General features: G+C 44.5%; 1 protein-coding gene across 1 annotated transcript; it reads left to right on the top strand.

Annotated features, from left to right (window-relative positions):
- The first annotated feature begins 39,336 nt into the window (after positions 1 to 39,336).
- Positions 39,337 to 142,623, top strand: LOC123427812 (putative F-box protein At2g16220). Its single transcript, XM_045111942.1, has 3 exons — positions 39,337 to 39,451; positions 139,552 to 140,818; positions 142,276 to 142,623. Exons 1-2 carry the CDS (start codon positions 39,337 to 39,339, stop codon positions 140,766 to 140,768), a joined length of 1,332 nt encoding a protein of 443 aa, XP_044967877.1. The 3' UTR covers positions 140,769 to 140,818; positions 142,276 to 142,623.
- Positions 142,624 to 144,179: the final 1,556 nt, after the last annotated feature.

The raw sequence follows: 144,179 nt of genomic DNA, 5'->3' as shown, positions 1-144,179 counted from the left end.
ATAGACATATGATATTCTTCACTCATCATGTAAGAAAATTCATCACTGTATCGTTTGTCAGTACAGCCAAATATGATATCATCGACATATATTTGACACACAAATAGCTCATTATCATAGGATTTAGTGAAAAGAGTTGGATCGAGTGAACCAGGTTTGAAGCCTTTCTTCATGAGGAATTCCTTCAATGTATCATACCATGCCCGAGGGGCTTGCTTGAGACCATAGAGAGCCTTTTTGAGTCCGAAGACTTTGTCTGGATTATTTGGATCCTCAAAACCTGGGGGCTGAGCAACATATACTTCTTCCTCAAGCTTACCATTGAGGAATGCACTTTTCACATCCATTTGATATAAGATGATGTTATGATGATTAGCATAAGCAAGTAGTATTCGAATAGCTTCAAGTCTAGCAACAGGTGCAAAAGTTTCATCGAAATCTATTCCTTCAACCTGGGTGTAGCCTTGGGCTACAAGTCATGCCTTGTTCCTCACCACTTGACCGTCCTCATCTTGCTTGTTTTGGAAAATCCACTTGGTGCCGATGATGTTGTGCTTGTGAGGATCTGGTCATTTGACGAGCTCCCATACGTCATTCAGCTTGAATTGAAGAAGTTCGTCTTGCATAGCTTGGATCCACTCCGGTTCCAGAAAAGCCTCAACAACTTTTGAGGGTTCTGTGATGGATACAAAGGAAAAATGCCCACAAAAGTTAACTAAGTGTGACGCTTTTGAGCGAGTGAGAGGACCTGGCGCGTTGATGTCGTTGAGGATTTTGTCAAGTTCTACTTCATTTGCAATCCTCGGATGAGCTGGTTGAGGATTTCGTCTGGGCTGAGGAAGTGGTTTTGGTGCAATTTTCTCAGGAGCATCTTCTTTATTTTCATCAGTGATGGGGAACGTTTCTTCACCAATTTTGTTAGTGGGGACAATGTCTTCAGTAGGTTTGAGCTTTATTGCTTCCTCAGGACACAACTTATCTGGATCCGAAGATAATTGCTCTCTTTGCGAGCAATTAGTTTCATCGAACCGCACATCTACAGTCTCAACAACTTTGTTGTGATAGTTGTTGAAGACTCTGTAGGTGTGCGAGTCCTTTCCATAACCGAGCATAAAACCTTCATGTGCCTTAGGTGCAAATTTTGAGCTATGGTGAGGATCTCTAATCCAACATTTTGCACAGAAGACTTTGAAATAACTTACATTGGGTTTCTTATCAGTGAGGAGTTCGTATGAGGTTTTCTTGAGGAATTTGTGAAGATATACCCTATTGATGATATGGCATGTAGTGTTGATTGCTTCAGGCCAAAAGCGACGAGGAGTCTGATATTCGTCAAGCATAATTCTTGCCATCTCAACCAGAGTCCTGTTCTTCCTTTCGATGACACCATTCTGCTGAGGAGTATAAGGAGCAGATAATTCGTGAGTAATACCAAGTTCATCAAGATAATCATCAAGACTAGTGTTTTTGAACTCTGTTCCATTATCACTCCTGATATGTTTGATCTTGATGCCAAAGTTCATCGAGGCCCTTGAAGAAAATCGTTTGAAGATTTCCTGCACTTCAGTTTTATACACTATGATATGCACCCATGTATATCTGGAATAATCATCAACTATGACGAAGCCATATAAAGATGCTGCATTGGTTAGTGTGGCATAGTGAGTAGGTCCAAATAGATCCATATGAAGCAATTCGAATGGACGTGTAGTGGTCATGATAGTCTTCGAGGGATGCTTGGATCTGGTCATTTTCCCAGATTCACATGCACCGCAGAGATGATCTTTGAGGAATTTGACTGATTCGATGCCGATGACATGCTTCTTCTTCGCAAGCGTGTGCAAATTCCTCATGCCTGTGTGATCTAGTCTTCGGTGCCACAGCCATCCTTCTGAGGTTTTTGCTAGTAAGCAAGTGGCTGGTTGAGGACCTGTAGAGAAATCAACAATGTACAAATCCCCCCTTCTTACACCTTCGAAGACTTTGGATCTGTCAGATTCCATGATGACTACACATCTATATCTACCAAAGATAACAATCATATCAAGATCACAAAAGCATCGAGACTGACATGACGTTAAAACCAAGGGATTCAACAAGCATCACTTTGTCCATATGCCTATCCTTGGAAATAGCCACTTTACCAAGTCCCAATACCTTGCTTTTACCTTTGTCAGCATATGTGATTTGCTTCAGAGGTGATGGAGTTAGTGGCATATTTATCAGCAAGCTTTTATCACCAGTCATTTGATGTGTGCAGCCACTATCAAGAACCCACTCAGTATTCTTGGGATTATCATCCTGCAGATGAATTAGTACAACTTACCATCTCATATGCTTCAAGTTTGAAGAATATGATATCAATTTCATCAGATAAGAATTTCATCACAACAAAATTATAAGGACGTGTGAAATATTTCTATTTCATCAATATTAGATTGCGTCCTATCAAGCATTTCCTCAGGTCTCCAGCAAATTCTTTAGATGATGATTTTCATCTGGAGACCTGTCCTGCAGAAGTGATTAGTTCGATTTCTTCACCACCCACATCTGAAGGGGTGGTAAAGCATTCATCATCCCGCGAGCACCATACAAGAAATGTGGCATTGAAGCTAATGCACTTCTCTTAACAGTAGGGGGGTTAATGTACTCATATGAATATGCAGAGAACTGGTTTGAGGATTTATGAACATAATGATTTGAAGAGTAACACTCATATTCATATTCCTTGTAGTTTCCCTGCATGTTAGACGCATTAGCACGGGTACGAGCATAATTTTGACGAGTTGAGGATTTTGATCCTCTTGAAGACTTTGGTCCTCCTGAGGATTTTGATCTGGGGTTCAGATTCTTCATTGGTGGTGTCATGAGGACATTCACCTGAAGATTTTCAAGACAACTTTTGGGAACCCAGATTTTTCTCAAGGGAGGGCCATTCCTGCAGTTAGTTCCAACATATCGAGCAAATACTTCACCAGATTGATTTTTGAACAGTTTGTAGTTGGGGTCAAATGACTCATCCGAGGAATAGGATAATTCACATGAAAAGCCACTTAGATTAGATGGATCAAAAGGAGGCCCAGTAGCAGCAACCCATGAGGTTTTGGGATACTGCTCAGGTTTCCAATAAGATCCATCAACATTTAATTTCCTCTCAAAGGCAATTCCTTCTTTCCTCGGGTTCCTGTTCAAGATCTGCTTTTTGAGCACATCACAAAGGGTTTGATGTCCTTTGAGGCTTTTGTATATGCCCGTCACATACAATTCCTTCAACCCTGCATTTTCATCAGTAACATTTGTGTTTTCCTCAAGTGAGGAAATAGGCACTACAGGTGCAGTTGAAGAATTTGCAGCAATAGAAGCATTTGATGATTCTGGTGAAGAATTAGCAGTTTCGCGTTCAATGCATTTAAGACATGGAGGAATGAATTCAGCTTGAGCAACACTGATATGTTGAGCTAGTAATGAATCATTTTCCATACGAAGATCATCATGAGAAATCCTCAGCTTCTCTAGATCAAGCTTCCTTTGAAGAAATTCATAGGAAAGTTTCTCATGATCAGCGAGGAGTGTATCATAACGATCTTGAAGATTATAAAATCTAGAATGAAGACTTTTCACATCTTCAGTGAGGATTTGGGTAAGATTCATTTCATCATTCAACAGATCATCACTTCTATCTAGCAGTTTCTGAAGCTTTTCCAGGGCAGTTTGTTGTTTAGTGGCAATGATAGCAAGTTTACTGTAACTGGTTTTTTTTATAATCATTAGGTTCACAGTCACTTGAATCAGAGGAGGAAGCATCATTCGGTACCTTTGAACCTTTTGCCATGAAGCAATACGTTGGAGCGAAGTCATCAGCATAGTCATCAGTGTGGATGGTGTTGTCATCTTCTTCAAGGTTGAAGATTGACTTGCTGACGAAGGTGGTTGCCAGTGCGAGACTAGCCTGTCCGGATTCTGAGTCTTCATTAGAACCCTCTTCTTCATCACATTCCTCTGATTCTGCCTCGAAATCCATTTCCTTGCCAATAAGTGCCCGAGCCTTTCTGAAACTAGTCTTCTTGTGCGATGAGGGCTTTGAAGATGAGGATTTTGAAGATTTCTTCTTCTTCTTCGAGTCATCAGAACTGTCATCCTTGTATTTCTTCTTCTTTGATTCCTTTCCCCAATGAGGATAGTCAGCAATGTAATGACCTGATTTCTTGCACTTGTGGCAGGTTCTTTTCTTGTAGTCCTCAGATGAAGATTCTGATTTCCTCATGTCTCTTCTTGAAGATTTACCAAACTGGCCACGTCGTGTAAATCTCTGGAATTTCCTCACGAGCATTGCAAGCTCCTCTCCAAATTCTTTAGGGTCACCAATGCTGTCATCCGAATCTTCTTCTTCAGATGAGGAAATTGCTCTAGCCTTCAGTGCATGTGGTCTAGAATAGCTTGGTCCATATAGATCTTTCTTTTCTTCTAGCTGGAATTCATGAGTATTTAGCCTTTCGAGTATATCAGCTGGATCAAGCATCTTGTAGTCTGGTCTTTCTTGAATCATCAGAACTAAAGTATCAAATGAAGAATCCAAAGATCTGAGCAGTTTCTTCACAACTTCGTGATCAGTAATGTCTCTAGCTCCCAGTGCTTGCAGTTCATTTGATATGTCAGTGAGGCGATCAAAGGTGTCTTGGCAGCTTTCATTGTCATGCCTCTTGAAGCGATTGAAGAGATTGCGAAGAATATCAACACGAGAGTCACGCTGAGTTGATACTCCTTTATTTACTTTGCACAGTCTCTCACAGATCAGTGTTGCAGAGCCCAAAGCACTCACTCTTCCAAACTGGCCTAGGCTCAGATGGCCACAGATGATATTCTTCGCTTGAGAATCGAGTTGCTTGAATTTCTTCACATCAGCAGCAGAGACACTAGCAGAGACGATGGGGATGCCATGTTCCACAATATACCAGAGATCATTATCAATAGCTTGTAGATGCATTTGCATCTTGTTCTTCCAGAAGGGAAAGTTCTTTCCTTCAAAGGTAGGACATGCTGCAGTCACCTTAAACATGCCTCCAGTCGACATAACTCAAACTCCAAGTGGTTATACCAAAATCACACAAAACAAGGGAGTACCTTGCTCTGATACCAATTGAAAGTGCGTTATATCGACTAGAGGGGGGAGAGTGAATAGGATACTTTTAGAATTTCATCACTGAGTAAATTCCTTTTGAGGAAATTCCTCACTGATGACTAACTTACAGTGGAAACAGTAAAGGATCAGAAGTGCAAAGTTTCACAACAACAGTTTTTCAGAGTGAGGAATGTGAAAACAGATTGCACAGTGAGCAGGCACACAGAAAACAGATGAGGATTAACTAGCGTGAAGAATTTGGGGTTGAGGAATTTCAGAGAAAGTCTTCAGAAAATTCTTCAAACAGTAGCAGTGAAAGTCATCAACACATAATCTAAGGAAAGTAAGGAGTTGAGGAATTAGTACCCGTTTCACAGCGAAGACAGTAGTTGATGACCCAGTTCCAACTGCTGTGACAGTCGTACATCTGGTTTGGAGCGGCTTGGTATTGAAACCAAAGGACACACAGTCCCGGGACACACAGTGCCTACCGTGTTCTCCTTGGGCTAAGAACACACAGTCCTCGCCCAACACTCGTGGTAAGTCTTCAGGGCAGACTTCCAAACCCTCACAAACTTGGTCACCCGGCGATCCACAATTGACTGCTAGAAATCTCTAGACCATGACGCCTAACCGTCTGGAGGATGCACAGTCCTCAAAGGTAAAAGGCTTCAGTCCCACACAGGAACAACTTCTTCAGTGATGCTCAATCACTAGGTTTGGTTTGTGGTTTCGGTGTATGGGGTATTTCCTCACTGATGAATTACTCTCGAAGACTTTGAGGAATTGGGTTGATCTTATGACAAGTGTCAGTTTCTAACGGAGCAGCCAACCAGGTAATGGTTGTGGGGGGCGGCTATTTATAGCCTGGGAGGATCCCGACATGATTTGACACTAATGCCCTTAAATAATATGAACGTTGGTGTGGATAAGACCAATGACTTGGTGTGGCTATCGAAACGGTCGGAACCCTCAACTGTGAGAGTCCTCATGTCACTTGTATTCCTCACTTGAGGCTTTTGGTAGGATTAGGCTTGGGTTGAGCATCATGAGGAAATTCATTCCAAAGTGTAACTTCGACCCCCTTTAACAGTACGGTGTTCCTACTACTCAAGTGTGAAGAAAATAAAACAGAAAGAGTAAATCTTCATGCTTCAAAGTCTTCAAAATGATTTTCTTCAGAACACACCGAATTCCTCAATTTCAGTATCTTCATGAGGAATATCAATTTCATCGCAGATTCTTCGGGATTCAATTCTTCAGCTTCAGACCAATTTCTTCAACCGAAGATATACATTTTTAGGGGTCGATATTCATCAAATATCTCAAACTCCTCAGTGACTTATAGATCCTGTGTACACTCATAAACACATTAGATACTTAACCTATAAGTCTTCAAACAACCAAAATCACTAAGGGGCACTAGATGCACTTACAACTACGGACCCGTAGGTCTGAAGTGAGCTACTCACGAGTCATTGGAGAGGTGATGATGATGATGAAGAAGCCCTCCAACTCCAAAGTCCCCTCCGGCAAGGTGCCGGGAAGGGTCTCCAAACGAGATCTCGCGGAAACGGAAGCTTGCGGCGGCGGAAAAGTATTTTCGAGGCTCCCCTGATTTTTTGCGGAATATTTGGGAATTTATAGGTCAAAGACCTAGGTCAGGGGGGCGGCCAGGGAGGCCACAAGCCTACCCACCGCCGCCTCCCCCTGGTGGCGGAGTGGGGGCTTGTGGGCTCCCTGGAGCCCAGCTGGCTTGGCCCAAAAGCCCCCTAGTCTTCTTCCGTTCGGGAAAAAATCATTTCGGGGTTTTTCTGCCGTTTGGACTCCGTTCCAAAATCAGATCTGAAAAGAGTCAAAAACACGGAAAAAATAGGAACTGGCACTTGGCACTGAATTAATAAGTTAGTCCCAAAAAAGATATAAAAGGTACATAAAACAACCAAAGAAGACAAGATAACAGCGTGAAACCATCAAAAATTATAGATACGTTTGAGACGTATCACGCATCTATTACGTCTCCAATGTATCTATAATTTTTGATGGTTTCATGCTATTATCTTGTCAAACTTTGGATGTTTTGCATGCCTTTTATATATTTTTTGGGACTAACTTATTAACTCGGTGCCAAGTGCCAGTTCCTGTTTTTTCCATGTTTTTGACCCCTTCCAGAGGAGATTTTGAAACTGAGTCCAAACGGAAGAAAATCCCCGAAAAGTTTTTTTTCCGGAACGGAAGAAGATCGGGAAGCTTGAGAGCCAAGGAAGAGGAGCCTCAGGGGCCCCACAAGCCCCCACCCCGCGGCCAGGGGGGTAGGCCGCGGCCCATAGGCTTGTGGGCCCCCTGAGCGCCCCCTGACCTAGGGGTTGCGCCTATAAATTCCCTAAAAATCCCAAAAAAACCAGGAGATCATCGAAATTACTTTTCCGCCACCGCAAGCTTCTGTCTCCGCAAGATCCCATCTGGGGCATGTTCTGGTGCCCTGCCGGAGGGGGGATTCGGACACGGAAGGCTTCTTCATCAACACCATGACCTCTCCGATGATGCGTGAGTAGTTCACCATAGACTTACGCGTCCATAGCTAGTAGCTAGATGGCTTCTTCTCTCTCTTGGATCTTCAATACAAAGTTCTCCATGAACTTCATGGAGATCTATCCGATGTAATCTTCTTTTGCGGTGTGTTTGTCGAGATCCGATTAATTTTGGATTTATGATCGGATTATCTATGAATCTTATTCGAGTTTCTTCTGATCTCTCTTATGCATGATTTCATATCCTTGTAATTCTCTTCGAGTTGTGGGTTTTGTCTAGCCAACTAGATCTATGATTCTTGCAATGGGAGAAGTGCTTGGTTTTGGGTTCATACCGTGCGGTGACCTCACCCACTGACAGAAGGGGTAGCGAGGCACGCATCATGTTGTTGCCATCAAGGGTAAAAAGATGGGGTTTTCTTCATTGGTTTGAGATTATCCCTCTACATCATGTCATCTTGCTTATGGCATTACTCTGTTCGTCATGAACTCAATACACTAGATGCATGCTGGATAGCGGTCGATGTGTGGAGCAATAGTAGTAGATGCAGAAAGTATCGGTGTACTTGTCTCGGACGTGATGCCTATATGTATGATCATTGCCTTAGATGTCGTCATGACTTTGCGCTGTTCTGTCAATTGCTCGACAGTAATTTGTTCACCCACCGTGATATTTGCTATTATGAGAGAAGCCTCTAGTGAACACTATGTCCCCCAGGGTCTACTCCACACCATATTTTCAGCCTTACACTTTTTACTTCGTTGCACTTTCCGCCTTCAGATCTCACTTTGCAAACAATCTTGAAGGGATTGACAACCCCTTTGAAGCGTTGGGTGCAAGCTTGTTTGTGTTTGCGCAGGTACTCTGGACTTGACGAGGCCCTCCTTCTGGATCGATACCTTGGTTCTCAAACTGAGGGAAATACTTACTGCTCCTGTGCTGCATCACCCTTTCCTCTTCAAGGGAAAAACCGAGCAAATCAGAGAAGTAACAAGAAGAATTCCTAGCGCCAAGGAAGGACTTTTGTTGCCGCAGCAGCATCAAGGACATATGCCTTCTTGGATGCAATGAGGATGAGCTTTAAGTTATGGACCCAGTCCGCATAGTTGCTTCCATCATCTTCCAGCTTAGTTTTCTCTAGGAACGTGTTGTAATTGAGGTTGACATTTGAGTTGGCCATGGGATCTACAATATTTGTAAAGACAATTTTAGACTAAGTTCATGATAATTAAGTTCATCTAATCAAATTATTTAATGAACTCCCACTTAGACCGACATCCCTCCAGTCATCCAAGTGAAACATGATCCACGTCGACTAGCCCGTGTCCGATCATCACGTGAGAGGGACTAGTCATCGATGGTGAGCATCTCCATGCTGATCGTATCATCCATAGGACTCATGTTCGACCTTTCGGTCTCCCGTATTCCGATGCCATGTCTATACATGCTAGGCTCATCGAGTCAACCTAAGTGTTTTGTGTTTGTAAATCTGGCTTACACCCGTTGTATGCGAACGTTAGAACCTATCACACCCGATCATCATGTGGTGCTTCGAGACAACGATCCTTCGCAACGGTGCACACTTAGGGGAATGATTATCTCAAAATTTTATGAGGGATCATCTTATCTTTTCTACCGTCGTTCTACGCAATAAGATGAAAAACATGATAAACATGACATGCAATCATATAGTGACATGATATGTCCATTGTCATTTTGCTCCTTTGATCTCCATCTTCGGGGCATCGCATGATCATCATTGTCACCGGCATGACACCATGATCTGCATCATCATGATTTCCATCATTGTGTCTCTGTGAAGTCGTCTGGCCAACTATTACTTCTACTACTATAGCTAACCGTTAGCAATAAAGTAAGGTAACCACATGGCGTTGCATCTCATATAATAAATTAAGACAACTACTATGGCTCCTGCCGGTTGTCATACTCAGCGACATGCAAGTCGTGAATCCTATTACAAGAACATGATCAATCTCATACATCACCTATGTAACATCACATCCTTTTGGCCATATCACATCACATAGCATACCATGCAAAAACAAGGTAGACGTCCTCTAATTGTTGTTACAAGTTTAACGTGGCTGATTTGGGTTTCTAGCAAGAACGCTTCTTACCTACGTGACAACCACAACATTGATATGCCAATCCTATTTACCCTTCTTAAGGACCCTTTTCATCGAATCCAATTCGACTAAAGTGGGAGAGACAGATACCCGCTAGCCACCTTATGCACCAAGTGCATGTCAGGCGGTGGAACCAATTTCACGTAAGCGTACGTGTAAAGTCGGCCCAGGGCGCTTCATCCCACAATACCACTGAAAAAATATAAGACTAGTAACCACAAGCAATTGAAAAAATCATTGCGCACAACTTTTGTGTTCTACTCGTCCATAGAATCTATGCATAGAACTGGCTCGGATACCACTGTTGGGGAACATACTAATTTCAAAAAAATCCTACGTCACACAAGGATCTATCTAGGAGAAACCAGCAACGAGCAAAGGAGTAGAGCATATTCGTACCTTTGAAGATCCCTAAGCGGAAGCGTTGCTAGAACGCGGTTGATGGAGTCGTACTCGTAGCGATTCAGATCGCGGTGGATTCTGATCTAAGCGTCGAACAACGGCGCCTCCGCGTTCAACACACACGCAGCATGGTGACGTATCCAATGCCTTGATCCATCTAGGAGGGAGGATAGGTTGAGAAAGAGCTCCAGTAGCCCGACGGTGTGCTAACAGTGGAGCTGCATGGTAGTCCGGCACGGCTTCGTCAAGCTCTACGGAGGACGAGGAGGAGGAGGAGTAGGGCTGCGCCGTGGAGAGGTGTAATTGTGTTGTTTGCAACCCCAAAACCCTCCACTATATATAGGAGGAGAGGGAGGAGGGTGCCCACCCCTATGGTTTCCTCCCTAGGGGGTGCGGCAACCCAAGATGGGCAAGGGGGCGGCGGCCAAGGGTGGAGGAGGTGGTGCCCTAGGGTGGCTTGCCACCCAAGGCAAGCCCACCACGCCTAGGGTTAGCCCACCCTCCCTCTCTTGCGCCTTGGGCTGATGGTAGCGGCTCACCAACCCACTTTGGGGTTGGTTCCCATCCACTGGCCCACATACCCCTTCGGGGTTGGTGGCCCTTCAAGGTGGACCCCCGGAACCCTTCTGGTGGTCCCGATACATTACCAGCAATCTCCGAAACTCTTTCGGTGATCAAAACTCCACTTCCTATATATGAATATTTACCTTCGGACTATTCCAGAGCTCCTCGTGACGTCCGGACTCCGAACAACCTTCGGTAACCATGTATACTATTCTCATAACAACCCTAGCGTCATCGAACCTTAAGTGTGTAGACCCTACGGGTTCGGGAACCATATAGACATGACCGAGAAACATCTCCGGTCAATAACCAACAGTGGGGTTTGGATATCCTTGTTGGTTCCCACATGTTCCACTATGATCTCATCGGATGAACCACGATGTTAGGGATTCAATCAATCCCATATGCAATTCCCTTTGTCTACCGGTATGATATTTGCCCGAGGTTCGATCGTTGGTATCCCTATACCTTGTTCAATCTCGTTATCGGCAAGTCTCTTTACTCGTTCCATAACACATCATCCCGTGGCTAAATCCTTAGTCACATTGAGCTCAGTATGATGATGCATTACCGAGTGGGCCAGAGATACCTCTCCGTCACACGGAGTGACAAATCCCAGTCTCGATTCGTACCAACCCAACAAACACTTTCAGAGATAACTTAAGTGCACCTTTGTAATTACCCAGTTACGTTGTGACGTTTGATACACCCAAAGCACTCCTACGGTATCTGGGAGTTGCACAATCTCATGGTCTAAGGAAATGATACTTGGCATTAGAAAAGCTTTAGCAGACGAACAATATGATCTAGTGCTATGCTTAGGATTGGGTCTTCTCCATCACATCATTCTCCTAATGATGTGATCTCGTTATCAATGACATCCAATGTCGATGATCAGGAAACCATGATCATCTATTGATCTATGAGCTAGCCAACTAGAGGCTCACTAGGGACACATTTTGATCTTTATATTCACGCATGTATTACTGCTTATGGTTAATATAATTATAGCATGAATAATAGACAATTATCATGAACAAGGAAATATAATAATAACCACTTTATTATTGCCTCTAGGGCATATTTCCAACAGTCCCGATCAGCATCAAGCAATGGAATAAGCCTAAGGGCGACGACGTTCGTGAAGGTGATTATGTCACCGATAGACAGAACGATGATCTTTGGATCGTGATGAAGGCAAATTTCACCCTACCGCTAGAGGGGTGTCCGAATAAGCCAGTTATAGAGCCACTAGTCAAGGCATGTGCTCTTAAGAAGATGGCAGATCTATTCAGGAGGTGGAAGAATGAGTTGAAATCAATGTTTGTCGACAAAGCGAAGACTCCATAATTCATTGGCTGATTTGAGAAGATAAGAGATCACTGGCCCGCATATGTGTCCTACAAGACATTGGTCAAGAGTAAGAAAATGTCAGAGACAAACAAGAACAATGCCGCAAAGAAGCAGTATCACCATCACGCGGGGTCAGGTGGCTACCTCAAAGCCCAGCCGTTGTGGGACAAAGCTGAGAATGATCTGATTGCTAAAGGGGTCGAACCACAGACATTGAACTGGCCACACCGTTCAAGGACTTGGTTCTTTGGGGTTGGGAGAACTTTGGACCCTGAAACAGGGAGGTGCCGTTGGACGGACGAGCAACTTGCATTACCCATCAACAAGCTTCAGAAGTATATCACCGCAACACGGGAAGGGACGTTCATTCCCGACAGAGAGAAGGACGAGATGACTGAGGCCCTAGGGAATGCTGAGCACCCTGGACGAACACGAGGCACACCAGGCTCCATTCCATGGAAGGTTGGATTTCCCAATGCAAACGGTTAAAGAAACCGGGAGAGAAAGAGGAAAGCGGAGCTGAGCGATATGCAGAAGATCAATGCAAGACTACAAAAGCTTGAGAAACTTGAGAGCCAGCGAGCTGCCGGCCAACCATCTAAACGGCACGAAGCTACCCTAGAAGGTACCCCGCAATCTAAGCGGAGAAGCAGCATGGCTTCCACGGAGCCCATTCAGCCTGACTTCACGGCTCCTAGCTACCCTGTGGATACTATCACGGAGGCTCAACATTGCGAGCTTATGATGAAATGCCGGAACCTCACTTTCAAGGCGGCTGTCGGCTCTGTTGCACCTCCTCAACCCAACAAAACTTTTCACCGCCTTCCGATTCCACATGGCTATGCTATTGTTATGGTGGATGAAGTAATGGAGGGATTTGAGGAGGTCGAGCTTGACCACCCTACATGTGAAGGGGAGAATCAACTGGTTCGTGCTATGAGGAGTACATGTATATGGCAGAAGGAGTTCATCAAGCTTCCAAACTGGATGCCTCCACCTCCTCCACTGACTCCGGTGAGTCAGGGCACTCTGCCTCCCCCCTCCTCGCGTCAGAGCAGTCCGCCTCCTTCTCCGCCTCGTCAGCAATGACGGAATAGAGACGCCGCCTCTCTGGCGGCTAGCGGTACAAGCAGATGCGGGAGGCAATTCAGATACGGTCCATCTCTCAAGCCTCTGGAAAAGTTACCATATGAGAGGACCAAGGAGGAAAACAAGGAAATATGTCATGCCCAATTGATGGACCATTTTGCAAAGAAAAATCCACGTCCGAAGGAGAAGCTAGATCCAGTGAAAGTGGAGCGCACTATCAATCAACTGAAGCGACCACCATCGGCTCCGCTGGATTCCAAATATGGTCGCATTCTTCAAAAGACGCATGCAACAGCGTGGCGATCGAGAACTATGTCCAGTGATGCAAGGTTAGCACAACGAAGAAGTGGGAAAAAAATTCCCCAGCTCGGCAAACAGGAGAAGCAATCGTGCCCCCCCCGCTCAAGATGTCTAGCGATATCGTTTCTAATCCTTTGGGGATGGTGCCCGGTACCAATCCTGGTGATTACTTAGGGGATGATGTAATTTTTCAAATGTCCGAGGTAACAAAAGAACAATATAAATACATGCACAGGAAGCCTCTTGCCCCCTGATCGTCCTCCTCTAACAACGATGATGCACATATTGCATGAGTGGCACAAGAAAACCTGCAGGGAGTCTGGGAAAGAAAATCTGTATGTGACAGTGAAACCAGAGCACAAATTCATTGGAGCTCAAGTGATGCCTATTGAATCCGTGGATTTATTTCAGTTATACAATCAACTGGCCCTTGACAAAAACCTCTTGACTTTCTACTATCTGTAATTATTACTTCTATAGTTAAGTCTTTAACTTAGCTCGTTCATTGCATGTATATATAATTATCCTCACTATATTATGCAGATTGAAGATCGTCGAATGCAAAAAACGCATGAATCTTCGACGTTGGGATCATTAGACCACATGCCGTAAATGAATGGTCGGTACGAAACACAATCAAAGAGACCGAGAAGAACTTGCTAAAGTCGTTACTTATACATCAAAACAAAAAGGAAACACTCTTTCCTTACAACTTCAATTGAGTGTTGCTGTCTTCTCTGTATACTCGGTTTCGCTTACTCGAGATTAAGTAATGTAATTGGTGAGTTATATATGTGTGCACAGTTTCCACTTTGTTCTGTTATCCATTAAGATTAACGAGGCATTATTAACTGTCCTAGACTCGAGACGTAAAAATCCCGAGGATTATGCAAACATTACTGCAATGCTCGAGAAGTAAGTTCAGTAAATACTGGGACCATATCGGCATGCAACTTTCATTAATTTCCTGATATCAAGTAATCATTTTCTTTGCCTAGCAGGGTTTGGAAGAACTTCACCAAGAAGGCTCCCGGTCTAAACAAAGAGTTGCAATTTATACACCCAGAGTAAGTAGTACTAGCTAGTTCCGCACGTCTCTAATTGATTCAAATTTTCATCAATATATCATTACCATGCTTGCTTATCAGTTTGATTGAACTCTATTCTCGTAAAGTGCATGTACCAGGAAGGTGAGACTGTTTTATGTGCATACTACATATGCGAGTTCATTCGTCGCTCGACCTCTAAGCGGGGCTTATCTGAGAAACAATATCAAGTACGTAAATAATATTCACAATTTTATTTTATATATTACCATCAATTGTGTTGAGTTTTATTCATATATATGCATGTATTGACCCCCCTTCTTTAAATTAGATCTGGCATATGCGGGATGATCTCCTACCACATAATCGCATACGAGCAATTCAAGAGTAATTGCCAGGATTCTTTCTTGACCACATACCTAAACACGAAGAATACCATGTGGATTTGTGATTGGATCTTAGGTAGATGATGTTAGGCATTGTAAAAGATGTTATATTATATATATGTAGTAGCGTCGGATAGATATACGAAAACCTTTTGTTCGACCAAGCACGGAGAAAGAGAGGACACTTCTCTCTATTAACTAGCTAGCACAATATGAAACCCCTAAATTAACCCTCCAAAACCCTCCAACCCCATTATTAAAAACAAAACAAAAATCCCAGCTCCTGCCAGATGCTAACGCGTGGATGCCCTTTGGTCCCGGTACTAAAGCTGGACCGGTCAATGAGCAGCAACTGTTGTGCAGTGCGTCGTTGGATCTAGACGAGCGACTGAGATTAACCAAGGAGGTGGGCAGATCCGTGGGAAATTGGCATGGGCCAATAAGGTTCAAGGATCTTTGTCATGGCCGGACTCACTCGCCCACGATTGATTGTTTTAGTTGATGAAACCAACGAAAAAACAAAAACATAAGGACCCACACTAGACAGCCTGTCGTCACCGATCAGTGATTAGTATACTTTGAACTATGTGTGTCGTTAGATCTGGATGAAGGGCTGAGATGGAGCAGCGTGGGGGGATGGATCCGTGGGACGTTGGCATGGACCAATCAGGGTCTAGATATTGAAACCAACCAACAAAAAACAAACTCTTTCCTCTCCCGACTCACATCACGTCACATCAGATCCCATCCCATTCCCTCAGCCGCCGCCCACTCACCCTCATCATCAACGACCCCCACCGCCGCAGCCGCCGCACACCACCGTCGTCCTCCACTCCCCTCAACCTACGCCCAGATTGAGCAGGAGTCCCAAACTCGCGGACGACAGCGGCCGCAGCCATGGCCATGCCCTCCTCCCTCGATCTGAAACCGGGATTTGGAGGCGAGGTGAGTCAGGGCCCAGATTGGATCGCCTCCCAAGGGAAGGAAGGGGCTCGAGCGATGAGGTGAGGCAGCGCCCAGATTGGATCCACGGTCCATGAATTTCTCCTCTTCTCTGCTCTGCTTTCTTTCTCTCTCTCTCTCTCTCTCTCTCTCTCACCATGGTCTCATCTTTGTAGGAAGGAGATGCCAGCGACCAGGACGAGGAAGCTGCTCCTGCTCTGCTCCTTCCCTACCAGGACCACGCCATGGAAGGTGATTTCATCCCCCCTCATCTCTCTCTTTCTCTCTCTCATGGAAGGTTTCAGTTTGATCTAAAAAACCAATTCTTTATTTTCTTATGCGTGCAGCAGCAGCAAAAAGAGGACACTAGGGTTGCATCTTCAAGGCTAGCAGGAGCACCACCAGAAGCGGCTCCAAGGATGGTCTCCCTTCTCCTCTCGTTTCTTTCTATTTTGGTAGCCCCCCTTATGCTTATGAATAAGTGGTAGGTCTTGTTTCTAGAACCAGAGCCTACTAGTCTAGTATACGACGATACTTGTGTCTCATTCAGATTCGTCTCCACGTATTCCATAGCTTATTAGTGATGACAGGTGTTGATTGCATGTTGGATTCGCATGCAGCAAGGACAAGGGATTTTTCTTCTTCTTCAGATAACTATGGCTTGAGTTGATCATGCTTAATTACTTGGACTGCTTCATTTCTTTTTTATCTTCATCTTGATCTTGATGGAAAAACATCACATGTTTCTTTTCCAAGACACAAACATGTCTTTTTCATTGTTGAGCTTCTAGGCTCCCGTGCCGCATCAACCATTGATTTCGGCGGCGATCCTCACCAACCGTTTCTCCTTGTTGTGCAGCACAAGGGTTGCATGGGTGCAACAGCAGCAGAAAGAATACCATGATTCAATCGAGTTCAAGCTCCGTCAACACAAGGTACCATATTCCCACCCAGCTCGTTCTCTCTTGTATTGTAGGTTGTAGCACATCCATCACCAGTTCACATTTGTTTCTAGTTTACTGTCCCCCCCGATAACTATTGCGTGAGTTGAACATGTTTACTTGGGCTGCTTAATTTTATTTATCTTGATGGATTAAGCACCACATGTTTCTTTTCTGAGACTTGAACATGTCTCATTGTTGAGCTTGTACGTACAACATCACCAATTATTGCTAGTTAACAAGTATAGTTGACCAGGCTAGATATGACTCAGATTTGTGCTCCAGGTTTAATCCTAAGTACAAATGAAATGCTCGTACTTGTTGGTTAATAAAGTAGTGCAATCCATTCAGAGATGGGAAGCCTACAAGTCTCTCATTATTTAACTATATGCGAGAGATGCATGCTAGGGGCATCTACGATTCCTAAAACTTTTTGGTCCCTTACTAGCCATAACATGCTCACTACTACTAGTATACATACTTTTCGCTGGCTCTCCTTGCACTACAAGCAATTCTATAATACAGAGGAAGATCTATTGTTTCTAGTTTAGTGAAAAGCGTTGCATGCATATTGGATTTACATGCAGCAAGGACAAGCGATTTTTTCCAGAAAACTATTGCTTGAGTTGAGCATGTTTACTTGGACCGCTTAATTTTACTTATCTTGACGATAAAGACATCACGTGTTTCTTTTCATTGTCGAGCTTCTAGCTAGGTTCCTGTGCAGCAGCAACCATTGATTTCGATTTTAGCTCATCAACCATTTGTCCTTCTTGTGCAGCAGAAGTATTCCATGGGTACAGAGCAGCGGAAAGAGGTCCATGATTCCGTCTAGTGCAAGCTCCGGCAACACCAGGTACTAATCCCACCCAACTTTTTGTATAACATACATCACCAGTCCATTGCTTATACCTAGAGAGGCTCGATAACCGTCCTGGAGAGTGGGACTTTTTGTTTCCTAGCTTAGCACCTGAGTCAAAGTGACGAAGCACCGTTTTGTTCAATTTTGTAGCTCTGATTCCCTGATTTCTAGTGTTTATGATGGATGGATGGTCTATGCTGCCATACTTGAAGTTGAGATCATTCATATAGGATCACAGCCTACTGCTCCTACTTCTCTCAGTCACATTTGTTTTTTGTATAGTGAGGCTAAGTGCATCAGGGTCACGTCATTTTTTCAGATAATTATTGCTTCGGCATATTAACTTGGACCGCTTAATATTATCTTCTTGGAAAAAAACATCACACACATGTTTCTTTTGAAAGACGCAAACATGTCTTGATTGTTGACCTTCTAAATAGCACACCACCAATTTCTAGTTGTTGATTTGGCTAGCCGTGAGTGAGATTTATCATATATATGCTCTAGGTTCAGTTTTGGGTACAAATTAAATGCTCGTGCTTCTTAGTACAACAGTGCAAGTCTGATTAATTAACTATTTGAGAGATCCATACTAGGGGCGTATAAGATTCTAGACTCCTAAAACTTTTTAGTCGCTTACATACTTTTGGCTAGCTCTTGTCACACTGCAAGAAATTTAATAATGTGAGATCTGAGATCTGAAACTACTTTACCATCTCTTACACGCAAGGTGCACGGAGGTAGGCTCAGCCTCGGTGTCTTCCATTGGACGGCCCCGCTACTGCCGGCGGCGCTGTTTGGCATCAGCACGGTGAGCTCCTCTCCCTCCTCTGCTCCCTGCCTCCTGCCTCTGGTTGCTCTGATGATGCCCGTGGCCTTCGAGCTGCGACCCTGGTGGCTCTATGGCTGTCTGGTTAGGCTTCTAGAGTCCTTTCATAATCATCATGCCATTGTTTGTTTTTAAATTTTCTCGTTTTTCTGCTAACCATGCTAGCTAACAGTAGCCTACCTGATGCAAACTTGCTGAATATATGTATTTGTAGTTCCTCGTGGTCACTTATTACCCAAGGGGCTAGTTTTGGTACTTAACAAATGGTGTTTCAGCCAGCTTGTACCTCATCTAGCTGTTCACTTTTATTGTTACCTAAAATAAAATTGCTTGGTGTTGGATAGACATTGTTTTGCATGACGAAATCCTTTAGTTCGCGTATGATGGCAGGGTGGTTCCTGCATGTGGAGGTCCTGTATGAGCCTAGTTTTTTTGGGAACAAAGTGAGCCTAGTTATTTTGTTGTACTATATATGGTTCCAATTCATATCATATTTGGTCCTTGTGAAGGCTAAGGTTGTTTTTCTTGTTATCGTTGTTGTTTTCGTTTGTTCAATCAATCAGGAGCAGCAGGCTCCATCCCTGGACGGGTATGACGACCGAAACCAAACCTCACCCCTCCTGATACAACGCACTTGATGGATGACACTCGGAAGTGGTCAAGTACCAAGTCAACGACACAGCCATCGTCATCGCCGGCTGGACTAGGTACGTGCTCTCCTTCCATTTTCACTCCCCCAGTATATACATTGTTTGTTGTTGGCTTGATTTGAAGCATGATTTTCTTGTGGAGAAGTTCTCTGGGCGTGCTCCTTTTTATTTGACAGGCTCTGTAAGAGTTCCTGACTTAAGTGATCTGGGTGGTCATATTGCAGTCCAATATACCATTGTAAGAGGCTGTGTAAAAGGTCTTGATAGACTAGGTGGATATTTTCTTTCTGATGATGAGAATAAGTACAAGTAGTAAGTTGCGTTGGATGGTGTCCGCTGCGATAAAGAAAAGATTACTAGACACACGCAGTTCTGTTTGGCTCTTGAACCACTCAGAATAAACCCTTGCGGGCGGCGGCAGCGTGTCACTGTTGATGAAGATTTGTAGTATGACTCGTGTCTTTGATTTGAACCGAACCGCTTGCTGCACATACACCATGTCTGCTTGCTGTGCACACACCATTCTAACGATTTTTTTAAAGATTTTGCACCAGCATTCAATAGCTACAGTACTTGGGTTTAGTTCTTATATGAACATGAGCTCATTTACTTGTATGAATTCTTCTTATATTAATATTTTATCCTGCTGCGTAATGCGTGTGTGTTTCCTGATGGTCACTTGTTATGTAAGGAGGTTGTTTTGCAGCCCAACGAATGCTATTTCAGCCAGCTTGAACCACATTTAGTTGCTCGTTGTTATTGTTACATAAAATAAAATTGGTTGTTGTTTGATAGACATTGTTTTGCATGACGGAATGTATATTTGGTCCTTGTGTAGGCTACGGATATTTCCCTTGCCGTCCTCATTATTTTTGTTTGTTCCATCAATCAGGAGCAGAAGGCGCCATCCATGCATGAGGATGACAACAAGATGGATGTGCCCATGCGTTTTAGCCAAACGACTGATGACCCACAAGTATAGGGGATCTATCGTAGTCCTTTTGATAAGTAAGAGTGTCGAACCCAACGAGGAGCAGAAGGATCTGACAAGTGGTTTTCAGTAAGGTAATCTCTGCAAGCACAGAAATTATCGGTAACAAGTAGTTGTGTGACAAGATGATTCGCAGCAAGTAGCAAGTAACAAAAGTAACAACCATGCAGCAAAGTGGCCCAATCCCTTTTGTAGCAAGGGACAAGCCTGGACAAAGTCTTATAGGAGGTAAAGCGCTCCCGAGGACACATGGGAATTTCTGTCAAGCTAGTTTTCATCATGTTCATATGATTCTTGTTCGCTACTTTGATAGTTTGATATGTGGGTGGACCGGCGCTTGGGTACTGCCCTTACTTCGACAAGCATCCCACTTATGATTAACCCCTCTCTCAAGCATCCACAACTAGGAAAGAAGAATTAAGACAAAGTCTAACCATATCATTAAACTAGTGGATCCAAATCAGCCCCTTACGAAGCAACGCATAAACTAGGGTTTAAGCTTCTGTCACTCTAGCAACCCATCATCTACTTACTACTTCCCAATGCCTTCCTCTAGGCCCAAATAATGGTGAAGTGTTATGTAGTCGACGTTCACATCACACCACTAGAGGAGAAACAACATACAACACATCAAAATATCGAACGAATACCAAATTCACATGACTACTTATAGCAAACTTATGCCATGTTCTCAGGAAAAAAGTGACTACTCACAAAACATAATCATATTCATGACCAGAGAGGTATTGAATACCATCAAGGATCTGAACATATAATCTTCCACCGAGTAATCCTAGCATCAACTACAAAGAGTAATTAACACTATTAGCAACCTTACAAGTACCAATCGGAGTCGCGAGAAGGAGATTGGTTACAAGAGATGAACTAGGGTTTGAAGATGAGATGGTGCTGATGAAGATGTTGATGGTGAAGAGTCCCCTACGATGAGAGGAGTGTTGGTGATGATGATGGCGACGATTTCCCCCTCCGGGAGGGAAGTTTCCCCGGCAGGACGACCCTGTCGGAGCTCTAGATTGGTTCTGCTCAAGCTCCACCTCGTGGCAGCGGCGAATCCTCCCGAAAGCCTCCTCCTGATTTTTTCTAGAATGAAACCCTTCTTGTAGCAAAAGAGGGGGGCCAGAGGGCCACCAGGGTGCCCACAAGCCCCCTAGGCGCGGCAAGGGGGGAGGCCGCGCCTAGCAGGCTTGTGGCCTCCTGCTGGCTCCCCTTTGGTACTTTTTCGGCCCAGTATATTTTATAAATTCCAAAATAAATCCTCGTTGATTTTCACGGCTTTTGGAGTTGCGCAGAATAGGTATCTCAAACTTGCTCCTTTTTCACGTTAGAATTCCAGCTGCCGGCATTCTCCCTCTTCATGTAAACCTTGCAAAACAAGAGAGAGAAGGCATAAATATTGTACCGTGAAGTGTAATAACATCCCATAAAGCGATAAATATCAACATGAAAGCATGATGCAAAATGGACGTATCAACTCCCCTAAGCTTAGACCTCGCTTGTCCTCAAGCGAAAGCCGAGATCATAAAATATGCCCACATGTTTAGAGAGAGAGGTGTCGACAAAACAAGATTCGGACATGCAGGCATCATGATCATATTCAGAACACAAATATCATCATATAATTTCTCATGCCTTTAGTCATTGAAGCAATTGCAATTTATGATAACATTAGAAAGAGTCAAGTATTCATGATCATATTCAAAGTAAAGTAAGGATCAAGAACCTTACTGAGAATTAACAACCAATAGCCTTTAGTCATTGAAGCAATTGCAATTTATGATAACATTAGAAAGAGTCAAGTAAGAGCTTGTAAAACGAATCCACATACTCAATCATCCTTTTGCCTTCTACAATTGCTACAACTTACGTGGTACTCATGAGATCAAAGTTACAGTCGGACACAGAGAAAGATAGGGGCTTATAGTTTCATCTCCCAACCATTTACCTCAAGGGTAATGTCAACAACAATAATTCATGAATACTTACCTCCAAGGTGACATATGAATATAGATCTTTCCCTAGCTTATGATGTTAGCCAAGAAAAAGGTGAAATAAGGAATTGGTGTAGATCACCATGACTCTTTCAAGTACAAAAAGTAAAGGTACAAGATAGGCCCTTCGCAGAGGGAGGCAGAGGTTGTCATGCGTTTTTGAGGTTTGGATGTGCGACCTCTTAGTGTGAAGGAACTTCACTTTATAGTGCCTCCTGTGATAAAGAACTTTATTATGCAGTCTGTCGCTTTTATGTCTTCCTCATAACAGGTTCATACAAAGCTTATTTTCCGCACACTAATAGATTATACATACTGAAGGAGAAATTTTTATTGATTGCGCCGATGACAACTTACTTGAGGGATCTTCTTCAATCCATAGGTAGGTATGGTGGACTCTCATGGAAAAACTGGCTTGAAGGTTTATGGATGCACAAGTAGTGTCTCTACTTAGTGCAGAAGTTTTGGCTAATAAGAGGTGGAAGCAAGCGTCACATGCCAAGGGATGTCTAATCTTATAACATTGTTCGGAACTAAGCAAACATAATTCATTATGTTGTCTTCCTTGTCCAACATCTACTTCTAAGCATGTAATAGTTTAGTGAGTGTTCACAATCATATATGGTGTCAAAGATGATATATTTATATGTGAACCTCTCCTTCTTTATCACTTCCTATTAATTGCAACAATGACCAAGGTCTATGTTTGTCCACCCTCAACAAGTTTCAATCATCATTCTTTCTATATGTGAAGCCATCACTTCCCATAAGATCCTTACATGTTTCTTTCATGCTTTTGTTCTTTTATCATTCTTTTGATCATGGCATGAAGCAAGGCCCTTAACTAAGACACTCTTTATTATATGGCTCACGAGCTCGAATACATCGGGGGTGACACAAAGCAAAACTCAAGCCTAAAACACTAAGAAATTTATTCTACTAGCGAAAGATAAAACCAAAAAGGATCGAACTAAGAAAAGGTAAAGGCAAAAGATGTGATGGTGATACGATACCGGGGCAACTCCCCCAAGCTTGGCACAAGCCAAGGGGATTGCCCATACCCGTGCTTAGTTGTCTTCCTTCGATGGTGATGGTGGTGGAGTTGTTTTGTCTTTTGATTCCAAGAGGGCCATCAATCTTTGATTTATACCTTGGAGCTCTTTGATATGTTTCTCCAGCAAAACAACTTCACGAGTGAGATAAGTATTACGAACACGAGTTGTTTCACATAACCTCAAGAGCTCGATCAAGGATGGAGGTATGGTTGAAGAAAATCCTCTTCCTCAGCTTCTTCCTTGTTGAGCATAGATTGCCCTTCGTCCAACGCCGGATTCTTCTCCTTACTTTTGCCCTTAGTTTCTTTAGGTAGCCTTTCCTTGGCCTCAATGACCTCCATTCTTTTTAGATCATCACTTACTTCTTCATAGACTTGAGGGAGATCGTTCTCCCCTACAGATTCCTGAGACGACATCTTGCTCTAAATCTGCGGCAGAAACACGCTTGAAACGAAAATAGAGGAAATTTGCGTGATACGAGGGTTAAACCTTTCGGGAGATTATATAATGATTTTTTTCCGACTAGAAGGAGTACTCCGCAAGAAAATGGAGTCCGGGAGGCACACGAGGTGGTCACAAGCCCCCCAGGCACGGGCAGACGGTGGCCCGCGCCTGGCAGGCTTGTCGCCTCCTCGTGCGCTTTCCGAACTGCTTTAAATCTTTCTATTTTTTCAAAAAATCCCAAAACAGAGAAAAATTCCTACTGGAAAAGTTTTGGAGTCGGTTTACTTACCGAATCACATTAGAGAATATTTTGAAAGGAAGCAATTTCCTTATTAGTATGCTTGAAGTATTATTGTAGGGATAACTTTCTAAGACCATGCTATTTTGAAAGGAAGCAATTTCCTTATTAGTATGCTTGAAGTATTTTTTTTTGTGTCAATGTTAGACTTTTGTTTTGAATCTTATGGATCTGAATATTCATGCCACATTAGAGAATATTACATGGATAAATATGTTAGGTAGCATTCCACATCAAAAATTCTGGTTTTATCATTTACCTACTCGAGGACGAGCAGGAATTAAGCTTGGGGATGCTTGATACGTCTCCTACGTATCTATAATTGTTTCTTGTTCCATGCTATTCTATTATATGTTTTGGATGTATTATATGCATTAATATGTTGTTTTATATTATTTCTGGGACTAACCTATTAATCTAGAGCCTAGTGCGAGTTTCTGTTTTTCCACGTTTTTGAATATTGCAGATAAGGAATATTAAAAGGAGTCCAAATGGAACAAAATCTCCGGAAAGATTTTTCTTGGACCAGAAGACACCCATGAGACTTGGAGTAGGGGGCATGGCATCTGTCGGGAGGCCACAAGCCTGTAGGGCGCGCCCTGGGGGCGTGGCCGCACCCCCTGGCCTGTGGGCCCCCTACAGGTCTCCTAATCCTATTTCTTAGCCTATAAATTCCCAAATATTTCCGTATCGCCAGAAAGAGCCACGAAAATACTTCTACGCTGCTGGGAGCCTCTGTTCCCGAGAGATCCATCCTCGGAGCCTTTTCCGGTAATTTGTCAGAGAGCGCATCTACATCAACTCCATTGCCCCTCCGATGATGTGTGAGTAGTTCACCACAGACCTACGGGTCCATAGCTATTAGCTAGATGTCTTCTTCACTCTATTTGATCTTCAATACCATGTTCTTCATGATCTTCATTGAGATCTATCCGATGTAATACTATTTTGTGGTCTGTTTGTCGAGATTAGATGGATTGCGAGTTTATGTTCAGATTATCTATGAATATTATTTGAGTCTCTGATGACGAGGTGATGTATATACTTCACGCCCCTCGTTGGATACCCCAAGTGGAAGGTGGATATGTAATCAGCAGCAAAATTTCCCTTACACGGAAACTATAAGGTTTATTGAACCAGGAGCACTCCTAGGCTCAACAAGTACGTGTATTCCACCCTGGCGCTAGCAGAATACGTGGACATGCACACACAACAAATAACTTTGCTCCCAACTAGTACAAAGAGGTTGACAATCTCTCCGGCCTTGTAGTTTGCAAAGGATCAAAACACAAGCGGGAAGGTAATAGTGATTGCAACGGAAAAGTAAAGAAAGTGGTAAATGATGGAGGTGTAAACAATGATGTTGATATGGACCGGAGTCACATGACGTTCACTAGTGATGTCTCTCTCCCAAAAGACGATAAACAACTATGCTATGGTAAGCAAATCACAATTGGGAAATTGACAGAATTATGATCGCACCGTAATGCTAATTATGCTCCTTGATAGTTAGAGGTTCAATAGTAATGGGCAGTACGCCAAGAGAAGTAGACCGTTTATTCATCAGCATCTACTTACTAATCATCCACCTTGAGATATCTATCCACAACATCTCTCCGATATTAAGTTGCGAGCCCCACCCAAAGTGTAAACTCAAAGCATTAGACAACTGCATTAACGAACTATGCGTAAGGTAAACAATCCTTGCAACTGTTGTCACAAGCATCGTCGTTTTCTCCCTGGTGGCAACAAGCACATCCCCTAGTCTCATGTTTCTATCACTCAAGCTAAACATCGAGGGGGCCCGAACCCACAATCATGCATAACGCTCCCTCTTCGGGTTACGATCTACTACTTGGCCAAAGCAATAAAAAGCAACGAAGAGCGTGCATGAACCACTAACGAACATAATATAAAAGTATAATCAAATATATAACTCATAACAATATGAGAATAATCTCATAATCCATTAGATCCCAACAAACCGAGCATAGCAATAGCAAGAGAATTACATAGATTCCTTGATCATCTAGGGCAGCTCACAAGGACTAACCATTGAAGCACAAGATTGGAGAGAAGACATCACATAGCGACTTGTCATGGACTCGTGGTCCAAGGCAAACTAACCACGGCACATCCGGGAGGCGTCCATGGTGGTGGAGAAGCTCCCGCGGGTCAATCCTCCCTCCGGAAGGGTGCCGGGAAGAGGTCTCCTAACGCTCCCGATATTGGAAGCATTGCGGCGGCGGAACGATGGAGAAATTCGCGATTCGAGATAGTCTGTGAGGGTTTCCTCTCAGGACTCTAAATATATGCCAAAGGAGGGCACCGGAGGAGGTGGGACCCACCCAGGCGACCTCCTGGCGCCGCCTAGGGCCTAGTCGCGCCAGGAGGCCCTTTGGGAGGCCCCTGGCCCCCTTCCGTGATCCGGAAGCTTCAATTTCGCTGATTTTTTAATATATTTTTTCTGGATTTTTTCGGGCTATGGAAAATTGGATAAAAGCCCCTACAAAATAGACACCGGCACACAAAAACTGGCATTGGGTGCACTAAGTTAGTAGGTTAGTCCAAATATGTGTAAAATGATATAAAAGTGTAGCAAAACATATAATAATGTCACCCAAAAGATCATGGAACAAGCAGAAATTATAGATACATTTGGGACATATCAACATCCCAAGCTTAATTTCTGCTCGTCCTCGAGTAGATAAATGATAACACAATAATTTCTGTGGTGACATGCTAACACACATATAAGAACTTTATAGTAAAGCAAGTGAGATATGCAATTCAAGTCAAGACAATAACAAGCAGAAGCCTATATCTAGTATTGAATTTAGCAAAGTAAGAACATAAAGGTGCAAGAGCTCTCGCTGTCCGTGACTCGAATGTCTCCAAATGGTGTTTGCGTGCAAGAAGTGGGAGATGGGATGAGATCATAAAATATATTTTTTAACTAAGAACTCAATCTACTAAACCACACACTTAGTCTCCTTTGGAATCTTATTTTGACTCATCCCCATACCACTTCTCAAGCACAAGTCAAAATGATCCTCTCCTTTTCGACTTTGAGCACTCATGCAATGGGCGAGCGTAAGAAAGATATGTTGGCACTTAGTATGGCAAATAGAATAATGATGGGAAGGAAGACAAAAAAAGGTGTGAAAGGCTCACATCAATGGGGACAACCATAGGCGAGAGAGAGCCAAATGATAGATATGATGTGAGGAGTAGGGATTGCCATGTAATGGATGCACATATGAGCTAAGGTAAGCTCTCCAATGGAACTAGTGGGGGTGCATCCAACTTGTTTGCTCATGAAGATCTAGAGCTCATTTGAGGAGGCTCATCATGGGAATATGCAAATCAAGTTCTATAGTGTAAGGATCCCCACATAGTTATGCATGAATGATAATCTCTATGTAGTACCAATATAGTAATGGAGTACGAGTGTGGATCTTTCAAAAGGAATAGTAGTGTTGACCCCTTCTCTCTTTTTTTTCTTTTTTTTGTGGCCTCTTTGGATCTTTCTTTTTATCTCTCATTTGTCCTCTTTGGGATCTTTTGTTTGTCCTCTTTGGGATCTTTTCCTCTCTTAAGGGCAACACTTTATGTTTTACATGAATAAAAAGAAAAATCATAACACTTTATAGGAAGTACTCAACATAAAGACAAGTGAAAACTATCATGATGTATGCAAATGTATGCCTCTACCAGTGTAGCAGGATATGCAATGATACTAGCATGTCATGTAACAATAATAAGGGCAAGGCCCAACTAGCATGCGGCTCCTCAATCAAGCAAAAGCAGGTATGACATGAAGATCAAGTCATGAGATGGTGGATGTTGCATGGCAATGTATCTCAGAAAGTCTATGGAAATGCCCTAATAGGTAGGTATGGTGGTTGTTTTGAGGAAGGATATAATGAGGCTTATGATGATAGAGCGTATCATGCCAAGGGTTTGGATGCACCGGCGGAGTTTGCACCAACTCTCAATGTGAGAAAGGGCAATGCACGGTACCGAAGAGGCTAGGAAAATATGGATGGTGGAAGTGCCAACAATCGAATACTCACATTAGTCTGAAGAACTCATACACTTATTATCGGCAACTCTCTATCTAGTTAGGAAATTCACAAAGAGCCAAGTACCCCGAGGAGGAATGTTTGGGGGTTTGGTTATCCTTGCACATCCTCGACTCATGGTAACGTGAGGGTACTCTATATATTCCAACCCCTCCAGAGGTTAGCGATCAATTTAGTAGCTAGAGTTCTCAACTAATTTTAGTTTTTGAAAACACACAGATTTCCCAAAATACGACACCTATCACTAAAAGGCTCAAGCTCTTGGCACCAATAGTCCAAACATTACTCAAATCAATACCTCAAAACTATTGCAAGTTACTACTATACTTAAATAGCAACCTCAGTTACCTACTCATGCAAGACACACAACTCACTGCAACAAGCCAACTCTCTAAACACTAGTAGAAAATGGCCCATTTGTCCCGGTTCCAGAGGCCCATTAGCCCCGGTTCATGAACCGGGAATAAATGGTCGGGACTAAAGCCCCAAAACCTTTAGTCCCGGTTCGCTTACGAACCGGGACCGAATGGTCTCATGTGGCCGCTGTGGGGAGCCCGGGAAGGAGGGCCTTTAGTCCCGGTTGGTCACACCAACCGGGACAACATGGCATCCACGCGTCAGCATCTAGCCGGAGCTGGGTTTTTTGTTTTTGTTTTTGAATGCGTGGTGTGGGGTGTTTGGAGGGTTAATTTAGTTGTTTCATATTGTGTTAGCTTGCTAATAGAGAGAAGTTTCCTCTCTTTCTCCGTGCTTGGTCGACGCTAGCTACTATACATATAGAGAGAACATGACGCTAGCTAATAAGAAAATGAAGGAAACCATTTACAATACTTAACATCTTTTACAATACAACATCTTTTACAATGCCTAACATCATCTACCTAAGATCCAATCACAAATAGCTCACATGGTATTCTCCGTCTTTAGGTATGACGTGGTCAAGAAAGAATCCCGCCCATTCCTCTTGAATTGCTCGTATGCCAACATCTGATAGGGGTTCATCCCGCTGTTGGAAATATGCCCTAGAGGCAATAATAAATTAGTTATTATTATATTTCCTTGTTCATAATAATCATTTATTATCCATGCTATAATTGTATTCATTGGAAACTCAAATACATGTGTGGATACATAGATAATACACTATCCCTAGTGAGCCTCTAGTTGACTAGTTCGTTGATCAAAGATGGTCAAGGTTTCCTGGCCATAGGAAGTGTTGTCACTTGATAACGGGATCACATCATTAGGAGAATCATGTGATGGACAACACCCAAACTATGAACGTAGCATATTGTTCGTGTCGTTTTATTGCAATCGTTTTCTACATGTCAAGTATTTGTTCCTATGACCATGAGATCATATAACTCACTCGCACCGAAGGAATACCTTGTGTGCATCAAACGTCGCAACGTAACTGGGTGACTATAAAGGTGCTCTACAGGTATCTCCGAAGGTGTCCGTTGAGTTAGTATGGATCAAGACTGGGATTTTTCACTCCGTGTGACGGAGAGGTATCTCGGGGCCCACTCGGTAATACAACATCACACACAAGCCTTGCAAGCAATGTGACTAAGTGTAAGTCACGGGATCTTGTATTACGGAACGAGTAAAGAGACTTGCCGATAACGATATTGAAATAGGTATGCGGATACCGACGATCAAATCTCGGGCAAGTAACATACCGAAGGACAAAGGGAATGACATACCGGATTATATGAATCCTTGACACTGAGGTTCAAGCGATAAGATCTTCGGAGAATATGTAGGATCCAATATGGGCATCCAGGTCTGGCTATTGGATATTGACCGAGGAGTGTCTCGGGTCATTTCTACATAGTTCTCGAACCTGCGGGGTCTACACACTTAAGGTTCGGTGACGTTTTGGTATAGTTGAGTTATAGGTGTTGGTAACCGAAAGTTGTTCGGAGTCCCAGATGAGATCTAGGACGTCACGAGGAGCTCCGGAATGCTCCGGAGGTAAAGATTGATATATAGGAAGTCCTGTTTTGGTCACCGGAAAAGTTTCGGGCTCATCGGTACTGTACCGGGAGTGCCGGGAGGGGTGTCGGGGACCATCGGGAGGGGTGTCACGCCCCAAGGGGTCTCATGGGCTATGGGAAGAGATAAACCAGCCCCTAGTGGGTTGGAATAAGTTCCCACTAAGGCCCATAAGGTTTGAGAAGGAAAAAACACAAGGTGGAAAGAGTTTCCAAGTGGGAAGGTGGAATCCTACTCCAAGTAGGATTGGAGTAGGACTCCTCCACCTCCAATTTCGTCCAAACCTTGAGGGTTTGAGGCTGCCTCCTCCCCTCCATCCCTCTTATATATACTAGAGGTATTGAGGGTTTTTAAGACACAACTTTGCCATGGCGGCCCGACCACATACCTCCATGGTTTTTCCTCTAGATCGTATTTCTCCGGAGCTCGGGCGGAGCCCTGCTGAGATAGATCATCACCAACCTCCGGAGTGCCGTCACGCTGCCGGAGAACTCATCTACCTCTCCGTCTCTCTTGCTGGATCAAGAAGGCCGATATCATCGTCGAGTTGTACGTGTGCTGAACGTGGAGGTGCCGTTCGTTCAGCACTCGATCGGAGCGGATCGTGGGACGGATCGCGGGACGGTTCGTGGGCGGTTCGCAGGGCGGATTGAGGGACATGAGGACGTTCCACTATATCAACCGCGTTTCTTAACGCTCCTGCTGTGCGATCTACAAGGGTATGTAGATCTGAATCACCTCTCGTAGATGAACATCACCATGATAGGTCTTCGTGCGCGTAGGAAATTTTTTGTTTCCCATGCGACGTTCCCCAACAGTGGTATCAGAGCTAGGTTCATGCATAGATGTTATCTCAAGTAGAACACAAAAGTTTTTGTGGGCGGTGATGTGCGATTTGCTGCCCTCCTTAGTCTTTTCTTGATTCCGTGGTATTGTTGTATCGAAGCGGCTCGGACCGACTTTACTTGTACGCTTACAAGAGACTGGTTTCATCGCTACGAGTAACCCTGTTGCTCAAAGGTGACTGGCGAGTGTCGGTTTCTCCAACTTTAGTTGAATCGGATTTGACCGAGGAGGTCCTTGGAGAGAGGTTAAATAGCAATTCATAAATCTCCGTTGTGGTGTTTGCGTAAGTAAGATGCGATCCTACTAGATACCCATGGCAACCACGTAAAACATGCAACAACAATTAGAGGACGTCTAACTTGTTTTTGCAGGGTATGCTTGTGATGTGATATGGCCAACGATGTGATGTGATATATTGGATGTATGAGATGATCATGTTGTAATAGTTAATATCGACTTGCACGTCGATGGTACGGCAACCGGCATGAGCCATTGGGTTGTCCTTAAACTAACGTTTGTGCTTGCAGATGCGTTTACTATATTGCTAGGACGTAGCTTTAGTAGTAATAGCATGAGTAGCACGACAACCCCGATGGCAACACGTTGATGGAGATCATGATGATAGAGATCATGGTGTGACGCCGGTGACAAGAAGATCGTGCCGGTGCTTCGGTGATGGAGATCAAGAAGCACATGATGATGGCCATATCATGTCACTTATGAATTGCATGTGATGTTAATACTTTATGCACCTTATCTTGCTTAGAACGACGGTAGCATTATGAGGTGATCTCTCACTAAAATTTCAAAACGAAATTGTGTTCTCCCTGATTGTGCACCGTTGCGACAGTTCGTCGTTTCGAGACACCACATGATGATCGGGTGTGATAGACTCAACGTTCACACACAACGGGTGCAAAACAGTTGCACACGCGGAACACTCGGGTTAAACTTGACGAGCCTAGCATGTGCAGACATGGCCTCGGAACACAAGAGACTGAAAGGTCGAGCATGAATCGTATAGTTGATATGATTAGCATAGAGATGCTTACCACTGAAACTATTCTCGACTCACGTGATGATCGGACTTCAGATAGTGGATTTGGATCATGTACCACTCAAATGACTAGAGAGATGCACTTTTTGAGTGGGAGTTCTTAAGTAATATGATTAATTGAACTAATTGTCATGAACATAGTCTAATGGTCTTTGCGAATTACGATGTGGCTTGCGCTATAGCTCTACTATTTTTTTATATGTTCCTAGAGAAAATTTAGTTGAAAGTTGAAAGTAGCAATCTTTGCGGACTAAGTCTGTAAAATTGAGGATTGTCCTCGTTGCTACGCAGAAGGCTTAAGTCCTTAATGCACCACTCGGTGTGCTGCACCTCGAGCATCGTCTGTGGATGTTGTGAACATCCGGCATACACGTTTCTGATGACTACGCGATAGTTTAGTGCAAAATACTTAATGGCTTAGAAGAAAGGCGCCGTAGACGTTTTCAAACGTCACGGAACATAAGAGATGTTCTAAAGAGATGAAATTGTGATTTCATGCTTGTGCCCTTGTTAAGAGGTATGAGACCTCCGACAAGATTCTTTGTCCACAAAGTAAAGGAGAAAAGCTCAATCGTTGAGCGTGTGCTCAGATTGTCTGAATACGACAATCGCTTGAATCAAGTGGGAGTTAATCTTCCAGATAAGATAGTGATGGTTCTCCAAAGTCACTGCCACCAAGCTGTGAGAGCTTCGTGATGAACTATAACATATCAGGGATAGATACAATGATCCTTGAGCGATCCGCGATGTTTGACACCGAAAGTAGAAATCTAGAAGGAGCATCAATAGTTGATGATTAGTAAAACCACTAAGTTTCAAGAAAGGCAAGGGCTAGAAGGGATACTTCGTGAAACGGCAAAACAGTTGCTGCACTAATGAAGAGACCCAAGATTAAACCCAAACCCGAGACTATGTGCTTCTGTTATGAGGGGAACGGTCACTGAGGCGGAGCTACCCTAGATGCTTGGTAGATAAGAAGGCTGGCAAAGTCGAAAGAAGTATATTTGATATACATGATATTGATGTGTACTTTACTAGTACTCCTAGTAGCACGGGGGTATTGGATACTGGTTCGGTTGCTAAGTGATTAGTAACTCGAAATGAAAGCTACGGAATAAATGGAGACTAGCTAAAGGAGAGGTGACAATACATGTCGGAAGTGTTTCCAAGGTTGATATGATCAATCATCGCACGCTACCTCTATCATCGGGATTGGTGGTAAAACCTAAATAATAATTATTTGGTGTTTGCGTTGAGCATGAACATGATTGGATCGGGTTTATTGCAATATGATTATTCATTTAAATAGAATTATAGTTATTCTATTTGCTCGAATAATTACCCTCGATGGTTTATTGAATCTCGATCATAGTGTTACACATGTTCATAATATTAGTGCCAAAAGATACAAAGTAATAATGATAGTACCACTTAGTTGTGGCACTGCCGCTTGAGTCGTGTTGGTATAAATTGCATGAAGAGGCTCTATACTGATGGATCTTTATACTTACTTGATTTTGAATCACTTGTGACATGCAAATCATACCACATGAGCAAGGCCTTGTTTTCATTGAGATGAAACAAGATAGTAACTTGTTGGAAGTAATACATTTTGATGTATGCAGTCCAATGGGTGCTGAGGCACGCAGTGGATATCATTATGTTCTTACTTCAATGACGATTTGAGTAGATACAGGAGTATTTACTTAATGAATCACAAGTCTAAAATATTGAAAAACTTCAATTCTGTTTCACAGTGAAGTTCGTCGTAACAAGAGGATAAACTGTCTACAGTATGATCATAGAGATGAATATCTGAGTTGCGAGTTTTGGTACATAGTTAAGACAATGTGGAAGTTGTTTCGCAATTCATGCCACCAAGAACACCATGGAGTGATGGTGTCATAGCCGCGACCTATTTGATATGGTGCATACTATGATGTCTCTTATCGAATTACCACTATCATTTATGGGTTATGCATTAGAGACAACGTCATTCACTTTAAATAGGGCACCGTGTAATTCCGTTGAGATGACACAATATAGACTGAGGTTTAGAGAAATCTAAGTTGTCGTTTCTTGAAAGTTTGGGGCTGCGACACTCATGTGAAAAAGTTTCAGTCTGATAAGCTCGAACCCAAAGCGGATAAATGCATCTTCATAGGATATCCAAAACAGTTGGGTACATCTCCTATATTAGATCCGGAAGCAAAGTGTTTGTTTCTAGAAACGGGTCCTTTCTCGAGGGAAGGTTTCTCTCGAAAGAATTGAGTAGGAGGGTGATAGAACTTGATGAGGTTATTGAACCATCACTTCAACTAGTGTGTAGCAGGGCGCAGGAAGTTGTTCTTGTGGCACGTACACCAATTGAAGTGAAAGCTGATGATAGTGATCATTGAGCATCAGATCAAGTTACTACAGAACTCGTAGGTCAACAAGGTCGCGTACTACTACAGAGTGGTACGGTAACCCTGTCTTGGAGGTCATGTTGTTGAACAACAATGGACCTACGAGTTATGGAGAAGCAATGGTGGGACCGGATTCCGACAAATGGCTGGAGGCCATGAAATTCGAGAGAGAATCCATGTATAAAACAAAGTGTAGACTTTGGAAGAACTACTTGATAGTAGTAAGACTATTAGGTAAAGATGGATCTTTAAAAGGAAGTCAGACGATGATGGTGATAAGTCACTATTAAGAAAAGTTCGACTTGTCGTAAAGATGTTTTCGACAAGATCAAAGAGTTGACTATGATGTGACTTTCTCACTCGTAGAGATGCTAAAAGTCTATTGGAATTATGTTAGTAGTTGATGCATTATTTGTGAAATATTGCACATAGGAAGTCAAAACATTGTTTCCTCGACGGTTTCCTTGAGGAAAGATTGTACGTGATACAATCAGAATGTTTTGTCGACCCTAAGGATACTAACAAGTATGCAAGTTCCAGCAATCCTTCAATGGACTGGTGCAAGCATCTCGGAATTGGAATATACACTTTGATGAGATGATCGAAGATTTTGGGTTTGTACAAGGTTTATGAGAAACTTGTATTTCCAAAGAAGTGAATGGGAGCACTATATAATTTCGGATAAGTATGTGTGGTTGACATATTGTTGATCAGAAGTAACGTAGAATTTCTGTGAAGCATAAAAGGTTGTTTGAAAGGAGGTTTTCAAAGGAATACCTGGGTTGAGCTACTTGAACGTCGAGCATCAAGATCTATGGAGATAGATCGAAACACTTAATAGAAATTTCAACAAGATGCATGCCTTGACAAATTTTTGAAGGAGTTCAAAATAGATCAGCAAATAAAGAGTTCTTGGCTGTGTTGTCAGGTGTGAATTTGAGGAAGACTCAGAAGCCCGACCACGGCAGAAGATAGAGAAAGGACGAAGGTCATCCCCTATGCCTTAGCCATAGACTCTACAGTATGCCATGCTGTGTACCGCACCTGATGTGTGCCTTGCTACAAGTCTGTTAACAGGTACAGAGAGTGATCCAAGATTGAATCACTGAACAGCGGTCAAATTTATCCTTAGTAACCAATGGAATAAGGAATTTTTCTCGATTATGGAGGTTAAAGAGTTCGTCGTAAAGGGTTACGTTGATGCAAGCTTTGACACTAATCCGAATAACTATGAGTAGTGAAACGGATTCGTATAGTAGAGTAGATATTTGGAGTATTTCCGAATAGCACGTAGTAGCAGCATCTATAAAGATGACATAAAGATTTGTAAAGCACGCACGGATCTGAAAGATTCATAACCGTTGACTAAAACCTCTCTCACGAGCAAGACGTGATCAGACCCCAGAACTATATGGGTGTTGGATTCGTTAAAAACACATGGTGATGTGAACTAGAATATTGACTCTAGTGCAAGTGGGAGACTATTAGAAATATTCCCTAGAGGCAATAATAAATTAGTTATTATTATATTTCCTTGTTCATAATAATCGTTTATTATCCTTGCTATAATTGTATTGATTGGAAACTCAAATACATGTGTGGATACATAGATAATACACTGTCCCTAGTGAGCCTCTAGTTGACTAGTTCGTTGATCAAAGATGGTCAAGGTTTCCTGGCCATAGTCAAGTGTTGTCACTTGATAATAGGATCACAACATTAGGAGAATCATTTGATGGACAAGACCCAAACTATGAACGTAGCATATTGATCGTGTCGTTTTATTGTTATTGTTTTCTGCGTGTCAAGTATTTGTTCCTATGACCATGAGATCATATAACTCACTGGCACCGGAGGAATACCTTGTGTGCATCAAACGTCGCAACATAACTGGGTGACTATAAAGGTGCTCTACAGGTATCTCCGAAGGTGTCCGTTGAGTTAGTATGGATCAAGACTGGGATTTGTCACTCCGTGTGACGGAGAGGTATCTCGGGGCCCACTCGGTAATACAACATCACACACAAGCCTTGCAAGCAATGTGACTAAGTGTAAGTCACGGGATCTTGTATTACAGAACGAGTAAAGAGACTTGCCGGTAACGAGATTGAAATAGGTATGCGAATACCGACGATCAAATCTCGGGCAAGCAACATATCGAAGGACAAAGGGAATGACATACGGGATTATATGAATCCTTGACACTAAGGTTCAACCGATAAGATCTTCGGAGAATATGTAGGATCCAATGTGGGCATCCATGTCCCGCTATTGGATATTGACCGAGGAGTGTCTCGGCTCATGTCTACATAGTTCTCGAACCCGCAGGGTCTGCACACTTAAGGTTCGGTGACGTTTCGGTATAGTTGAGTTATAGGTGTTGGTAACCGAAAGTGGTTCGGAGTCCCAAATGAGATCCAGGATGTCACGAGGTGCTCCAAAATGCTCCGGAGGTAAAGATTGATATATAGGAAGTCCTGTTTTGGTCACCGGAAAAGTTTCGGGCTCATCGGTAGTGTACCGGGAGTGCCGGGAGGGGTGCCGGGGACCATCGGGAGGGGTGTCACGCCCCAAGGGGTCTCATGGGCTATGGGAAGAGATAAACCAGCCCCTAGTGGGCTTGAATAAGTTCCCACTAAGGCCCATAAGGTTTGAGAAGGAAAAAAACACAAGGTGGAAAGAGTTTCCAAGTGGGAAGGTGGAATCCTACTCCAAGTAGGATTGGAGTAGGACTCCTCCTCCTCCAATTTCGGCCAAACCTTGAGGGTTTGAGGTTGCCTCCTCCCCTCCCTCCCTCCTATATATACTAGAGGTATTGAGGGTTTTTGAGAAACAACTTTGTCACGGCGGCCCGACCACATACCTCATGGTTTTTCCTCTAGATCGTATTTCTGCGTAGCTCGGGCGGAGCCCTGCTGAGATAGATCATCACCAACCTCCGGAGAGCCGTCACGCTGTCGGAGAACTCATCTACCTCTCTGTCTCTCTTGCTGGATCAAGAAGGCCGAGATCATCATCGAGCTGTACGTGTGCTGAACACGGAGGTGTCGTCCGTTTGGCACTAGATCGGAGCGGATCGTGGGACGGATCGCGGGACGGTTCGAGGGATGGTTCGCGGGGCGGATCGAGGTACATGAGGACGTTCCACTACATCAACCGCGTTTCTTAACGCTTCTGCTGTGCGATCTACAAGGGTATGTAGATCTGAATCTCCTCTCGTAGATGAACATCACCATGATAGGTCTTCGTGCGCGTAGGAATTTTTTTGTTTCCCATGCGATGTTCCCCAACACCCGCTTCTTCCAGATCTAATTTAAAGAAGGGGGTCAATACATGCATATATATATATGAATAAAACTCAACACAATTGATGGTAATATATAAAATAAAATTTTGAATATTATTTACGTACTTCAAATTGTTCGTCAGAGATGCCCCGCCCAGAGGTCGATAGGCGAATGAACTCGCATACGTAGTATGCACATTTTTCAGTCTCAACTACCTGGTACAAGCACTTTACGAGAATATATAGAGTTCAATCAAACTGATAAGGAAGCATTGTAATGATATAATCATGAAAAATTGAATCAATTAGAGATGAGAGGAACTAGCTAGTACTACTTACTCGGGGTGCATAAATTGCAACTCATTGGGTATACCATGAACCTTATTCGTTAACTTCTTCCAAACCCTGCGAGGGAAAGAAAATGATTACTTGATATCAGGAAATTAACGAAAGTTGAATGCTGGTATGGTCCCGGTATTGAGTTAACTTCCTTCTTGCGCATTGCAGTCATGTCCGCATAATCCTCGGGATCATTACATCTCGAGTCTAAGACAGTTACTTTTGCCACGTCAAGCTTAATGGATAGCAGAATAAAGTGGTAACTGCGCACGCATATATAACTCATCAATTGCATTTACTTAACCTCGAGTAAGCAAAACCGAGTATACAGAGAAGACAACAACACTCACTTGAAGTTGTAAGGAAAGAGTATTTCCCTTTTGTTTTGATTTGCAAGCAACGACTTTAGAACCTTAACCTCGGTCTCTTTGGTTTCATTTCGTACCGACAATACATTTACTGATTCTGGGCTAATGAACCTAACGTCGAATATTCCTGCTTTTTTTAATTCGACGATCTTCAATATGCATAATATATATAGTGAGGATAATTATAGATACATGGAATGAACGAGTTGAGCTAGAGACTTAACTATAGAAGTAATACTTACAAATAGTAGGAAGTCAGGAGTTGTTTTTCTAGGGATAGTTCATTATATAACTGAAATAACTCATCAAATTCAACAAGCAGCATTGTAGCTCCAATGAAATCGTGATCTTTTTTCACTCATATACACAGACTCTTTCCTAGTCTCCCTAAAGATGTCCATGTACCACTCATGCAATTCATGCATCCTCGGTGTCAGAGGAGGATGACCAGGATTGACGAGAGGCTTCCCGAGCACGTATTCATATGTTTCTTAATTTGTTACCTCGGCTATCTAAAAAATTACTGAATCGTTCATGTAATCACCAGGATTGGTACCGGGCAGCAACCCCGAATCATTAGCGATGACGATATCACTAGACACCTTGAGCGGGGGGCACGATTTCTTCTTCTGTTGGCCGAGCTGGGAATTGTTTTCCCACTTCTTCGTTTTGCTAACATTGCATCACTGCTAGCCGCTAGAGCGGCGATGGAGTTTGTCTTTTGCTTGAGAGAAGGAGGAGGAGGCGGCATCTTTCTTACTTGTGTAATTTTCCATGGAGCGGCGACGACGTCTGTCTTCCGCCGTTGTAGAGGAGGCGTACTGCTCCGACGCGCCTGAGGAGGAGCCGAAGGAGGAGGACTGCTCCGACGCGCCTGAGGAGGAGCCATAGGAGGAGGACTGCTATGACGCACCTGAGGAGGAGCCGAAGGAGGAGGACTACTCCTACACGCTGGAGGAGGAGCCGAAGAAGGAGGCGGAGTGCCCCGACATGCCGGAGGAGGAGCCGAATAAGGAGGCGGACTACTCCGACGCGCTGGAGGAGGAGTCGAAGAAGGAGGCGGACTGCTCCGACACGCCAGAGGAGGAGTTGAAGAAGGAGGCGGGCTGCTCCAACGCGCCGGAGGAGGAGCCGAAGAAGGAGGCGGACTGCTCTGACGCGCCGGAGAGGGAGTCGAAGAAGGAGGCGGATTGCCCTCACGCACCGGAGGAGGAGCCGAAGAAGAAGGCGGAGTGCCCTCACGCGTCGGAGGAGCCGAAGTGCCTTGATCATTCGCCGTAGGAGGATAAGGAGTGCCCTGATCAGTCATCGGAGGAGGATGAGGAGTGTCGTGATCACTCGCCGGAGGAGGAGGAGGAGGCGTCCAGTTTGGAAGTTGGATGTACTCCTTCGGCCACAAACATGTACTCCTCAAAGCATGAACCAGCTTATTCTCATCTTCACGTGTAGGGTGGTCAAGCTCGAGTTGCTCAAAATCCTCCTTTACTTCATCCACCATCACAACAGCATAGCCATGTGGAATCGGACGGCAGTGAAAAGTTTCGTTGGATTGAGGAGGTGCAACAACTCCGATAGCGGCCTTGAAAGTGAGGTTCCGGCATTTCGTCAAAAGCTCGCAAGGTTGAGACTCCGTGATAGTATCCACGTGGTAGCTAGGAGCCGTGAAGTCAGGCTGAACGAGCTCCGTGGAAGCCATGCTACTTCTCCACTGAGATGGCGGGGTAAATTCTGGGGTAGTTTCGTGTCGCTGAGATGGTTGATCGGCACCTAGCTGGCTCTCAAGTTCCTCTAGAAATTGTAGTATTGCATTGATCTTCTGCATGTTGCTCAGCTCCGCTTTCCTCTTTCTCACTCGGCTTCTGTAACCGGCTGCGTCGGGAAACCTAACCTTCCGCAGATCGGAGCCTGGTGTGCCTCGTATTCGTCCAGGGTGCTCAGCATTCCCTAGTACCTCAGTCATCTCGTCCTTCTCTCTTTAGGGAAAGAATGCCCCTTCCTGCACTACAGTGATACACTGCTGAAGCTTGTTGATGGGAGTGGAAAGTTGCTCGTCTGTCCAACGACACTCCCCTGTTTCAGGGTCAAAAGTGCCCCCAAACCCGAAGAACCAATTCCTTGAATGGTTGGGCCAGTTCCATGTCTGTGGTTGGACCAATTTAGCAATTAGGTCATTCTCAGCTTTGTCCCACAACGGACGGCCTTTGAGGCAGCCACCTAACCCCGTGTGATGGTGATACTGCTTCTTTGCAGCATTGTTCTTGTTTCTCTCTGACATTTCCTTACTCTTCTCCGATGACTTGAAGGCCACAAATGAGGGCCACTGATCTCTCATCTTCTGAAATCGGCCGACGAATTCTCAAGTCTTCCCTTTGTCGCATATGATGACCCACAAGTGTAGGGGGTCTATCGTAGACCTTTCTATAAGTAAGAGTGTCAAACCCAATGAGGAGCAGAAGGATCTGACAAGTGGTTTTCAGCAAGGTAATCTCTGCAAGCACTGAAATTGTCGGTAACAGATAGTTGTGTGATAAGATGATTCATAGCAAGTAGCAAGTAAAAATAGTAACAACGGTGCAGCAAAGTGGCCCAATCCCTTTTGTAGCAAGGGACAAGCCTGGAAAAACTCTTATAGGAGGTAAAGTGCTCCCGAGGACACATGGGAATTTCTGTCAAGCTAGTTTTCATCATGTTCATATGATTCGTGTTCACTTCTTTGATAGTTTGATATGTGGGTGGACCGGTGCTTGGGTGCTGCCCTTACTTGGACAAACATCCCAGTTATGATTAACCCCTCTCGCAAGCATCCGCAACTACGAAAGAAGAATTAAGACAAAGTCTAACCATAGCATTAAACTAGTGGATCCAAATCAGCCCCTTATGAAGCAACGCATAAACTAGGGTTTAAGCTTCTGTCACTCTAGCAACCCATCATCTACTTACTACTTCCCAATGCCTTCCTCTAGGCCCAACTAATGGTGAAGTGTTATGTAGTCGACGTTCACATAACACCACTAGAGGAAAAACAACATACAATGCATCAAAATATCGAACGAATACCAAATTCACATGACTACTTATAGCATGACTTATTCCATGTCCTCAGGAACAAAAGTGACTACTCACAAAGCATAATAATATTCATGACCAGAGAGGTTTTGAATAGCATCAAGGATCTGAACATATAATCTTCCACCGAGTAATCCAACTAGCATCAACTACAAAGAGTACTTAACACTACTAGCAACCTTACAAGTACCAATCGGAGTCGCGAGACGGAGATTGGTTACAAGAGATGAACTAGGGTTTGGAGATGAGATGGTGATGATGAAGATGTTGATGGTGACAAGTCCCCTCCGACGAGAGGAGTGTTGGTGATGACGATGGCGACGATTTCCCCCTTCGGGAGGGAAGTTTCCCCGGCAGGACGACCCTACCGGAGCTCTAGATTGGTTCTGCTCAAGTTCCGCCTCGTGGTGGCAGCGATTCCTCCCGAAAGCCTCCTCCTTTTTTTATGGAACGAAACCCTCCTTATAGAAAAAGAGGGGGGGCCAGAGGGCCAACAGGGGCCGACTAGCCCCCTAGGCGCGGCCAGGGGGGTAGGCCGCGCCTAGCAGGCTTGTAGCCTCCTGCTGGTTCCCCTCTGGTACTTCTTCGGCCCAGTATTTTTTATAAATTCCAAAATAATTCCTCGTTGATTTTCCCAGCTTTTGAAGTTGCGCAGAATAGTTATCTCCAACTTGCTCCTTTTTCAGGCCAGAATCCAGCTGCCGGCATTCTCCCTCTTCATGTAAACCTTGCAAAATAAGAGAGAAAAAACATAAGTATTGTACCGTTAAGTGTAATAACAGCCCATAAAGCGATAAATATCAACATGAAAGCATGATGCAAAATGGACGTATTAACTCCCCCAAGCTTAGACCTCGCTTGTCCTCAAGCGAAAGCCGAGATCAATAAATATGCCCACATGTTTAGAGAGAGAGTTGTCAACAAAACAAGATATGGACATGCACGCATCATGATCATAGTCAGAACAGCACTATCATCATATAATCTCTTATGCTAAAGTGATAATTCCTTCACAAAGTAAAGTATGGATCAAGAACCTTATTGAGAATTAACAACCAATATCCTATAGTCATTGAAGTAATTGCAATTTATCATAACACCAGAAAGAGTCATATAAGAGCTTGTAAAGCAAATCCACATACTCAATCGTCCTTTTGTCTTCTACAATTGCTACAACTCACGTGGTACTCATGAGGTCAAAGTTTCAGTCGGAGACAGTGAAAGATAGGGGCTTATAGTTTCGCCTCAAAACCATTTACCTCAAGGGTAATGTCAACAATAATAATTCATGAATACTTACCTCCAAGTTGACATATGAATATAGATCTTTCCCTAGCATATGACGTTAGCCAAGATAAAGGCGAAATAAGGAATTGGTGTAGATCACCATGACTCTTCCAAGGGCAAAAAGTAAAGGTACAAGATAGGCCCTTCGCAGAGGGAAGTAGAGGTTGTCATGCACTTTTGAGGTTTGGATGTGTGTCCTCTTAGTGTGAAGGAACGTCACTTTATATTGCCTCCTGTGATAAAGAACTTTATTATGCAGTCTGTCGCTTTTATGTCTTCCTCATCACAGGTTCGTACAAAGCTTATTTTCCACACACTGATAGATCATACATATTTAGGGAGCAATTTTTATTGCTTGCACCGATGAAAACTTACTTGAGGGATCTTATTCAATCCATAGGTAGGTATGGTGGACTCTCATGGCAAAATTGGGTTGAAGGTTTATGGATGCACAAGTAGTATCTCTACTTAGTGCGGAAGTTTTGGCTGAGAAGAGGTGGAAGCAATCGTCACATGCTAAGGGATCTCTAGTCATATAATCATTGTTCGGAACCAAGCAAATATAATTCATTATGTTGTCTTCCTTGTCCAACATCTACTTCTAAGCATGCAATAGTTTAGTAAGTGTTCACAATCATAGATGGTGCCCAAGATGATATATTTATATGTGAACATCTCCTTCTTTATTACTTCCTATTAATTGCAGCAATGACCAAGGTCTACGTTTGTCCACCCACAACAAGTTTCAATCAACATTCTTTTTATATGTGAAGTCATCACTTCCCATAAGATCATTACATGATCTTTCATGATTTTGTTCTTTTATAATTCTTTCTTTAGATCATGTCATGAGGCAGGGCCCTTAACTAAAACACTCTTTATTATAAGACTCACGAACTCAGATACATCGGGGGTGACACAAAGCAAAACTCAGGCCTAAAACAATAAGAACTTTATTCTACTAGAGAAAGATAAAACCAAAAAGGATAGAACTAAGAAAACGTAAAGACAAAAGATGTGATAGTGATACGATACCGGGGCAACTCCCCCAAGCTTGGCACAAGCCAAGGGGATTGCCCATACTCGTGCTTAGTTGTTTTCCTTCGGAGGTGATGGTGGTGGAGTTGTTTTGTCTTTTGATTCCAAGAGGGCCATCAATCTTTGATTTATACCTTCGAGCTCTCTCATATGTTTCTCCAGCAAAACAACTTCACGAGTGAGATAAGTATTACAAACACGAGTTATTTCACATAAGCTCAAGAGCTCGATCAAGGATGGATGTAAAAGGTGGAAGTAGGGTTGAAGAAAATCCTCTTCCTCGGCTTCTTCCTTGTTGAGCACAGATTGCCCTTCGTCCAACAAAGGATTCTTCTCCTTACTTTTGCCCTTAGTTTCTTTAGGTAGCCTTTACTTTGCCTCCATGACCTCCATTCTTTTCAGATCAACATTTACTTCTTCATTGACTTGAGAGAGATCGTTCTCCCCTACAGATTCCTGAGACGACATCTTGCTCTAAATCTGCGGCAGAACAGGCTCGAAACGAAAACACAGGAAATTTGCGTGATACGAGGGTTAGACCTTTCGGGAGAATATATAATGATTTTTTCCCGACCAGAAGGAGTACTCCACAAGAAAACGGAGTCCGGGAGGCACACGAGGTGGTCACAAGCCCCCCAGGCGCGGCCAGGGGGGTGAATCGCGCCTGGCAGGCTTGTTGCCTCCTCGTGCGCTTTCCGGACTACTTTAAATTTTTCTAATTTCCTAAAAATTCCAAAACGGAGAAAAATTCCTACTGGAAAAGCTTTGGAGTCGGTTTACTTACCGGATCACATACCTCCTCATTTTGGAGTCTAAAACAGGCTGATAAATATCCCTTATGTACTCCTCCGGAGTTATGGTATTGATAATATTGCTTTCAACATTTATGGGAGTACCTGAGATATAATGCTTGATTCTTTGCCCATTTACCACTCTCGGAAAATTACCTTCCGTGTTGTTGATCTTGATGGCACCGGAACGATATACTTCCTCAAGAATGTAAGGACCTTCCCATTTAGAGAGAAGCTTGCCCGCAAAAAATCTTAAACGAGAATTATATAGCAAGACATAATCACCTACATTGAACTCACATTTTTGTATCCTTTTATCATGCCACCTCTTAACCTTTTCTTTGAACAACTTGGCATTTTCATATGCCTGGGATCTCCATTCATCAAGCAAGCTAATATCAAATAACCTCTTCTCACCAGCAAGTTTGAAATCAAAGTTGAGCTCTTTATTGCCCAACAAGCCTTATGCTCTAGCTCAAGAGGTAAATGACATGTTTTACCGTAAACCATTTTGTATGGAGACATGCCCATGGGATTCTTATAAGCAGTTCTATAAGCCCATAGTGCATCATCGAGCTTCTTAGACCAATTCTTTCTAGACCTATTGACAGTCTTTTGCAGAATTAGTTTAATCTCTCTATTACTTAGCTCTACTTGACCGATGTACTGAGGATGATAGGGAGATGCAATTCTATGGTTGACATCATACTTAGCAAGCGTTTTACGGGAAGCACAATGAAAGAAATGTGAACCACCATCAGTCATTAGATATCTAGGGACTCCAAATCTAGGGAAAATAACTTCTTTGAGCATCCTGATAGAGGTGTTGTGATCAGCACTACTAGTTGGGATAGCTTCTACCCACTTAGTGACGTAAACAACAGCAACTAGGATATGAGTATACCCGTTGGATTTAGGAAAATGTCCCATATAATCAAAGCCACAAATATCAAATGGTTCAATGACAAGTGAATAATTCATAGGCATTTCCTGACGTTTACCGATATTACCTATTCTTTGATATTCGTCACAAGACAAGACAAACTTACGGGCATCCTTGAAGAGAGTGGGCCAATAGAAACCTGATTGCAATACCTTGTGTGCAGTTCTATCTCCCGCATGGTGTCCTCTGTAACCCTCGGAGTGACACTTATGTAGGATCTGTCCCTGTTCATGTTCAGGTACACAACGTCTAATAACACCATCTACTCCTTCCTTATAAAGGTGAGGATCATCCCAAAAGTAATGTCTCAAATCAAAGAAGAATTTCTTCTTTTGCTGGTATGTGAAACTAGGTGGTATATATTTGGCAAAGATATAATTTGCATAATCAGCATATGTCGGGACCCCGATCCTAAGCCATAGGAATCCAGCCTGTAACACATCGCATCCCTTTGTGGTCTCACGCACGGTTAACTCCACGGCTGCAGCCTTACCTTAGCCGGGACCGTTTGCGTCTTTTGACTCACGTATGTGATAGTGTCGCTAGCAATCCAATGTCAAAGAACCCGGATCGACATGTCTAGTCATAAACCAGAGTGGCATTACCGCACAAGGACAGACATACATGACCCAACAAAGCAGGTGTCGGTCATCAGCGAACGTAGACGAGTCGTAGCAAGCTACAAGGACTCCATTACGTCGCGTGACATTTCCCCCAAAGAGGACAGACACAGCAGCTAAGAAGGACACATGCCGGTCAACCAATGTGTCCGGAGCAGTAGCGAACTACCAAGGCTCATTGGATCACAAAGGGGCATTTCCTTGTAAGGAGTGCTACCAAAGTTCACGACTAGGTAATCGAACCCCATACATATCAAGTACGACACACGTACGCATGGCATACCGATATGTATAGATACATCGATGGCATCACAACATAACTATAAACATACAACCTTTATTTAAGAGGCTCGGAAGAGCCACACACATAATATTACACATTAAGGGTCTCACGACCCATAATAGCAGTCATACAAATACAAGCCAGCGGAAGAGTTATAAACTGTCTGGGTACAGACAGTGCAACTAGAAGGCACATGGCCTGACTATACTACAGAGCCGACGTAGGGCCAGATCGTAGCTGGGACACCAGCTACTCGTCGTCGTCGATGTCTACGAAGAACCCTCCATTAGGGTCATTAGCAACCTCTGCAACATTTATTAAGAAAACATGAGTACGAAGGTACTCAGCAAGACTTTAGGAGAACTAACTACTCATGCAAGGTATCAAAAGGTATTGTGGGGTTTCATGCGGAAAGCCAGCATATGACTCGTGGCTAGACACTTACATTTTAAAATAATTTTGACAACTTGATTTCTCGCACGCGAGTCCACTAACACCACAACAATACACTATCGTGGAATCATTCCGTCGCCGTACGGAAATGCCTTCCACGACACTCACGCTTATCTTGGCAATTTTATGAGTAGCCATTGAAGTTATCTATGAACAACATATGTCTCCAAGTAGTCCATATCCACAGACGCGGCTATTCGAATAGATCATAACCCTGCAGGGGTGTACTTCGTCACACACGCTCTCGCCACTTATCGCCATGTGCACGTCATGCACCTCGGCAACCTTCAAGCGGAAGCCCAGCGAGGGAGTCGGCCACTACCGTTAACCACACTAGTACCTAGTCCAGGTTTATCGCCTATCTGAGAGTAACCCGTACGGAAGTCCGGCCGAGGTTTCCGCCACGGCCTCAAACGATGTGCACAGGGTTCCCAAGCCCACCATCCGGGTGCCACTTGGTACACCGTGCCACTGCCTACCGCATCAAGGCCCACCTCTCAGGTCAGCACCATGCACGGCCTCCAGCATTACTATAAACACCAGAAACTACTTGCAACTCCTGGACCGAGTACTACGCGATTAATAGGCCGAGCGGGGTCATATTTCAGGGCCCAGCATGTGGTAGTATCTAGTCTTGGATTACATACACGGAACTCAGTTCCTATGGACGGTTCCAATGAAACAACCCGCCATGTACTCCTACACAGCCTTTCACCGGTACCTTTACCAAATCAAGTTCAACACACAACCTTTGCTCACCGAACACATTCCACATTTCTGTTCATCTCCCAGATGACAGACCATACACAACTCTAAGCATAGCATGCATAGCATGCATAGCAGGATAAGGCACATCATAGCTCAAGCAACTATCAGGTATGCTAGGTTGCAAGGTTTGGCTATTTACTGTGACAAGGTTAAGTCATGCAAAGGAAGTGGGTTCAACTATCGTGGCAAAAGCAGTTGAAGCATTTGATCTTAAATGCAATAAATAGGTGCAGGAGAAAGAACATGGGATTTATCGGGATGATCAAAAGGGTTGCTTGCCTTGTTGCTCAGAGGAGGAACGATATCCGTCAGACGGATATTCGGTGGAATCCGGGGGTGCGGAGCCTACCGAAATGAATGGCAACATTCAATAACAATCATATGCAATCAAAATGATGCATGAGCATGGCATGAGAATGAAAAGCGATAAGTTATTATTTTCAACATGTATTAGGTTTAAAGTTGGTTTGAATCATATTCGAATAGCAATTCAAAACGGGGTATTCGGTTACCGTTTTAATTGATTCGACCTGATGCTCAGATCAACTTGATGTTAACATGCATGAAATGTCATGTTATGGTACTGAATTGTAGCTAGGATAGTGTGTGAGCATTTCAATCATAATGAAATTTGAATAATTTTGCAAATTCCATTTAAAAAGTGATTATAGGAATTGAATTATTCCTTATTCCACAATTTAGGGTTCTGTAACTTTTTCAAACATAGTTGAAAATAGCATATTCGGAATCCTTGAATTTTTCTGATACTTTTTCATATATAAATTATTTTCATTGGAGTTACAGATTAATTTCTATGAATTTTACAAGTTTTAGCAATTTCCTGGAATTATTTCTATACTGGAAATACTTTTATTGCATCAGCATGACATCAGCAGGTCCATCTGGCTGTTGAAAGTCAAACCTGGCCAGTGGGACCCACTGGTCAGTCTCTCTGGTCAATTTTAGCTTAAGATTAAACTTAATTAACTGATTAACCTTGCTGGACCCACATGTCAATGACTGATTAGCTTATTTGATTTATTTTTATTAGTTTTAAACTTGCGAGAGGCTGGCCCCACCAGTCAGTGGCTCAGGCCAGCCGAGATCCACCGGCGGCGTGGTCGTCCTCGCCGGCGGGGAGCCTCCGGCGACCACCAGCACGGCGGAGGGGCTCGGAAACGGCGCACAGGGGGCCAAATGCTGCGCGGAGAGCACCAGAGGAACGACACATCTCCCGCAGCTCCATTTCTGCACTTGGCCGGGGCTGATCTGGCCGGAGATGACGCCGGCGACGAGCTTGGCGGCGGCCAAGGCTCGGGCGTCATCGGGGTCTTTGATCCAGAGGAAACTACGCTCGGTTCTTAGCTGCTACAGCATCTACGCGCCGACCTGAAGCTGCTGGTGCCCTCGGAAGGACGAGCTGATCATCGGAGGGCTACCGGCGACGAGCGGCAGCGGCGGTCCTCGTCGGGCTCCGGTGAAACTAGAGCTAGAGGAGGGGATCAACGGGAAAAACTTAGGGGAAATGACCGCATGCTCACGGGGAGTGCAGAGCAGGGCTTAGACGGCTCAGGGAAGGCCTGGGGGCGACGAATCGACGGGAGAGGTCCGGCGGCCGGAGGTGGAAGACGATGGCGCCGCGGGCGTTGCAGAGCTTGGGGAAGCTTCGACTTCTGCACAGATGACCAGGGCGACGAGGCGGAGCTACCAGACTACTCAGAGGCGGGTTCCCATGGCTAGAGGTGCTGCGGCTCGAGCTCGAGCTCGGCTCCAATGGCGGCAGCAAGGAGGAGGAGGAGATCCGGGAGGAGGGAGAGAGCCGATGCAGGGAATGGATAGGGGGGCCTCAGGGGGCTTATCCCCGGCCTTGCCAGCGCGAGGCGGCGGCCAGGCAGGCGCACAGGTGCGTGGCCGCGCCGGAGGAGGCGGCGGCCACCTCCTGCTGCCTACTGGCGCGAGGGAGGGGACGAGCGAGGAAGATGGGCCGGGCCAGGCTAGGCGACAGGTAAGGGTTTTCCCATTTTTTTCTGTTTTTGTTTTCCTGTTTTGCTAACTATTGTTTTGCTAATTATTTCAGCTCCAAAACAAAAAGTAAAAACTATTTTAGACCTCCTGAAATACTGTTATAATATTCCCAACCATTTCCAAAGTTTTCAACATTTTTGAAAATTTATAGTTTCTGATTTCAAATTTAAAACTTGAAACAAGTAGCCTTTTGCATTTATTTAAAATGCTTAAAGTGTCAAGAATATAGTTTTCTCCAATGCTCATTTACTTTCATGATTTATCAGAAAGTTTGAACATTTCTTGAGGCCATTTTGGATTCATTGATTTTGACTACTTTGAGATTTTCTTTAATTGAAATAGTGGCTAGGGTTTTGGGTTTTTCCTTTGCCACTTTGTTATTTTTGTTGAAACTTCTTAGATGCAAATGCAAAGAAGACATGAGCACAAGACTAACTTGCTTAAGGGTTAGGGATGTGACAGCATACCACGGTTTACTGCATGAAGCATTTATGACATTCAATTGCTCATCAGGAAAGCTATCACAAATAGGTTGTGGGTCATCAAGCACATTCTCCAACCTAGACAAGTTATCTGCTACGGGGTTCTCAGCACCCTTCCTATCGACAACATGCAAATCAAATTCTTGTAGCAAGAGAACCCATCTGATAAGTCTAGGTTTAGCATCTTTATTTTCCATGAGGTACTTAATAGCAACATGATTAGTGTGAATAGTAACCTTGGAATATACAATGTAAGATCTGAACTTTTCACATGCAAACACGACTGCTAAAAATTCCTTTTCAGTAGTAGCATAGTTTCTTTGGGCATTGTCTAGAGTTTTACAAGCATAGTGAATAACATTCAACTTCTTATCAACTCTTTGTCCTAGAACAGCACCAACAGCATAATCACGAGCATCACACATGATTTCAAAAGGTAAGTTCCAATCAGGTGGTTGAACAATAGGCGCAGTTATCAAAGCCTTCTTAAGTATTTCAAAGGCTTCCTCACAATCATCGTCAAAAACAAAAGGAATATCCTTTTGCAAGAGATTGGTAAGAGGCCTAGAAATCTTAGAGAAGTCTTTAATGAACCTTCTATAGAAACCAGCATGACCAAGGAAACTTCTTATACCTTTGATATTTGTGGGGCATGGCATTTTCTCGATCGCATCATCCTTAGCCTTATCGACTTCAATACCTCTTTCAGAAATTTTATGTCCTAAGACGATGCCTTCATTAACCATAAAGTGGCACTTCTCCCAATTCAAGACAAGGTTGGTATCTTTACATCTCTGCAAGACTCGATCAAGGTTGCTGAGGCAATCATCAAAAGAAGACCCATAAACGGAGAAGTCATCCATGAAAACCTCAACAATGTTTTCACAGAAGTCAGAGAATATAGCCATCATACATCTTTGAAAGGTGGCAGGTGCATTACATAAGCCAAAAGGCATACGTTTGTAAGCAAAGGTACCGAAAGGGCAGGTGAAAGTGGTTTTCTCCTTATCAGATTGTGCAACAGGTATTTGGGAGAAACCAGAATAACCATCTAGAAAGCACAAGTGTGTGTGTTTAGACAGTCTTTCTAGCATTTGGTCGATCAAAGGCAAAGGGTAATGATCTTTCCTAGTGGCTTTATTCAATTTCCTAAAATCGATCACCATCCTATAGCCAGTAATAATCCTCTGTGGGATCAATTCATCCTTATCATTAGGGACAATGGTAATACCTCCCTTCTTAGGGATGCAATGCACCGGACTCACCCAATCACTATGAGCAACAGGATAGATAATACCTGCTTCGAGGAGCTTTAGTATTTCTTTTCTTACTACCTCTTTCATCTTAGGATTTAATCTCCATTGATGATCGGCAACTGGTTTGGAATCAGGGTCGGTTTTAATCTTGTGCTAGCATAGAGTGGGACTAATGCCCTTAAGATCATCAAGAGTATATCCAATAGCAACACGGTGCTTCCTCAGAGTTTTTAGTAACTTCTTTTCTTCATGCTCTGAGAGGCTAGCACTAATAATAAGAGGATATATCTCTTTTTCATCGAGATAAGCATACTTAAGAGTATCAGGCAATTGTTTGAGCTCGAACACAGGATCACCCTTTGGTGGGGGTGGATCTCCAAGAAGTTCAACAGGCAAGTTATTCTTAAGGATAGGATATTGTTCAAAGATAACTCTATCTATCTCATCCCTTTCATCCATATGCATATCATTTTCATGCTCAAGCAAGTATTGCTCTAAAGGATCAGTAGGAGGCACAACAATAGAAACTAGGGCAATAGTTTCATCCTTACTAGGCAACTCTTTTTCATGAGGTTGTCTACCAAACTTGGAGAAACTGAACTCATGTGACACACCTTCAAAGCCAACAGTGACAGTTTCCTTCTCACATTCAATATGAGCATTGACAGTATTGAGGAAAGGTCTGCCAAATATGATGGGACGAAAGCTATCTTGTGTGGTAGAAATAACAAGAAAATCAGCAGGATACTTCGTTTTACCACACAAGACTTCAACATCTCTAACAATTCCCAAAGGGCAGATAGTATCTCTATCGGCAAGCTGAATAGTGACATCAATAGGTTCCATCTCAACAAGTGCAATCTCGTCTTTAATTTCATCATATAAGGATTGAGGTATTGCACTAACACTAGCACCCACGTCACATAAACCATGATAACAATGATCTCCTATCTTAACAGAAACAACAGGCGTGCCAACAACAGGCCTATGTTTGTCTCTAGCATGTGGTTTAGCAATTCTAGAGCATCTTCACATAAGTGAATATCATGGACATCAACATTATCGGACAGGAGATCTTTGATAATAGCAATGCTAGGTTCAACTCTAATTTGATTAGGGGGTGTAGGTGTTCTAATGTAGCCCCTACATATCATAGTTGAAACTTTAGAATTATCCTTTATCCTAACAGGGAAAGGTGGTTTCTCAATGTAAGCACTCGGAACAATAGGATAATTATAGGCAATGACTTTCTCTTCAACTGGATTGGGTTTAACTACATTGAATTCTAAGGGAGGATGATATCTAAACCACTTCTCTTTAGGGAGATCTATATGAGAACCAAATTATTCACACAATGAAGCTATTATCTCAGAGTCAAGTCCATATTTAGCGCTAAAATCACAAAAAGTATTTGTTTCGACAAAGGATTTAACGCAATCAAACTTGAAATTCATACCTGACTCCTTACCTTCATCAAACTCCCAATCTTCAGAGTTGCATTTAATTCTTTCCAATAAATTCCATTTGAAGTCAATATCTCTCTTCATAAAAGAACTGATACAAGAAGTGTCAAGCATGGTGCGATTATCATGAGAAAACCGAGCATAGAAGTTCTGAATAATGATTTCTCTCGAGAGCTCATGGTTGGGACATGAATATAACATTGATTTAAGCCTCCCCCAAGCTTGAGAGATGCTTTCTCTATCACGAGGCCAAAAATTATAAATGTAATTCCGATCACGATGTACTAGATGCATAGGATAAAACTTTTGATGAAATTCCAATTTCAATCGGTTGTAGCTCCATGATCCAGTATCATCACATAGCCTATACCATGTAAATGCTTTATCCCTCAAAGATAAGGGAAGACCTTCTTCTTGACCTCATCCTCGGGCAAACCTGCAAGCTTAAATAAACCACAAACTTCATCTACATAGATTAGATGCAAGTCGGGATGTGATGTTCCATCTCCTGTAAAAGGATTAGCCAGCAGTTTTTCAAGCATACCCGAAGGAAATTCATAGCAAATATTTTCAGTAGGTGCAGCAGGTTGAGGAGAAACTCCTTGTGCTTCCATTCGAGGTGAAGATACCCCGAACAAGCTCCTAAAAGGATTGGTTTCCATAGTGACAAGTGACAATAAATTTCAGCACACTATATAAATGTTTCCTTACCAAGTTCCACTTACCAAAGGCGCTTCACTCCCCGGCAACGACGCCAGAAAAGAGTCTTGATGACCCACAAGAATAGGGTATCTATCGTAGTCCTTTCGATAAGTAAGAGTGTCGAACCCAACGAGGAGCAGAAGGATCTGACAAGTGGTTTTTAGCAAGGTAATATATGCAGGCACTGAAATTATCGGTAACAAATAGTTGTGTGATAAGATGATTCGTAGCAAGTAGCAAGTAACAATAGTAACAACGGTGCAGAAAAGTGGCCCAATCCCTTTTGTAGCCAGGGACAAGCCTGGACAAACTCTTATAGGAGGTAAAGCGCTCCCGAGGACACATGGAAATTTCTGTCAAGCTAGTTTTCATCATGTTCATATGATTCGCGTTCGCTACTTTGATAGTTTGATATGTGGGTGGACCGGTGCTTGGGTGCTGCCCTTACTTGGACAAACATCCCACTTATGATTAACCCCTCTCGCAAGCATCCGCAACTACGAAAGAAGAATTAAGACAAAGTCTAACCATAGCAGTAAACAAGTGGATCCAAATCATCCCCTTACGAAGCAACGCATAAACTAGGGTTTAAGCATCTGTCACTCTAGCAACCCATCATCTACTTACTACTTCCCAATGCCTTCCTCTAGGCCCAAATAATGGTGAAGTGTTATGTAGTCGACGTTCACATAACACCACTAGAGGAAAACGAACATACAACGCATCAAAATATCGAACGAATACCAAATTCACATGACTACTTATAGCATGACTTATCCCATGTCCTCAGGAACAAAGTGACTACTCACAAAGCATAATAATATTCATGACGAGAGAGGTTTTGAATAGCATCAAGGATCTGAACATATAATCTTCCACCAAGTAATCCAACTAGCATCAACTACAAAGAGTAATTAACACTACTAGCAACCTTACATGTACCAATTGGAGTCGCGAGACGGAGATTGGTTACAAGAGATGAACTAGGGTTTGGAGATGAGATCGTGTTGATGAAGATGGTGATGGTGACGAGTCCCCTCCAATGAGAGGAGTGTTGGTGATGACGATGGCGATGATTTCCCCTTCCGGGAGGGAACTTTCCCCGGCAGGACGACCCTACCGGAGCTCTAGATTGGTTCTGCTCAAGTTCCGCCTCGTGGCGGCGGCGATTCCTCCCGAAAGCCTCCTCCTTTTTTATGGAACGAAACCCTCCTTATAGCAAAAGAGGCGGCCAGAGGGCCAACAGGGAGCCCACAAGCCCCCTAGGTGGGTTCAGGGGGGTAGGCCGCGCCTAGCAGGCTTGTGGCCTCCTGCTGGCTCCCCTGTGGTACTTCTTCGGCCCAGTATTTTTTATAAATTCCAAAATAATTCCACGTTGATTTTCACGGCTTTTGGAGTTGCGCAGAATAGGTATCTCCAACTTGCTCCTTTTTCAGGCCAGAATCCAGTTGCCAGCATTCTCCCTCTTCATGTAAACCTTGCAAAATAAGAGAGAAAAGGCATAAGTATGGTACCATGAAGTGTAATAACAGCCCATAAAGCAATAAATATCAAGATGAAAGCATGATGCAAAATGGACGTATCAACATATTTTGATTTCAACTCTGTCTCCCACCTCCTGAATAGTCCTGCAATCTTCTTAAGAGCACACGCCTTGACCAGTGGCTCTATAACTGGCTTATTCAGATACTCCTGTGGCGGTATGGTGAAATTTTCCTTCAACGCGGTCCAAAGATCATCTTTCAGCCTATCGGTGACATAATTACCTTACAGGACGTTGTCGCCCTTAGGCTTATTCCATTGCTTGATGCTGATCGGGATGTTGTCCCTGACAATAGCTCCGCGCTGAGCAGAAAATGCGTCCCTGGTCCGCTTGGGTTCAATCGGTAGGCCAGCCTTCGACAGTTTTGTGATCGTGAACTATTGATCCTTCCCCAACCTTCTCGTCGGTCCTCGTCTCGTTACCGAATTTTGGCTCAATCCGGACTTTTCAATAGCTCCCTCCTCCGTTCGGTCACCGGAGTCGTCATCATGTCTCCTTCCTCCAGGATTCGGTAGTCACCGAACCCATCATGATAATGTCCTTCCTCCTCCATTGTTCGATCACCGAAGCCATCATTATAATGTACTTCCTCTGGGATTCGGTAGTCACCGATGCTGTTGAGAAAAAATCAACATTACTACCGTCGACGTGGATTATATCCCCCAAAATTTGTTCTTTTCCTATGTCTCTTGGAATATCCATTGTTTCTGCAAATATTACAAAGTGGGGGAAGCCCTTTATACATAATCCCAAATATTAACATAAAAACTTAATTTGTAACTTAATCTAATCCAAATATTTTTATAATTTTTATAACTTTATTTGCTATTGTAACTGAATCTAATCTAAATATTTTTATAATTTTTATAACTTGTGTCACATTGGGTAATTCATAAATGTACCCAACATATTCTAATACGACTGAAATACACACACATGGATTCGCAATTAGACTACGTCTTCTCACACACATGGATTCGCAAATAGGGAGATGGAGATCGATGGACGTGCTACCGGTGCGTCGACGGGCGACAACGGTAGGCTTCGGAACGACGACGGGCGACGGGTGATACGTCTCAAACGTATCTATAATTTTTGATGGTTTCACGCCGTTATCTTGTCTTCTTTGTATGTTTTATTATGTACCTTTTTTATATCTTTTTGGGGACTAACTTATTGATTCAGTGCCAAGTGCCAGTTCCTGTTTTTCCGTGTTTTTGACTCTTTTCAGATCTGATTTTGGAACGGAGTCCAAACAGAATAAAATCCCCGAAATGATTTTTTCCCGAACGAAAGAAGAACAGGGAACCTTTGGGCCAGGCCAGGTGACCCCAGGGAGCCCACAAGGGCCCACTCCGCCACCAGGGGGAGGCGGAGGTGGGCAAGCTTGTGGCTTCCCTGGCTGCCTCCTAACCTAGGTTTTGCGCCTATATATTCCCAAATATTCCGCAAAAAATCAGGGGAGCCTCAAAAATACTTTTCCGTTGCCGCAAGCTTCCGTTTCCGCGATATCTCATCTGGAGACCCTTCCCGGCGCCCTGCCGGAGGGGACTTTGGAGGTGGAGGTCTTCTTCATCATCATCATCGCCCCTCCAATGACTCGTGAGTAGTTCACTTCAGACCTACGGGTTTTGTTTGGCCAACTAAATCTATGATTCTTTGCTGATTTCTTATATGCATGATTTGATATCCTTGTAAGTCTCTCCGAGTCTTGGGTTTTGTTTGGCCAACTAAATCTATGATTCTTGCAATGGGAGAAGTGCTTGGTTTTGGGTTCTGCCATGTGGTGACCTTTCCCAGTGACAGTAGGGGCAGCAAGGCATACATCAAGTAGTTGCCATCAAGGGTAAAAAGATGGGGTTTTTATCATTGGTTTGAGATTATCCCTCTACATCATGTCATCTTGCTTAAGGCGTTACTCTGTTCTTATGGACTTAATACACTAGATGCATGCTGGATAGCGGTCGACGTGTGGAGTACTAGTAGTAGATGCAGAAAGTATCGGTCTACTTGTTTCGGACGTGATGCCTATAGAAATAATAATTGCATAGATATCGTCACGACTCTGCACAGTTCTATCAGTTGCTCGGCAGTAATTTGTTCACCCACCATCTACTTGCTTTCATGAGAGAAGCCACTAGTAAACACTACGGCCCCCGGGTCTATTCACATCCATCGTTTACAACTCCGCTTTTACTTTGCTTTGTTACTTTGTTACTTTCAGTTCTCATTTGGCAAACAATCTATAAGGGCGTGTTTGGTAGCCTGCATGGAGAGTGTATGAGCCCAAAAGTTCCCTCCCCGACCCACTTTTCGCTGTTTGGTAGGGTGTATGGGCTGAGGAGAGCATGCATCAACTGATGCAAAAAAGGGCCTCAGCATAGCTGAGCCCAGCACCCCCGCAGAGGCGAGCTGAGGCGAGCTATGCTGAGCCCATGCACCCCGTCGCCCCGTCGCTCACCCCATGCGCCTCGCCCCGTCGCCCCGTCGCTCCCCCTTGTCCCTCGCCCCGTCGCCCCGAGCTCCGGCGGCCCCCCTCCCCCCCTGCGCTGAGCCCGAGCTCCGGCGGCCCCCCTCCCCCACTGCGCCGAGCCCGAGCTCCAGCGGCCCCCTCCCCCCCTGCGTCGAGCCCGAGCTCCGGCGGCCCCCCTCCCCCACTGCGCCGAGCCCGAGCTCCGGCGGCCCCCCTCCCCCCTGCGCCGAGCCCGAGCTCCGGCGGCCCCCTCCCCCCCTGCGCCGAGCCCGAGCTCCGGTGGCCCCCCTCCCCCACTGCGCCGAGCCTGAGCTTCGGCGGCCCCCTCCCCCCCTGCGCCGAGCCCGAGCTCCGGCGGCCCCCCTCCCCCCTGCGCCGAGCCCGAGTGCACCTCCCTCCTCTTCCTCCCTCGTAGTGCACCTCTTCCTCCTCCCTCTTCCTACCAAACACAGTCTCATCCAAACATGTCACAACACATGCATGACCACCAAACAACTGAAGAGGAATGTATTCATCATGTCTATACTTAGCATGCATCAATAGGGAACAACTATGCTAGGGTGAGAACAGCTGCCAAACACACCCTAAGGGATTGACAACCCCTTCATAGCGTTGGGTGCAAGCTTTTGTGTTTGTGCAGGTTAGTGAGATACTCTTCCGCCGGATTGGTACCTTGGTTCGCAAACTGAGGGAAATACTTACCGTCGCTGTGCTACATCACCCTTTCCGCTTCGAGGGAATACCAACGTGCCGTAGTAGGAGTATTTCTGGCACAATTGCCAGGGGTGCACAGGAAACATCAACGGGCAACGACGACGACAACGATTGGCTCGGGGGCTATGCCAACGACGGCGATGACGGACGACGATGGGCGACGACGATGGCGGCGATGGGCTCGGGGGCGACGTCGACAGCGCAACGGCGACGACGATGGTCTTGGGGATGACGGCGGCGATGACGATGGTCTCGGGGACGACGGCGGCGACGATGGGCTCAGGGACGATGATGGGCTTGGGGACGGCGGCGACGATGACGGGATCGGGGACGACGGCGACGATGATGGGCTTGGGGGCGAGGGCGACGGCGACGGCAACGACGACGGGCTCAGGAGCGACAGCGACGGCGATGGGCTCGGGGCGACGATGGGCTCGTACGCGACGGCGACGGCGAGGACGGGCTCGTGGAGGAGGCGCGGGCCGGCGGCGATGGGCTCGGGTGCGACAGCGACGAAGAGAGAACGGGGCGGAATGGAAGTTGGTGGAAATTTCGACAACTCCCGCAATATACGAACACCTTTCTTCCGGTTAGCGGCTCAAACCGGAACCAAAGCATACCTTTAGTCCCGGGTTGTTACACCAACCGGGACTAAAGGTCAATTTCGTCAACTCCCGCACTATATGCAAAACCTTAGGTTTCGGTTGGTGGCACCAACCGGGACCAAAGCCACACTTCCGCTAGCCCAAAAGGGCGGGAATAAGAGTACTTTCGTAACGGTTGGTGGCTAGAATAGGGAAAAAAGGTATGTCGGCCCATTTGATATTTTTCATACATTTACTGATTTTTTTTGAGCTAAATGACCCTTAAATTGAAAACCACTACAAATGAACTCTGAAAATGTTGAAAGTTGGCATGGTATAATCATTTCACGCACATAGCATGTGCTAAAAAGTTGAGAGGGTTGCGGCAAAAATTGGGTGCACATCGTGTACAAAACAGACAATCTCTTTCGAAGTATTAGGGTTTCATACGAAAACTCATCTGTTACAAAGGGATTTCATTTTTTTCAACTTATTTGAACTCCAGACTTTTTATGTGTTCAAAATGCACCATTCAAAGACATATCATCAATTTTCAACTATTTCTCACTTCATTTGGTATTTTTCATGCATTTACTCATTTTTTGAGCTAAATGACCCTTAAATTGAAAAGCACTACAAATGAACTCTAAAAATGTTGAAAGTTGGCATGGTATCATCAGTTCACCCACATAGCATGTGCTAAACAGTTGAGAGGGTTATGTCAAAAACTGGATGCACTTCGTGTACAAAACGGACAATCTCTTTCGAAGTGTCACGGTTTCATACGAAAACTCATCTATTAAAAAGAGATTTCATTTCTTGAACTTATTTGAACTCCAGGATTTTTGTGTGTTCAAAATGCACCATTCAAAGACACATCATCAATTTTCAACTATTTCTCACTTCATTTGGTATTTTTCATGCATTTCTGATTTTTGAGCTAAATGACCCTTAAATTGAAAAGCACTACAAATGAACTCTGAAAATGTTGAAAGTTGGCATGGTATCATCATTTCACCCACATAGCATGTGCTAAAAAGTTGAGAGGGTTGCGGCAAAAACTGGATGCACTTCATGTACAAAACGGACAATCTCTTTCGAAGTATCACAGTTTCATACAAAAACTCGTCTGTTACAAAGGGATTTCATTCCTTTGAACTTATTTGAACTCTAGACTTTTTGTCTTTTCAAAATGCACCATTCAAAGACACATCATCAATTTTTAACTATTTCTGACTTCATTTGGTATTTTTCATGCATTTACTGATTTGTTTTGAGCTAAATGACCCTTAAATTGAAAAGCACTACAAATGAACACGGAAAAGGTTGAAAGTTGGCATGGTATTATCATTTCACCCACATAGCATGTGCTAAAAATTTGAGAGGGTAGCGGTAAGAACTGGATGCACTCCGTGTACAAAACGGACAATCTCTTTCGAAGTATGAGGGTTTCATACGAAAACTCGTCTATTACAAAGGGACTTCATTTTTTTGAACTTATTTGAACTCCAGACTTTTTGTGTGTTCAAAATGCACCATTCAAAGTGACATCATCAATGTTCAACTATTCAATTGCACCATTCAAAGCCACATTGCGGATGAAAAGCACTATGAAAACTCATCTGTTACAAAGGGTTTCTTCACTTTTTCTTCGCTTGTGTTCCTTGCTTATTGTACCGTAACCTTGGATAATCTTCATCGTTTAACAGGGTGCTTGGGTCAGCCTTGACTTTGAAGGGAGAAATTTCATTAAACTTTCATAATCTTCAGACATGTCTGTCTTGCCCTCCAATCCCACGATGTCTCTTTTTCCTGAAAGAACTATGTGGCACTTTGGCTCATCGTATGATGTATTCGCTTCCTTATATCTTATTTTTCTCGGTTTGGTAGACATTTTCTTCATATAGAAAACATGTGCCACATCATTGGCTAGGGCGAATGGTTCCTCTGCGTGTGCAAGATTGTTCAGATCCACTATTGTCATTCCGTACTGTGGGTCTATCTGTACCCTGCCTCTTGACAGATTGACCAATTTGCAATGAAACAAAGGGACCTTCAAATCATGTCCGTAGTCAAGTTCTCATATGTCCACTATGTAACCATAATATGTGTCCTTTCCCCTCATGGTTGCTGCATCAAAGCGGACACCGTTGTTTTGGTTGGTGCTCTTTTGATCTTGGGTGATCGTGTAAAATGTATTCCCATTTATCTCGTAACCTTGGTAAGTTAATACAGTCGAAGATGGTCCCCTGGAAAACGAGTACAACTCATCAGAATATGTGTTGTCACACAAGAGACATTTTTGCAACCAACTGTCGAAAGTCCTGATGTGTTCAAATGTAATCCAGTTGTCACACTGCTCCGGGTGTTTGGAGCGCAGAATATTCTTGTGTTCATCAACATACGGGGTCACCAAGGTAGAATTCTATATAACTACGTAGTGTGCTTGAGACCAAGAATGTCCGTCCGTACATATTATTGAGCCCGCTCCTAGTGTGTCTTTTCTAGTCAGTCTCCCCTCATACCGGGATTGAGGGAGACCAATCTTCTTAAGGTCAGGAATGAAGTCAACACAAAACCCAATGACATCCTCTATTTGATGGCCCCTGGAGATGCTTCCTTCTGGCTTAGCGCGGTTACGAACATATTTCTTTAAGACACCCATGAACCTCTCGAAGGGGAACATATTGTGTAGAAATACAAGGCCCAGAACGACAATCTCGTCGACTAGATGAACTAGGACGTGCGTCATGATATTGAAGAAGGATGGTGGGAACACCAGCACGAAACTAACAAGACATTGCACCAAATCACTCCTTAACCTTGGAAGGATTACTGGATCGATCACCTTCTGAGAGATTGCATTGAGGAATGGACATAGCTTCACAATGGCTAATCGAACATTTTTCGGTAGAAGCCCCCTCAATGCATATGGAAGCAGTTGTGTCATAATCACGTGGCAGTCATGAGACTTTAGGTTCTGGAACTTTTTCTCTGCCATATTTATTATTCCCTTTATATTCGATGAGAAGCCAAACGGGACCTTCACACTGAGAAGGCATTCAAAGAAGATTTCCTTCTCTTCATTGGTAAGAGTGTAGCTGGTAGGACCTTCATACTGCTGTGGATGCATGCCGTCTTTTTCATGCACATGTTGATGTTCCTCCCGTGCCTCTGGTGTATCTTTTGTCTTCCCATACACTCCCAAGAAGCCTAGCAGGTTCACGCAAAGATTCTTTGTCACGTGCATTTCTACGGCAACAAAAGTCCTTCCCCGGCAACGCCAGGAATTCTTCTTGCTACTTCTCTTGCTTGCGTTGGTTTTTCCCTTGAAGAGGAAAGGGTGATGCAGCACAGGAGCAGGAAGTAGTTCCCTCAGTTTGAGAACCAAGGTATCAATCCAGTAGGAGAATCTCGTCCAGTCCAGAGTACCTACGCAAACACAAAAGAGCTTGCATCCAACGCTATAAAGGGGTTGTCAATCCCTTCAAGATTGATTGCAAAGTGAGATCCGAAGGCGGAAAGTGCAACGAAGAAAAAGTGTAAGGCTGAAAATATGGTGTGGAGTAGACCCGGGGGCTATAGTGTTCACTAGAGGCTTCTCTCAAAATAGCAAATATTATGGTAGGTGAAAAAATTACTGTCGAGCAATTGATAGAACCGCGCAAAGTCATGACGATATCTAAGGCAATAATCATACATATAGGCATCACGTCCGAGACAAATAGACCGATACTTTCTGCATCTACTACTATTACTCTACACATCGACCGCTATCCAGGATGCATCTAGTGTATTGAGTTCATGACGAACAGAGTAACGCCTTAAGCAATATGACATGATGTAGAGGGATAATCTCAAACCAATGATGAAAACCCCATCTTTTTACCCTTGATGGCAACAACACGATGCGTGCCTCGCTACCCCTTCTGTCACTGGGTGAGGTCACCGCACTATATGAACCCAAAAACAAGCACTTCTACCATTGCAAGAATCATAGATCTAGTTGGCCAAACAAAACCCACAACTCGAATAGAATTACAAGGATATGAAATCATGCATAAAAGAGATCAGAAGAAACTCAAATAAGATTCATAGATAATCTGATCATAAATCCACAATTCATCGGATCTCGACAAACACACCGCAAAAGAAGATTACATCGGATAGATCTGCATGAAGATCATGGACAACTTTGTATTGAAGATCCAAGAGAGAGAAGAAGCCATCTAGTTACTAGCTATGGACCCGTAGGTCTATGGTGAACTACTCACGCATCATCGAAGAGGTCATGGTGTTGATGAAGAAGCCCTCCGTATGCAAATCCCCCCTCCGGCAGGGCACCAGAACGTGCCCCAGATGGTATCTTGCGGAGACAGAAGCTTGCGGCAGCGGAAAAGTACTTTCGATGATCTCCTGATTTTTTATGGGATTTTAGGGAATATATAGGCGCAAAACCTAGGGCAGAGGCGGCCCAGGGAGCCCACAAGCCAGGGAGGCGTGGGCCCCCTGGCCACGCCATGAGGGCTTGTGGGGTCCCTGCAGGCCCCCTGCCCTGATTCTCCGGCTTCCCGATCTTTTTCTGTTTCGGAAAAAATCTTTTTGGTAGTTTCATTCCGTTTGGACTCCGTTCAAAATCCTCCTCTGAAAGGGGTCAAAAACATGGAAAAAACAGGAACTGTCACTTGGCACTGAGTTAATAAGTTAGTCCCAAAAAAATATATAAAAGGCATGTAAAACATCCAAAGTTTGACAAGATAATAGCATAAAACCATCAAAAATTATAGATACGTTGGAGACGTATCATGCATCATGTTGATTGCAGAGCGGACCTCTAGGTCTTTCCAATAGGGTAGGTCCCAAAATATAGATTTCTTCTTCCACGTGGGTGTTTGTCCTGCATCGTCATTCGTAATAGATAGTCCGCCAGGACCCTTTCCAAAGATTACATGTAAATTATTGACCATATCAAGTATGTGATCACCAGTATGGAGGGCGGGCTTCTTCCGGTGATCTGCCTCACCTTTCAAATGCTTTCCTTTCTTTCGACATTGATGGTTGGTCAGAAGAAATTGATGATGCCCCATGTACACATTCTTCCTGCATTTGTCCAAATATATACTATCGGTGTCATCTAAATAGTGTGTGCATGCATTGTATCCCTTGTTTGTCTGTCCTGAAAGGTTACTGAGAGCAGGCCAATCGTTGATGGTTACAAACAGCAACGCATGTAGGTCAAATTCCTCCCGTTCGTTCTCATCCCACACACGTACACCATTTCCATTCCATAGCTGTAAAAGTTCATCAACTAATGGCCTTAGGTACACATCAATGTCATTGATGGGTTGCCTAGGGCCTTGGATGAGCACTGGCATCATACGGAACTTTCGCTTCATGCACAACCAAGGAGGAAGGTTATACATACATAGAGTCACAGGCCATGTGCTATGCTTGCTGCTCTGCTCCCCAAAAGGATTAACGCCATCTGCACTTAAACCAAACCATACATTCCTTGGGTCACGTGTAAAGTCGCTCCACTTTCTCTCGATCTTTCTCCACTGCGACCCATCAGCGGGTGCTCTCAACTTCCCGTCTTTCTTATGGTCTTTTATGTGCAATTGCATCAACTCGGCATGCTTTTTGTTTCTGAACAGACGTTTCAACCGTGGTATTATAGGAGCATACCACATCACCTTGGCAGGAACCATCTTCCCTGTGCGCTCGCCCTCAACATCACCAGGGTCATCTCTTCTAATCTTATACCGCAATGCGCCGCATACCGGGCATGCGTTCAAATCCTCGTACGCACCGCGGTAGAGGAGGCAGTCATTAGGGCATGCATGTATCTTCTGCACCTCCAATCCTAGAGGGCATAGAACCTTCTTCGCTTCGTACGTACTGTCGGGCAATTCGTTATCCTTTGGAAGCTTCTTCTTCATTAATTTGAGTAGCGAACTAAATGCCTTGTCAGATACACCATTGTCTGCCTTCCATTGCAGCAATTCCAGTGTGGTACCGAGCTTTGTGTTGTCATCTTCGCAATTTGGGTACAACCATTTTTTGTGATCCTCTAACATGCGATCAAACTTCAACTTCTCCCTTTCACTTTCGCATTCTCTATGTGCATCAACAATGACCCGACGAAGATCATCATTGGGCACATCATTTGGTTCCTCTTGATCTTCAGCTTCCCCCATTGCAGCATCACCCTAGTCACGGGGCGGGTAGTTGTCATCATCCTCTTCTTCTACTTTGTCTTCCATCGTAACCCCTCTTTCTCCGTGCTTGGTCCGAACATTATAGTGTGGCATAAAACCCTTCTGAAGCAGGTGGGAGTGAAGGGTTTTATAGTCGGAGAATTCCTTTGTATTCCTACAGACAGTACATGGACAATGCATAAAACCATTCTTCTTGTTTGCCTTTAGCCGCTTCGACAAAATTATGCAGGCCATTAATATACTCGGAGGTGCGTCAGTCACCGTACATCCATTGACGGTTCATCTGCGTGCATTATATAATAAAGTGTATTAAAAACTACACAAATCTTGATGAAAATGGAGCTTGTACAAGGAGCTTCTAAAGGAGAAAGCTTAAGTGTGGCTCGGGCGTTTCATCGAACACCTCATGTGCATAGGAGGTCATCTAGAGCACCACAAATCTCTCCCACGGCCGGCCGAAAAAACAGAGCAGTGCACTGCTCTTCTCGCGGGGGTATATGTAGGCCAACCGTTGGTCCCGGTTTGTGGCTGGAACCGAGACCAAAGGACAACCTGAGGTCCCGGTTCCAGCCACAAACCGGGACTACTGGTTGTGGGCCTGGAGCGAGGCACATTTGTCCCAGTTCATGTCTCGAACCGGGACCGAAGGTGACAAACGAACCGGGACAAATGGCCCACGAGGCCCGGTCGGCGCCCTGGCCTCACGAACTGGGACCTATGCCCACATGGGTCCCGATTCGTGAGTGAACCGAGACTAATGGGATTTCATCAAGTGGACCAAAGCCCTCTTTTCTACTAGTGAAACAAGATAAGCATGATAACTCAAGATAGTTCCAAAATCAACCTAAATAAAATCTCTTAAAAAGATAAGCATGAAAGCTAAGAGCTAAGCATGCCAGTAGCTACGATAAGATGAAGAACACACAAAACCTATGTTGTGTTCTATAGTGGAATGGAGCGTGTCTATCTCCCAAACAAGGTAGGCTAGGTTCCTACCTGTTATGAACAGCAAGCAAAACTAAAACAAACTAAAAAGCAAATAGCGGGACGCTCCAAGCATAGCACATATCATATGAAGTGATAAAAATATAGCATTGAGATGGACGACGTGATGATTGTTGATAGAGAAGGGGATGCACAGGGGCATCCCCAAGCTTAGACGCTTGAGTCTCCTTGAATATTTCTTGGGATGCATGGTGGAATCCCCAAGCTTGAGCGCTTGACACTCCTTTATCTTCTTTCATCATCTCTCCCATCGCAATACTTGAAAACTCCCTTCATATGAAACTCATCATAAGCTGATTAGAGTGGTTAGTACCCTTAATAAAATAATTCAATACCTACTGGAAATAAATATTTTCATGAAAATTACTTCTTATCATGAATGCCAGAAGATTTTTTCAAATAAAAGCAAGCTTAGGATTCACAAAACAATGGAAACACAAAACATGGCAGAATCTGTGAAAAACAGAACAGCAGGTAGTAAATAATTTATTCGGGGCACTTGGACAACTCAAATAAAAAAACTCAGGACAGATGCCAGAAAGGAAATTTTATAGATCATGCTGTCAAAAAAAATTCAGATCAAAAAAATGATCTGGTGATTTTTGGCGAAGTTTTCCGCCAAGCAGACAGAATATGTTTTTGGACAGCATGTCTAAATTTTTGACTTTCTTGCAATCGGAGGCTATAACTTGGCACAAAGCTTAAAAATAAAGATACAATGATGTTGCTACAATAGTAACACACATCAAGACCACTAAAACTTAAAGTAAAAAACATATTGGGTTGCCTACCAACAAGCATTTTCTTTTATGCCTTTGAGCTAGGCATAATGCAATAAGATCAAGTGTTATCAACTGCAAAAGAATAGCTTGCCCGTGTAATGGACTCATAAGGTAAGTTAATCTTATTTATAGGGAAGTGTTCCATTCCCTTTTTAAGAGTAAATTGGAATTTAATAATTCCCTCTTTCATGTCAATGATAGCACCAACGGTGCGGAGAAAAGGACGTCCCAAAATAATTGGACATGAAGGATCACATTCAATGTCCATAATAAGAAAATCAACGGGCACATAATTATCATTGACAATAATAAGAACATCATAAATTCTCCCTAAAGGTTTCTTTATGGAAGAATCAACAAGACGGACACCAAAAGAACATTGATCATAAGGTTTCCAATCAAGCATATCATACATTCTTTTGGGCATAACGGAGGCACTAGCTCCAACATCACACAATGCAAAGCAAGAGATATTATTCAATTTAATTTAGACCATGGGATACCAACCATCTTATAGATTCCTAGGAATAGAAGTCTCTATCTTGAGCTTCTCCTCCCTAGCTTTGATAAGAGCATTGGTAATATGCTCGGTGAAGGCAATATTGAGTGTACTAGTGTGGGGATCTTTAGCCATTCTTTGCAAAAAGGTGATGACTTCGGAGAGACTACAATTGTAAAAATCAAGGTTACTACCATTAATTAAAGTGGTAGTAATGTCATCTAAGCTCATTATTTTTGTAGTTGATACGTCTCCGTCGTATCTACTTTTCTGAACTCTTTTTCCCTTGTTTTGGACTCTAATTTGCATGATTTGAATGGAACTAACCCGGACTGACGTTGTTTTCAGCAGAATTTCCATGGTGTTGTTTTTGTGCAGAAATAAAAGTTCTCGGAATGTCGTGAAAATTTACGGAGATTTTTTCTGGAATAAAATAAAAATACATGCGCAAAGATCCACCGGAGGGGCTATGCTAGTGGGCCACAAGCCCACAGGCCGCGGCCACCCCCCTAGGCCGCGCCGTGAGGGCTTGTGGAGCCCACGTGGCACCACCGCCCCCAAACTCAGCACTATATCTTCCGTCTCACCCGGAAAAAAATTAGAGAGAAGGTTTCATCGCGTTTTACGATACGGAGGTTGTCGTGGTTTTGTCACGGCAGATGTCCTCGTGAAAGGACTTAGTACTGGAGCCATCGCACCTTGGTGGCGACTCAAAGGGGTTGAACAGGAGAGACACGGCGATTTACCCAGGTTCGGCCCCTCGTGAGGAGGTAAAAGCCTACGTCCTGCTTTGAGTTGTATTGATGTAGCTTCGATTACAAGGAGGGCGTAACTCGCCGAACCTAGCAGTCGATGATTTCTAACCTGCCCTCTGCTTCCCTGGGACTCGCCTTTATATACAGTCGAATCCCTAGGGTTTACAAGGGTACTTTCCTTCCTACAAATCATGACCTCTACGATCTCCAAGTCGCCATCTTCCAACGCTTGGAGACCTTCCGGAAATTGTAAACCGCCACACAACCCTCGGCCTCGCCAGGCCAAGGCCCGAACCACGCTCAGATGAATCGCCTGATTCGGTGACTCGGCCCAACTAGGGCGGGTTATTAACAGATAATATCCCCAACATTAGGCCCCAGATTGACTTTAATTCTCTTCACGCCAACATTCTTGCTTAATTAAAGGCGATTCATCCTTTATCCTTCTTTATACATCAGAAACTTTAACCCGCCATCTGTCGTGGAAGATCTTTAAATCGCCAAACCATTTCTCTTTGGCATCTTCTTGTCCCTCGAATTCCGGGAAGACTGACGTAATCCTAACGGATCCTTTGGTATTGTTATCCCAAAATTTTCGGAGCGCCATTATAGCGAATCTTTTTATCCTTCCGCGGTTCCCGCTCACGGCGCCTCGATTCCAGCGCCCGCCCTGTTAAATAGGTGGGGGGGACAGGACTGGCGCATTCCACCTACCAGTCTCATCAATCTCCTCCCCATTATCGCAGTGAGGAACCCTTATCGCCTTCCGAGAGCTCTGCCGCCGACCGCAGGTCCTGTCGTCGCCCGAAAGTTTTGGCGCCGCACACAGATCTTGTCTCCGTCAAGCACCTTACCGCTGTCGAGCTGCTCGTCGCCATCGACCATCTCATCACCGTCGACCACCTCGCCATTGCCAGGCACTTCATCGCCGCCGGAGATCTCCGCGCCTGACCGAGACTTTCGTGCTCCTCCAAAAGCCTTCGTCGTCGTCGACCACTTCCGGCCAAACCCATCAGGTTAGGTCACCGCTTAAGAGCAGATCCCCATCCCTTTTCGAAGTTTCATCATTGCCATGTTCTTGATGCCTTCACGAGTATCTGTTACCTATCCTTGGTTGATTAGTATTGATGACGACGAGATAGCTAATGTCTCTAAATACCTTCACTTATCTACCCTTGATTTGCGTGTTTAGAGCAATATTTCGTCAAACGAACAAAATCATCTTATCCTGGTAGTAAGTTGCCGTATCCAGTCATTTTCCTCATGTTTTTTTGGCTATCCAGTAGATCCATAGTTTACCGCTCATTGTGTAAAAGCTATTTGTAGTCTTCCCACTTCACCATTTTGAACAAATGTCTCTGATGCTTTAAGACACAACTCTCGTGAGTAGCCAAACTTCGTAAGTCGCCATAGCAACCCGACCCGGATCTTTATATGGCGGGTCAAGATTTTTCCTCAGTCCGTGAACAAATTACTTGGCGAGTCAAATGAACTTATTTCACCCCTTACGGTAGATGTTCAAGCGTGTAAATTCACCCGTACTTTACTCCTTTGTAGCATGGGCACCGTCTTCAAAAGTGACTGGCTCCCTACCAAAGTCAACGATACCATACTAGCAGATTATGTGAAAACGGGCAATTTGGACCCTCAGGATGTTATCGGTTGGCGTACCGGGTTCGGAGAGGATCTCCCCAACCCCAAAGAAGGGGAGATAGTCGTTTTCGTCGAACACCTTGAGCGAGATTTTAAGCCGCCCGGATCAAAGTTCCTTAGAGACGCCATGGCTTTCATGAACGTCCGCCTCCAGGATCTGGGACCTAATTCGATAAGTAACCTATGCAAGTTCCAAGTGTTCTGTGAGGCTTACCTGCGGATGGAACCCTCAGTTCCCTTATTCTTGTACTTTTTCCACTTAAATCGCCAAACGGAATTTCACAATGGCCCCAGCCTGGAACTTGGCGGTGTAAATGTTCAGCGCCGCAGGGATAGCCCGTTTCCCTCACTCGCCATGCCAAGCCATCCCAAAGGCTGGGGCGAGTCTTGGTTCTATTGTCAAGAGACCTCGCCTGCAGGCGAAAACAAGCTTCTAGGCTATAGGGAAGATCGCCTTCCAACGAATTTCAAGCTTCCGGACAAGCTCACCGAAGAGGAGGAATCAGATTTTATCCATTGTCCGAGTTAAGATCTTTGACAAACAACGGCCTTACTGGGGTCGACTTGATCCGCTGCTGGGTCGAATGGCGCATCCTCCCTTTGAGTCGCCGGGACGGGTTAATGTGCGAATTTGATGGCACCTTAGATCATCCTCAATGTTATTTCCACACGGCTTTAATGGAAAAGGATATTGTCACCATCATCAAGAAACTGACCGGTGAGCCTGCGGGAAAATGCGGCCAAATCGGCATCAAACCCTTGTGCAAAATTAATCCGGCGCCCAAGGTAAGCAATTTTAACCCGCCTTTTGCCTTCACTTCTTATGTTTCATTCGAATTGTGGCCTTTTCTAACATATGCCATTCCAGAAAGGTGATAAACTTTGGTCCAAGAAACCCAAAAGGCCAGCCATGAAGCAAGCTAAGCCGCCCCCAAAGAAAACCAAGGGCAAGGGCAAAGCTGTTGTGGCCGAACCATCCGAAGCCGATGAATCTCAAGTCGGCAGCGCACCTTCAGAGGTAAAAACCTATCCTATTTTCACTTGCCATCCGCTACTGTTAACTTGTATTTATGTCTCTGCCTCTCTTGAATAGAATGAAGACAACGAAAGCCAGGAGGATTCTATAGAGGTAATTTCTGTTTCCTCCGATTCATCTCCTTCTCCACCTAAGCCGGCCAGGGGAATTTGTGGGAAAGTTCCCTTCTCACATCCAAATGCTTGTTTGGACCCAAATTTTCTTCTGAAGAAAGCACAACATATTTCAAATCGGAAGACCCGAAGTCATTCCGGAGATCTGGTGTCCGGCTTACCAGCAAAGAACAAGAGGAAACCAAATGAGGTACCCATGAATAACACTTCTTCATGTTTCTTTGGATCGCATCTGTAACTCGCCTATATCTTTGACGTATAATTCTTGCAGAATTCTCCTCCTACATATGGCGACTCAGTAATGTCAACACTTCCGCCAATGATTCGTGTCCCTGGGTAAGTCCTTTGATAATTTTACTTTGAATCTGAGGGTGATAAATTTTCAGTCCTTTAACGCGCCTCTCCCCTCTTTTAGGGCACAGGCGAAGAAGAGGAAAACCAGCGGGTCAACTCCTATCATAACCTCAGTGCCCATCAAAGAGTCAGCGACGATCCAAGATAACCCGGATCAAGACGAGCCTGAGGATCAAATGGATCTTCCTAGCTCGCCCAAGGAAACAATGGATGCCCCCAAACCGCCAAGTCCATTGACAACAGCAGAAGACCCGGACGCTGTAATTATCACTGGTATCGGCTTCTCTAAACCGGCCACAGCGGTTTTGTCAAAGCATGTGCCATCATCCTCTCATACCATTCCTGAGTCTGGACCCTCCAAGGCTAAGCTTTCTGAATATGAACATCTGGAATTCAAAGAACTTTGCTCTGGTTTTGCAAGTCGCCTGGAGGCGAGTTATGAGATGGAGAAAAGCCTGCTTCGGATGCTAAAAAATAAACATGAGGTAAGCTTTGCTATATATTATATTATTCCCATTAACCCCCAAGGGCCGGGTCATCAGTAAAAAGATGAGCCGGGTCTTGATAACTTAGAAAAACTTTCGACCAGTAACCCCCAAGGGCCGGGTCATCAGTAAAAAGATGAGCAGGGTCTTGATAACTTAGAAAAACTTTCGACCAGTAACCCCCAAGGGCCGGGTCATCAGTAAAAAGATGAGTCGGGTCTTGATAACTTAGAAGAACTTTCGACCAGTAACCCCCAAGGGCCGGGTCATCAGTAAAAAGATGAGACGGGTCTTGATGTTGTATAATTTTGTCTGAAAAATTTTATACATTAGCCCCCAAGTGTCAGGGATATTGCTTGCAATAGTTCTGAGACTTGCCCTTTATCATGTATTTCAACAGGAAACTCTTATTCAGACTGAATCAGCACTTGGCGACTTGAAGAAAAACTTATCTGATCAGCAAGATGCCCGAACCAAGTCGGAGGAGAAGTATCAACTGGTCTTAGCTGAGATGGAAAAACTAAAAGCCGAGTTAAAAAGGGCTCAAGCTGATCAAGATGCTGCAACAAAAAGAGCAGAGAAAGCTGAAGCCAAGCTGGCTATTGTGCAACAAGAGCTATTTGGCTTGAAATGTCATATCTCAAACATGGCGCAAGCCGTCTTTGATAAAATACCCAAAATTTTGATCTTTGTTAAACCAATAACTCTTATCCTGAGTCGCTGATTATCATTACCCCTTGCACAGGTCCGAGATCCGCCAACCTTCAAGATGATTGCGTGCTGATGCTGAAGGCGATTTACACGCTGACAGAACAGTTGTATACCGGCAGTGTACTAACTGTAAAAGCAGTGATGGGCGCCAAGGAGCCCATAACCTCCATAAAGAAGATGCTTGGCTGCCTATCCACGCTTCCTCCCCAGATTGGCGAGTTGACTCGGTCAGCCGCCCGGAAGGGAGTGCTGACAACATTAAGTCACTGCTTAGCGTATGCTCCAGAGCTCAACCTGGAAGAAGTAGCGGCGGGCTTTCCTCAACTCAAGGATGACGGGTCAGAATTCGTCGAAGAGGACTATCAGCGTGTCGTCAAGGACTCCCGGCTGGCGGCGACTCAACTTGCTGCAAGTCTGGACTTATCAAAGTATCAGGCTACTCATGATAGCAAGAACAAGAAGGTCAACCCGCCAACTTTTGTGACGACCAGCTTAACTCCGCGTCGACCCAAGAACCCTTTTGACTTGGACGCAGATCTTTCATCAATCCTGACCGATGAAGATGACTTCGCGGCTCTGGCCAAGTGTAACTGGGTACTGGGTGACTTGCAAATTGAGGTCGTCCAAAGCTTGCAGCAAAACGATCCAAGGGCGCCAGTAGAATAAACTTCATTGATTTGGCCCTAAGAGCCATGTAATAGGTCTCCTTTAGGAATCGGTACTGCTTTTGTGATACTTTTGAAAAGAATCCTTATGTCGCCCTTAAGGCGATTTGAAATACTGGATCCGCCGTTTGAAAATTCTTTATAATGCTTAATCCGCCATGGATGAAGTGATTTTGACCATCAACCTGTTTTAAGCTTGAAAAACATATGTGAAATCAAATAATAAATGATAACAAATATTTTCAAGATAAATCAGAAAAAAAAAGGTTTGGAAAACCTTGTGGCAGTGCTAGGGAGGAAAATAAAAAATAGTAATTTCGTCGGCTCATAAGGTCGCGACAGGATGGGGCGAGTCAGAAAACTCAAGCGCCACCCTAGATGATGGTTTCGTCGGCTCATAAGGTAGCGACAGGATGGGGCGAGTCAGAAAGCTCAAGCGCGCACCCTAAATGATGGTTTCGTCGGCTCATAAGGTCGCGACAAGATGGGGCGAGTCAGAAAGCTCAAGCGCGCACCCTAAATGATGGTTTCGTCGGCTCATAAGGTCGCGACAGGATGGGGCAAGTCAGAAAGCTCAAGCGCGCACCCTAAATGATGGTTTCGTCGGCTCATAAGGTCGCGACAGGATGGGGCGAGTCAGAAAGCTCAAGCGCGCACCCTAAATGATGGTTTCGTCGGCTCATAAGGTCGCGACAGGATGGGGCGAGTCAGAAAGCTCAAGCGCCCACCCTAAATGATTCCGTCGGCTCATAAGGTCGCGACAGGATGGGGCGAGTCAGAAAGCTCAAGCGCCCACCCTAAATGATTCCGTCGGCTCATAAGGTCGCGACAGGATGGGGCGAGTCAGAAAGCTCAAGCGCACACCCTAAATGATGTTTTCATCGGCTCATAAGGTCGCGATAGGATGGAGCGACTCAGAAAGCTCAAGCGCACACCCTAAATGATGGTTTCGTCGACTCATAAGGTCGCGACAAGATGGAGCGAGTCAGAAAGCTCAAGCGCCACCCTAAAATAATAATTCTGTCGGCTCATAAGGTCACAACAGGATGACAAAATTGATCTCAATGAGGAAGCCCCCAAGTCGGGAAGCATTTTAATTTTATTACTTCATAATGAAACTGAAAAACTTACAAAATGGAGAGCTTAAGAGCTCAAGTGTAATAAGGCCGCAAGTGGGCAATATTCCAGGGGCGAGTTGACTCAGCCTCCGTGGTTGGCTGGTTAGGCTGGAGATCCACCAGATAATAAGAGTCGTTGCAAAGATTCTTGCTGACGACGAACGGTCCTTCCCATGGTGGTGACAACTTATGCATGCCAGCACGATCTTGTATCAACCGAAGAACTAAGTTGCCTTCCTGAAAGGTCCGGCTCTTAACCCGGCGGTTGTGATAACGCCGTAGATCCTGCTGATAGATGGCCGAACGGGCCGCAACCAAGTCACGTGCCTCCTCTAAGGCGTCCAAGGAGTCTTGACGCGCCAGCTCATTGTCTTGCTCCACATATGCGGCGACTCTAGGTGAGTCATGCCTTATGTCAGTAGGAAGAACGGCTTATGCTTCGTAGACCAAAAAGAAAGGGGTAAAACCCATGGACCGGTTCAGGGTGGTCCGGATACTCCACAATACTGAAGGCAATTCTTCGACCCAACATCCTGGGGTTTTCTCCAGGGGAACCATGAGTCGGGGCTTAATTCCTCGTAAAACCTCCTGATTCGCCCGTTCCGCCTGCCCATTAGATTGTGGGTGAGCGACCGCAGAAACATCAAGCTGGATATGTTCTCGACGGCAAAACTCCTGCATCGCCCCTTGGGACAGGTTAGTACCATTATCAGTAATGATACTGTGTGGATATCCAAACCGGAAGATCAACTTCTTCAAGAACTTGACCGTTGTCTCCGCATCGCAAGTTCCAATAGGTTATGCCTCAACCCACTTGGTGAACTTATCAACCGCCACCAGCAAATGGGTTTTCTTGTTGGATGACATTTTAAAGGGGCCGACCATGTCTAATCCCCAGACCGCAAAGGGCCAAGTGATGGGAATCATTCTTAGTTCTTGAGCCGGCACATGAGCCTGTCGTCCATAACGTTGGCATCCCTCGCACCGACGAACTATATCTTCTGCATCTGCATGAGCCATCAACCAAAGAAACCATGACGGAATGCTTTTGACACCAAGGAGCGTGACCCGACATGATGCCCACAGTCTCCGGAATGAATGTCATTTAAAATTATGCATCCTTCTTCGGAGGAAAATCATCGTTGAAAAACTCCAGAGGCGCTCCGCTTATATAACTCGCCATTGATGATCACCATGGATTTGCTACGCCAAACGATTTGACGAGTCGAAACTTCGTCTGTTGGTAACTTGCCTCGGGCGAGATAAGCCAGATAGGGAAGAACCCAATCCGGCGTGACGTGGAGAGCCGCCACAAGCTGAGACTCAGGATCTGGTGTTGCCAACTCCTCCTCCGATGGTAAACTCACGGACGGTTTATGCAAAATATCCAGAAAAACATTGGGAGGAACTGGCTTTCGCTGGGAACCAAGACATGAAAGGGCGTCAGCCGCCTCGTTGAGGCGCCGATCAATGTGGTCAACCTGATAACCATGAAAATGACCCGCCACGTCAGACACAGCTCTTCTGTAAGCCGCCATCATGGGGTCCCGAGAATCCCAGGTACCTGAAACTTGCTACGCCACCAAATCAGAGTCGCCAAAACATCTGACTCGTGTTAGATTCATCTCCTTGGCGAGTAGCAAGCCGTGAAGCAAAGCTTCGTATTCCGCAGCATTGTTAGTGCACGGAAACATGAGTCGGAGGACATAACAGAATTTATCTCCTTGAGGGGATACCAATACCACACCAGCCCCCGAGCCTTCCAGCTGTCTAGATCCATCAAAATAAACAGTCCAGTATGTAAAATCATGCCTATCCTCCGGAGCCTGCAACTCCGTCCAGTCATTGATGAAATCAACTAAGCCCTGAGACTTGATGGTTGTGCGGGGGGTGTACCGCACGTGATGCGGCCCAAGTTCAATCGCCCACTTGGCAATCCGCCCTGTTGCCTCCCGATTCTGGATGATGTCCCCAAGGGGGGTAGAGCTAACCACTGTGATAGGGTGTTCTTGGAAATAATGCTTAAGTTTCCGACTCGCCATAAACACCCCATACACTAACTTCTGCCAATGTGGGTACCGTTGCTTGGAAAGGGTTAGCACTTCGCTGATAAAATACACCGGGCGTTGCACTGGGTACTCCTTCCCTTCCTCCTTTCTTTCAACGACCACTACCACACTTACTGCTTTGGAATTTGCCGCAACATACAGAAGCATGGGCTCTTTTTCAGTCGGGGCGGCCAGGACCGGCGGGTTAACCAGTTGACGTTTCAAGGCTTCGAGCGCTTCGTCCGCCTCATTTGTCCAAACAAACTGGTCAAATTTCTTTAGTAACTGATAAAGAGGAATCGCCTTTTCACCCAGGCGACTTACGAAGCGACTTAGAGCCGCAATGCGACCCGCCAGTCGTTGAACTTGATTAACGTTTGCCGGCTTTCCAAGGGATGTAACTGCTTCGATTTTGTCCGGGTTAGCTTCAATGCCACGCTCAGACACCAGGAAGCCCAACAATTTCCCTACAGGAATACCAAAAACACACTTGGTGGGATTCAGCTTCATCTAATATACCCGCAGATTATCGAAAGTTTCCTTGAGATCCTCCAATAGCGTCTCCCCCTGGCAGGTTTTGATCACAATATCGTCGACATAGGCGTGGACGTTGCGACTGATTTGGCTGTGAAGGCAATTCTGGATGCAGCGCTGATAAGTCGCCCCCGCACTCTTGAGTCCAAAAGGCATGGACACATAGAAAAAAACCCAAAGGGGGTTATAAAAGCTGTTTTCTCTTGATCCTCCACGGCCATCTTGATCTGGTGATATCCTGAGTAGGCGTCCAAAAAGCACAATCGTTCGCATCCCGCCACCGAGTCAATGATCTGGTCGATGCGGGGAAGAGCGAAAGGATCTTTCGGACAAGCTCCGTTGAGGTCCGTGTAATCAATGCACATACGGAAGGTACCGTTCTTCTTGAGTACCAAAACCGGGTTAGCCAGCCATTTGGGGTGGAAAACTTCCACGATGAATCCGGCGGCTAAGAGACGGGCGACCTCTTCCCCGATCGCCTTGCGTCGCTCCTCGTTAAACCTGCGAAGATACTGCTGGATTGGTTTTGCCTTTGGGTCAACATTAAGATGGTGCTCAGCGAATTCTCTCGGCACACCAGGCATGTCAGAAGGTTTCCATGCGAAGATGTCCCGATTCTCACGGATGAATTCGATGAGCGCGCTTTCCTATTTGGGATCCAGACCCGTCCCGATGGTGAACTGCTTGGATGAATCACCGGGAACGAAATCGATTGTTTTAGTGTCATCCATTGGTTTGAACTTGAGGGGCGACTCAGCATCTGTCGTTGGCTTCTTTAGGGGTGACATGTCCACCGGGTCAACATTGGCCTGATGGTGTTTGAGCTTCTCTACAGCGCAGGCGACTTCCGAATAAGCCGCGTCCCCTTCTTCACATTCCTTTGCAATCCTTATATCCCCATCAACCGTGATGGGTCCCTTGGGACCGGGCATCTTGAGCTTAAGGTAAACATAGCATGGGCGAGCCATGAAACGGGCATAAGTCGGCCGCCCAAATAACGCATGGTAGGGGCTTTTCAATTTGACCACCTCGAATATCAGTGACTCGGACCTGTAATTCTGCGTTGTTCCAAACGCCACTGTGAGTCTGACTCGGCCTATGGGGTACGCCGACTTACCCCGGACGATTCCATGGAAAACCGTGGTTGAGGGCATCAGGTCCTTTTCCAATAGGTTCATCCTTTGGAAAGTGTCAAAATACAAGATATTAATGCTGCTGCCACCATCCATTAGCACTTTGGACAAGGTGTAGCCCCCAACTTGGGGAGCCACGACCAACGCTAAATCACCAGGATTGTCAACTCTTGGCGGGTGATCCTCCCTACTCCACGATATGGTCTGTTCAGACCAGTGCAGGTACCTGGGAAGCGCCGGCTCAGACACACTGTACGCCCGGTGACTCACCTTCTTATCACGTCTGCAAGCATTGGTGGTGAAAACGTGATACTGCCCATTGCTTAACTGTTTGGGATTGTTGCGGAAACCTCCGTCATCCTGACCCTCCGGAGCCCCCTGTGGGGGCGGCTGCTGAAAGGCTCCTGGCAGGTTATACCGCCGCTGGTGGTGCACCGGATACTGGCCGCTGCTTGGCTGTGGGCCTCCCTGAGCCCCCTGTTCGGGAAAACCGCCAAAGGGGTTCTGTCGTTGGTTGGGTGCAGCAAACTGCTCCTGCTGTTGGTCCGGGTCATCGTTTTGGCTTTTCTTGATCGCCTCCGCACGAAACTCCCGCATTACGAAACAGTTCTCCCAGGAGTGAGTCGCCGGACCGTCTGCCGTGGCATGGTGCGGGCAAGGGCCCTTGAGTAGCTCTTCATAGTTACGCGGCCTCTTCCCACTAAATCCCATGTTTTTCTTCTGGCATTGGTTGCCACTGTTGGCGTTGGTTGCCACTGTTGGCGTTGGTATTGGCGACTAAATCCGAGGGTTCCTCTTGCGGCCTTCGCTTGCCATTGGCTCCTTGATTGTGGCGGTTACGTCCCTGGAACCGGGTATGATTTTTGGATGACTCGCCCTTCTTGGGTGAATTAGCTTTACCGTCCTCAACGGGATCTTTGGTGTCATCCGCTTCAGCGTACCTAGTGAGGGTGTCCATCAGCTCTCCCATGTCTTGGACCTTTCGCTTGAGTCGCCCCAATTTTTGCACCAAGGGTTCGTAATGGCAATTCTGCTCGAGGATCAACACAGCCTGAGCCGCCATAATACCATCTGACGAATGGATAATTTCCGTAACCCGCCGTGACCAATGGTGGGCCGACTCATCAGGGCGCTGAACGCAGTGCTGCAGATCGACGATCGTCATCGGACGTTTGCAGGTTCCTCGGAAGTTTTTGATGAATCGCTCTTTCAACTCGGCCCAGGTCTGGATGGAGTTGGGAGGTAAGTTTTTCAACCAAGCATGTGCTGACCCCTCGAGCATCATCGTGAAGTATCTGGCGCAAACTGCCTCGTTTATGTCGAGCATGTCCATGGCGATTTCATAACTCTTGACCCACGATGCTGGCTCAAGGTTCGGGGTGTAGTTAGGCACCTTTCTTGGTCCCTTAAAATCTTTGGGCATCCTTTCGGTACGAAGGGCGGGGGCCAAGCATGGCACCCCCACTCACCCACCGCTCCCGACGAGAGGGGCCGGGGCGACTTGGATGTTCGGGAGATCCCGGCCCGGCGGGTTCTGATGATCAGGCAGGTTATCCTGAGGGACGGGTCGCGGCCCGCTGTTCACAGCGGGCTGGTCCTCTGGCCGACTCCTGGTGTAGCTCGCCTGGGGAGTGGAATGCAGCCTATCTAGGCTATGTGAGAACTGGGCGTTTTGAACCACCGCCGTCTTCAACATCTCAATGGCATTCCTTGCTCTATCTCGGCAGGAGTGTTGCCGTGAATCGGCAGAGATTCCAGATGGCGAGTTGCAGCAAGGACGTTGTCCACCGGGTTGGAAAAGTGGCCTTGAGGCGTCCGGAATCGGGGAATGCGATCCTCAATTGTCTGAACCGGCGGGTTAGGCGGTTGACCCAGTCCTCCCCCCGGGGTGGCTCCCGCACCAGGGGTTCGCGGAGTGTCAAACAGGCAGGTCGGGTTGAGATCATGGGGCACGCAACCTTGGTGTCTCCATTGATGGACGGTGTCGGATGCGCGCTGGTGTGTTTCGAGCCGCCAGTTGTCAGTATTTAAGCGAATCCTTTCGGCCGCAATTTGAGCTTGCCGAGTCTCGATCCTGGCGGACTCCACCTCGGCATCCCGATGAGCTTTTGCCACTGCCTCTCTGAGTTTTGCCAGCTCCGCGTTTACCTCCTCCTGGTTTTTTGGTGTGAGGGGAGTCGCCATCAGCCTTGTGATTTCCGCCGCTAATTCCACCAGGGCAGCGGCCGGGCTTCTAGACGTCTCGCCGGTTCCATCGCCTCATGTAGGGTTTTGCGAGGGTTGAGTCGCCCCCGCCATATAAATGGCGATCTGGCGGTGGGTTCGGTCAAGGACTTCGGGGTCCATGGCCAACGACAAGCCCCCAAGACAATCTCCATGTAGAGACCGGATTGAATCTGAATCGCCCATGGATGATTCGTCATCGGTGTTGACTGGTGTAGTCTCCTGGGATGCCGAGTGTTCTGGCTCCTCCGATCCCTGCGTGAACCCCACAAAGACCGGGCGAGTCAGATTTGGCGTCACTACTGGGCGGACATACCTGGCCGGCTCGACGGTGTCGGTGGAGATGTCCGGCTCAGGCACGGATGACCCGATCATGCCGATGAAGATGTTGATCTTGCCGAAGGGGACCCTGTAACCAGATTCGATCGAATCCGCCTCGGGCCCCCATTGCCGGTTGTCGATGTAGGTCTTCCCGCGGCGGCTTCGGGTCATGAGCCCCGTCGCGTAACTCCCAAAACCTGGTAGGGCTCCCTTTGAGAACTCAACTCCACCGTGCGTAGGCCCCACGGTGGGCGCCAACTGTCGTGGTTTTGTCACGGCAGATGTCCTCGTGAAAGGACTTAGTACTGGATCCATCGCACCTTGGTGGCGACTCAAAGGGGTTGAACAGGAGAGACACGGCGATTTACCCAGGTTCGGCCCCTCGTGAGGAGGTAAAAGCCTACGTCCTGCTTTGAGTTGTATTGATGTAATTTCGATTACAAGGAGGGCGTAACTCGCCGAACCTAGCAGTCGATGATTTCTAACCTGCCCTCTGCTTCCCTGGGACTCGCCTTTATATACAGGTCGAATCCCTAGGGTTTACAAGGGTACTTTCCTTCCTACAAATCGTGACCTCTACGATCTCCAAGTCGCCATCTTCCAACGCTTGGAGACCTTCCGGAAATTGTAAACCGCCACACAACCCTCGGCCTCGCCAGGCCAAGGCCCGAACCACGCTCAGATGAATCGCCTGATTCGGTGACCCGGCCCAACTAGGGCGGGTTATTAACAGATAATATCCCCAACAGAGGTGCCGCCACCTCCTGTTCTTCATCTCGAGGGCAGATTTGGAGTCCGTTCGGGGCTCTGGAGAGGGGAAATCGTCGCCATTGTCATCATCAACCTTCCTCCATCGACAATTCCATGATGCTCTTCATCGTTCGAGAGTAATCTCATCGTAGGCTTGCTGGACGATGATGAGTTGGATGAGATCTATCATGTAATCGAGTTAGTTTTTGACGGGGATTGCTCCCTAGTATCCACTATGTTCTAGATTGATGTTGCTACTACTTGGCTATGCTTAATGCTTGTCACTAGGGCCCGAGTGCAATGATTTCAGATCTGAACCTATTATGTTGTCGCCAATATATGTGTGTTTTAGATCCTATCTTGCAAGTTGTAGTCACCTACTATGTGTTATGACCCAGCAACCCCGGAGTGACAATAGCTGGAACCACTCCCGGAGATGACCATAGTATGAGGAGTTCATGTATTCACCGTGTGTTAATGCGTTGGTCCGGTTCTTTATTAAAAGGAGAACCTTAATATCCCGTAGTTTCCATTAGGACCTCGCTGCCACGGGAGGGATGGACAATAGATGTCATGCAAGTTCTTTTCCCTAAGCACGTATGACTACATACGGAATACATGCCTACATTAGATTGACGAACGGGAGCTAGTTACTTATCTCTCCATGTTATAGCTGTTACATGATGAATCACATCCGGTATACTCATCCATCACCGATCCACAGCCTACGAGTCTTTTACTACTGGTCCTTGCTACGTTACTTTGTCTAGGCTTGTCCCTTGCTACAAAAGGGATTGGGCCACTTTGCTGCTACTATTGCTACTACTGTTACTTTGTTGCTGTTGCTACTGCTGTTCCTTGCTACTTCGCTGTTACTTGTTGCAAGATCCTTTTCCGACACTATTGTCGGGGAAGAATAGTTACCCGCTCACGTGCAACCTACTGGTGCCATTGATACAACACTTAGGAATAGTCTGCCGTCAACAGATCTGTTTCTGGCACCGTTGCTATCATACTACTTTTCTACTGATACTTTGCTTGCAGACACTAATCTTTCAGGTGTGGTTGAATCTGACAAACTCAGCTGCTAATACTTGAGAATATTCTTTCGCTTCCCCTTTGGCGAACCAACAAATTTCGGTTGAATACTCTACCCTCGAAAACTGTTGCGATCCCCTATACTTGTGGGTTATCAAGACCTTTTTCTGGTGCCATTGCCGGGGAAGCACGGCTATATTCTCTGAGTCACTTGGGATTGACGTCTTCTAGTCACTATGAGGAATTTGAAAGATCCAAGAACTAAAATCTTGCCTTCCACTACGAGGAGAGGTAAAGAACTGCCATCTAGCTCTGCACTTGATTCACCTTCATTTTTGAGTAAGTTTGCAACTTCGCCTTCTACTAGAAATCTTGATATGTCGCGTGTGCATGATGGTGATATGCTTGATACTATGCCTGATGATGCTATGCTTGATACTATGCCTGATGATGCTATCCTTGATACTATGCCTGATGATGCTATGCATGATACTTCTTTGCCACTTGGTGCCCTTGATGCACAAACTGCTAGAGTTGGTGCTAGACGTGATGATACTTCTGAAACTCCTGATACTATTGAAGTAGAACCTGCTGCTATGCCTAAATTGCCTGTTATGCCTGATACGCGCTATGTTATGGAGGGAGAGATAGCTGAGGATTTTCTTGCGTGTAAGGATTGCTATGATGTTGAGAAACTACTACACAAGTGGAAGGTAAAATCTCTGAACGCTAGGAAGAAATACGACCCGAAGTTTTCCACTTCGCCTATCTTTGTGACCGATAAGGATTATGAATTCTCTGTCGACCCTGAGTTAATCACTCTGGTCGAATCTGATCCTTTTCACGGTTATGAGTCTGAAACGGTTGTAGCCCATCTTACCAAACTGCACGATATAGCCACCGTATTCACTAGTGAGGAAAAGATCTGCCACTACTACATGCTCAAGCTGTTTCCTTTCTCGCTAAAGGATGATGCTAAGACTTGGTTCACTTCTCTTGCTCCTAGTTGTGTGCGTAGCCCCCAGGATATGGTCTACTACTTCTCTGAAAAATATTTCCCTGCCCATAAGAAGCAAGCTGACTTGCAGGAAATATACAACTTTGCTCAACCTGAGGAAGAGAGTCTCCCACAAGCTTGGGGAGGCTCATCCAGCTAGTGAATGCTGTGCCTGATCACCCTCTTGAGAAGAATGAAATACTTGATATCTTCTATAATGGACTTACCGATGCTTCCAAGGACCACCTAGATAGTTGTGCTAGTAGTGTTTTTAGGGAACGAACCATAGAACAAGCTGAGATTCTACTGAATAACATCTTGTGCAATGATAATGCTTGGACTATTCCCGAATCACCTCCTAAGACAACTCCGAAGAAAAGAGGTATTCTATTCCTCAGTCCTGAAGATATGCAAGAAGCCAAGAAATCTATGCGAGAGAAAGGCATTAAATCTGAAGATGTCAAAAATCTACCACCTATCGAAGAGATCCATGGTCTCGATAACCCGATACAGGTAGTAGAAGTAAATTCTCTGTGTAGGTTTGATGAGATCGATATTCCTTTTGATAAACCTGCTAGCTTATGCATGGATGAATTTCATAACTTCGTTGCCAAACAATAGAGTTTCAATGATTATGTTAGCAGACAATTGGAACAGAATGCTCGTATGCTTAGTCATTTAAGTGCTTGTGTGGACAGAAATGTCAATGATCTTAAGCTTCTCAGTAAACATGCATCTATGGTTACTACTCAAGTAGAACAAGTACTTAAAGCTCAGAATGACTTGCTCAATGAGTTGAATGACAATTCTGTCAGAGTCGTTACTAGAGGCGGTAGAATGACCCAGGAACCTTTGTATCCTGAGGGTCATCCAAAGAGAATTGAACAAGATTCTTAAGGAGTTAGCACTGATGCACCTAGTCATCCTAGAAAGAAGAAGAAAGATGATAGGAACCTGCATGCTAGCAACCCTGTTGCTGCTACACCTGAGAGTCCAAACGATGCCTCTGTCTCTGATGCTAAAACACAATCTGGTGATGAACATGAGCCTAATGATAATATCAATAGTGATGTTCATGAAGATGCTCAACCTAGCAATGATAAGGATGTGGAGATTGAACCTGATCTTGATAACCCACAACCCAAGGCTAGGAGATACGATAAGAATGACTTCGCTGCTAGGAAGCACGGTAAAGAAAGGGAACCATGGGTTCAGAAACCTATGCCCTTTCCTCCCAAACCGTTCAAGAAAAAGGATGATCAGGATTTTGAGCGATTCGTTGAAATGATCATACCTGTCTTTCTGCAAATGCGTTTGATGGATATGCTCAAGATGTCTCTGTATGCTAAGTACATGAAAGATATTGTGACTAATAAGAGGAGGATACCTGATCTTGAGATCTCCGCCATGCTTGCCAATTACACTTTCAAGGGTGGAACTCCTAAGAAACTAGGTGATCCCGGTGTGCCCACTATACCTTGCTCCATTAAAGGCAACTACGTTAGAACTGCGTTATGCGACCTTGGACCCGGTGTTAGTGTTATGACTCTTTCTCTTTATCATAGACTTGAACTGGATAAGTTGACACCGACTAAAATCTCTGTGCAAATGGCCGACAAATCAAATGCTTTCCCTATCGGCATTTGCGAGGATGTGCCTGTTGTGGTTGCTAACACCACTATCTTAACAAACTTTGTTATCTTGGATATTCCCGAGGACGGTGCCATGGTTGTCATCCACGGAAGACCCTTTTTAAACACTGCAGGGGCTGTTATAGATTGCAACAAAGGCAATGTCACTTTCCATGTCAACGGTAATGGGCATACGGTGCACTTTCCGAAGAAACAATATCGAGTACATTGCATCAATGCTATCGAAAAAACTTCATTGATTCTTATTGGGAGCTTTGAATGCCCTATTCCTCGTGTCAAGATGAAGTAAGATTTCCTTGTTGGGGAGATACACATCCCCATTGAGGTGACCTAGTGACTATTCGAAAATTCTTCGTTCTCTTTCGTGATTCGAAAAAGTTTTGTCGAGGGGATTTGATCATCCCCATTGACGGATTTCTTTCAATGACCATGAGATGGATGAACCGAGCAGTCACAAACCTCTGTTCCAAGCTTTCACCTTAGGTTGCTTAGACGAAAAATGATAGGTTTAGTTTAGTTTTCCCTGTTTTCTGTCTTAGCGTCCCGTGGAAAAGTACCCCGAAAATAAAAGTTCTCCGAATACCGTGAAAATCAAGTATGATTTTTTCTGGCATTTTTGAAAAATTCTGAGACAAAGAGCTTGTCTGGGGGCCACACCAGTGGGACACGAGCCCTAGGGGCGTGGGCACCCCCCTTGCCGTGCCACCCAGGCTTGTGGGGCCCACAGGCACCCCCTCCACTCATTCTTGCTCTCATCTGGTTCTCCTACCTCCAGAAAAAATCGTTTCGCAGCTCAAACCCGTGTTCTTGCTCCTCTTGCTGGGATTTTCGATCTCTTTGCTCAAATCACCGCTCTCCAAGCTGTTTTGAGGAAATTACTCCTTGGTAAGTGACTCCTCCATTGGTCCAATTAGTTTTTGCTCTAGTGCCTTATACTCCTCGTATTTTTGCTGCCTTGGTGACCATGTTCTTGAGCTTTGCATGCTGATTTTAGTTGGTCCCAAGTAGTTTTGATGTGTAATATGGCCTCTAGGCACTTGTGGGAGTAGTTGCTACAAGTTTAGTTGAACCTTGTTCACCTTTCCTTTGGGTCACTAAAAATTTCAGAAAAGGAAGATGTTCAGGAGAAACTTTCATGGTGGTTCCTCAAGCAAGAGAGGTCCCCGTCTTGCGATTCGGGAGCCTGATCCTTACCAACCTAGGGACGCGCAGGTACAACCATGTGAATGGCCTTCTGATGAATTTATGATTGAGGCAGGTTTCAAAGATGAGTTTGATGCACTTGTTCACAACGTCGGACTCAAAGAATTCATCTCCGATAAATGTGAAAAGTATGTTGCTCTCACTGCCTCTTTTGTTCGTAGATTCAAATTTTCAGCTGGCCGTGAGACATCGGTACTGTTTGATCTCTATGATAAATCATATACCACGGATTTAGAGGATTTCAATAGAATTTGCAAAATACCTATTTGGGGTAGCCTCAATGATCCTCCTAAATCTTTGGTTAGAGATTTTTGCTCTCGTAATACTGTTGGAGAAACTAGAGATATTACGCAAGCTACCATGGCGAGTATTCATTTTCCTACCCTGCATTACTTTGCCCTCTTCATAGGCAGATGCATTAATGGCAAGATTGATCATTGTCACCTCTGCGCACCCGACCTTAGTATCCTTAAGAGCGCAGTGACGGGTGACAAAAGCTTCAAGATGGGAGCTATAATAGCAAGGAGGCTGAATAAGAATGCTAATGAAGGGGATTTCTTGGGTGGGATCTATGCCACTCGCATAGCAAATTTTCTTGGAGTACCCATCCGCGAAGGAGATCCCCCGCTCCGTACAGCTTTCCTTGACCACGTTGCTTTGACACGCTACCAGTTCCTTGAGAGGGATGATGAATCCCTCCTATATCGTTTAATATTTAACCGGCAGCGTGTTTTCCATATTACCCTTCATGCTCCTACTCTCTTTGACTTTCAGGTAAAACGGAGATATTACATAATCAGAGGAGAGGCAGAGGAGTATGAGAGGGAGGCAAAGGTTACTTGTCTCCGTGAGGCAGCTATTCAGGCAGTGGCTGCAGCGCTCCCGTATAACCCCCATTATGATTTTGGGTTTCGCCAGGACCATCCTTGGGAGTAGACCAAGTTAGGCCAAAAGCCTAAGCTTGGGGGAGTACGTGTTCTCACCGACTTTACATTCTTGCTTATGCTTTCACTTTGTTAGCCGGTGTTCACACTTTGCCACTGTATCATCCATGCTAGTTTACTTCTTTTTCTCGTTTTCTTTTCGTGTGTCTGTCTAGTTTGAGAAAAAACCAAAAAGACTTTCTTTTCTTCTTTTGCTTGTTGGGAGCTTTCCCGTGTAAATAGTTTTCTTTTTCTTTGGGTCAAGGTAGAAGATCATGGTTACAATATTTAGTGGCTCTTGCATGCATACCTGTTTAGCTTTCAAAGAGCCATATTACTTTGTCTTCTTCTTTGTGTTTGCCTACAGATTCCAGCTTTAGTTCAATGCACGAGCACTCTTATTATTGTTCACATCGTTCGGTCGTGCAAGTGAAAGGCAATAATGACGATATATGATGAAGTGACTGAGCCTGGAAAAGCTGGTATGAACTCGATATATTTTGTTTTTGTAAATATGACTAGCCCATCATGCCTGATTCAGCTTTGTTGTGAGAGAAACATGTTTGCAATGACAACTTAGAGATCATAGTTTCTTATGACATGCTTACTTAGCTAGGAGCTTATAATGGTTTGTCTTGAATGCCCACATGAATGTTGAGATGACTGTGTTGTAGTATGATAGGATGGCATCCTCGTTTGAATGATTCAAGTGGCTTGACTTGGCACATGTTCACGCATGTAGTTGAAAAAGAAAATCAACATAGCCTCTATGACGTTCATGGTCATGGTGATTTATGTCCTACTCATGCTTGCACTCAATGTTAGTTAGTCTCAATGCATTTTGATGACTGTTGTCGCTCTCTAGTTGGTCGCTTCCCAGTATTTTGCTAGCCTTCACTTGTACTAAGTGGGAATACTGCTTGTGCATCCACTTCCATAAACCCAAAGTTGTGCCATATGAGTCCACCATACCTACCTATGTGCGGTATCTGCCTACCGTTCCAAGTAAATTGGCATGTGCCACTCTCTAAACCTTCAAGAAACAATCTATTTTGCATGCCCGAACCGCTCATGTGGTAACAGGGGGCTATTGGTATCTTCCATGCTAGGCGTGTTATCCTCGACATGTGTTTATTCACTATCATTCACGAGAAAGGGGCCAGTAATTGGAATTCCCAGTTCCATGCTCAAATCGAAAAGCTAATTGCAAACAAAACTCCCCCAGGATTGATGTTGGTATGGACGGTACCCGAGGATTCGGCTAGCCGTGGAGTGTGATTGATTGGTGGTGGGGGAGTCAAAACTTTACTCCCTATAGCATGTGTAGCGTGGAAGATGTTGAGAACTCTTAGTCATTGCGTTGACAATGAAAGAATGCAACCCAAAATTATTATCTCTGTTTTCAAAGCTTGAGCTCTGGCACCTCTGCAAATCAATGCTTCCCTTTGCGAAGGGCCTGTCTATTTATGTTCCTGTTGAGTTATCCTCCTCTTACAAAGGCACCAATTAGAGAGCACCTCTGTCATTTTTATGCTTTGCTTTTAACTGTGTTGAGTATGACTGTGAATGGATCTTCTTTGCCATGAATTACAATGTTTAGTCAGCCCTTGGTCTTTGAAGGTGCTCTGCATTTATGTTTTGCGGTCTCAGAAAGAGCTAGCGAGATACCATCTATTCGTACTACTTCATGATGTTTTGATTGAGGTGTTGACGTTTGAGACTTATTATTATTTGCTCGCTAGTTGATTATGCCATTGATATGAGTTTACCGTGAGACCTAGATGTCATTTGCTTATGTGGCTTGCTTGTGATCTTGCTGAAACTCTCGATATGAGTTAGATATAGTTGCAACAACAAGATCAAACAGAGTTCGTCAAAGTTTTTCTTTTGTCTCTTTCAGTTTGTCAACTGAATTTCTTGAGGACAAGCAAGGCTTTAGGCTTGGGGGAGTGGATACGTCTCCGTCGTATCTACTTTTCTGAACTCTTTTGCCCTTGTTTTGGACTCTAATTTGCATGATTTGAATGGAACTAACCCGGACTGACGCTGTTTTCAGCAGAATTACCATGGTGTTGTTTTTGTGCAGAAATAAAAGTTATCAGAATGTCCTGAAAATTTACGGAGTTTTTTTGTAGAATAAAAGAAAAATACCTGCGCAAAGATCCAGCGGAGGGGCATGCCAGTGGGCCACAAGCCCACAGGTTGTGGCCACCCCCCTAGGCCGCACCGTGAGGGCTTGTGGGGCCCAAGTGGCACCATCGCTCACAAACTCAACTCTATATCTTCCGTCTCGCCCGGAAAAAAAAATCAAAGAGAAGGTTTCATCGCGTTTTACGATACGGAGGCGCCGCCACCTCCTGTTCTTCATCTGGAGGGCAGATCTAGAATCCGCTCGGGGCTCCGGAGAGGGGAAATCATCGCCATCGTCATCGTCAACCTTCCTCCATCGACAATTCCATGATGCTCTTCATCGTTCGTGAGTAATCTCATCGTAGGCTTGCTGGACGGTGATGAGTTGGATGAGATCTATCATGTAATCGAGTTAGTTTTTGACGGGGATTGACCCCTAGTATCCACTATGTTCTAGATTGATGTTGGTACTACTTGTCTATGCTTAATGCTTGTGTGGGGACCCCGACTTACTAGTCGAGAATCGTCGTGCTTAGTGATCACACAGATCAATGCTCACCGCACACAGATACTGAATAAAGAGTCTTACATCCAAGTACTGATTATTAAAACGCGTGACCGAAGGGTCAAGTTCACAAGACAGGGCCTAAGGACAAATCACACAAATACACTAATAGCGGAAACACAGGGCTAAGCGGGTGCCCATGCCATCAAGCCTACACCGACAGGCATTCTGACTCGGAAGTGTCCTAGTTCGCACGGGTGTCGCCAAAGACATACTCATCTCCATACTCCGGTCCTTCCATGTATGGTCAAATAACATAACCAGTGGCAAGCCAATGAGTACTTTGAATGTACTCGCAAATAGCCCATGATATGAACAATGAAAGTGAAGGATAACAATATCATGCATCTTTAGTGTAACTCATCTGGGTGGAATGATCATGAATATGCATCAAGTTAAAGAATTACTCTTGAAGAATAGGTTACAGATATCAATATATCTGTTGAGGGCTGAACCATCCGGGTTCACCCTATATGCCAAGTCAACAAACTTGGTCATATTATTATTACTTCCATAACAACACCTTTTTCCAACACCACACACACACTCACTCACGCACACTTGGTTTATGCGGAAATATCAGGACGTAGTTTAAGCAAGATTACCCAACTGTCCTTGACCGTGGACACGGCTATTCGAATAGTTTACACTCTGTAGAGGTGGTACGCTGGACCCACGAGATCCAGGAAACTTCCGTGTCATCCACGACTCGCGGTATATCACATACCCGAGGTAAGTACCCGATCAATGCCTTTCCCCTGACGATACTAGACAAAGAGATCCACTCGATTGGTACCCACCCACATGTCGTATGTCATACGAGCACCAACTCTGGACCGTACCGACCATGCGGGGACCAATGGTGTGACTGGAACTCATAAAAATGGCATAGTCGTCCTACCCGACACGACCCCATAAGGAGAGTGACTACAATCACTCCCGCCACTAGTAATGTGGCTCTTTTCTAGCACCGACCAGAGTAATTAACATAGCCCCGTCCCATAAGGGGTAACATGGTCGTACTATTAAGGTTGGGATGGTCGACACATGATAAATCTAATCCCATTTCCGAAACCTTACTCACACAAAACACTGGGTGCATCACTTCACCAATAGTGACCACCAACTCATCATCACCCTCGGGCATTAGTGGCACCCGAGGGGTTTTTTATAAATTCTTTTTTATGACATCATCATGCTCATGATGATACTACTACTATCTTTACTTGTCAACATGGTATTAGCATGACCCTAAGGGGTACAGTCAAGCTCAATGCATGTGCTCCGGGGGAGCCTTCGGTAAAATCATATCAGATGATTACCGACACTTATGATCATATGCAACGGAAATAACTTGCTATCGTAACATGCAAAGTAACATATGCTCAGTCATGGTCAAAGGGTTGCTTGCCTTGGTCAGCTAAGTATCCGGGGTCTTCGAGGTCTTCCGCTCCGATTCCCTCATCACATGGGTTTTCTATCATCGATAAAACCACAAATAAGAAATAGCTCACACAGAAATAGTCCACAAAGTCATTTTAAAGATGTTCCCTATTTCTGATAAATCTAAGATATCATTTTAAAAAAATTTGCTAAATTTTCCTTGAAGGAAGATTTTTGAAAACAACCAAGCAGAAGCAAAACTATTCCATTTTAGTCCTTTTTAATATTGCAAAATAGATTAGTTGCTGGAAAACATTCATCTAAGAATATCATTAAATACTACACATTTTTAGAAAAATAACAGTGGAGGAATTATATTTTTACACTAGTTAATTGTTTTTATAAAAATCTTAGAAATCCAGTTTTAAAAACAAAAGAAAAACAGGCCAGCTCCTAGCCTGGCTCGGCCTACAGCTGGGCTGGCCCATGGCCAGCCGACGGCCTGCCCAGGCGCGCGCGCCGTCAGGTTTGAACCTGACGCGCGGGGCCCTCCGGTCAGCGACCGAGGCCAGCGCGGGGGAGGAGGCTGGGCCACCGACAGGTGGGGCACACCTGTCGGGGTCGTCTCCTACCTCCAGCCAGAGAGGAGGAGGAGGACGCCGACGAGGCTGTCGACGTGCTCACGCCCTAAGGGACACGGGAATGGGTTCGCCTGACCGTCGCCTACCTGCTGGTGGTCGAAACAACGACGGGGAGGCAGGGGTTCGCCGACGACGAGGAGGCCGTGGCGGAGGGGTTTTGGGAAGTGGTCGAGGAGGTTGCTAGAGACACGGGAAAGCTCGGGCGAGTTGGGGGAAAGCTTCCTGGTGTCAAGGGGGTCAGGTTGGTGGGTCGAGGGGCACAGGAGCCGTCGTGTAGCCGAAGATCGACCGGAGCTCCGAGGCGGAGGGGCCTCAGTCGATCTCGAGCACCGAGGCTCTGCTGGATTGCTGGGGTGGCTAGGAAGGTGCTAGTGGATGCGGCGAAGCTATCTGAGGGGTGCTGGAGCGAGGAGGAGGGCTATTTATAGGCCCGCGACGGTGAGCAGACTCGGTTATGTCGGTGACTCACCGTGGCATGCATGGGGGTGCAGAGAGACGTTGGGGTTGAAACCACGGTCTCAGGACGTGGTATTGGACTGCCCGAACCGTCTGCTACAAAGAGAGAGAGAGGAGAGCTGCATTCGTGGCCGCACGAGCTTGGTCGAATCTGGAGCGCGCGGGCACGCGTCGTGCGAGCTCTTGCGCGAGAGAGGAGGGGCCCTGAGGCTGGCCCGACGCAGAGGGGCTGTCGGGGAGGAGGTTGGACATCTCGAGGGAGGTCGGAACTAGCCGAGGGCGTCGCCCCACCTCGGAGACTCCTTGTAGCGCGCCCAGAGTGCAGTTTTGGCATGCCACGGCATGCTGGTGCGCTCTGGGGCACTTTGGACCTGTCTAGCATGTCCTGGCACTTGCTGGGGGTGTGGCTAGCCGTTTGGTTTTAGTGGGAGCTTCGGCTGCTCAAAGGAGGCATGAAATACTGGTGCTGTCAATCATGAACTGATGCCTAAATTGGGGTTTTTGGCCTTTCCACTTTGAACCAGTGGGCGCTAGTTGACTAGGGTTAGCTACTCGTGCTGGCTACTTAATCTAAGAGTTTGAAGCAAAGGAGTTTGGTTTAGCTGTGGCTAAGGTGGCTTTTTCCTCTCTGCGAGAAGGTGTTCGACAGTGGTCACAGGGAGTTGCACCCCACCACTGGTGCTGAGACTAAACAGGTTTGGTTTTAGGGATAAACCATGGAGTTCCACCAAATTTGAGCTCCAATGGATAAGTTTAGCTTTGTAAACTTGAAATCACTCCAATATGACTAGATCTGTTCCTTCCAAAGGGAGTGTGGGCAAACTAAGTCCAACAAATCCCATTTTTGGTGTAGAAGCCTCATTTGAGGTATTAGGCACTCATGCAAAGTTTTAGCCCCATTGGACAAACTTTGCTATGTAGAATTGCTCTAACTTGATTCTGGACAAACAGGGTTTTTGGGTTATTTGGGGTCCTTATCCACCTTTGATCAAGGTGAAACTTTATGTGGACATCAAACAAAGCTTAGGGACACTACTGGAATTTTCTAGGAATTTATTGAGAATATTTCCTTTGGAAATATTTCAAAATGCCAAAACAGACAGAAATAGCTTTTGCAGTTTTAATCCATAAATATAATAAGAAATGGGGTTTAAAATCCTATGTATGGAAAATATATGTCCTTCTGATCATCTCCAAATTTAATCAGATTTTTCCAAAGTAGAAAAGTATTTTCCATGTTGGAATTCCAATTCTGACCTTAGTAATGGACAGGTTATTTAATTGGGAAAATACTCACAAAAATAATTATTCTTGTGGTTTTGAAATATAAAGATAGGTAAAAATCAGATTACCAAATATGAGTGGAAGCACTGCTTGCTATCAAGGACATGTAGTGCAACTCAAGGTGGTTTTACTTTGGTTATCAAAGGTTTTTGAAAATCAGAAGAAAAAAATACCAAAATAATTTTAGGGTTTTAAACCTCACATGATCAAACATACAAGCATACAATGTCAATCATGGCACTCACAACATTAGTTTTGAAAAGTTTTAACAAGCTCAGAATTTTACAACTCAAACAGGTAATAGCAAAAAGAGGGTGTGACAGACCTATCCCCATTACAAGAATCTCGTCCCCGAGATTCCTAAGCTAGGTGCTAAAAAGGTCTGGAAACTCAGATCGGAGATAGTCTTCACGCTCCCATGTAGCTTCGGCTTCGGTGTGGTTGCTCCATTGAACCTTGAAATACTTGATGGTGCGGCTTCTAGTACATCGCTCTGCTTCATCCAGAATGCGGATTGGCCTCTCGCGATAGGTGAGATCAGACTGAAGGTTAATGGTCTGGTGATCAATGTCCTTATAAGGATCGGAACGACTTGGCGTCTGGAGACACTTCTGAAGTTATGACACGTGGAAAACGTTGTGCACACCCGAAAGCTCCGGAGGTAACTCCAACTAATAAGCGACCTCGCCACGCCTTGCCGTGATCTTGAATGGCCCAATGAACCTTGGAGCAAGTTTCCCCTTAACGTGGAAACGCTTGGTTCCCTTAAGAGGTGTGACTTGGAGGTACACTAGATCTCCGGGAATGAAATCCACATTCCTGCGGCGAGAGTCGGCATAACTCTTTTGTCGCGACTTGGCTGCCTTCAGATTTTCTTGGACTAGTTGCACCTTCTCTTCTGCCCCGTGCAAAACTTCTGGTCCGAAAATCAGCCCATCTCCGGTTTCTGACCAGTTGAGCGGGGTGCGACATTTCTGTCCGTACAGCACTTCGAACGGGGCCATCTGGAGACTAGACTGGTAGCTATTGTTGTATGAAAACTCAGCGAACGGCAGACAGTCTTCCCATTTGGCTCCGTGCGCTAGGATGCATGCGCGAAGCATATCTTCGAGTATCTGATTCACGCTTTCCGTCTGTCCTCCCATCTGCGGGTGGAAGGCGGTGCTGAAAGAGAGCTTGGTACTGAGGGCTTCCTGAAGTTTCCTCCAAAACCTTGAGGTGAACTGCGTGCCTCGATGAGATACAATCTCCTTGGGAACTCCGTGAAGGCTTACTATGGGCTCGATATAGAGACTGGCCAACTTGTTCCCGTCATAAGAGGTGCTGACGGGGATGAAATGGGCCACCTTGGTCAAATGGTCGACAATAACCCATATCGAGTTAGGTCCTTTTCTATACCTTGGTAGACCGGTAATGAAATCCATCCCTACCTTGTCCCACTTCCACTCCGGCACCTCGAGAGGTTGTAGTAGTCCTGCGGGTCGCTGATGCTCAGCCTTAACTTGCTGACACACATGACACCTGGCCACATACGATGCGATTTCCCTCCTCATGTCGTGCCACCAGAATCTTTCTCGGAGATCTTGGTACATCTTGGTACCACCGGAGTGAATGGAGTACGGTGCATCGTGAGCTTCCCGTAGGATGAGTTCCTTGAGCTCGGCCTTGTTGGGTACGCATAAACGTTTCCCAAACCACACCACTCCTTGATCATCCTCCAAGAATCCTAGGGCCTTGCCTTCTGGAATCTTCTTCTTGATACCTTCGATACTCTTATGACCCTTCTGGGCCTCCTTGATGTCGTCTCCAGTGTTGGTTTGACTTCGAGATTATCCAGGAATCCTGGTTCCACCAGTTCTAGTCTGAAGTTCTCCAATTCTTCGTACAGGGCAGACTGCCTTTCCTTAAGCATGACGTTTAAGGTGCTAGTCTTCCGACTCAAGGCATCAGCCACTACATTTGCCTTACCGGGGTGATATTGAATGCTGAGGTTGTTGTCTTTGATTAACTCCAACCATCTCCGTTGCCTCATGTTCAATTCCATTTGGGTGAAAATATACTTCAGACTCTTGTGGTCGGTGTATATTTCACATTGCTTCCCCAGAAGGTAATGTCGCCATGTCTTCAGGGCATGCACTACTGCTGCCAACTCTAGATCATGGGTGGCATAATTCTCCTCATGCGGGCATAGTTGCCGCGACAAGTATGCCACGACCCTGCCCTCCTGCATTAGAACCCCACCTAGCCCGGTCCCGGAGGCATCACAATATATCACGAACTCCATGCTGATATCTGGAGTGGCCAATGCCGGGGCGGTGGTTAGCCTCTTCTTCAAATCTTGGAAGCTTGCCTCACACTCTGGCGTCCATTCGAACTTCTTGCCTTTCTTCAAGAGTTGAGTCATAGGTCGCGCGATGCGGGAGAATCCTTCTATGAACTTGCGGTAATACCCTGCGAGTCCAAGAAAACTCCTGACTTCTTTCACGTCGATTGGTGATTCCCAGTTGGTTACCGTGGTAATCTTAGAGGGATCAACTGCCAATCCACTTGCCATCATGGTATGACCTAGGAATCCAACTTCGTTCAGCCAAAACTGGCACTTGCTGAACTTGGCATAGAGTTGGTGCTCTCGAAGCTTTTCCAATACTAACCTAAAGTGTTGCTCATGTTCTTCTTCAGACTTGGAAAAGATTAATATGTCGTCAATGAATACGATGACAAACTTGTCCAAATATTCCATGAAGACCTTATTCATGAGGTACGTGAAGTAAGCTGGGGCATTCGTCAATCCAAAGGACATGACAGTGCATTCGTACAGACCGTATCGGGTCACAAATGCCGTCTTCGGAATGTCTTCGGGTCGAATCTTTAGTTGGTAATATCCAGATAGGAGGTCGATCTTGGAGAATACCTTTGCTCCATTAAGCTGGTCGAACAAGTCTTCAATCTTGGGGAGTGGACACTTGTTCTTGATCGTGACCTCATTGAGTGAACGGTAATCAACACAAAGTCGGATTGTCCCATCCTTCTTGGACACGAAGAGAACAGGCGATCCCCAAGGTGACGCACTTGGACGAATGAATCCTTTCCTCAGTTGCTCATCCAGTTGCTTCTTCAACTCCGCTAGCTCTTCGGATCCCATCATGTAAGGCTTCTTATAGATAGGCCTTGATCCGGGCATGAGTTCGATGATGAACTCGATGTCTCGGTCAGGAGGCATCCCTGGTAGCTCATCAGGAAAGACATTCGGGTATTCACAGACTATCGGCACTCGGTCGAGTCCTTCCGTTGATAGGCTGTTAACTCGCGGTGCTCGAGTGGGTACTGGCTCAGAGACATACTTGACTTTGACCCCTTGGTCACTTGTCATGGTAATGGCCCTGTTAGCACAGTCCAAGATACTCTTATGCTTGGCCAACCAGTCCATACCGAGGATTACTTCTAGGCCTTGCGACTTAAGCACAATGAGGTCCGCTGAGAAGCTCGTCCATTTGATAACTATCCCAACCTTTCTACACCCTAGGTTGGTTCTCAAAACTACTCCCGGGGTCTGAATTGCCATATACCCACGAAGCAAGGTAGGTTCTAGTCCACATTTTTCCGCAAAGTTTTGTGTAACAAAGGAATGTGAAGAACCACAATCAAACGATACTGTTGATGGGGTAGAGTTGACGAGGAACGTACCCAGAATGCAGTCCGGGTCTTCCTGTGCCTCTTCCGCGAAAATATGATTAATCCGCCCCTTGCTGTGGTATTGCTGATTGCGGGGAGCCTGGTTCCTGCCTGGTGCTCCTTGGCCTGGATTTGGCGCATTGGGGCACGGAACATCGGGTTTCTTATTGCGGCACTGCCGGGAATAGTGCTCCGGTTGTCCACACCCGAAACAGGTAACTTGCGCTGGAAGATTGGTCTTGCTTCCACCGTTTTTGGCGGTGTGCTTGCTGGCTTGATGCTGACTTGCTGAGGTTGGTAATTCTGGCGAAATGTTGGGTGCTTGTACTGCTGCTGCTAATAGTTGGGTCTTGCTGGGGCTGACTGCCATGGTCGTGGTTTTGAGTTGATCGGTCCTCCACTACCCATTAGCTTGCGCTTACGGGTGTCGTGCAGTGCACGACGCTTGTCTTCCAACATAAGGGCCTTATTAACCAGGTCACTGAAGGTCTGACATTCACATACAACCAGTTGATACTCGAGCAACTGATGCAGTCCTTCCATAAAGCGCTCCACTTTGGCAGCCTCAGTGCTGACATCTTCAGGTGCATACCTTGATAAGAGGTTGAACTTGTGCAAATATTCCTTGACTGATCGACTGCCTTGCCTTAAGGCTCAGAATTCCCGCTTCTTAATGGTCATCATTCTCGGAGGAATGTGAGCGGCGCGGAATCCATCCTCGAACATGGCCCAAGTGATGACTTGCCCGGATCACATGATTTGAAATCCATCCCACCAAGCTCTGGCTGTGCCTCCGAGATAGTGGGTTGCATAGAGAACTTTCTCGTTGTCGTCAGTGCACTTGACCAACGCGAGAAGGTATTCAATAGTGCGGATCCAGTCATCGGCATCCAAGGGTTCAGTCGTCTCCGTGAATATGGGTGGTGTAGTCCTCATAAACTCAGAGAGAGTTGAGCGACCGTTGCCATTCCCGTTCTGCGGCGGGTGGTTCACCAAGGTTTGAGCCAGCTGCTGGATAGAGGCATTGTTGGCTTGGCACTCCTCCCGAAGAGCTTGAAGGAACTGAGCCATGGTCAAGCTTTCAGGGGGAGGCGGTGGCAGAGGAACATCGTCTTGCAGCACATGGTGATCTCCAGCTTGAGCTTCCCCTCCGGTTCCCTGCTGCTGTCCTGAAGAGGCAGAGCCGGGGTTGCCGAAAGTGTTGTTGCGAGTTGCATTCACCATCCTGTCAGGGGAGTAGACAGGTCAAAATCTGCTAAACCGGTTGCACTCGAAAGGGATGACGTTCTAATAAGGAGGGGGTGTGGTGTGCTAGTGTGCAAAGTTTTATGACAAGGTTTTTGAAAAGAACTACTGCATTAATTTAAAAGCAAGTGATGCAGTCGCTCACACGCTGCTCAAGGTAGAATGTGACTTGCATCCAATAGGTTCACACGGCATCCGAGTCATAAAATCCTAATACAAGAATTTCTATGCTCGGTACATCCTATGCTACTACGCGATCGACTATGCGGTCTCATAAGCCGGCTCTGTGGGATATTCGTCTTCATCTTCATCTTTGTCTTCATCTTCATTAGTGCTTCCTTTCCTCAAAGGGGTAGGGGAAGGGAGTAAACCATCTCGACGTCTCTTGGTTGGTGAGGTAGCGAAAAGCTCGATGTACTCTTCTGCGGTTAAGCGTCGACTCTGAAGAGGAACTGCCTGAAGCGGGGGTATTCCTCCTCGGAAAGCAAAACCAGGTGATATCACAGGTGCTCCTTCTTTCTTCACCTTGTTGTTCTTCATCTTCTCCATAAGATATAGGTCCTTAACTTGGTGCAGATCTTGGAGAATCCTAGTTGACTCCTTGATCAAGAGATGGGTCAAGGTGTCTGAGGAGAGGCTGAAGTAGGTCTGAAACCTTAATGGCATCCCGTCCTCAAATGAGGGGTTGAGTGTCCAGCTTCCGTCTATCTTATCCTTAACAAAAGGTAAGTGACAAGTAGCGGGTTCGTTTGCCATCTCTGGAAGGATGTCGCGGAGTCGCACGAGCGCCTCTTGTGTTGCAGTCTCCACGGCCAACATCAGATCCTCCATTTGCGACCCTTCAAAGAACAACTAGTCGCAGAGTCATTAGCCTTCACTATCACGTCCACGTGATACTCCTTAGTGTCAGTGTTGACCCAGTGTTCGTCGTAGAGAAAGACGGGCCTGCGACGCACTTGACACTTCTCGAGGCCATCACTCAAAAGCAAAGGAAAGCCCGTTTCCAGAAGCGTCTTAGGTACGGCGGCCATCTACAAGGTGTAGAGGAGAGAGTTAGAAATATATAGTGGGTGTGGTTCTCGGGTCACACTAGGTGCACTAATTGTTCGGCTATCGTCCATGCTACCTAAGGCTTCCTATAGTCACGATGGCTCTGATACCAGCTCTGTGGGGACCCCGACTTCCTAGTCGAGAATCGTCGTGCTCAGTGATCCCATAGATCAATGCTCACCGAACACAGATACTGAATAAAGAGTCTTACATCCAAGTACTGATTATTACAACGCATGACCGAAGGGTCAAGTTCACAAGACAGGGCCTAAGGCCAAATCACACGAATACACTAATAGTGGAAACGCAGGGCTAAGCGGGTGCTCATGCCATCAAGCCTACACCGACAGGCATTCTGACTCGGAAGTGTCCTAGTTCGCACTGGTGTTGCCGAAGACATACTCATCTCCATACTCCGGTCCTTCCATGTCTAGTCAAATAACATAACCAGTGGCAAGCCAATGAATACTTTGAATGTACTCGCAAACAGCCCATGATATGAACAATGAAAGTGAAGGATAACAATATCATGCATCTTTAGTGTAACTCATTTGGGTGGAATGATCATGAATATGCATCAAGTTAAAGAATTACTCTTGAAGAACAGGTTACAGATATCAATATATCTGTTGAGGGCTGAACCATCCGGGTTCACCCTATATGCCAAGTCACCAAACATGGTCATATTATTATTACTTCCATAACAACACCTTTTTCCAACACCACACACACACTCACTCATGCACACTTGGTTTATACGGAAATCTCAGGACGTAGTTTAAGCAGGATTACCCAACTGTCCTTGACCGTGGACACGGCTATTCGGATAGTTTACACTCTGCAGAGGTAGTACGCTGGACCCACGAGATCCGGAAAACTTCCGTGTCATCCACGACTCGCGGTATATCACATACCCGAGGTAAGTACCCGATCAATGCCTTTCCCCTAACGATACTAGACAAAGAGATCCACTGATTGGTACCCAGCCCACATGTCGTACGTCTTACAAGCACCAACTCTGGACCGTACCGACCATGTGTGGACCAACGGTGTGACTGGAACTCATAAAAATGGCATAGTCGTCCTACCCGGCACGACCCCATCACGAGAGTGACTACAATCACTCCCGCCACTAGTAATGTGGCTCTTTGCTAGCACCGACCAGAGTAATTAACATAGCCCCGTCCCATAAGGGGTAACGTGGTCGTACTGGTAAGGTTGGGACGGTTGACGCATCATAAATCTAATCGCATTTCCGAAACCTTACTCACACAAAACAACAGGTGCATCACTTCACCAAAAGTGACCACCAACTCATCATCACCCTCGGGCATTAGTGGCACCCGAGGGGGTTTTCATAAATTCTTTTTTATGACATCATCATGCTCATGATGATACTACTACTATCTTTACTTGTCAACATGGTATTAGCATGACCCTAAGGGGTAGAGTCAAGCTCAATGCATGTACTCTGGGGGAGCCTTCGGTAAATTCATATCAGATGATTACCGACACTTATGATCATATGCAACGGAAATAACTTGCTATCGTAACATGCAAAGTAACATATGCTCAGTCATGGTCAAAGGGTTGCTTGCCTTGGTTAGCTAAGTATTCGGGGTCTTCGAGGTCTTCCGCTCCGATTCCCTCGTCACACAGGTTTTCTATCGTCGATAAAACCACAAATAAGAAATAGCTCACACAAAAATAGTCCACAAAGTCATTTTAAAAATGTTCCCTATTTCTGATAAATCTAAGATATCATTTTAAAAATACTTGCCTAAATTTTCCTTGAAGGAGGATTTTTGAAAACAACCAAGCAGAAGCAAAACTATTCCATTTTAGTCCTTTTTAATATTGCAAAATAGATTAGTTGCTGGAAAAATTCATCCAAGCATATCATTAAATACTACACATCTTTAGAAAAATAACAGTGGAAGAATTATATTTTTACACTGGTTAAATGTTTTTATTAAAATCTTAGAAATCCAGTTTTAAAAACAAAAGAAACTCCCTATAGCGCGCACATAGCGCAGTTTTGGCATGCCACGGCATGTTGGTGCGCTCTAGGGCACTTTGGACATGTCTAGCATGTCTTGGCACTTGATGGGCGTGTGGCTAGCCGTTTGGTTTTAGTGGGAGCTTCGACTGCTCAAAGGAGGCATGAAATACTGGTGCTGTCAATCATGAACTGATGCCTAAATTGGGGTTTTTGGCCTTTCCACTTTGAACCAATGGGGGGCCAGTTGACTGGGGTTAGCTACTAGTGCTGGCTACTTAATCTAAGAGTTTGAAGCAAAGGAGTTTGGTTTAGCTGTGGCTAAGGTGGCTTTTTCCTCTCTGCCAGAAGGTGTTCGATAGTGGTCACACGGAGTTGCACCCTACCACTAGTGCTAAGACTTAACAGGTTTGGTTTTAGGGATAAACCATGGAGTTCCACCAAATTTGAGCTCCAATGGATAAGTTTAGCTTTGTAAACTTGAAATCACTCCAATATGACCAGATCTGTTCCTTCCAAAGGGAGTGTGGGCAAACTAAGTCCCACAAATCCCATTTTTGGTGTAGCACCCTCATTTGAGGTATTAGGCACTCCTGCAAAGTTTTAGCCCCATTGGACAAACTTTGCTATGTAGAGTTGCTCTAACTTGACTATGGACAGACAGGGTTTTTGGGTTATTTGGGGTCCTTATCCAAATTTGATCAAGGTGAAACTTTATGTGGACATCAAACAAAGCTTAGGGACACTACTGGAATTTTCTAGGAATTTATTGAGAATATTTCCTTTGGAAATATTTCAAAATGCCAAAACAGACAGAAGTAGCTTTTGCACTTTCAATCCATAAATATAATAAAAAATGGGGTTTAAAATCCTATGTATGGAAAATATATGTCCTTCTGATCATCTCCAAATTTAGTCATATTTTTCCAAAGCAGAAAAGTATTTTTCCATATTGGAATACCAATTCTGACCTTAGAAATGGACAGGTTATTTAATTGGCAAAATACTCACAAAAATAATTATTCTTGTGGTTTTGAAATATAAAGATAGGTAAAAATCAGATTACCAAATATGATTGGAAGCACTGCTTGCTATCAAGGACATGTAGTGCAACTCAAGGTGGTTTTACTTTGGTTATCAAAGGTTTTTGAAAATCGGAAAAAAAAATACCAAAAGAATTTTAGGGTTTTCAACCTCACATGATCAAACATACAAGCATACAATGTCAATCATGGCACTCACAACATTAGTTTTGAAAAGTTTTAACAAGCTCAGAATTTTACAACTCATACAGGTGATAGCAAAAACAGGGTGTGACAGCTTGTCACTAGGGCCCGAGTGCCATGATTTCAGATCTGAACCTATTATGTTGTCGCCAATATATGTGTGTTTTAGATCCTATCTTGCAAGTTGTAGTCACCTACTATGTGTTATGACCCGGCAACCCCGGAGTGACAATAGCCGGAACCACTCCCGGAGATGACCATAGTATGAGGAGTTCATGTATTCACCGCGTGTTAATGCGTTGATCCGGTTCTTTATTAAAAGGAGAACCTTAATATCCCGTAGTTTCCATTAGGACCCCACTGCCACGGGAGGGATGGACAATAGATGTCATGCAAGTTCTTTTCCCTAAGCACGTATGACTACATACGGAATACATGCCTACATTAGATTGACGAACGGGAGCTAGTTACTTATCTCTCCGTGTTATAGCTGTTACATGATGAATCACATCCGGTATACTCATCCATCGTCGATCCACTGCCTACGAGTCTTTTACTACCGGTCCTTGCTATGGTACTTTGTCTAGGCTTGTCCCTTACTACAAAAGGGATTGGGCCACTTTGCTGCTCTTGTTGCTACTACTGTTACTTTGCTGCTGCTGCTACTGCTGTTCCTTGCTACTTCGCTGTTACTTGTTGCAAGATCCTTTTCCGACACTATTGTCGGGGAAGAATAGTTACCCGCTCACGTGCAACCTACTGGCACCATTGATACAACAGTTGGGAATAGTCTACCGTCAACAGGTCTGTTTCTGGTACCGTTGCTATCATACTACTTTGCTACTGATACTTTGCTTGTAGACACTAATCTTTCAGGTGTGGTTGAATCTGACAAACTCAGCTGCTAATACTTGAGAATATTCTTTCGCTTCCCCTTTGGCGAACCAACAAATTTGGGTTGAATACTCTACCCTCGAAAACGGTTGCGATCCCCTATACTTGTGGGTTATCAATAGTCTCTAAATTCATAGGACCTTCTTGTCCTATATTTTAGGTATTAGCATCACCATTAATGGGTCCATTGGGACTAGGAGTGCGATGGGTGCTAAATTTTTTTAGGTCCTCAACAACTTGTATAGTAGCAATGGTAGTGTGTGTAGGAAGGCTCTTAATTATCTCTTCCTCTTCCATTTCTATAGCCCATGTCTCTTTAAGTTTGGCTAGCATTCTTATGTTCTCATTAATTTGGACTTGGATAGCATTCATGGGTGTGGTGTTCCTTTCCTCAAGTGGGGAAGTTCTAATTTTAAGCATCTCTACATCATGAGCTATGTTGTCCACCTTCAAAGAGAGACTATCTAATTTTTCTAGTTTCTCTTCTACACTCTTGTTGAAGGCTTTTTCAGAAGTGATAAAATCTTTAAGCATGCTCTCTAATTCAAAAGTGGAGTTTTTGGTGCTAGGATAATTGTTGTTGTTCCATAGTTGTTGGATGGGAACGGTCTACGATTGCTACCAAAATTACTCCTATAGGCATTGTTATTGAAGTTGTTCCTAGAAATAAAATTAACATCCACTTGCTCTCTGTCTTGAGCAACCAAAGAATTTAAAGGAACAGCATGAGGATCAATAGGAGCTTTCTTAGTAAGTAGAGTCATGATCATGTCAACCTTATCATTAAGGGAGGAAATCTCCTCAACAGAGTTTACCCCTTCTCTCTTTTTTTCTTTTTTTGTGGCCTCTTTGGATATTTCTTTTTATCTCTCATTTGTCCTCTTTGGGATCTTTTGTTTGTCCTCTTTGGGATATTTTCCTCTCTTAAGGGCAACACTCTATGTTTTACATGAATAAAAAGAAAAATCATCACACTTTATAGGAATTACTCAACATAAAGACAAGTGAAAACTATCATGATGTACGCAAATGTATGCCTCTGCCAGTGTAGCAGGATATGCAATGATACTAGCGCGTCATGTAACAATAATAAGGGCAAGGCCCAACTAGCTGCGGCTCCTCGATCAAGCAAAAGCATGTATGACATGAAGATCAAGTCATGAGATGGTGGATGTTGCATGGAAATTATCTCGTAAAGGCTATGGAAATGCCTTAATAGGTAGGTATGATGGCTGTTTTGAGGAAGGATATAATGAGTCTTATGATGAGAGAGCATATCATGCCAAGGGTTTGGATGCACCAGCGGTGTTTGCACCAACTCTTAATGTGAGAAAGGGCAATGCACGATACCGAAGAGGCTAGCAAAATATGGATGGTGGAAGTGCCAACAATCGAATACTCACATTAGTCCGAAGAACTCATACACTTATTATCGGTAACTCTCTATCTAGTTAGGAAATTCACAAAGAGACAAGTACCCCGAGGAGGAATGTTTGGGGGTTTGGTTATCCTTGCGCATCCTCGACTCATGGTAACGTGAGGGTACTCTATATATTCCAACCCCTCCAGGGGTTAGCAATCAATTTAGTCGCTAGAGTTCTTAACTAATTTTAGTTTTTGAAAAACACACTGATTTCTAAAAATATGACACCTATCACTAATAGGCTCAAGCTCTTGGCACCAATAGTCCAAACATTACTCAAATCAATACCTCAAAACTATTGCAAGTTACTACTATACTTAAAAAAGCAACCTTAGTTACCTACTCATGCAAGACACACAACTCAGTGCAACAAGCCAACTCTCTAAACACTAGTAGAAAATGGCCCATTTGTCCCGGTTCCAGAGGCCCATTAGCCCCGGTTCTTGAACCGGGACTAAATGGTCGGGACTAAAGCCCAAAACCTTTAGTCCTGGTTCGCTTACGAACTGGGACTGAATGGTCTCCACGTGGCCGCTGCGGGGAGCCCGGGCAGGAGGGCCTTTAGTCCCGGTTGGTCACACCAACCGGGACAACCTCGCATCCACGCGTCAGCATCTGGCCGGAGCTGGGGTTTTTGTTTTTGTTTTTGAACGCGGGGGGGGGGTGTTTGGAGGGTTAATTTAGTGGTTTCATATTGTGTTAGCTAGCTAATAGAGAGAAGTGTCCTCTCTTTCTCCGTGCTTGGTCGACGCTAGCTACTATACATATAGAGAGAACATGACGCTAGCTAATAAGAAAATGAAGGAAACCATTTACAATACTTAACATCTTTTACAATACAACATCTTTTACAATGCCTAACATCATCTACATAAGATCCAATCACAAATATCTCACATGGTATTCTCCGTCTTTAGGTATGACGTGGTCACGAAAGAATCCTGCCCATTCCTCTTGAATTGCTCGTATGCCATCATCTGATAGGGGTTCGTCCCGCTTCTTCCAGATCTAACTTAAAGAAGGGGGTCAATACATGCATATATATATGAATAAAACTCAACAGAATTGATGGTAATATATAAAATAAAATTGTGAATATTATTTACGTACTTCAAATTGTTCGTCAGAGATGCCCCGCCCAGAGGTCGATAGGCGAATGAACTCGCATACGTAGTATGCACATTTTTCAGCCCCAACTACCCGGTACAAGCACTTCACGAGAATATATAGATTTCAATCAAACTGATAAGAAAGCATGGTAATGATATAATGATGAAAATTTGAATCAATTAGAGATGAGCGGAACTAGCTAGTACTACTTACTAGGGGTGCGTAAATTGCAACTCTTTGAGTATACATCGAACCTTATTCGTGAACTTCTTCCAAACCCTGTTAGGCAAAGAAAATGATTACTTGATATCAGGAAATTAACGAAAGTTGCATGCTGGTATGGTCCCGGTATTGAGTGAACTTACTTCTTGAGCATTATAGTCATGTCCTCATAATCCTCGGGATCATTACGTCTCGAGTCTAAGACAGTTACTTTTGCCACGTCAAGCTTAATGGATAGCAGAATAAAGTGGTAAATGCGCACTCATATATAACTCATCAATTACATTTACTTAACCTCGAGTAAGCGAAACCGAGTATACAGAAAAGACAGCAACACTCACTTGAAGTTGTAAGGAAAGAGTATTTCCCTTTTGTTTTGATTTGCAAGCAACGACTTTAGAACCTTAACCTCGGTCTCTTTGGTTTCATTTCATACCGACAATACATTTAATAATTCTGGGCTAATGAACCAAACGTCGAAGATTTCTCCTTTTTTTAATTCGACGATCTTCAATCTACATAATATATATAGTGAGGATAATTATAGATACATGCAATGAACGAGCTGAGCTGGAGACTTAACCATAGAAGTAATACTTACAAATAGTAGGAAGTCAGGAGTTGTTTGTCGAGGGCTAGTTCATTGTATAACTGAAATAACTCCTGAAATTCAACAAGCAGCACTGTAGCTCCAATGAAATCGTGATCTTTTTTCACTCTCATATACACAGACTCTTTCCTAGTCTCCCTGAAGATGTTCATGTACCACTCATGCAATTCATGCATCCTTGGTCTTAGAGGAGGATGACCAGGTTTTGATGAGAGGCTTCCCGAGCACGTATTCATATGTTTCTTCATTTGTTACCTCAGCTATCTCAAAAATTACTGAATCGTTAACGTAATCACCAAGATTGGTACCGGGCAGCAACCCCGAATCATTAGCGACGATGATATCACTAGACACCTTGAGCGGGGGGCACGATTGCTTCTTCTGTTGGCCGAGCTGGGGAATTGTTTTTCCACTTCTTCGTTTTGCTAACATTGCATCACTGTTAGCCGCCAGAGCAGCGACGGAGTTTGTCTTCCGCTTGAGAGAAGGAGGAGGAGGCGGCATCCTTCTTACTTGTGGAATTTTCGGCGGAGCGGCGACGACGTTTGTCTTCCGCCGTTGCAGAGGAGGCGTACTGCTCCGACGCGCCTGAGGAGGAGCCGAAGGAGGAGGACTGCTCTGACGTGCGTGAGGAGGATCTGAAGGAGGAGGACTGCTATGACGCGCCTGAGGAGGAGCCGAAGGAGGAGGACTGCTCTGACGCGCTAGAGGAGGAGCCGAAGAAGGAGATTGAGTGCTCCGACGCACCGGAGGAGGAGCCAAATAAGGAGGCGGACTGCTCCGACGCACCGAAGGAGGAATCGAAGAAGTAGGCGGACTACTCTGGCACGCCGGAGGAGTAGTTGGGGAAGGAGGCAGACTGCTCCGACGCGCCGGAGGAGGAGCCGAAGAAGGAGGCGTACTGCTCCGACGCGCCGGAGAAGGAGTCAAAGAAGGAGGCGGATTGCCCTCACGCGCTTGAGGAGGAGCCAAAGAGGAAGGCGGAGTGCCCTCACGCGTCAGAGGAGTTGGAGTGCCCTGATCATTCGTCGTAGGAGGATGAGGAGTGCCCTGATCAGTCGAAGGAGGAGGATGAGGAGTGCCCTGATCACTCATCGAAGGAGGAGGAGGAGGTGTCCAGTTTGGAAGCTTGATGTACTCCTTCGACCATAGACATGTACTCCTCAAAGCATGAACCAGCTTATTCTCATCTTCACGTGTAGGGTGGTCAAGCTCGAGCTGCTCAAAATCCTCCTTCACTTCATCCACCATCACAACAGCATAGCCATGTGGAATCGGACGGCAGTGAAAAGTTCCGTTGGATTGAGGAGGTGCAACAACGTTGATAGCAGCCTTGAAAGTGAGGTTCCGGCATTTCATCAAAAGCTCGCAAGGTTGAGACTCCGTGATAGTATCCACGGGGTAGCTAGGAGCCATGAAGTCAGGCTGAACGAGCTCTGTGGAAGCCATGTTGCTTCTCCACTGAGATGGTTGGTCGGCACCTCGCTGGCTCTCAAGTTCCTCTAGAAATTGTAGTCTTGCATTGATCTTCAGCATGTCGCTCAGCTCCGCTTTCCTATTTCTCGCTCGGCTTCTATAATTGGTTGCGTCGGGAAACCTAACCTTCCACGGAACGGAGCCTGGTGTGCCTCGTGTTCGTCCACGGTGCTCAGCATTCCCTAGTGCCTCAGTCAGCCCGTCCTTCTGTCTTTCGAGAAAGAACGCCCCTTCCTACGCTGCGGTGATACACTGCTGAAGCTTGTTGATGGGAGTTGCAAGTTGCTCGTCCGTCCAACGACACTCCCCTGTTTCAGGGTCAAAAGTTCCTCCAACCCCGAAGAACCAATTCCTTGAACGGTCAGGCCAGTTCCATGTCTGTGGTTGGACCAATTTAGCAATCAGGTCATTCTCAGCTTTGTCCCACAACGGACGGTCTTTGAGGAAGCCACCTGACCCCGTGTGATGGTGATACTGCTTCTTTGCAGCATTGTTCTTGTTTCTCTCTCACATTTCCTTACTCTTGTCCGATGACTTGTAGGCCACAAATGCGGGCTAGTGATCTCTCATCTTCTGAAATCGGCCGACAAATTCTGGAGTCTTCCCTTTATCGACATACTTTGATTTCAACTCTTTCTTCCACCTCCTGAATAGTTCTGCCATCTTCTTAAAAGCACACGCCTTGACCATTGGCTCTATAACTGGCTTATTCGGATCCTCCTCTGGCGGTAGGGTGAAATTTTCCTTCAACACGGTCCAAAGATCATCTTTCAGCCTATCGATGACATAATTACCTTCAAGGATGTTGACGCCCTTAGGCTTATTCCATTGCTTGATGCTGATCGGGATGTTGTCCCTGACAATAGCTCCGCGCTGAGCAGAAAATGTGTCCTTGGTCCGCTTGGGTTCAATCGGTAGGCCAGCTTTCGACAGTTCTGTGATCGTGAACTTTTGATCCTTCCCCAACCTTCTCGTCGGGCCTCGTGTCGTTACCGAATTTTGGCTCGATCCGGACTTTTCAATAGCTCCCTCCTCCGTTCGGTCACCGGAGTCGTCATCATGGTCTCCTTCCTCTGGGATTCGGTAGTCACCGAAGCCATCATGATAATTTCCTTCCTCCTCCATTGTTCGATCACCGAAGCCATCATGATAATGTCCTTCCTCTGGGATTCGGTAGTCACCGATGTCCCTGAGAAAAAATTCGACATTACTACCGTCGATGTGGATTATATCCCCCAAAATTTGTTCTTTTCCCATGTCTCTTGGAATATCCATTGTTTCTGCAAATATTACAAAGTGGGGGAAGCCCTTTATACATAATCCCAAATATTAACATAAAAAACTTAATTTGTAACTTAATCTAATCTAAATATTTTTATAATTTTTATAACTTTATTTGCTATTGTAACTGAATCTAATCTAAATATTTTTATAATTTTTATAACTTGTGTCACATTGGGAGTTCACAAATGTACCCAACATATTCTAATACAACTAAAATACACACACATGGATTCGCAATTAGACTATGTCTTCTCACACACATGGATTCACAAATAGGGAGATGGAGATCGATGGACGTGCTACCGGTGCGTCGACGGGCGATGGGCGACGACGACGACGGCAATGGGCTCGGGGGCTACGACAACGACGACGACGACAACGACGGACGGCGACGGGCGACGACAACGGCGGCGATGGGCTCGGGAGCGACGTCGACGGTGCGATGACGACGACGATGGGCTCGGGGACGACGGCGACGATGATGGGCTCGGGGACAACGGCGATGACGATGGGCTCGGGGGCGATGGCGATGGCGACGGCGACAACGACGGGCTCGGGAACGACGGCGACGACGATGGGCTCAGGGCGACGACGGGCTCGTGCGCGACAGTGACGACGGTCTCGTGGAGGAGGCATGGGCCGGTGATACGTCCATTTTGCATCATGTTTTCATGTTGATATTTATCGCTTCTTTGGTTGTTATTTCACTTCACGGTATAATTCTTATGCCTTTTCATTCTTATTTTGCAAGGTTTACATGAAGAGGGAGAATGCCGACAGCTGGAATTCTGGCCTGAAAGTGGAGGAAAGTTGAGATACCTATTGTGCGCAACTCCAAACGCCATAAAAATCAACGAGGAATTTTTATCCCGATTTATCAAAAATACTGGGGCGAAGAAGTGCCAGAGGGGCACCAGGGGGTTCCCACAAGCCTGCACGGCGCGGCCACCCCCCAGGCCGCGCCATGAGGGCTTGTGGGCAGCCGGTTAAGTACACATCAATAACATGTATATCAAATATGCCTGATTTTTCTTTGACCGCCTTCTTATCTGCCAGATACTTGGGGCAATTGCGCTTCCAGTGACCCATACCCTTGCAATAGAAACACTCCGTTTCAGGCTTAGGTCCAGCTTTGGGTTTCTTTGGCGGATTGGCAACAGGCTTGCCGCTCTTCTTTGAATTGCCCTTCTTGCCTTTGCCGTTTCTCTTGAAACTAGTGGTCTTATTTACCATCAACACTTGATGCTCTTTACGGAGTTCAGACTCTGCGACCTTCAACATCGCAAACAACTCGCCGGGAGACTTGTTCATCCCTTGCATGTTGTAGTTCAACACAAAGCCTTTGTAGCTTGGCGGCAGTGATTGAAGGATTCTGTCAGTGATAGCTTCTTGCGGGAGTTCAATCCCCAGTTCAGCTAGACGGTTTGAGTACCCAGACATTTTGAGCACATGTTCACTGACAGACGAGTTTTCCTCCATCTTGCAAGCATAGAATTTATCGGAGGTCTCATACCTCTCGATCCGGGCGTTCTTCTGAAAGATAAACTCCAACTCCTGGAACATCTCAAATGCTCCATGATGCTCAAAGCGACGTTGAAGTCCCGGTTCTAAGCCATACAAGACTGCACATTGAATTATTGAGTAGTCCTCCTTACGTGCTAACCAAGCGTTCTTAACATCCTGATCAGCCGTAGCGGGTGGTTCATCTCCTAGCGCAGCATTAAGGACATAATCCTTCTTCCCAGCTTGTAAGATTAGCTTAAGATTACGAGCCCAGTCTACAAAGTTGCTTCCATCATCTTTCAACTTAGCTTTCTCTAGGAACGTATTAAAATTCAGGATGACTGTCGCGTGAGCCATGATCTACAACACAAATATATTCAAAGTGGACTTAGACTATGTTCAAGATAATTAGATTTCAACTTAATCAAATTATTTGCTAAACTCCCACTCAAAAAGTACATCTCTCTGGTCATTTGAGTGGTTCATGATCCACTTACACTATCCCAAGTCCGATCATCACGTGAGTTGAGTATAGTTTCAGTGGTAAGCATCCCTATGCTAATCATATCAACTATATGATTCATGATCGACCTTTCGGTCTCATGTGTTCCGAGGCCATGTCTGCACATGCTAGGCTCGTCAAGCTTAACCCGAGTGTTCCGCGTGCGCAACTGTTTTGCACCCGTTGTATGTGAACGTTGAGTCTATCACACCCGATCATCACGTGGTGTCTCGAAACGACGAACTGTAGCAACGGTGCACAGTCGGGGAGAACACAATTTCGTCTTGAAATTTTAGTGAGAGATCACCTCATAATGCTACCGTCGTTCTAAGCAAAATAAGGTGCATAAAAGGATTAACATCACATGCAATTCATAAGTGACATGATATGGCCATCATCACGTGCTTCTTGATCTCCATCACCAAAGCACCGGCACGATCTTCTTGTCACCGGCGCTACACCATGATCATCCATCAACGTGTTGCCATCGGGGTGGTCGTGCTACTTATGCTATTACTACTAAAGCTACATCCTAGCAAAATAGTAAACGCATCTGCAAGCACAAACGATAGTATAAAGACAACCCTATGGCTCCTGCCGGTTGTCGTACCATCGACGTGCAAGTCGATATTTCTATTACAACATGATCATCTCATACATCCAATATATCACATCACATCGTTGGCCATATCACATCACAATCATACCCTGCAAAAACAAGTTAGACGTCCTCTAATTTTGTTGTTGCATGTTTTACGTGGTGACCAAGGGTATCTAGTAGGATCGCATCTTACTTACGCAAACACCACAACGGAGATATATGAGTTGCTATTTAACCTCATCCAAGGACCTCCTCGGTCAAATCCGATTCAACTAAAGTTGGAGAAACCGACACTTGCCAGTCATCTTTGAGCAAAGGGGGTTACTCGTAACGATGAAACCAGTCTCTCGTAAGCGTACGAGTAATGTCGGTCCAAGCCGCTTCAATCCAACAATACCGTGGAATCAAGAAAAGACTAAGGAGGGCAGCAAAACGCACATCACCGCCCACAAAAACTTTTGTGTTCTACTCGAGAAGACATGTACGCATGAACCTAGCTCTGATGCCACTGTTGGGGAACCTCGCATGGGAAACAAAATTTTCCTACGCGCACGAAGACCTATCATGGTGATGTCCATCTACGAGAGGGGATGAGTGATCTACGTACCCTTGTAGACCGTACAGCAGAAGCGTTAGAGAACGCGGTTGATGTAGTGGAACGTCCTCACGTCCCTCGATCCGCCCCGCGAACAATCCCGCGATCAGTCCCACGATCTAGTACCAAACGGACGGCACCTCCGCGTTCAGCACACGTACAGCTCGACGATGATCTCGGCCTTCTTGATCCAGCAAGAGAGACGAAGAGGTAGAAGAGTTCTCCGGCAGCGTGACGGCGCTCCGGAGGTTGGTGATGACCTTGTCTTAGCAGGGCTCCGCCCGAGCTCCGCAGAAACGCGATCTAGAGGAAAAACCGTGGAGGTATGTGGTCGGGCCGCCGTGGAAAAGTCGTCTCAAATCAGCCCTAAAACCTCCGTATATATAGGTGGGAGGGAGGGGGCCTTGCCTTGGGGCTCAAGGAGCCCCAAGGGGGTCGGCCGAGTCCAAGGGGGAGGACTCTCCCCCCCCCAAACCGAGTTGGACTAGGTTTGGTGGGAGGGAGTCCCCTTTCCTTCCCACCTCCTCCTTTTTTTTCTTTCTCTCTTGATTTTCTTCTCCTTGGCGCATAGGGCACTTGTGGGCTGTCCCACCAGCCCACTAAGGGCTGGTGTGTCTCCCCCAAGGCCTATGGGCTTCCCCGGGGTGGGTTGCCCCCCCCCCCCGGTGAACTCCCGGAACCCATTCGTCATTCCCGGTACATTCCCGGTAACTCCGAAAACCTTCCGGTAATCAAATGAGGTCATCCTATATATCAATCTTCGTTTGCGGACCATTCTGGAAACCCTCGTGACGTCCGTGATCTCATCCGGGACTCCGAACAACATCCGGTAACCAACCATATAACTCAAATACGCATAAAACAACGTCGAACCTTAAGTGTGCAAACCCTGCGGGTTCGAGAACTATGTAGACATGACCCGAGAGACTCGTCGGTCAATATACAATAGCGGGACCTGGATGCCCATATTGGATCCTACATATTCTACGAAGATCTTATCGTTTTAACCTTAGTGCCAAGGATTCGTATAATCCCGTATGTCATTCCCTTTGTCCTTCGGTATGTTACTTGCCCGAGATTCGATCGTCAGTATCCGCATACCTATTTCAATCTCGATTACTGGCAAGTCTCTTTACTCGTTCCGTAATACAAGATCCCGCAAGTTACACTAAGTTACATTGCCTGCAAGGCTTGTGTATGATGTTGTATTACCGAGTGGGCCCCGAGATACCTCTCCGTCACACGGAGTGACAAATCCCAGTCTTGATCCATACTAACTCAACTAACACCTTCAGAGATACCTGTAGAGCATCTTTATAGTCACCCAGTTACGTTGCGACGTTTGATACACACAAAGCATTCCTCCGGTGTCAGTGAGTTATATGATCTCATGGTCATAGGAATAAATACTTGACACGCAGAAAACAGTAGCAACAAAATAACACGATCAACATGCTACGTCTATTAGTTTGGGTCTAGTCCATCACGTGATTCTCCCAATGACGTGATCCAGTTATCAAGCAACAACACCTTGTTCATAATAAGAAGACACTGACTATCATTGACCAACTGGCTAGCCAACTAGAGGCATGCTAGGGACGGTGTTTTGTCTATGTATCCACACATGTAAATGAGTCTTCATTCAATACAATTATAGCATGGATAATAAACTATTATCTTGATACATGAATTATAATAATAACCATATTTATTATTGCCTCTAGGGCATAATTCCAACAATTATGTCTTGCTATATAACTCTCGTTTAAGATTCTTTGCAGGCAAGCTTCTCTCTAAATGGGAAGGTCCCTATGTTGTTGAGGAACTATATCGTTCCGGTGCTATCAAGATCAACAACACGGAGGGTAATTGTCCGAGAGTTGTAAATGGGCAGGGAATCAAGCATTATATCTCACGTACTCCCACAAATGTTGAAAGCAATATTATCAATACCATAACTCCGGAAGAATACCTAAGGGACATTTATCAGCCTGTTTTAGACTCCGAAAACAAAGAGGTATGTGATTCGGTAAGAAAACAGAATCCAAAACTTTTCCAGTAGGAAATTTTCTCCGTTTTGGAATATTTGAAAAAATACAAAAATTGGAAGTAGTCCGGAAAGTGCGCAAGGAGGCGACAAGCCTGCATGGCGCGGGCCCACCCCCTGGCCGCGCCGTGAGGGCTTGTGGCCACCTCTTGCGCCTCCCGGACTCCGTTTTCATGCATGGTACTCCTTCTGGTCTAAAAACAATCATTATATATACTTCCTTGTGGTCTGACCCCTGCATCACGCGGATCTCCCTGTTTTTCGTTTCGAGCCTGTTTTCTGCCGCAAATCTAGGTTAAGATGTCTTCTCAGGATTCAGAGGGGGAGAGCTATGTGCCTGATTACCTTGATAACCCCAAGGTCTATGGGGACTTCGATCCTTATGGCTGGACCACTGACGAGGAAGAAGATTATGATCCGAAGGGGAAGGAACAAACAAGTTCCGATGAAGAGGAGGCTCCTCTACCTCAACCTGGACACACTCATGTGGAGTTCAAGAAGTCGAGCCTCCCTCACTCAAGGAAGAAGCCTAAGACCTTGTTTATCCCTTCTCGTTTCTTGTAGGAGAGTAAGCAGGAATTATGCCAAAAGGTGTTGAAGCTTGAAGAGGAAAATGATGATCTCAGGGAGCAGAATTTTATGCTCAACTGGAAATTAAACAAGCTCAAGACCTCTTCAACAACTCCACCACCATCACCACCAAAGGAAGACAACTGAGCATTGGTATGGGCAATCCCCTTGGCTTGTGCCAAGCTTGGGGGAGTTGCCCCGGTATCGTATCACCATCACATCTTTTGCCTTTACCTTTGTTCTAGTTTTCCTTTTTAGTTTTCTCTTTCTCTAGTAGTTTAAAAGTCTTAGTGTTTTAGTCTTGAGTTTTGCTTTGTGTCACCCCCGATGTAATCTTGCTCGTGAGCCATATAATAAAGAGTGTCTTAGTTGAAGGGCTTTCCCTCTTGCCATGATCAAAAGAGTGAGAATAGAACAAAAGCATGAAAGATCATGTAATGATCTTATGGGAAGTGATGGCTTCACATATAAAAAGAATGAGGATTGAAACTTGTTGAGGGTAGTCAAACGTAGACCTTGGTCATTGTTGAAATTAATAGGAAGTGATAAAGAAGGAGAGGTTCACATATAAATATATCATCTCTCGCACCATCTATGATTGTGAACACTCACTAAACTATTGCATGCCTAGAAGTAGATGTTGGACGAGGAAGACATCATAATGAATTGTGTTTGCTTGGCTCCGAACAATGTTATATGATTAGAGATCCCTTAGCATGTGACGACTCCTTCCACCTCATATTAGCCAAAACTCCCGCGCCAAGTAGAGATACTACTTGTGCATCCATAAACCTTCAAACCAGTTTTGCCATGAGTGTCCACCATACCTACCTATGGATTGAATAAGATCCCTCAAGTAAGTTGTCATCGGTGCAAGCAATAAAAATTGCTCTCTAATATGTATGATGTATTAGTGTGTGGAAAATAAGCTTTATACGAACCTGTGATGAGGAAGACATAACAGCGACAGACTGCATAATAAAGTTCTTTATCATAGGAGGCAATATAAAGTGATGTTCCTCCGCACTAAGAGGACACACATCCAAACCTCAAAAGCGCATGACAACCTCTGCTTCCCTCTGCGAAGGGCCTATCTTGTACCTTTACTTTTTGCCCTTGAAAGAGTCATGGTGATCTTCACCAATTCTTTGTTCGCCTTTATCTTGGCTAACGTCATATGCTTGGGAAATATCTATATTCATATGTCAACTTGGAGGTAGGAATTCATGAATTATTATTGTTGATATTGCCCTTGAGGTAAGCAGTTGGGAGGCAAAACTATAAGCCCCTATCTTTCTCTGTGTCCAGCTGAAACTTTGATCTCATGAGTACCACGTGAGTTGTAGCAATTGTAGAGAACGAAGAATGATTCAGTATGTGGATTTGCTTTACAAGCTCTTATTTGACTCTTTTTGATGTTGTGATAAATTGCAATTGCTTAAATGACTAAAGGCTATCGGTTGTTACTTTCTCGGTAAGGTTCTTGATCCATGCTTTACTTTGTGAAGGAATTATCACTTTAGCATGAGAGATTATATGTTGGTATTGTTGTTCTGATCTTGATCATGATGCATGCATGTTCGTATCTTGTTTTGTCGACACCTCTCTCCCTAAACATTTGCACCTATTTATTGAGCTCGGCTTTCGCTTGAGGACAAACGAGGTCTAATCTTGGGGAGTTGATACGTCCATTTTGCATCATGTTTTCATATTGATATTTATCGCTTCTTTGGCTGTTATTTCACTTCACGATACAATTCTTATGCCTTTTCTCTCTTATTTTGCAAGGTTTACATAAAGAGGGAGAATGTCGGTAGCTGGAATTCTGGCCTAAAAGTGGAGCAAAGTTGAGATACCTATTCTGCGCAACTCCAAATGCCATAAAAATCAACGAGGAATGTTTTCCCCGATTTATCAAAAATACTGGGTTGAAGAAGTGTTAGAGGGGCACCAGGGGGTGCCCACAAGCCTGCACGGTGCGGCCACCCCCCAGGTCGCGCCATGAGGACTTATGGGCAGCCCACTGGCCCACTGGCCCCCTCTTTTGCTATATGGAGTATTTATAAAAAATACTGGGCTGAAGAAGTGCCAGAGGGGCACCAGGGGGTGCCCACAAGCCTGCACGGCGCGGCCACCCCCCAGGCCGCGCCATGAGGGCTTATGGGCAGCCCACTGGCCCACTGGCCCGCTCTTTTGCTATATGGAGGGTTTCGTCAAGGAAAAAAATCAAGGAGGAGCTTTTTCGTGGATTTGCCACCGCCACGAGGCGGAACTTGAGCAGAACCAATCTAGAGCTCCGGCAGGACGATCCTGCCGGGGAAACTTCCCTCCCGCAGGGGGAAATCGTCGCCATCGTCATCAACAACGCTCCTCTCATCGGAGGGGACTCGTCACCATCAACATCTTCATCAGCACCATCTCATCTCCAAACCCTAGTTCATCACTTGTAACCAATCTCCATCTTGCGACTCCGATTGGTACTTGTAAGGTTGCTAGTAGTGTTGATTACTCTTTGTAGTTGATGCTAGTTGGATTATTTGGTGGAAGAGTTTATGTTCAGATCCTTGATGCTACTCATTACCTCTCTGGTCATGAATATGATTATGCTTTGTGAGTAGTTACTTTTGTTCCTGAGGACATGGGATAAGTCATGCTAATAGTAGTCATGTGAATTTGGTATTCGTTCGGTAGTTTGATATGTTGTATGTTGTTTTTCCTCTAGTGGTGTTATGTGAACATCGACTACATAACACTTCACCATTATTTGGGCCTAGAGGAAGGCATTAGGAAGTAGTAAGTAGATGATGGGTTGCTAGAGTGACAGAAGCTTAAACCCTAGTTTATGCGTTGCTTCGTAAGGGGCTGATTTGGATCCACTAGTTTAATGTTATGGTTAGACTTTGTCTTAATTCTTCTTTCCTAGTTGCAGATGCTTGCGAGAGGGGTTAATCATAAGTGGGATGCTTGTCCAAGTAAGGACAGTATGCAAGCGCCGGTCCACCCACATATCAAACTATCAAAGTAACGAACGTGAATCATATGAACATGATGAAACTAGCATGACAGAAGTTCACATGTGTCCTTGGGAGCATTTTTCCTTCTATAAGACTTTGTCCAGGCTTGTCCCTTATTACAAAAGGGATTGGGCCACTTTGCTGCACCGTTGCTACTTTTGTTACTTGTTTCTTGCTACGAATCATCTCACCACACAATCACTTGTTACCGACAATTTCAATGCCTGCAGATTTTACCTTGCTGAAAATCACTTGTCAGATCCTTCTGCTCCTCGTTGGGTTCGACACTCTTACTTATCGAAAGGACTACGGTTGATCCCCTATACTTGTGGGTCATCAGCCGGCGGGGACGGGCTCGGGTGCGACGGCGACGAAGAGAGAACGGGGGGCGGAATGGAAGTTGGTGGAAATTTCGACAACTCCCGCAATATACGAACACCTTTCTTCCGGTTGGTGGCTGAAACCGGAACCAAAGCATACCTTTAGTCTCGGGTTGTTACACCAACCAGGACTAAAGGTCAATTTCGACAACTCCCGCACTAGATGTGAAACCTTTAGTTTCGGTTGGTGGCACCAACCGGGACCAAAGCCACACTTCCGCTTGCCCAAAAGGGCGGGAAGAAGAGTACTTTCTTAACGGTTGGTGGCTAGAACGAGGAAAAAAGGTCCGTGGGCCCATTTGATATTTTTCATACATTTACTGATTTTTTTGAGCTAAATGACCCTTAAATTGAAAAGCACTACAAATGAACTCTGAAAATGTTGAAAGTTGGCATGGTATAATCATTTCACGCACATAGCATGTTCTAAAAAGTTGAGAGGGTTGCAGCAAAAACTGGATGCACATCGTGTACAAAACAGACAATCTCTTTCGAAGTATTAGGGTTTCATACGAAAACTCATCTGTTACAAAGGGATTTCATTTTTTTCAACTTATTTGAACTCCAGATTTTTTGTGTGTTCAAAATGCACCATTCAAAGACACATCATCAATTTTCAACTATTTCGGACTTCATTTGGTATTTTTCATGCATTTACTGAATTTTTTTTTTAGGTAAATGACCCTTAAATTGAAAAGCACTAGAAATGAACTCTGAAAATGTTGAAAGTTGGCATGGTATCATCAGTTCACCCACATAACATGTGCTAAACAGTTGAGAGGGTTACGGCAAAAACTGGATGCACTTCGTGTACAAAACGGACAATCTCTTTCGAAGTTAGACGGTTTCATATGAAAACTCATCTTTTACAAAGAGATTTCATTTTTTGAACTTATTTGAACTCCAGAATTTTTGTGTGTTCAAAATGCACCATTCAAAGACACATCATCAGTTCTCAACTATTTCTCACTTCATTTGGCATTTTTCATGCATTTACTGATTTTTTTGAGCTAAATGACCCTTAAATTGAAAAGCACTACAAATGAACTCTGAAAATGTTGACAGTTGGCATGGTATCAACATTTCACCCACATAGCATGTGCTAAAAAGTTGAGAGGGTTGCGGCAAAAACTGGATGCACTTCGTGTACAAAATGGACAATCTCTTACGAAGTGTCACGATTTCATACGAAAACTCATCTGTTACAAAGGGATTTCATTTATTTTGAACTTATTTGAACTCCAGACTTTTTGTGTGTTCAAAATGCACCATTCAAAGACACATCCTCAATTTTTAACTATTTATGACTTCATTTGGTATTTTTCATGCATTTACTGATTTTTTTTGAGCTAAATGACCCTTACATTGAAAAGCACTACAAATGAACTCTAAAAAGGTTAAAAGTTGGCATGGTATCATCATTTCACCCACATAGCATGTGATAAAAAGTTGAGAGGGTTGCGGAATAAACTGGATGCACTTCGTGTACAAAATGGACAATCTCTTTCGAAGTATGAGGGTTTCATACGAAAACTCATCTATTACAAACGGACTTCATTTTTTGAACTTATTTGAACTCCACACTTTTCGTGTGTTCAAAATGCACCATTCAAAGCGACACCATCAATTTTCAACCATTCAATTGCACCATTCAAAGCCAATTCCGGATGAAAAGCACTATGAAAACTCATATATTACAAAGGGCATTTCATTTCTTCACTTTTTCTTCGCTTGTGTTCCTTGCTTATTGCATCGTAACCATGGATAATCTTCATCGTTTAACAGGGTGCTTGGGTCAGCCTTGACTTTGAAGGGAGGAATTTCATGAAACTTTTCATAATCTTCACACATGTCTGTCTTGCCCTCCAATCCCACGATGTCTCTTTTTCCTGAAATAACTATGTGGCACTTTGGCTCATCGTATGATGTATTCGCATCCTTATATTTTCTTTTTCTCGGTTTGGTAGACATGTACTTCATATAGAAAACCCGCGCCACATCATTGGCTAGGACGAATGGTTCCTCTCCGTGCGCAAGATTGTTCAGATCCACTATTGTCATTTCGTACCGTGGGTCACGGGTCCATAACTAGTAGCTAGATGGCTCCTTCTCTCTCTTTGTTCTTCAATACCATGTTCTTCATGATCTTCATGGAGATCTATCCTATGTAATACTCTTTTGCGGTCTGTTTGTCAAGATGCAATGAATTGTGGGTTTATGTTCATATTATCTATGAATATTATTTGAATCTTCTCTGAATTCTTATATGCATGGTTTCATATCTTATCAAGTCTCTTCGAGTTATTGGTTTGGTTTGGCCAACTACATTGGTAATTCTTGCAATAGGAGAAGTGCTTAGTTTTGGGTTCAATCTTGCGGTGTCCTCACCCAGTTACAAACTAGCAGTAGCGACGCACGTATTGCATTGTTGCCATCGAGGATAAAAGATGGGGTTTTCATCATATTGCTTGAGTTTATCCCTCTACATCATGTCATCTTACCTAATGCGTTACTTTGTTCTTCATGAACTTAATACTCTAGATGCAGGCAGGAGTCGGTCGATGTGTGGAGTAATAGTAGTAGATGCAGAATCGTTTCGGTCTACTTGACACGGACGTGATGCCTCTATGCATAATCATTGCCTTTGATATCTTCATAATTATTCGCTTTTCTATCACTTGCTTGACAGTAATTTGTTCACCCACCGTATTATTTTCCTTCATGAGAGAAACCTCTAGTGAAACCTATGGCCCCTAGGTCTATTTTCCATATTATACTTTCAGTTCTATAAACCAAAAATACATTGTTCCCATTTATTTACTTTTGTTTTAGTTTTAGTTCTAGCAATCTTTTATATCTATCTCTATCAGATCTCATCCTTGCAAATAACTATGAAGGGATTGACAACCCCTTTTTAGCGTTGGTGCAAGTGTTTGATTGTTTGTGTAGGTGCTAAGATTGGGGCCTTGCTTGTTCCTCCTACTGGATTGATACCTTGGTTCTCAACAAGCTGAGGGAAATACTTATCTACTTTGCTGCATCACCATTTCCTCTTCAAGGGAAAACTAACGCATCTCAAGAAGTAGTAATGACCTAAGTTTTATCAATTTGTGGAAGGTGTAGGATGTAGATAGTCTCTCAAGCAATCCTAAAATCAAATACAAGAAATCTCTTCTGTCCCCAACACACCCAATACAATGGCAAATTGTATTGGTGCACTACTTCAGCTAAGAGATGGTGATACAAGTGCAATATGGATGGTAAATATAGGTTTTTGTAATCTGAAAAAATAAAAACAACAAGGTATCAAGTGGCAAACAACGAGTGAAACGTTGTATAAAAGCTTGGAAATAAGGCCTAGGCACTAGAGGAATCAGCTTATTTGTCGTCTTCCATAGCAGACGGCAAAGTATCAGGTCACGAACGGCAAAGGCCTTTGTCGTCTGTTGGTTGACGGCCCCACTTTCGGCACTGAAAGTCACGGTAATTGCATTCTTCCCAGTCTATAATGGCACAACGAACGTCAAAGATCTTTTCCATCGGTCTTCCTAGACAAGCAGACGACAAAGGGGCTAGATAGCAAAGCATAGATGTCAGCCCCGTTAGGTATCTAATAGCAGCCTTTCCAGTCAAGTGGCACGTGTCTGCCTTTGCCGTCTGCCAACCTTGGCCTTTGTCGTCTACGAGCGGGCCTACCACCGCCATCCCTTGCCCTTTCCTGTCTGCCAACCCTGGTCTTTGCCATCTGCCAACCCTGGCCTTTTCCGTATGCGTGCCAATGGCAAAATGACCAAATGGGTCAGACCTGGTGCTCCCAGGTTGCACAGTTTGCCTGCATTTTCACATCACATATATAATATATAGAGTTCATAGCACATATATGATATATACTGAGCTAGGCATGATCGAAAGAACCAATACATATTAAAAGAACCAATACATAAAAAGTTTAATATTGTTCATCCATATATACATACATACATATAGTTCCACATTGTTCGTCAACACCAATCGAAACAAAAACTAAAGCACTCCATCAATGCCAACTTCCATGTAGTGAATCAAATCTTCAAAATGGGAATAAGAAAGTTAGAAGAAGATGAAGAAGAAAACTAGAAGAAGAAAAATAATAATAAGAAGAAGTACAGTATATGACATTTTTGAGCTTATTATGCCATTTTGGAGGAAAATAAGCTAAGTATATGACATTTATGAGCTAACCAAGGTTATTATGCCATTTTTGACCTAACTAAGCTAATTATATCATTTTGGAGGAAATAAGCTAAGTATACGACATTTACGATATAACCAAGGTTATTATGCCATTTTTATCCTAATTATGCTAATTATATCATTTTAGAGGAAAACAAGCTAAGTATATGACATTTATGAGCTAGCCAAGGTTATTATGCCATTTTGACCTAACTAAGTGAAAGGACATGGATGTCGCCTAGAGGGGGGTGAATAGTCGCTTTAAAATAATTATGATATAGGCTTGAACAAATAGGAATAAAACTAACATTTAATTTGTCAAGCACAAAACCTAAAACAACTAGGCTCACCTACGTGCACCAACAACTTATGCTAAGCAAGATAAACAACTAAGTGATAGCAAGATATATAACAATAAACAATATGGCTATCACAAACTAAAGTGCATAAGTAAAGAGCTGGGGTAAGAGATAATTGAGGCACGCGGAAACGACAATGTATCTCGAAGTTCACACCCTTGCGGATGCTAATCTCCGTTTGGAGCGGTATGGAGGCACAGTTCTCCCCAAGATGCCACTAAAGCCACAGTAATCTCTTCACGCCCTCGCACAATGCAAGATGTCGTGATTCCACTAAGGGGCCCTTGAGGGAGGTCACCGAACCCGTACAAACAAGGTTGGGGCAATCTCCATAACTTAATTGGAGGCTCCCAACAACACCACGGCGCTTCACCACAATGGCATATGGCTTCGAGGTGACCTCAAATCCTCGGGGCAATCTCCACAACTTAATTGGAGACCCCGACACTTTCCCGGAGCTTTACACCACAATTATTGAGCTCCCAGGCACCACCAAGCTTCTAGGACGCCAAAGCATCCGAGAAGAACAATCTCTAGGGGTACCAAGCACCCAAGGGTAATAAGCTTCTCAACTTCTCACTTCCACGTATCACCGTGGAGAACTCAAACATATGCAACTAATGCAATGGCAAGAACACACGAAGTGATCAAGTCCTTCACACTCAAATCCTTCCACAACAACAAAAGCTATGGAGGAATATAAGAGGAAGAACAAGGAGCTCACAAAGAACTCCAAGATCAAGATCCAAGGTGTTCCCCTCACATAGAGGAGAAAGTGATTGGTGGAGATGTGGATCTAGATCTCCTCTCTCTTTTCCCTCAAGAACTAGCAACAATCATTGGAGGGATTGAGAGTTAGCAAGCTCTAAGAAGGTTAGCGATGGGGGGAAAACATGAGGTGGAAGGATAGGGAACCATTGGGGAAGAAGATCCCCTTAAATAGGTCCCCACGAATCTGACCATTATAGCCGTTTTACACGGCAGCGGTGCAATCGATTGCCAGGGCAGTACAAACGGTCATCCTAAATTAGCGGAACAACCGGCTATTCACCGCCCAACAACCGGTACAAAACAGAGACTTGGCCCGAGGTTCCACCTGCCACGACCGATGGGCTTGGCTAAGTCCCAAGCGGTACGACCACTTGGAACACTGGTAGTAGCGACTATACTTAATATAGCGGTACAACCGGGCCACCACCGCCCAACTACTGCAGCTAAACAGAGTCATGTCCGGTTGTGGAGCGGTATTGGGCCGGTACAACTGCCCAGGGGTTGAGCGGTACAACCTCCCTAGGCAGCGGTACAACCGCTGGAAGAAAACAGGAAATATCAGAACTCCCATAACTTCTGCAAATGAGCCCCGAATTGAGCAAACTCAAGCTTGTTGGATTCAGGACGACAAGATCTATCCAAAAGGAAATCTTAAGAACATGTAGTTACGAAAATTCCAATGATATAGATATGTGAAACCTCTTTGAATGAAGAACTGGGAAAAACTCCCAACATCGAAAACATCATAGAAGATGCATATGGACTCCATTTTCGATGAACTCGAGCTTTTTAAGAAGACGACCATAAGTTATATAGCTCACAAAGATAAACACCAAACAAGATCCAAGAAATATGATGCAAGGATACAAATCGTTTGAGCTCTCAGTGAATGATACGATCAAGATACTCACTTGAGAGACCCCCTTGACAGTACGACAATCTATCCTAAAATGAAAAACCTATCAAGGGCAAACCTATATCTTGCACATAGTCCACTTGAGCTAGATGATGACGATCTTGACTTCCTCAAGATGGACCACCTTTCTTGATTGCGTTGGCTTGATGAAGACTAGTTGATTGCTCCTCCATACTTACTATGGGTGAGCCACTCTTCAACACATCTTCACAAGTCCATTGTGTTGGGGAACGTCGCATGGGAAACAAAATTTTCCTACGCGCACGAAGACCTATCATGGTGATGTCCATCTACGAGAGGGGATGAGTGATCTACGTACCCTTGTAGACCGTACAGCAGAAGCGTTAGTGAACGCGGTCGATGTAGTGGAACGTCCTCACGTCCCTCGATCCGCCCCACGAACTATCCCGCGATCAGTCCCACGATCTAGTGCCGAACGGACGGCACCTCCGCGTTCAGCACACGTACAGCTCGACGATGATCTCGGCCTTCTTGATCCAGCAAGAGAGACGGAGAGGTAGAAGAGTTCTCCGGCAGCATGACGGCGCTCCGGAGGTTGGTGATGACCTTGTCTCAGCAGGGCTCCGCCCGAGCTCCGCAGAAACGCGATCTAGAGGAAAAACCGTGGAGGTATGTGGTCGGCCTGCCGTGGAAAAGTCATCGTAAATCAGCCCTAAAACCTCCGTATATATAGGTGGGAGAGGGGGGGCCTTGCCTTGGGGCTCAAGGAGCCCCAAGGGGGTCGGCCGAGCCAAGGGGGGAAGGTCTCCCCCCCCAAACCGAGTTGGACTTGGTTTGGTGGGTGGTAGTCCTTCCTTCCCTTCCCACCTCCTCCTTTTTTTTCTCTTTGATTTTTCTTCCAATGCGCATAGGGCCCTTTTGGGCTGTCCCACCAGCCCACTAAGGGCTGGTGCGCCACCCTCAAGGCCTATGGGCTTCCCCGGGGTGGGTTGCCCTCCCCCGGTGAACTCCCGGAACCCATTCGTCATTCCCCGTACATTCCCGGTAACTCCGAAAACCTTCCGGTAATCAAATGAGGTCATCCTATATATCAATATTCGTTTCCGGACCATTCCGGAAACCCTCGTGGCGTCCGTGATCTCAACCGGGACTCCGAACAACATTCGGTAACCAACCATATAACTCAAATACGCATAAAACAACGTCGAACCTTAAGTGTGCAAACCCTGCGGGTTCGAGAACTATGTAGACATGACCCGACAGACTCCTCGGTCAATATCCAATAGCGGCACCTGGATGCCCATATTGGATCCTACATATTCTACGAAGAACTTATCGTTTGAACCTAAGTGTCAAGGATTCATATAATCCCGTATGTCATTCCCTTTGTCCTTCGGTATGTTACTTGCCCGAGATTCGATCGTCAGTATCCGCATACCTATTTCAATCTCGTTTACCGGCAAGTCTCTTTACTCATTCCGTAATACAAGATCCCGCAACTTACACTAAGTCACATTGCTTGCAAGGCTTATGTGTGATGTTGTATTACCGAGTGGGACCCGAGATACCTCTCCGTCACACGGAGTGACAAATCCCAGTCTTGATCCATACTAACTCAACTAACACCTTCGGAGATACCTGTAGAGCATCTTTATAGTCACCAAGTTACGTTGCGACGTTTGATACACACAAAGTATTCCTCCGGTGTCAGTGAGTTATATGATCTCATGGTCATAGGAACAAATACTTGACACGCAGAAAACAGTAGCAACAAAATGACACGATCAACATGCTACGTCTATTAGTTTGGGTCTAGTCCATCATGTGATTCTCCTAATGACGTGATCCAGTTATCAAGAAACAACACCTTGTTCATAATCAGAAGACACTGACTATCTTTGATCAACTGGCTACCCAACTAGAGGCTTGCTAGGGACAGTGTTTTGTCTATGTATCCACACATGTAAATGAGTCTTCATTCAATACAGCTATAGCATGGATAATAAACGATTATCTTGATACAGGAATTATAATAATAACTATATTTATTATTGCCTCTAGGGCATAATTCCAACAGTCTCCCACTTGCACTAGAGTCAATAATCTAGTCCTCACATCACCATGCGAATTACATTGTAATAAATCTAACACCCATACAGTTCTGGTGTTGATCATGCTTAGCCTGTGGAAGAGGTTTAGTCAGCGGGTCTGCTACATTCATATCCGTGTGCACTTTGCATATATTCACGTCCTCCCCTTCGACGTAGTCGCGGATGAGGTTGAAGCGTCGTTTGATGTGTCTGGACTTCTTGTGAAACCGTGGTTCCTTTGCTAAGGCAATGGCACCCGTGTTGTCACAGAACAAGGTTATTGGATTCAGTGCGCTTGGCACCACTCCAAGATCCGTCATGAATTGCTTCATCCAGACACCCTCCTTAGCCGCCTCCAAGGCAGCCATGTACTCCGCTTCACATGTAGAATCTGCTACGACACTTTGCTTGGAACTGCACCAGCTTACCGCACCCCCATTAAGAATAAATACGTATCCGGTTTGCGACTTAGAGTCGTCCGGATCTGTGTCAAAGCTTGCATCGACGTAACCTTTTACGGCGAGATCTTCGTCACCTCCATATACGAGAAACATCCCCTTAGTCCTTTTTCAGGTACTTCAGGATATTCTTGACCGCCGTCCAGTGATCCACTCCTGGATTACTCTAGAACCTACCTGCCATACTTATGGCCAGGCTAACATCCGGTCTAGTGCACAGCATTGCATACATGATAGAACATATGGCTGAAGCATAGGGGACGGAGCGCATATGCTCTATATCTTCATCAGTTGCTGGGCACTGTGTCTTACTCAATCTCGTACCTTGTAAAACTGGCAAGAACCCTTTCTTGGACTGTTCCATTTTGAACCTCTTCAAAACTTTATCAAGGTATGTTCTTTGTGAAAGTCCTATCAGGCGTTTTGATCTATCCCTATAGATCTTAATGCCTAGAATGTAAGCAGCTTCTCCTAGGTCCTTCATAGAGAAACTTTTATTCAAGTAATCCTTTATGCTCTCCAAAAACTCCACGTTGTTTCCAATCAGCAATATGTCATCCACATATAATATTAGAAACGCCACAGAGCTCCCACTCACTTTCTTGTAAATACAAGATTCTCCAACCACTTGTATAAACCCAAATGCTTTGATCACCTCATCAAAGCGTTTGTTCCAACTCCGAGATGCTTGCACCAGTCCATAAATGGATCACTGGAGCTTGCACACCTTGTTAGCATTCTTAGGATCGACAAAACCTTCGGGTTGCATCATATACAATTCTTCCTTAAGGAAACCGTTAAGGAACGCCGTTTTGACATCCATCTGCCAGATTTCATAATCGAAAAATGCATCTATTGCTAACATGATTCTGACGGACTTAAGCATCGCTACGGGTGAGAATGTCTCATCGTAGTCAACTCCTTGAACTTGCGAAAAACCCTTTGCCACAAGTCGAGCTTTATAAACGGTCACATTGCCGTCAGCGTCCGTCTTCCTCTTAAAGATCCATTTGTTCTGAATAGCCTTGCGGCCCTCAGGCAGTACCTCCAAAGTCTACACTTTGTTCTCATACATGGATCCTATCTCGGACTTCATGGCTTCTAGCCATTTGTTGGAATCCGGGCCCACCATTGCCTCTTCATAATTTGCAGGTTCATTGTTGCCCAACAACATGATTGATAAGACGGGATTACCGTACCACTCTGGAGCAGCACGTGGTCTCGTCGACCTGCGTGGTTCGACAGAAACTTGAACCGGAGTTTCATGATCACCATCATTAACTTCCTCCTCAGCCGGCGTCGCAACGACAGAGGTTTCCCCTTGCCATGCGCCACCATCTAGAGGGATGAGAGGTTCGACAACCTCGTCAGGTTCTATCTTCCTCCCACTCAATTCTCTCGAGAGAAACTCCTTCTCGAGAAAAGCTCCGTTTTTAGCAACAAACACTTTGCCCTCGGATTTGAGATAGAAGGTGTACCCAACTGTCTCTTTTGGGTAACCTATGAAGACGCACTTTTCCGCTTTGGGTTCCAGCTTTTCAGGCTGAAGCTTTTTGACATAAGCATCACATCCCCAAACTTTAAGAAACAACAACTTTGGCCTTTTGCCATACCATAGTTCATATGGTGTCGTTTCAACGGATTTTGATGGTGCCCTATTTCAAGTGAATGCAACTATTTCTAATGCATAACCCCAAAACGATAACGGCAAATCGGTAAGAGACATCATAGATCGCACCATCTCTAATAAAGTACGATTACGACGTTCGGACACACCATTACGATGTGGTGTTCCAGGCGGTGTCAACTGTGAAACAATTCCACATTGTCTTAACTGAGCACCAAACTCGAAACTCAGATATTCACCCCCACGATCAGACCGTAGGAACTTGATCTTCTTGTTACGATGATTTTCAACTTCACTCTGAAATTGCTTGAACTTTTCAAATGTTTCAGACTTGTGCTTCATTAAGTAGACATAACCATATCTACTCAAATCGTCAGTGAAGGTGAGAAAATAACGATATCCGCTGCGTGCCTCTACGCTCATTGGACCACACACATCGGTGTGTATGATTTCCAACAAGTCACTTGCACGCTCCATTGTTCCGGAGAACGGAGTTTTAGTCATCTTGCCCATGAGGCATGGTTCGCACGTGTCAAGTGAATCAAAGTCAAGTGACTCCAAAAGTCCATCGGCATGGAGTTTCTTCATGCGCTTTACACCAATATGACCTAAGCGGCAGTGCCACAAAAATATGGCGCTATCATTGTTAACTCTAACTCTTTTGGTCTCAATGTTATGTATGTGTGTATCGCTATCAAGATTCAATATGAACAATCCTCTCACATTGGGTGCATGACCATAAAAGATGTTAATCACAGAAATAGAACAACCATTATTCTCTGACTTAAAAGAGTAACCGTCTCGCAATAAACAAGATCCAGATATAATGCTCATGCTCAACGTAGGCACTAAATAACAATGATTCAAGTTCATAACTAATCCTGATGGTAACTGACGTGAAACTGTGCCGACGGCGATTGCATCAACCTTGGAACCATTTCCTACGCGCATCGTCACTTCATCTTTCGCCAGCCTTCGTCTATTCCGCAGTTCCTGTTTCGAGTTGCAAATATGAGCAACAGAACCGGTATCGAATACCCAGGCACTACTACGAGAGCCGGTTAAGTACACATCAATAACATGTATATCAAATATGCCTGATTTTTCTTTGGCCGCCTTCTTATCTGCCAGATACTTGGGGCAATTGCGCTTCCAGTGACCCATACCCTTGCAATAGTAACACTCTGTTTCAGGCTTAGGTCCAGCTTTGGGTTTCTTCGTTGGATTGGCAACAGGCTTGCCGCTCTTCTTTGAATTACCCTTCTTGCCTTTGTCATTTCTCTTGAAACTAGTGGTCTTATTCACCATCAACACTTGATGCTCTTTACGGAGTTCAGACTCTGCGACTTTCAGCATCGCAAACAACTCGCCGGGTGACTTGTTCATCCCTTGCATGTTGTAGTTCAACACAAAGCCTTTATAGCTTGGCGGCAGTGATTGAAGCATTCTGTCAGTGATAGCCTCTTGCGGGAGTTCAATCCCCAGCTCAGCTAGACGGTTTGAGTATCCAGACATTTTGAGCACATGTTCACTGACACACGAGTTCTCCTCCATCTTGCAAGCATAGAATTTATCGGAGGTCTCATACCTCTTGATCCGGGCGTTCTTCTGAAAGATAAACTTCAACTCTTGGAACATCTCAAATGCTTCATGATGCTCAAAGCGACGTTGAAGTCCCGGTTCTAAGCCATACAAGACTGCACATTGAACTACTGAGTAGTCCTCCTTACGTGCTAACCAAGCGTTCTTAACATCCTGATCAGCCGTAGCGGGTGGTTCATCTCCTAGCGCAGCATTAAGGACATAATCCTTCTTCCCAGCTTGTAAGATTAGCTTAAGATTACGAGCCCAGTCTACAAAGTTGCTTCCATCGTCTTTCAACTTAGCTTTCTCTAGGAACGTATTAAAATTCAGGGTGACTGTCGCGTGAGCCATGATCTACAACACAAATATATTCAAAGTGGACTTAGACTATGTTCAAGATAATTAGAGTTTAACTTAATCAAATTATTCGCTAAACTCCCACTCAAAAAGTACATCTCTCTAGTCATTTGAGTGGTTCATGATCCACTTACACTAACTCTAGTCCGATCATCACGTGAGTTGAGTATAGTTTCAGTGGTAAGCATCCCTATGCTAATCATATCATCTATATGATTCATGATCGACCTTTCGGTCTCATGTGTTTCGAGGCCATGTCTGCACATGCTAGGCTCGTCAAGCTTAACCCGAGTGTTCCGCGTGCGCAACTGTTTTGCACCCGTTGTATGTGAACGTTGAGTCTATCACACCCGATCATCACGTGGTGTCTCGAAACGACGAACTGTAGCAACGGTGCACAGTCGGGGAGAACACAATTTCGTCTTGAAATTTAGTGAGAGATCACCTCATAATGCTACCGTCGTTCTAAGCAAAATAAGGTGCATAAAAGGATTAACATCACATGCAATTCATAAGTGACATGATATGGCCATCATCACGTGCTTCTTGATCTCCATCACCAAAGCACCGGCACGATCTTCTTGTCACCGGCGCCACACCATGATCTCCATCAACGTGTCGCCATCGGGGTTGTCGTGCTACTCATGCTATTACTACTAAAGCTACATCCTAGCAAAATAGTAAACGCATCTGCAAGCACAAACATTAGTATAAAGACAACCCTATGGCTCATGCCGGTTGCCGTACCATCGACGTGCAAGTCGATATTATCTATTACAACATGATCATCTCATACATCCAATATATCACATCACATCGTTGGCCATATCACATCACAAGCATACCCTGCAAAAACAAGTTAGACGTCCTCTAATTTTGTTGTTGCATGTTTTACGTGGTGACCATGGGTATCTAGTAGGATCGCCTCTTACTTTCGCAAACACCACAACGGAGATATATGAGTTGCTATTTAACCTCATCCAAGGACCTCCTCGGTCAAATCCGATTCAACTAAAGTTGGAGAAACCGACACTTGCCAGTCATCTTTGAGCAAAGGGGGTTACTCGTAACGATGAAACCAGTCTCTCGTAAGCGTACGAGTAATGTCGGTCCAAGCCGCTTCAATCCAACAATACCGTGGAATCAAGAAAAGACTAAGGAGGGCAGCAAAATGCACATCACCCGTGAGACTCCTCGGTCAATATCCAATAGCGGGACCTGGATGCCCATATTGGATCCTACATATTCTACGAAGAACTTATCGTTTGAACCTCAGTTTCAAGGATTCATATAATCCCGTATGTCATTCCCTTTGTCCTTCGGTATGTTACTTGCCCGAGATTCGATCGTCAGTATCCGCATACCTATTCAATCTCGTTTACCGGCAAGTCTCTTTACTCGTTCCTTAATACAAGATCCCGCAACTTACACTAAGTCACATTGCTTGCAAGGCTTATGTGTGATGTTGTATTACCGAGTGGGCCCCGAGATACCTCTCTGTCACACGGAGTGACAAATCCCAGTCTTGATCCATACTAACTCAACTAACACCTTCGGAGATACCTATAGAGCATCTTTATAGTCACCCAGTTACGTTGCGATGTTTGATACACACAAAGTATTCCTCCGGTGTCAGTGAGTTATATGATCTCATGGTCATAGGAACAAATACTTGACACGCAGAAAACAGTAGCAACAAAATGACACGATCAACATGCTACGTCTATTAGTTCGGGTCTAGTCCATCACGTGATTCTCCTAATGACGTGATCCAGTTATCAAGCAACAACACCTTGTTCACAATCAAAAGAGAAGCAAGCAGTCAAAAGATACCAAAAAGAACAAGCAATCACATGGTCCTTCGAACCACATGAATAAAATATATTATGATATGGGCAAATGAGTGTTTTATAAAAATGAGAGAAGCTCCCCATGAGTTCCGCACTAATATTTTTTTTGAACTTTTATACAAGTGCACAAAATAGGATCGTTGCTCCCCCGCATTTAATAAAACACACAGCAAGTGCAAGCAAGTAGATAAGACAATCATCATATCACTTGCACAAAACATATGGTTGAGCAACATGTAAAAGAGGCAACTTAAGAATAGGCTCAACCAAAATAATGTGTGTGAGCCATGGCAAAGCACTTGAGAATACTAAGATAAGGATGAGCATTTCTCATCAACATAGTCTTGATCAAATGAGATACAAAGTGCAAGACATATCCTCCCCCCCCCACACACAAACACTACTAGCAGATGGGTTCACAATCTTACTAATAAACAAATTAAGAACCAATGCTTGTGACAACCCATGGTGAAGAGAGGAAATAGTAACCTTGTCAAGAGGAGGGATACCAATTGAAATGGAAAACCCCTCGTCAAGACAAGCATGAGGAAAAATAATCTTCACCATCAATGGGTGCATAAAGATGCAAGGATATAAGATCTGCACTCAAGACAAATCCTTTCACGAAACCACTAAAAACAGAAAAACAAAATGCAAAGGTGAACGTGAAAAAAAGAGGATATCAATTAGAGATGTAACTTCTCTTATGTGTAAAATATTCTATGTAGAGGACAATCATGATGATATATATCCACAAAGAAGGATGCACACACAAAATTGTTACAAGAAGGAACAAACAAGTTATCCAAAAGGAAGTCATAAATATACCAATAAGATCTTTGCTTGAAAGCATAGCACATGGCCTAATATTTTTTTATTGTACAAAAATGAACTTCCACCTCACGAACATCAAAGACATCACAACTAGAAATAAGACATCATCGTTGGGATGCTTTGAGAAAGTAAACAAGTACCACAAGAACGAAACAAGAAATTCATGCCATGATGCAACCTACAGAAGGATGAATACAAGAAATGTATGCATGAAGTTGATACTTGTTACCGAGATAGCATTGGATTGATGTAGTAGATAAATGTTCATTGATCATCCTATCTTGGCTCCAACAAACACATGGTGTCAACTCCTTCCTTGTAGGTGAGCCAAGCATCCAATGCATCTCGAGTTGTTCCTAGAACAACAACACAAACAAAATGGTGCCCAAACTCATTAGGACCAAAGAGTTAGATAAAAAAACAATAGATAGGACAATCTCCACATAAATATGTGCATATAGGTATGAATTTGAATTTCGTGCACACTTTAGCCAATTTATGACTAGGTGGAGTTTCTCCTATAGTAAATGTGCATGCTCAAGTCTTTCAAGAATCAAATCAACACATAGTTGATAAGACACCAAAAGACAAGGTATCAAGTGAAAATAAGATATGAAACTAAAAATAATCACTTGAAGGATACCAAGTAAGAAATACATCAAGGAATGAGATATCCATTGGCACATGCCAAATAAAAGGAAACAAGATACCAATTGAAGGAAAACAAACACGAGGTATCTAGATTCCAAAAGAGAGCTAGGTTCCAAACAAACCAAACACTCGACAAATTTTCATGATGGTATAAAGCACCATAAAGAGAAGTACTTGCCTGCCACCAACTCACGCTTGATGGGGATCAAAAGATTTTATGATAAACGCATAAAGAGAGTGTTCGAAAGAAAATAGGATGGCTCCCCCAGGAGATGTGCATTCTAGAATTTGTATTTAAATACAAAATGCACAAGATGGGATCATCACTTTCTATAAATATATATAAACATTGGACATGTTCAAAAAGATCCACAAGAGGCAAGGAGGACAAACGATACACAAAATCCATTGTAAATATGATTAGCAATTTCTACCACATGAAAGGAATACCAATTGTCAAAGGAAAAGAAGTATTTGGAAATAATTATCATTGGTAGATTGCAAATTCATCCAACATCATCTTTACACCAAAACTACAAGCAAATGACACATGTAGAGCTAACATGCCACCTAGGAACAAGATAATTTACCATATCAACACTAAGTGGCAATATCTCAAATATACACATTTTCTGGGCTTGTAATATGCACATAGCATATTACTCCCCCCATAATGTGATAACCCAAAATTATTAACAAGTGGCAAATAAAAACTGACAATAGATTATTAATGGACCATTTGGAACTTGAATTTCTCATGAGTAAGACATGCCTCATAGAGAATAGATAATCTTGAAATATCAATACTAAGTGGTATTCCACATGTGTACACATATTCAGGATTGTGAGGTGCACAAAGCACATCACTCCCCCAAAATGGGATAATCCATTAATATCTCAAAAGATCCAACAAAGATACAACAACATGCAAAAAGGCTCAACACAAGACTGACATGTACATGATGTGCAAACCAACATATGTAAGCACAACATACACAAGCACATGAAATGTACAAAATCACAACATGTAAAGGGTCAAGTAACTAACAATGTAACCAATTTAAGCACAAGTCACCGTAAGGAGGCACATTGGATATAAGATAGAAACTTGATAATCCAAATAACTTGGCTTGAGATAATCTGAATGATGAAGATCCCTTAATTATTCATAATTTAGCAAAGTCTCCAATTCCCTCCAACATCACCTATTGATCAAGTTTGAGCTTGTGGGTCCCCAACCAAGTTGGGTCCTAAGAGGTTAGTCACAATAGGTTTGGCTACCCAAATGGTTATTTTCTTGACACAACTTTGAGTACCAACAAACTTGGCAAACACCTTGCCAACCTTATCCTTCCCAAGAGAATATATATCATCAATAATAATTGGGTTGGATAAGTTACCTCTCGTGCAAGACGAAGCGAAGTGACCCTTCTCACGACACAAGTAGCAAAATCTACCCTTTAATTTCTTCCCAATTGATTTCTCAACTTGAGGAGTGTTGGCTTGGGTCCTCTTGGTAAGAGGCCTTTCTTCAACTTGTAGTTGAGTATGTGATTGAACTTGTGGCCGCTTCCCTTGTTGCTTGCGATTTTGGGGCTTCTTCTTCAATGGGCAAGATCTAACATGGCGCCCTTCAATTTTGCACTTGAAGCAAACAATCTTGGCCGAATTCTTGACTTGTTCTTGGCCCTTCTTCTTAAAGCTTTTGGACTTCTTGTTCTTGTTGGAGTTGAATCCAAGTCCACCTTTGTCATTTGGGGATTTTTTCCCACACAAGGCATTGTTGAGTGTGGACATCCCTTCATGACTCTTTTTCAAGTCTTTCTTCAAAGAAGTGACTTGGGTCTTGAGCTCTTCGATTTCCTCTACATGGTTAGTATCAACACAAGTACTAGAGGAAGTATAAGCTTCATTGTTAGAGCAACAAGGCATAAATAAATTACCTTCCAAAAATGCTCAAATCTTCTGTATGCCTCAATAATCTTCTCTGTTATTAAACAAACCTTCTATTTGTAATCTCATATGTGTGCTGAATGAATCTTTGCATAATCGAAATATTTTGATGTTTGCAGGTCACTTTTTGCTGTATTAGAGGATTGAGTCTCAATCATTCTGATTTTTCGCTATCATTAGGTACCTTGACATATATGCACACCCGAGAGTGTTGACAAGTATAGGCATATGAACACTCGGAAGGAAGATTATTTAAAAAAACATTATCTGATGGAAACATCTAGCAGTTCCTAATGGTCGTTCTTTCAAGTGCTAATTTCCGAAGATATAGCCATAAGAATGTCTCCTGCTTTAATGATCGTAACTGGTTGTTATTCGTTTATTTCTTCAGTGTGCTACACCTATAATCTAATTATGTTTGGCTTTACAGAATTCGTAAGATTCACTTTACTAACCTCTCTTCATTTTCATTGTTATTTGATACAACGTACATGCTCTTGTTTTGGAACAAATTATCATGACTTTCCAAGCCATAGTTTTTAAACTACTAACTAGAATAGAATAGACAGAATGCATGATATGCTTATCGAGTGCTATGTTCAGTTATTGAACCAAAGTTCATCACTATGGTATGTTTAAGAGCTTTCTACCTGGCATGGCATTGTCTTATAAAGTCAAATTGGCTCACTACTTTATTTCATTTTGAATCTTACCTTTCTCGCTAATTGTTGCATACTATTTTCCTTCACTTAAGTAGTAGAGATTGAATAAATTTGCAGAATCTTGGTACAACATGAACTGGTATGTTTATTTTCTTGACATCATGCAAATCTTCTTGCACAATATTATGTTTCTCCTTTTTAAGGCAAGAACTCTCCTCCCTGTTAATGCAGATGTTTGCTTGCTATTGTCGCGGTATGAATATAAGTGAGATATGATGTAAGTGACTAATAAGAAGCACTACCACGCCCCACGCAAATTTCAAATGCCTATTTGATTTGTAGTTTTTTATTTGCTCTTTGTGTGTCAAATGTTTTGGTTGAGTGGATGATTGCGTAGTCTTTGGGAGCGGAAACACCGGCAAACATTGATATAAAAAACACATAATCTTAGTATTCTAGCCAGTTGTGAATTGTTCAATTTTATGAAAATGGTTTTACTTAAGCTAGGACATACTGGTTAAGAACTATATTCAAATGATCTATATTTCATTTGTAATATATCCATCTTTTTCTTGCTACAATTCCTGCAGCAACGCGCAGGGTGTCATCTAGTTTAGGTGAAACTCGTGCTATGAAACTTCATTAATACCGAGATCAGGTGTGATGAAACTTCATTAATACTGGGATCAGGTGTGAACAGGGACTACCCCATCCACATTGGAGAAGCACAGTCGGGACCTAAAACGATCGCATGGGCGACAAGTCTAAGAAGACTCCGTACGATTGTGCACTAGTAATCCAACCATCGAGGTAGAGGTTGGAGAAGATAAATATCCGTTCTTATCTTGTAAGAAAATAATGATTGTATGCATCGCTTGATGCAGAGGTTGGGGGTAATCGTCCTTTTCGAAAAATACTGTTGCTCCACCCAAGCGGTGTCCATTTGTTGGCACTTGATAATTTCTAGTGAAACATATTAGAGTCGAGTTTAATATCGCCAAATGTCGACTTTCTGAGTGATATCTTGCGTAAAATCAGTATTTTCCCTTTCCATGCCATAATCATTTGTAAACCAAAAAATTGTTCTGTAGAGATACTGTTTTCCTTCACAACAAATATTTTCGTTGTTTCAAAATCAGGATTCAACCGAGAAGAGTTGGTGTGTTTTGTAATATGAATGCTGCTTACTAACAAGCAACGACAAATTTGAACAAAGAGGGGAATAGTTTGTATGTCACTACAGATAGAGTAGAAAAGCAAAGCAATTCGATTCGTGGAGCAATGACATTGTCCAAATTTAATCCTTCAATAAAAAGACTGTTGAAATTTTCTGCTCGGTGTCTCATCCACTACACCTCGTAAAACAGTCAAATACTTGATAACACCTAAAGGAGAAACTCGACCAGGAAAGAGTCCACGTTAGACCTGTTTCAAAATTTAGAGCATAGTTTGACTGTTCGAACCACTTTTGTATATACGTGGGCCAGCATCCAACTACCCTCGCCACCCCACTCCATGATATTAATATTACCGGGAAAAACTGCCTGTTTATTCGTCACCTATTAAGGTAGTACGAAGGAGACCAGAAATAAAAATTACATACAAGTCTGTAAACCATTTAGCAACGTCAATGTTTTTAAGCTTACCGGTGCGCAATTTAAGATGATCACAATTTACAGAAAAATAGGCAACTAAGAATTACCGTGAACATTTTAAAATTCTCAAACATATTTCAAATGCATGAAACAAAATCATATTTATATATTTTTATTTCACCTATTTGTTATGATTTTTTAGAACATCGGTAGTTTTTTTTTTTTGCTGAACCAGCAGAGCAGCAGGAGCAAAGAAAATTTGAATGAAAAACCATTTTTTAGGGGTAGCGAGTGAAAAAACATGAGATTTTACGAGGTGTTTTTTAGGCCTACATGTGCTAAAGTTGGGCCACTCTCTTTCTATCTCCATTTCTCAGTAAACCCTAGCGCCCCAGCATCCCCGCCCCATTCCCGCCGCACCTCTCCCCCGCCGCACATGTGCGCTATCCCGTCGCCCGGAGGAGAGTCGCCGCCGCCAGCCAGTCGCCCGGAGGAGAGAGTCGCCCCCATTAACGCGCAGGTAACCCTCCTCGAGAGCTCACCCAATCGCCCCCCTCGCAAGAGCTCTTCTTCTTCGCCGGAGCTCATCCAATCGCTCCCCTCGCCAGAGCTCTTCTTCTTCGCCGGAGCTCACCAAGTTTGATGATTTTCTCGCTCGATTTGCAGTTTTAACTCCTGCCGCTGCGGCCGCCCCCATGGATGAGGAGGAGGAGATATCTGGAAAGGAGCTGTTGAGGCCGGACAACTCTCTCTCTTGCGGCGGCGGCGGCGGCGGCGGCGGCCAGTCGACTCACTGACGACCTCATCGTGGAGATTCTGTCCCGGCTACCGTTCTGGTCCGTCTGCCGTTCCAAGTGCGTCTCCAAGGCCTGGCGCGACCTCATCGCCCTCCCCGCCCACCGCAAGAAGCTGCCCCAGACCCTCGCCGGCATCCTATACACCACCTACCCCGGCGGCTACCGGTACCACTTGGCCGGCCTCTCGGGCGAGGCCGATGGTCTTGATCTCGACCCTTCGCTCACGTTCCTGCCACATACGGAGTACAGGTACTTCGGGCTGGAGCACGCCTGCAGTGGCCTCCTCCTCTGCTCCTACAGACCGGACGATGAAACGATCCGTCTAGTCGTCTGCAATCCCGCCACCCGGAGGTGGACGGAGCTGCCCCCTCGCCTGCAGCCGCGGCCAAACACATGCCCCGATCACAAGGAATTCCATCTCGCTTTTGATCCCGCAGTCCCGTCCCATTTCCACGTTTTTGATTTCGAGTTCCGCCTGGGGAGTCTCCTCACAGGAGCCCGCATATACTCGTCGAGAACTGGAGCATGGAGCCAGAGGGATGCTGCCGGATTGGTTGGGGATGTTTGGCTGACCCATCTCAGTGTCATGGTTGGCGGCATGCTGCACGTTGTCGGCAACCTGTCGGTGCCTGCCGACAGCAACAATTGGGATGACGATACTCTGCTCGTGGCCGTGGACATGGAGGGCAAGGTGTGGAAGACAATTTCCGTGCCACGCGGACAGCGTTATGGTACAGTTGGGTGGTCACAGGGGTGCCTGCACTATGCTGCTATATCTCCAGCTCCTCTCACCATCGGGGACGACGACAATGAGGACACACTCCCCAGGGCTGAAGAGGTCGCCATCTGGCGCCTTGAGGATTATGATACCCAGCAATGGGCGCTGAAGCAAAGTTTCAGAGCTGATAAGGTACTTAAACTAGCTGAGGTGGAGTACCAGTTGGTTGGGTTCCATCCCGACCGCGACACCTTCTTTTTGGTCAGCAAAGGTCTTTATGATGGTGATGCATGGGATGCGGCTTCAGTGGTGTCTTGGGACATGCGTCGCCGCCAAATTTGTGATGTCCTTGACCTCGAGAAAGGCAGTTCAAGCCTGTGTCTGCCTTATGTTCCTCTCTTCTCATCAGAGCCACTAGCAGATGCAGATGGGCACTAGTTCAGTTCGACTCATGCTTGGGATTTGCTCCGATGCAATGGAATAATCATGTACGTGTACACCTGCACTTCTTAATCTCTAAATAAAAATGTTGTTATCCAACTTTCTTTCTTGGCCATGACATGTTGTGATTACGGTGGTTGTCCTGAATCCTAGTACTAATGAGTGCTACTTGTGAATTTCGTTTTGTTCCTTTTTAGTTACTACTCCCTCGGTCCAAAACTCTTGTCTTAGGTTTGTCTAGAAATGTATGTATCTAAATACTAAAACGTGACTAGATACATTCATATCTAGACAAATCTAAGACAAGAATTTTGGGACGCAGGAAGTATATATTTGTTGATGCTCATAAATTTAGTCTTGTTGAGTTGATGAATTCAGTCTTATGCAATTGATGAGGTCATGAATTAAGTGCATAATTCAAACTTTGTTGAGAATTTTTCTTGCTTGGTGCATATGTGCATTTGGTTTGTTTTAATTATTCATCATCTGATAAACTAATCGTTACCGTGTAGGGTCGTTTTTCAAGTATAGTGGTATAACAGATGAGATAACAGATACTCGGATAGTCCTTTTAGAGACCAGGCTTTTGTCATAGCAGTCTAAACTTTCAGCAAAATATGGATTGACCTACCGCCTATACTTGAATGGGGGCACTTTCACTTCTTATTTTGTGCGTACAGCTGGTAGTGAAAAAAGTAAAAAAAGTTCTATAGGAAGTACTGAAAATCCGGTGCAGGGGGATAAAGACATTTTATTATATATATGCCACTTCCTTTTATAAGAATTTGTTTGGTCCTTCTGAATGTCTAATGAATATTACCTTGGATATTGATTTGCAGTCTGTTTTAAATGATTTAGACAGAGAATTGTTGGATAGAAATTTTACTCTAGAAGAAATTAGAGTGGCTCTTTTCAGTATGAAACATAATAAAGCCCCTAGCCAAGATGGGCCACCAGCAGAGTTTTATCAGAACTTGGTGGGAGCTGGGACTTATCAGGGGGTTCTCTTTCAGGATTTTCTATGATAACAAGTTTGATTTAGCTAGGTTTAATTATGGATTTTTAACTTTGTTACCTAAATGTGCTGGTGCAAATAGTTTAAAGCAGTACGGGCCTATCTGCCGTGTTAATGTTATTTTAAAAATCCTTACAAATGTTACTAATAATTGGGATTTTAAAAAGCTTTATGCTCAGTTGTCCAATTGACAGAAAGTGAGGATAAATATTTTTGGACTTTTAACTAAATTAAATCCGGCAAGTTTACTGTAAGTTATCTGTACTCTCCTTTGAAAACTGAGCAGGTATTGTGTCCTCACAGGAAGATGTGGTAGGATAGAATCCCTCTAAGAATCAATTTTACGAGGATGGGTCACTTGTTGTGTAAACGTGTACTTGCTAAATTCATGCGCAGGGGATGAAATGCAGCTAGCTCTAAACGCGTCATCATCCTAGTGTGGTTGTCTATCAAACTGCTAATTGGTTGTCATATTGGTCGTATTTGCAGAGAGACGAAGGGCACTGGATACTTCGAATCGTGGCGTCTCTGCTCGCTAAGGTAGCTGTGTACTCCTTCCATGTGAGCAGGGGATGGGCTCCTATGGTGCTATGTCTTGCAGCAGGATTCGAGTGCTATGCTACTGTACGAGATATGTTTGATACATTGTCGTTGCCTTTATCTGGTCGTAGCTTGTTAGGTCATGTTTCATAACCTCGTCGTGCTATGGGCGCTTGTCTGGGTGACCTATATCTTTGTTGTCTGGATTGATGCATGCATTCTTGTGGGCTGACAGTTGTTTTAGCGATTTCGTTTCAATAAAATGAAACCGGGGGCGAAATCTCCTCCATGCGGGAACAAAATCTTCACCATTAACAACAAGAAATGTATTGCAAGGTTGGGATTGTCTTTTGGACAAGAAGAAAAAAGAGAGCTCATAGTCAGACATCTGCTCTGTTCTCTTGGCCAAAGAACAGAATTCTGGCAATGCAACCATTATTGCCTTTTCAAAATTTAGTATAGAAAGTTCATAAGAAAAACTATCATAGGTATGCTCGTGTTGTTTGTGTTCATGTTTTTCCATGTAAGAAGAAACTCCAAAAAGGAAGAACAATTTTTAACATTGGCACAATACTTGTCAGTCCCCATCGTTATTTAAAACATCCGAAAGACATGTCATCTAGAAATCTCACAAGGATTTTGTATATAACTATTATATGTATAATTTTTGCAAGGAAATGACAAGTTTGATCCTTATTAAAATCTGAAAAACACTTTATCCATCTAGAAATATAACAAGGTTGCTCACAACTATGATAGGCTGGATCTTTCTACGTATGCCAGGACCTTGTTTCAAACATGGGAATTCTTCTCTATATTCACAATGCAGAAATGCTAACCAAAGAAATGGCATAAAATCGTATTATAACTGGACTAAAGTAAACAAATGATCAATGTAACGGGATCATACAAACCACTATCATAAAGATAAGTTTTGCCTGATACTAGAAATTTATCAGTGAAAATGACTAGCCTATAGGTAAACTGCTACAGAGAATCACAGGTCTAGGTTCGAATGTGTGCTGGCTGATTATGTACAATTGCCAAGTTTTCGTTAGGATTTACTCAGTATCAACCCTTTTCAACTCAGGTACTATCAACACATCTTGTTAGCACTTAGCCGGTAACGGAACAACCTCAGTTCGACTTGTAGGCCTAGCTATGCTCCTTGAGGTAGGCTTGAACTGCTTCATTGATGGCAATATTCGGAACCAGCTGATGCTCCTTCAAGGGTTCCCGCGTCACTGGGTCGAAATTGCCCACCTAATTAAAGAAAATGCTAGTATGAGCTTTTACAACATTGTGGTTCAGAGTAGAATTGGTCTTCTATGCCGAGGACGATTCCCTTGATGAAGATAACCTCGGATCCGAAGTCCTTGGCTTGACATACGAGTTCTCCTTCACGACTTCCAAACTCCCGCACCGCTCTTAAAAGAAGTTGCATTTTACAAACAAGACCTAACCAAGCTCATACTTTCCCGAAGAGGCAGGGTAACCTAGCCTCAAAGGCTGGCCACGTAGATGTGCCACCTAGCCTGACAGCTTTGTTGAAGCGGCACACCCAATGATGGGCCGAGAAGTTACTGCCTACCCCAAATCGCAGTTTGAAGTAGCCTTTTTACTGGCGCGCCCCATCGAATTGAGGATCGTGCCCGTCTTCTTAGGGATATCATCAAGATTTTGTTTCTCCCCATATGCTCATGTTTTGCGGGAGTGACGTTTTTATGGGTGTGGCAAGGGGGTCTCTTGGCCTTTCAACAACCTATCAGAGTAAAAAGAGAACACCGCATGCAACCACACGCTTTCATTCCCCCTGCCCGCTGCTTCGTTTAGCTCCCGTACACCTCTTCTTC

The sequence above is a fragment of the Hordeum vulgare genome, chromosome 2H (genome assembly GCF_904849725.1).
Source record: "Hordeum vulgare subsp. vulgare chromosome 2H, MorexV3_pseudomolecules_assembly, whole genome shotgun sequence".
NCBI lineage: Eukaryota > Viridiplantae > Streptophyta > Magnoliopsida > Poales > Poaceae > Hordeum > Hordeum vulgare.
The sequence above is the reverse complement of the archived record's forward strand: the minus strand, read 5'-3'. Positions and strand labels throughout refer to the sequence as shown.

Bases quoted from the DNA above. Each gene is read 5' to 3' on its own strand.
- LOC123427812 (XM_045111942.1), top strand. From the start codon at position 39,337: ATGCCGGAGGAGGAGCCGAATAAGGAGGCGGACTACTCCGACGCGCTG. The intron at 39,452-139,551 runs GCTGCTCCAACG...GGAGCTGTTGAG, and splicing joins GGAGTTGAAGAAGGAGGCGG to GCCGGACAACTCTCTCTCTT.